Here is a 144,179-nt window from a genome sequence, read left to right on the forward strand (position 1 = left end):
GATCAGGGATGACTCAAGACCTCCTATTGTCTGTCACACTAAACACGGTTCTCCCCCTTCTCAGAAAGGGTGATGTCAGTGTAACAGTGATGTCTAGAAAGAAATATAAATTTTTATTTTTGTATAACTTAGTTTGAATTTTGCATCATTTCATTTTGCTAATCTGGGGAAGGGACAAACAATACTTCTGAATATTGTCCTGTGTCACCCATACAGTTGCAAGTATATATGTTATGTATGTACTAAATTTCTACCCCATTGTATCTCCCCTAAGGGCATTCAGAGCAGCTACATTGGCTAAAAAAGTACTTTTAAAATCAATAACATAAAGACAGATTCTTGGGAAGCTGGATTCTGCATCCAAAGGCACACTCTGCTGTGGTTTTGTGGAGGTCCAGAAAAGCCACACACACCCTTGATTCCAGTACAGTGATTACAGAAATGGGCAACTTTGCAACATAGTTGATTCAGCAGCAGTTAATTCTCCATCAGAGGAGCAGCTTACTAAATTGTACTATTTGAACAAGGAGTTTTGAATGCCAGGCAGCCCATTTTAGGGTTAAAAGTAGCAAGCTATAAATATCGCTGCAGGCTGCCTCTCTCTCCAATTCTCTGAATAACTCTGGGTGGTTTTGAAGAGAAATTACATCATGTCCAGTGGATGATGAGCGTTCTGATAACCAGGACTGATTCCTCATCAGCAAACAGTGTGACCATTTAAACCCTCCTCCCCCACCCTCTGCTCTTCTCAGAAAAAGATGTTTTCAATGTCAAGAATGTAGGCGGCTTGCAACCATTTGATTTCTGATAGTGCAAGTAAGCAACATCTGTGGAGGAAAACGCAGAGCTGTTTGGGCCTAGATAGGAAATGGCAGGTTGGGTGTCAGAATGAACGGGTTAATTAATATGCCTGTATTAAGTGAGTACCTCTTCTAAATGTACTCTGTGCTTCAACCATGCTAAGCGAAAGTGCAGAACAATTACGGAGTGTAGGGCAGTGTTTCTCAAACGGGAACAGGACCCATTAGGTGGGTCGCAAGCCGATTTCAAGTGGGTCCCCATTCATTTCAGTATTTAATTTTTAATATATTAGGCTTTATGCTAGCATGGCATGTGACTGCATTGAGGAAATGTTACCGATCTGAACTTTTAACAGGCTACTCTGTATATGCTTTTAATAATGGTAGTAAATGGGACTTACTCCGGGGAAAGTGTGGGTAGGATTGCAGACTAGGATTGTTAAAAATTTTCCTGCTTGATGATGTCACTTCTGGTCATGACATCCCATTCTCATTCTAAAAAGTGGGTCCTGGTGCTAAAAGTGTGAGAATACTGGGGTATACTGGTATAGGGTATACTGGTGTAGGGTATAGAATGCAGCTTCTGGAATATCCAGTTTAGTTTTCTTACAGCAAAGTTCTTTACTCCCTGTTGTTGCAAAGATAAGCTAGAAATATACTAGCAACAAGTTAGCACTTAATGTTGGTATTTTACTGAGAAGCAAAAAAGGGCACTGTCAGTTTCCCCACATATTCTAGCAAGATTCTCAGCTTTCAGTTTACAAGTTTCTAGTCCTCATGTTTATGGAGATAGTTTCAACGAATGGCAACAACTGGTATGTAAACAGAAGCACAGGGAGCAGCAGAAAAAAAGTTTATTTTTCAGCTCTTGGAATTCCCAAGTACAATGGGGAGTTTTTAAGGGGCTCACTTGATATTGCAGGTTAACAGTGATGTCAGGAGGGTTTGTGTCATCTGGTGCAGGAGGCCAGCATGATGGACCTCCTCCCATGCAGTGTGCGGGGCAATACCCTGGGGGTGGGCATGGTGTTGCACTGTCACCCCTCCCTGCTGGTTTTTTGGTTGTAAGGTTTAATAGAATAGAGATACTTCAATTTGGTTTGTTTCATTGCATTCTGCATGAAATTACGCATCAATATATAACACGATGGTATATTTTAAGACACCAAAATTTTAAAAATTTTGGCCAGCACTGGTGTCGCCCCCCCCTGCGTGTCACCTGGTGTGGCCCGCATTCCCCTTATGACACCACTGAAGGTTAACATATGCAACAGCCGTGGTTTAATATCTGCTATATTGGCAAGACAACTCTGCAGTTCTACTAGCTGCATGCCATAATGCAACATGGATAAGAGGCACTAGGCACATGTCACATGATCAAGTGACTCAGGTCCATGATGTCAGCAGCATCTGTGCTCAGAGGGTTGCATCAGAGGTAGCCATAGCCTATTTGTTGTGGAGCTTTCTCTGTCCTTTCTGCTATGTGGATGTAATTTTACTTGCACCATGAGAAAGAAGATGCAGCATGCAATCTGAGAAGTCTGCCCAAAGATCTTTTGCCTTCCTTTTTTATTTGCAAACCCACACTTCTGCTTCCATTTGGATCGTTAAGGGGTCCTTGGCGGCCAAATTGTCAAAGGATCCTGAAGAACTTCAGCCTGCTTTGGGCGCTATTGGGTGCTTTGATAGCTATAGCTATCAAATAATGCACTGTTTGAAGTGGCAAGATAGTGTAGCAGCTTGGAAATTGGATTTAAACCTGGAAGAACCCGTTTTAAATCCCCACTCAGCCATGAAGTTACTTTGGTGACCATGAACCAGTCACTGTCTCTCAGCCTCACCTACCTCACAGGGTTATTGAGAGGTCAAAAAAAAAGGGAAGGAACTACATATACCTCTCAGAGCTCCTTGAGGAAGAGTGGTAAAAAAATAAAAAAGAATAAACCTGTCCACAGTAGATTATTAGGAGGTATGCTCCATAATCCCCTGGGGTAGTGCAAATGCATAAGTCTGGTGTTTATGCATTTGCCCCAAGCACACTGATGATCATTTAAATAAACCTTGAACAAACATGTACAGTATCTGTGTCCTAGATGTGAAGAGCCTATTGGAGCAGAAATCTAAGTGCACTCAAAAGCAAGGTCAAGGGCAGGCATGTCACACAGGAAGTGCTGAAAAGAGCACCTGCCACTTCTGGTTGCATTTCAGACCACCTTAAAAAGCCTGGGATGGACTCAAGCAAACATCACCTGTGAAGTGTGGTTGCTAGATAAAAAGTGCCAGAATTGCCAATTTTAAGTCAAACCTGTTTGCAATGCAGGCTTTCCCTTCTAATGACAGTTGGGTGAAATCCAAAAGAATCGGCAAAGGGACCCTGAACAAAACAGCCTGGACTCAAATCTAGTGTACGCTTCCCTGGAAGTAAGCTCTCCGACTGAATATAGTCAGGTTTGGGTGCAATCCTATACACACTTTCCTGGGGTAAGTCCTATTGAACACAATGGAACTTACGTGTGAGTAGACACGCATAGGATTGCACTGTCAATTCAGAGTGAACGTGCCCAGAGCATTATGCTGTGGGTCAGTGGTTCCTAAACTTTTTTGCGCCGGGACCCACTTTTTAAAATGACACTCTATCAGGACCCGCCTAGGTTTACCTGACTTTAAAAAAAAAAGAGATCCAGAGAGAAATAATATTTATAAGTAATAATAACCAGGGGGAAAAAACATATATCTCCCTATTATTTACATGTTCTTGCAAACTGCAGGAGCTGAGCTATTTGCAGGGTAATTACCCGATGCCATATCTGATTTCTGAATAGCTTCAGGGCTGGAGGCAATTAGTTCTCTGATCTTTCCTTCACCCTTTGGTGACTCACCAAAAATCAGGTCCCGGCCCACCAGTGGGTCCTGGCCCACAGTTTGGGAACCACTGCATGAGGACCTCAGACACTGAATTGTAGACTGAAGGGTGCCTGCTATGCACAAGGTCAGGCATTCAAGAGCTGGACCCTTTGTTTCTTTGTAGATTTTGCTTTCTGACCTTCTGATCCCCTCTCCTTCTCTCCCCCCCCCTCCGTTTCCTGTTTCTCTTTCCTTCCTATGGTATGCTGCCTTCCCTCCCTCTCCTCCCTAGGTCAGATCCATTCCTCTCTCTCCCTGCTTGTTCTCTCCCTGCTGTTTGTGAATGAGCTTCAGTTTCTGAATGGAGCAAAAGGGGGGGGGAGAGAGAGAGAAGCTCTGGATTTGGATGAGCCGATTAAGCAGAACTGGCTGTAAGAAGAGGAGGGGATTGGTTTGGCTTGGCTTCCTTCCTCCCTCTCTTGGTCTCTTTTTTTCTTCCCCTTCTTCTTTTAACTGCTGCTGCTTTTGAGGAATCAGGACTGCCAAGGCACACTGCACAGAGATGGAGGCTGCTTAGCAAAAGGCTGCAAGCCCTGAAAAGAGGAAGAAGAGGAGAATTCATTTGCTTCCTACTATCTCCCCCTTTTTTCCCCTCCCAGAAAGCAACAGTAGGAGGGATCTCTTTGCAAAGAGAAGATTTCAGCACAATCTGGAGAGGATCGTCGGCAGCATTGGGAAGTTATGTGATTTCGAAAGCTCTTTAAAAAAAAAAAACAACAAGCAAGAAGCAATCCTTTTTTCTTTTTTTTTTAATGCCTACCTAGATGTAGTGCTGTCTGCAAACCAGAAGACATCTGGACAATCAGAACTGTCAGGAGAGAGTCCAGCTGGTGGTGGGACCCTATAGAGAGATCTGTCTATCTATATATATATTTGTGGTTTTAAACTTTGAAAAAAAAAAGATCAGTTTATTTTTTTTTAAGATTGGAAAGGGGAGGGCGGGTGGCTTCCTCCCTCCTCCTCCCCAAATCACGCACAGATCCCCCCTCCCTACTTTTGAAACTTGTTTGGAAGAGAGATCCTCGGAAGGAAGAATGCCAGCCTCGAAGTTTGGGAGCCACCCGAGTTGAGGGGGGCTGGAAAATTGGGGGACAGCGTTGGTCGATCGCCCCCCCCCACACACCCCCACATCTGTGACTGAAGGAGGAGAAGAAAGAAAGTGCGGGGGGACGGGGGAGTGGAAAGAAAGCAGAGCCCATCATTTGGGCGAGGGGGGGGGTTGGTCAATTTAAAAAAAAAATCCTACTGATTTCTGGAGCTGGCAAGAGGACTTGGCAGGATGGCCGCGAAACTGAGCCCGGAGGAGGAGCAGGTAAGGTGGCCCTGCGCCCCAGGGTGCTGGGGAGTGGGTGCGTAGGAGTCTCTGGGTTGTTTTGAGGGTTGTTGATGGGATGGTGGGTGGTGGTTTTGGAGTGGGGGTCAACCTCCTTTGGTTTCTCCACTTTCCAATTATTTCACATTTTTTGTCTTCTTGCAATGGAGATGGCAAAATCCTGCTTGGGTAGGGCCTGTATTTTTTTTTTTCCTACTGTGATCTGTGATCTAGTTTGTTCAATGTTCAAATATTATTGCATTATATAGGGACCCCCCCCCCCATTCCATGGCTACTTCCCAGGATCGAAAGCTGAGCAATGCTCACACACTCAACCCTTACGACTGGAACCCCTAAACCCAGGAGGCTTTCTGCACACACACACCCCAGTATCCAGCCTGGATGAAACTATTCAGATGGGGGGGGCTCCATCTCTTTGATGGACCCTGTTTTTCTTTAAAGTCTTCAAAGGGTTGGCATCGGGAGGGGAGTGTACTAGAAGTGCAACCTTGCCTGTCTCTCTTCCCCCCCCCCCAAAAAAAAATGCAATGAGAAAAGAGACAGACACATCCCCCCTTTTGGGGTTTCCATGGTGATGGAGGGGGGAATGCAGCCTAGTGGGGCCAGGGAGGAGGAGGATGCTTGCTGAGCACCAGGGGAAGAACCCCCATCTTGTACACTCCACATACAAACCAGGGGTCTCCTCCAAAGCTGAGGATTTAGGGGGGGCACTACTTTCCCCATATCCTTCCCCTATCAATTTGCTGGTAGCAGCACCACCACTAGCAGCAGCCTCTCAGAAGCAAGAGAATTCATGGGAGGGGGGTGCAAGAGGATCAGCCTCCCCCCTCCCCTTTCTACTAGTTTGTCGATGGGTTTGCTAGTGGGGTGAAAGGAATGGCAAAGCCCCCTTCCCAGCTGATGGGGCTGGAGTCCAGCTTTAAGCAACACTTGGGGTATAGCTTCATTAGAGAGCTTGGAGCATAGCCCCCCTCCCCCAAATGGCACCCACTATTTCATATACATTTGATCACATTCATAAACACTCCCCCTCCCCTTTCTATGCATCTCTTTTGGGATGATTTGCCCACCTTCCCAAAAAAAGTGTGGGGAAGTGACATGAACCACAAGATATAATGGGCGAGAAGGCTCCCTTCATCACCTCCCTTCTCTTCCTTTGGCTTCTGAAGAAGTGAAGCGGGAGGGCAAAGGAGAAAAGCCTAGATCCCAGCCACTTTTTTTTTTTACTCATTTCTGAGTTCATGTCTCTTCCCCACTGGCTTTCCATTCCCTTTCCTTTGCAATTACATAAGGGTGGGAAGAGGAGAGAATTGGGGGGGGGGGGGTCTACTTCTTGGAATGATTATAAAGAGGGAGAATCTGGCATTTACTGTACCCTGGACTTTGATCTCTCTTCCTGGAATTGCCTTTGTGTGTGTGTCATGTTGGAGATTTTTTTCCTTGCCCCACTTCACAACAACAACAACAACAACAACAACAACAACAACACACACACACACACACACACACACACACACACTCCTATGTGCAGAATTTTATTTTGTTAACCAGAACCACCTTTGTCACCCGATTTTGGTGGCCTGTGGTGCAATCACTGGCTTGAAGCATGCTCTCCAAGTGACAGCATGTCATTGGGCTTGGCTGGCAGCCTCCCTCCACCTCCTCCCTTTGCAAAGCTGATGCCATTTCTCTCTTTCCCCCCCTTTCCCCCCTTCATTTCATTTCTTGCCCTTTTCCTTAGCAAGGATCTGGCCCTCCTTTCCTCCTCCCCTCGCCTGACGTGAGCTTCCTGGCTTCCTGCTGCTCTTGAGTCATCAGAGGAGGATGTTGGTTGTACATCCATGAAAAAAAAAAATCTCTGACTCTGGAGGAGGGATGGGGTGTTGCAGTGATGACTTCTCCCCAGCTAGCTATAAAAGGGGTAGCGGGGGGGGGGGGGGAGTGCTCATGACCTCAAACTGGATTTTTCAAGGGCCTGGAGTCCCTTAAAGAGGCTGTGATCCCTCTTTAGGATTTTTTTTTCTTGCAAATTTCCTTTTTTCATTTTTAAGTGCAATCTGCAGCACAGAAAAAAGTACTTTCTGCAAAATATAATGAACTTTGTCAGTCTAGCAGCATCAAGGAATACCATAACTCTCCTGAATTCAGCCCCATGTATGCACAAGATGTGTGTCAGGAGTTACACTCTCCTGAATTCAGGAGAGTTAGAATTGTACAGTATAAATGTGTATTATCTCAACTTTCTTTGATGATGCAATTCAAAGCTGTATCCATGATGCTTGCAAATAATATTCCCTGCAGGCACTGACCAAGTCAAACCCGCTAAAGTCTAGCACAGTGGTTCTCACACATTTAGCACTGGGACCCACTTTTTAGAATGAGAATCTGTCAGGACCCACCAGAAGTGATGTCATGACTGGAAGTGACATCATCTACAGGAAAATTAACAATTCTAGGCTGCAATCCTACCCACACTTACCCAGGAGTAAGTCTCATTTACTATCATTGTTAAAAGAATAAACATAGTAGCCCATTAAAAGGACAGGTCTGTCACATTTCCCAAAATGCAGTCACATGCCATGGTAGCATCAAGTCTAATATATTAAAAAGATATTGAAATGAATGGGGACCCACCTGAAATTGGCTCACAACCCACCTAGTGGGTTCTGACCCACAGTTTGAGAAACACTGGTCTAGCAAATGATCATATACCGCACACTCTCCGAGACATTATTGATTGGCTCTGGAACAACTGAATAGCTGCTCCCATAAGTTTTAAGCTATCAAAATTTAATAACTTTCCTGGTCTATATTTTATTATGTATGCTCGTTTCATGATATTTGTCGTGGCCCAGACCTTAACTAATGGTATATGGAGATACTCTACTATACTTCCAGTATTTGGCTCTTAGAAACTTAGCTGCAGGTAACTAAAACTGCACTTTCTCATGGTAACTCATCCCATGCATCCCAATCAAATGAAGTTAGGATCTCTTGGGAAAATGATTTCAGGAATGTATCCATCTCTGAATTCTTAGGCTCTATTAGGGCTTCCTGGACTGGCTGCCTATATTGGTCTTGGCCATTTCCCACGCTCTGCTGCATTCCTTTTGTTCACTGTCTGGTTCTTCTTTCTGTGAAGTGGGCTGCTCCCCTCCTGACCTTCCCGTGGTGGATTCCCAAGTGACTGGCAGTCAAGTAGGGTACTGTGAGTTGCCATTCTTGGCAGAATGAAAAGGAAAGTTGAGTTTCCTTTGTGGGGAATGGGGAAGAGATGAGAATGAGTTTGACTTGTTCTCAGAAAGGATCCAACTTAGGCACTCTTCGAGATCTAGTTTTGTATTGTATTTAGATTTCTCACTCTTTATTTAGAACATTTTCATCCCACTTTGTAACCTTAGTTTTTGAGATGTCTTACAACAAAATTTAAAATCTGTAGAAAAACAAACAAATCAACAGCAACAAAAAATAGAAACAGTTTCAGTTAAAAGTGTAGCAAAAGCTTAGAAATGCAGCCAAACCCTGTAAGAAAGCACTTTAAAAAACCATAAGTACAATGATAATCTTACCTAACATTTATATCACGCTTTCTGAATTTGCAGAATGCTTCATCTCGATTTATTATCTTTATATAACCTGTGACATATAACAAAGGGACATATAACAGTGTGCCTGTAATGCAGTAGTTCTCAAACCTTTTAACACTGGGACCCACTTTTTAGAATGACAGTCTGTCAGGACCCACCAGAAGTAATGTCCTTATCTTGGAAGTGATGTCATGTTCGGAAGTGACATCATCAATTTAGGTTTCAAACCGAAGCCACAATCAACCAAAGTTTCCATTACACAGTGCATTCGTACTGTTACTTTGCATAGATCAGAATTCAAATATTGCATCTTGGAAGTCAAAGCAGAACACAGACTTGGGTCTTTCTCCAACCACACAGCGGGTGTTTCCAGCATCTCCCTTTCCAGTGTCCCATCTTCCCACCTATTCAGGGCAAAGCACCATGCCTGTCTCTCCAGATATGAAAAAGTGCCAGATTTATTCGACTTCATCAGGATGCCTTGGACCACAGAAGTGCTAGATTTCTCCCTGTTCTGGAAATATTCTTAAAAGTTTGGATACTGCTATCAGTGAGGCCCAAGGATATTCATATGTACTTGAATTGAGCATCAGGAAAGTTAGAACAGACAAAAGAAAATTATTTCTCTACTCAGCGTGTAATTAGACTGTGGAACTCCTTGCCATAGGATGTGGTGATGGCGCCTGGCCTAGATGCCTTTAAAAGGTGTTTAGACACATTTTCAGAGAAAAGTCCATCACAGATTACAAGCCACGATGGGTATGTGCAACTCCCAGTTTCGGCAGTAGACTACCTCAGAATGCCAGATGCAAGGGAATGGCAAGAGGATGCAGGTCTCTTGTTGTCTTGATATGGGAAGCTGAACTAGATGGGCCAATGGCCTGATCCAGCAGGGTTCTTCTTATGTTCTTATATGTACTATACATAAATTTCAAAACGAAGTTCCTAGACCTCACAGTTGCCATGAAAATAGCAATACAGTTCAGGCCTCGTTATCCATGGGGGTTCTGTTCTGGAACGCCCAGCAGATTAAAAAAAAAAAGAACAGTGGATACCAAATCAGTGGAAAAATAGCTTTTCTAGGTTTCCAAAACCCACTTCCAGGTTTCTTGCTCCTCTATTGTTGCCCCAGAATGCATTGGTATAGACACTATACCACATTCAGCGACTAGATGTGAATAATGGAATCTAATGGAATGAAATTATAATTATTGAACAGTGTGAAAGTAGGAAATTGGATTTTGGTCCTCTTTTTTCCTTATTACAAGGCATTTAAAGTTGGACCTCAACATCAGTGTGGTCGAATCAGTGGATCTGAAATAAGTGGATACTGAGGCCCCACTGGTAGTTTCTGAAAGGTTTATGAGCACAAATGTGTCTTTGTGTCTCTGAACTCCAGCTCTTTTCCAGCGCAATCCTATGTATGTCTACTCAGAAGTAAGTCCCACTGGATTCAGTATGTATAGTATATACCATTATGTGTATATCATTGCAGCCCAAATCACTTCTTATTGGTGTTACAGATTACCTGCATTCAAGGCTGGGAAAATGCTTTAAATGGCAACATCCTGGCATAAAATGGCTAGCTAACCATGCAATTAGGTGTTTGTGATTTATTTTATTTTAACTCTGGCTGTACAGGAAGCAAACTTTGGAGGATAATGAGTGTGCATGATTTGGTTTCTTATAATTAATATGTGAAAACCATTTTCAAGGACATGGCTGAAGTCAAGGCATAACTGAGGTGCATTTTAGAATCATTCAGTCACCATCTAATTGTGAAGCTTTTGTTTAGGTCAGGGGTGTCCAAAGTTTTTTGGCAGGAGGGCCACATCATCTCTCTGCCATAGTGTCGGGGGCCGGGGAAAAAAAGAATTAATTTACATTTAAAATTTGAATAAATTTACATAGGTTTACATAAATGAATATATTAAAGATGACCTTATATGAATGAATGAAGGTCTTGCAATAGCTCAAGGCCTATAAAAGGCCTTGCACAAAGCAAGGCCAGCCTTTCTTTTGCTGCCTCTGCTGCATCACAGACGTGAAACATCAAGCAGTGGAGGGAGCCCTCATCCCACAGCTCACGCGAGAGGTCAAACAGTCGCCCTCACGCTGAGAGCAGTTGTATCGGGCCAGTGCAGGCTCCAACAAATCTCCAGAGGGTGAGAGGCTCATTGGAGACTGGGGGCTCCCTGAGGGCCACACTGAGAGGCCTCGAGGGCCGCAAGTGGCCCCAGGGCCGGGGTTTGGGCACCCCTGGTTTAGGTAAAAGTCTCTAAAGTGCCATTAGGAACTTTAAAGATAGATTTCTTTTATCCAACATATTAATTTGTCACTATAAGAATTTGTCACTATTGTGCATGGTGCTTTAGAGGATAAGCAAGCGCTGAGCAGGTACACACATTCTCAGCCCATTCTGGTCTTCGCTCAGCTGTGAGTTACTCAGGCTAAGCAGCTGGGCCAACATCTGAGACTTTATAGAGTCAGATGAAACCTTATTGGTCCCTGCGATCAGCCAAAGGTCCAATTAAACAATGTGCTTGTACTGTTATTTTGCATAGCTCATAAGTCAAAGCAGTACACATACTTGGATCTTTCTCCAACCACATAGCTCTCCCCCTTTTCCAGCATCCCATCTTCTCAGAGCAAAGCACCATGCCTCTCTCCCACCGGAAGCCCACCCTGCCCAACAGCTCTGTACTCTGCATTTTCAATGGCGGCTTAGCTAGGTGCTATGCAACCCATCTGAAATTGGTTCATGACCCGCCTAGTGGGTCCAGACCCACAGTTTGAGAAACACTGAAGGCGCTTTTCATTCCAGTGAGTTCAGTTTTCATGCTGGCCTGTGAATATTTCCTTAATGTGACACAGTAACCAAATATTGCTGGAAGGATTTTGTAACTGGCTGATAGTAAAATTACACATACTAAGTTTTGAAATACTTTGTTTCTAGGATATACCAAACCGTTTATATGCAAGGGATTACCAAGAAGTAGAAGCAACACTGATGAACTGAAATGTGGCAGTTCTTGGCCTACATGACCCTTTTCTTAGAATAAGGCATGCTTTCCTTTAACAGTGGCAGTTTCTCCAGGGAACCCTACAGATTTAAGAACCCAAATGGCTTATGCAGGGTTTATGAACTTTGAAATGGTAACTCCATTGTACTTAGACGTTTTTTAAGCTTGAGATAATGAGCTAATGTCGTGTCTAAAGATGGATGGCCTGTATCCTAAGCAGGTTTGCTTGGAAGTCAGTTTGACTAAGTTTAGGGAGGCTTCCACCTATACCAGTGGTTCCCAACATTTTTTGCACCAGGACCCCCTTTTTAGGCACGACAACCTGTTGGGATCCTCCCTAAGACTTGGGGCCAGAAATGATGTCATTAAGCAGGAAGTGATGTCATTAAACATGAAACAGCAAGTGACATCATTGTGCTGGTAGGGCCAGAAGCAAAGGCATTAAATAGGAAATGGAGTCATTAATAACTCACACTTTTTGAAAGCTGAAAGAACTCTAAATCCTTTTTAGAATATTCTGAATGTTTTGCCTCTGAATGATGTTTTAGTTTTGAGCTCTTCCAAGATGGTGATGCCCAGCTTTTGAAGATGGTGGTGCCAATGTCTCCATGACCCCCTGAAAATTGGATCGCAATCCCCTTGGGGGTCATGACTCCCAGGTTGGGAAACAGTGACCAATACAGTGTTGCTTAGGATTGCAGCCTGAGTCACCTGTCTCTTACCATGTTACAATATGTTTGAGGAGAAAGAAGAAATTGTGTTTGGACCAAGGAGAATTTTAGCACTGATGGAGTAAAGAATGTTCTTAGCAGTGCCAACCCAAGGCCTCCCCATGTCTGAAGCTGTGTGCCAAATGCTTCCTCCCCCTTATTGGCAGTATGTTGGCTCCTACCTCCACTTCTCCAGCCATTCCCCTCTTCCTTTTCAAACTCAAGAAATGAGAGGAGGAGGGACAGAGCAGAGGGAGGCACCCTTGTTGGTCCCTTTAAGGTGATTTCCCCACCACCACCACCACCACCAGGCAATCTCATGGATGGGCTGGGAAAACACTGGTCACCTGCACATTTGACACATTCTGAGGTTCTGAAAGCATGTCCGAGAAATCTTTGCGTACCTTGAAAACAAGTTTCTATCCTTCATGGTTGCAATTAACAAACAAACCTACAGAATTGTGTGCATGATTTCTGCAAACTGTTTGAAACGAGATGTGGTGTGAGAGAGTTTCTTGATCTGAGTAGGTTCTATAGACACACATAGAGTTGTAGTGGTTCACCCACCAGGCTGAGCTTGGTGGCCTCCTTCACAGCTCAGATTAACTTGCCTTTCTCAATCAGTGGAGGACCTTTTAATGCTTCCTATATTTGAATCTATAGCTTACAGAAGACAGTTTTGTATGGATAAATTTGGAAACCCTTGGACATCAATGTATATAATTTTATTAATTATATCTGTTATATATTTGACTGTCTGCATTTTTTGGATGTTTTGTTGATTATATTCTGTTTTTCTTTTCTTTCCCTTTTCCCCTCCCTTTTTTCTTTTCCTTTATAGTTTTTTGTTTACATTTAATATTTCCAGAAAAGAGAGAGAGAGAAACATTCAGATTAACTTCTTAGCAACCACATCCTTACAAAGAATCCACTGTTGGTTCTCAGTCAGTCACTGAGTGAGTCACTGGGAAAGTCACTGTTCTTTTTTTTATAGAAGTGATAAGCTGCCCTTCTCCCATGCGCCACGCAAGGTGGGCTTGCAAATGATTGAAAAGCTAACAATAAAGTATTGTGAAGACCTTTCACCGCTCCAAGGCAGTCAGGCTGCTGTGGAGGTCTGATTGCAGTACAGACAGATGTGCGTCAAAGAGGCCAGAGTAGCAGATGTGATCAAGATAATTTGGGGTTGAGTGCCCATCAGGTGCGTGAAGGGCCAGAGGCAAAAGTTGTGAATATAGACACATGAGTGGTCCAAGACAAGGAGGTTGTTTTCTTAGTCAAATGACATTGTTCAGACTGAGGAACCAAGCCTGGAGGAACTGTTATATAGGGCAGGCCAAGCCTCTGTTTTCTCTGATCACCCAAACTGAAGAACCGCAATACCAGTTTTAACCATTATGTGGGTGGTGCTGCAGTGCAGTTGAAATTGGGGCTGATCACCTCCTCTGCCTGGAAGCTGCACAGGAAGTAGGGAGGCCGGAGTCTTCTTACTTGTATTGCTGGCCTGAACCCGTTGGCAACTTACGGCCATGCTTATTGTTAGAGCTGTAATGTTTAATCAGTGAAATATCTTCCAAATAATTGGGTGCTGTGATATTTGGGCAACTGACAGGGAATGAGGAACTTGGAGTGCTGTTGGCAGGTATCATTGCTGGCTCTCATCTCTTGGAGGAGTTAGCTAATGAATAAGAAAAGGGATGATCAGCCCATCCCATTGCCAGTGCAGTAGTTGGTGTTTGTATAGTGTTTTTTGAGCATGCAAAACTCATCATGTGCATGTTATCTTGATGTAATCCTTCCAGCAAGCCAGTCAGGAAAGTGGTATTATCCTCATGTAGCTTCTGGGAAGCGGAGGGGCAATGACTTGTCTAAGGCCACCTAGTGAGTTCATAGCAAAGTCAAGGTTTGAACCAGAAAATCCCAATTTTAGGCTCAGTCTCTGCTCTCCTCAAAGCAAGATATCACAACAGGTACTCCTGAAGTCACCCTCCAAGGGCTAGTGGCAGCGTTTGTTTGTTTTTCATCTTTTTATACTGCCTTTCCTCCTGGGAGCTCAGGGTGGTATACATGGTTCCTTCCCTCCTTTTGTACTCACAACAACCCTGTGAGGTAGGTGAGGCTGAGAGATAGTGGCTAACCCAAGGTCACCCAGGAAGCTTCATAGCTAAGTGGGGATTTGAACCTGGATCTTCCAGGCCAAAATCCAGCACCACAACCACCACTCCATCCTGGTTTGTTAGATCCACTGTGCAAGGGAAAGGCTTAAATACCCCCTCACTGTGGTCCCAACAAAATACACCCCCCCCCCCCCAAAAAAAAATTGCAGGGCCAGACTGCCAGTTTAAGATGCTTGGCTCTCAAAAGATGGATCTAACTGGAGCAGCTCCATTTTCTGTATTCACTTCCCGAGAATTAGGAGGTGGCATTTTTCAGAATGTGAAGCAAATGTTGCATTATTGCAAGATGATGCATAATCGGAACCCAGAACCATCTGCATGCCTGAAAGTCAGTTTGCACCTGTTAAACCGAATTGCAAAAAGAATGACTGGGATCCTTTCAGGCACATAGACCCAGAAAATTCCCTTGTAGGAACCTAGGTGAGAGCCTCATTCTTTTAGCACCAGTACCTTTTCAAGTTTTATGATGTGCAGTTGTGTCTAAGCAGTTATTCCCCTCCCTCCATTCTTTCATTCTCTGAGCAATACAGCTGGAACTCTGATGCCCCAGGACTCCTACCATCTGTTTGGAACCTTATGTCCCTGTGTTGTTAATTGTATTAGAGTGTGACACTAATAGCACCTGTTTAACACCCTCCCCCTCCAAAGGCACCAGATGAGTTAATTTTGGAAGAGGAGAGAGACTTGAGGGAGGCAGGGGGGACTTAGAGGAAGGAAGGAAGGAAGGATGGATGGACATGCGGACAAAAGCTTTTGCCTTCCAGAAGGGAAAGAAAGTGAAATCAGGCATGATTGCAAATATGGAGTGATAACTTTTACCCACTGTGAAAATATTCTCCATTGAGATGGCTTCACATATGATCTTAATGATTGTGTGGGATCTTGTTATCAGAAGGGTTGCCTGTTCCCTTGGTAGTGGTGGGGGGACTTGATGGGCATTTATAAAATTATGTGTTGCATAGAGAAAGCGGGTAGCAAGTTTTTCTCCTCTCATTTCATACTAGATTTCTGGTTATCCAGGGACACCGAGTGGCAGTAGATTTGGGACAGACAAAAGGAAGTACAGAACTTCTTTACTGAATGCACAGTTGTGACTGTTTTGTGTATTGTTGTTTGTTGTCTTGCTGTACTGGATGAATGTGGGCGCAGTCCTAACCCCTTATGTCAGTGTTTTCCAGCACTGGCATAGCCGTGCCAATGGGCATGTGCTTCATCCTGCAGTTGGGTGTCACTCATGGAGGCCTCCTCAAAGTAAGGGAATGTTTGTTCCCTTGCCTCAGAGCCGCATTGCCCTTATGTCAGTGCTGGAAAGCACTGACATAATGGGTTAGGATTGCACCCTGTGTTTCATCCAGTGTGTGTGTATTTTTATAGATGTTGTTGGCTATCTTGGGAGCTTCACAACACTGCCAATGTCATGTTTTGGGGGACACTCAGCCCTGTGGGGGGGGGGGTGGAACATGGCACCTGTGTACTGTATGTGCTTTCATGTTCATGCACACTCCTTCCATGCTCCCAGAGCGGCCTGGAAATTGAAAGAGAGCACCCAGAGATTCCCCTTTGACTGGGGAAAGAAGGGATAATGCTTACCTCCTCAAAGCTGCAAACCTGGTCTTCCCCACTCCTACTTTATCCTCACAACAACCCTGTGAGGTCCGCTAGGGTGAGAGGTGACTGGTCCCAGCTCAACCAGGAAGCTGCATGGTTAAGTGAGGAATTTGAATTCACATCTCCCATTCAATGCTCTCGTCACTATAGCACGCTGGCCATAGGCAAGACATTCTCTTAGAGTCCCCCCGTTTGCAGTATGGGAAGAGAATAATATTGTCCTACCTTGCTAGATTGTTGTAACAATTACCACAAGGTAATGAACATGAGGCAATTAGAACAGTAAGGCACTTAGAACAGTGACAATAAGGTTTGTGTCACCTGGTGCAGGAGGCCATGATGATGATGGCCATGATGGACCTCATGGTGGACCTCATGACCCTCACCTCCATGATGGACCTCCTCCCATGCAGTGGGCGAAGCAATGACCCCAGCAGCGGGCATGGTGATGTACAATTTTGACCAGTAGTGGTGTCACCTCCCCTGTGCATGTCACCTGGTGTGGCCCGCACCTCTGAGCTTTGCCATTAGGTCAGAACATTCATATTGCTTTATGAATGTTAAGTGCAGCAATAGTGACAGCCAGGAACCCGGCAAGGGTAGAAGAAGCATGACTTTTCTTGCAGAGCAGGCTTGCATTCTGGCAGTAACTGAGCCTCAGCCCTACTCCATGCAATGTCATCTGGGTTATTTTCCTGAGCTCCGCTTTTCCCAACGCTGGCTGGACAGCCCCGATAAACTTGAGCCCTCCACTTCCTCTTGTAGGAAGCAATTAACAAAAACAGCTTATTGAAATGAAAGCAAACCCCCAAATTAGAACAAATTTGTACATGGGTAAGCAAGTCATTTTCAACCATTGTCCACTTTGGGTAGCGGTGTAAAAGTAGCACTTCTGTGCTTTTGGGCATTAAGGACATAAGCCCTGCTGGATTGCACTAAAAAGCTAAACTTTTTAGTTTAGATTGCACTAAAAAGCTGAACTTCCAGATGTTTTATGGTGCTATTTTCAGACTGTGGCTTACATTCTCAATAAACTCATTTCCTTCTCACTGCCTCCTTTCAGTCTCATGTCCTTGTCTGCCCTACTCTCCAAATTGAGAAAGTTGAACCCAGACAAAAGTAGGAATTTTGCCTACTAGCAGTCATATTCTCAACTGTTTTCAAAGTGACCCCAAACATGAAATTTGCCTTCTTCGGGGCTGTGGCACCCTGGATCAGCGTTTTTATTGAGCGATTCGTTTCCTGGTTCATCATTGTGTAGCAGTAGCTCAAACCCCATCAGGGTATGTGTGAAATTTTGAATTCTTTCTTCTAATGTGCATCACTTAACACCAGGGTTTCCCAAACTTTTTAGCACCAGGACTCACTGTTTTAAATGACAATCTATCGGGACCCACCTAGCTTCATCAGACTAACAGCCCAATCCTATGCATGTCTACTCAGAAGTAAGTCCCATTAGAGTCAATTGGGCTTACTCCCAGGTAAGTGTGGATAGGCTTGGGCTGTAAAAAAAAAGTTTCACTTTACCAGTTGCTCAAGCCTCTGTTTTACCCTTTTTACTACTGGGGGTAAAACTACTGTTTTACCCTTTTTACTACTTTTTACTACCTTTACTAGTAGTAAGGTACTACCCTTTTTACTTTTTACTTTTTACTACTTTTTACTACTACCCTTTTTACTACTACTGCTCCTTCTGGAGCATTTGTTGTGCTCCACATATATCAGGTAGGAACCATTCTGATGGCCTTGCATTCCCTTTCACCTGGCCTTTGATATGAGTCAATGTACATTTGCCTAATCATGAATAAACACATGTGTGGCTCAGTATCTCAATACATTTTCCTTGTCAGTTATCAGCTTGTCAGTTTCACAACCCACCCACAATCAGGTCACGACTCACAGTTTGGGAAACACTGCTTTACCCTGATTGGCACTTATCTGCATTTGCCTGGCTGCCCATTCAGCCTGTCTGGTGAGCTCCTTCTGGAACTTCAGGTGGCTCTGTCAGTTGCCTTCAGATCACTGCTCTGAGTGTTTCCTTGTCTTTGTGAACAATTCTCTGGTCCCGAAGCCTGCAATTTTCAGCCAGTGTACGAAGGCACATTGGTGAGCTGTGAATGGTCCTGGTCTGAAGGTGTGCTGCAGAAGTCTGAGGGTCATTTATTAGTAGGACCGTTGTGGGATGTGAGGCCCCACCAGCAGCAAGGTGTGCCTTGTCAATTGTCAAAAAACTGATGGTGTGCCTTGACAATTTTAGCACCTTGTCAGCATGCTGTGAGATGAAAAAGGTTGAAAATTGCTGCTCTAAGCACACTGATGTTGAGTGGAAAGTTTTCACCACTGAGCATATGTTCAGTACCATTAAAGGGAGGCCAGATGGTTATCTTCAAAACCATGATTCAGCATCCGTATGCTACCTACAAAGCTCATTGATGTATGTTTCCTCCTGGGGGTGGTGGAGGATGAAATTTGATATTTCCTTTGGATATATGCCCATATGATACCCTCTCAGTATGACTATTGATCAGTTGTCAGCATTGTAATGAGTCAGAAGTTTCATTTATTGAGATTTTCCTTTGGGCAGGACTGGAAGGCATGTCAGCTAGAGGGAGCCTATGCAGCTATCACTTCTAATTTTGCTTTGTCCTTGATCATGAACTAGCTAAGAACATAAGAACAGCCCCACTGGATCAGGCCATAGGCCCATCTAGTCCAGCTTCCTGTATCTCACAGCGGCCCACCAAATGCCCCAAGGAGCACACCAGATAACAAGAGACCTGCATCCTGGTGCCCTCCCTTGCATCTGGCATTCTGACATAACCCATTTCTAAAATCAGGAGGTTGCGCATGCACATCATGGCTTGTACCCCGTAATGGATTTTTCCTCCAGAAACTTGACCAATCCTCTTTTAAAGGCGTCCAGGCCAGTTGCATCCTGTGTGACATCCTGTGGCAAAGAGTTCCAGCTCATTCTTATTTCATATAGAACCAACCGATGCACATGGCACCTTACATAGAGTGCAAAGATAGGTCCCTGCCCCCAAGGTGCTTACAATGTAGAGGCTGAAATAAGAAAGAGAAGAAAAAGAAAGTGGGGTAGACAGGGAGAGCATATGCAGTTGTTCCCGTTACATATTATGAAACTTAGGCCCAAATCCTAACCAACTTTCCAGCTTGGACATAGCTGTGCCAATGGGGCATGTGCTGCATCCTGCAGTTAGGGGGCAGTCACAGAGGCCTCCTCAAGGTAAGGGAATATTTGTTCCCTTACCTTGAAGCTGCATTGCCTTTACTTTGGTGCTGGAAAGTTGGTTAGGTTTGTGCCCTTATAGTAGGGAATGGGAGTTAAGGCTAAGGGTTAGTTATAGTAGGCTATGGGAAGCTATAGCAGGCTATATAGTAGAGCTAAGGCTTAGTTATAGTAGGCTATGGGAGCTAAGGTACCAAAAGCTTCATGGAAAAGGCCTTTTAGAAGAGATGATGGAAGGAAAAAGGAAGCAACATTTCTGAGATTTTCACTTCTTGTTTTCTTGCCCTTCCACCACGGTTTTCAAAAGTGGTGTACAACAATCCTCTATGGTAGATTAGACTGAGAGATGGCAAGTGGCTCAGTGTTCCCCAGTGAACTTCATGGTTGAGTAGAGATTTGAACCTAGCTAGACCGACTTCCCAACAAATTCTGATGTCTTTGGAGTTTTCAAAATCTAGACTCTACATCCTTTGAAGGAATTTTTTTTCCCCTTCAAGCCATCCTGTAAGTTGGAAATTGAGAAGAAAGAATATTTCCCTACAAAAGCATCTTAAGTTACATAGGGTCCCATCCTATTCAACTTTCCAGCACTGATGCAGCTGCAATGCAGCCCTGAGGTAAGGGAACAAACATTTCCTTACCTTGAGGAGGCATCCATGGCTGTCCCCCTACGCTTTTGCATGCAGGTATCCTGTGGGCAGCTGGTTGGCCATTGTGGGAAATGGAATGCTGGACTTGATGGATCTTTGAACTGATCCAGCAGAGCTCTGGGGGACAGTCATGGATACGTATCAAGGCAGGGAGACAGGCATCCATGACTGCAGTATGCAACGCACCCCCACTGGCATGGCTGCATTGGCTTTGGAAAGTAGAATAGGATTTGGGCCCATACTGAAGGAGATGTAGATGTTTGAAACTCACTGGGTGATTTGTGCATAGTTTCACTGAACATGTTTTTTGATTCACCTTTGGGTCAGTCCTCTTGTCTTCTGCAATTTGGTAGTGTGACATGCCACCCCTGTTTTTCTCTGAAAGATTCTCTAGTAGCTGATGCTTTAAAACAGGGGTCTCTAAACTTTTTGGCCAAAGGGCCACATCAAATATCTGGAACAGTGTTGAGGGCCGGGGGAAAAAATTAAAAATAAAATTTAAATAAACACATTAGAGATGGAACTTAGATGAATGAATAAATGAATGGGCTCAAATGTCCAGGACTTTTCCAAGACCAAACACAGCCCAAGAAATAAAGCACACATTTAAATAGACCCCCATTCCCTCAACCCACAAGCACAACTCTGGTTGTGTCTGGTCAACTGGGCCAGAGACTCTCAGGGGATCAGAGGCTGGCTGCGGACCGGATAGAGGCTTGCCCCAGGCCACATCTGGCCCCCGGGCCAAGGTTTGGAGACCCCTGCTTTAAAAGAGTGAGTGACCCCAAAATGTGACAGTTTCTCAAGTAAACTTGTCCCATCCTGCACCCTCCCACCCAATCTGGTTAAGCTTCCCAGAACTATGAAAAGAGATCTTGGCTGTTTCAAGACTGGTGAGAAGATTGTCAATCCTCATGTCTGGTACTGAAGCACAGTAATTTCCAGTAATATTTCTCATAAGCCGCCACAAGACATCTCACAATGTCTTTTGTTGTGTGACTCTCTCTCTCTCAAGTTCCACTTCGTATCCATTCTTGGCAGCAAGCCTGTCTTTTGATCTCCGCAATCTTCTTTGCCATCTTCATAGTGAATGGGTGGCTAATCCCAGCTGCAGACCTCCGCAGCCCCGCGCCCGGAGCAAAGCTCTGCAATGGTGCCCCCTCCCATGGGCTGTTGCTGCCCCTCCCGAGCAGAAATCTGGCCCCCCCCCCACTCACCAGAGGCTCACGGAGCCTCGCACGACCTTCTCCCGCACCGGGGAAACCTCTGTGAGGTTCCCCGGTGCAATAAACTGTGCTTCTGGCAAACTGGAAGCACAGTTTCCACCCAGGCTCAGTTGGGAGCCTCAGAGAGGCTTCCATAGGTCCCAGTGGCTGGCACCTGGGGCATTTGCCCCAGGGCGGCCAATGGCAGGCACGCAACTGGCTAATCCTTTTTTTTCCTGGTAGTGAGCGAAGCTGGCAAGACTGGAGGAACTGAGCCATTCCTATTAAAGTCAAAATCCGGTTATAAGATCATCTGATAGTTTTTTGTACTAGAGCTTTTCGAAAAAGCAGAATTCGTCCATTTTAAGGATGCCATTGATTTAAGTACGTTTTGGTTTGATATGAATGATCTGTCGGCCTTTGTTTCATCTGCATTTTCAAATTCATGGTCTGTTTCCACCAGTGAAAATGTTTCCCCAGCCTTTGCAGGATGGCCAGAGAATGGAACCATAAACTTCCTGCTGCAACCATTAGGCAGCTGCTTTATCCTGAATCAGCCCATTGGTGGTTCTAGCTCTGGATTGCTGACACTGACTCAGAATATGTCTCTAGGAGCTCAGACAGGAATTTTTCCCCAGCTTGACCTGCAGATGCAGAGAATTGAACCTGAGACCTTTGGCTTGCAAAGCAGATGTTTTTCAAGTCACTGCCTCAGTGACATGTTTTACATCAGCAGCAGGCAAGTCATCACGAACTCTTGCTTTAACTCCATCACTCTTAAAAGCCCCTTTTGATAAAGGGCCCCACAGACCATCATTCTATGCAGTTTAAACCTTCCTCCATTGACTGGGAAACAATAGAAGGAGGAGAACTGTTACCTTTACGGTTTTGCTTGCAGGTATCCTGGGGGCAGCTGGTTGGACATGGTGGAAAATGGAATTCTGGGCTTGATGGATCTTTGGACTGATCCAGCACAGCTCTGTCCCAATGTTGATATGACCAGAGTGCCCCTCCATAACTAATGAAAAACAAGAAACCCACAAAAAGGAAGGTCATTTGATGCTTTATAGACCTCTTCCCATACAGTGGGCGAGACAGTGCCCCAGGTGGTGGGCATGGTGATGCACCATTGCCCCATCCCACTGTTTTTTTGGCTATAACTTTTGATAGAATAGTGATAATTCAACATGGTTTATTTCATTGCATTCTGCATGAAATTACACATCAAATGATATATAACATGATGGTACTAATCAAAAGTACCAAGATTTTACAAATTTTGGCCAGTAGTGGTGTCACCCCCCCCCCGTATGCATCACCCGGTGTGGCCCGCAGCTCCCACACCCCCCAGTGATGCCACTGAAGCTCTCTCACCACTGTGCTGCTTTTTCACTTACAAAGCAGCGTTGTGTGGCTTTTCTTAAAGGAATATTCTGAAGCCCAACCGTACATGTGGTCTGGAGTGGTATAGTCCATTTCACCAGCCTCAGAACTGTACCACCTTGATTCCATTGCATGCGTAAACCTGACCTCATCCATCATAGCTGCTGTAATAGCTGCCATTAATGGATCTTGTTTGCTGGTCTTGCACAATGCTTGGCATAGTGGAAAATCCCTTAATTTTAGCCGGACTGTTTCCTGTTGTCTGTCATGGGCAAGCTTTTTCTGGTTTCTTTGGCTGGAATCCCTTTTTGTTTAAGGGGCTTAGGGTGAAGGTCAGAAGGGAGGAACCAGACAGAGCAAAGCTCATTTTAACCCTGAAAAGGGGAAACAACCCCTACCAGGTGCTGGCTGTGCTATAATGAAAAGGAAAAGGGAGTCTAGAGAGGCTTTCAGGATGGCCTTTGTGTGTTCTCATTTCAAACAGTAAGCAAACGTGCTCCATTCTCTCATATCTCTTGGCCTTCCCGCCCCCACCTTTGTGTGATGTATGAGGCACCATAGACATAAGGGAGAGTGCCACCGGTTAATCATTGCCTCAGTCTTCAAAGCATGTTCTTGTGTGGGCCAAGCAGGGTCAGAGGCAATGATAATGTCCAAAGCCAAGCGATGGTTGGGTGTCAGGCCATAGAGACAAGAAATTGAGGCACTCTGTACATCTACTCAAGTGTCCAGTTGCTCTGGATAAGGATCAGAGCCTGGAGCAAGGGTAACACAGAGTCAGCCGGCACTCTCAGGTCTTCTGGACTGAACAGTTCCAGTACTCGATCCTGACCACTCTGTGGGTGGCGCCACAGTGCAGCCCTGAGTAGGCCAATTACATCTCCTTCCTGGCCGGGCAGGAAGTAAGACACCCGAGTTCTGCTTCTAGACCCCCTCCCAGTGCGTTATAGCTCTCTTCAATTTTTCCTCCTCTTTATTTGAAGCAAATCAAGAATAATTTCTTGGCCTCTGAACTTACGTGATCCTCTGTTGGTTTTTGAAATCATTTTGGCAGCTGTTGGGTCTCCCACAAAATGGCAGGGATCACAATATTATTAAGTTTTGGAGGAAAAAAAAACAGTTGGATGTTTTGAAGACTTTCAAGCCCATTGGGGATGGTTAGCTTTCAGAATTCAGATAGCATATCAGATTTAGGTAGCATACCTCCGGCTTTTATTTGAAAGATAATGAGTTGACCCAGTAAGAGATGCCATTTTTTTTCTTACAACTTTGTCAGTTGCTAACACAAACAAACAGCTTGCCTCATTTCATGTTCTCAGGCACTGAACAGCATCACTGAAAAGATGAAAAGCATCTGGGATTGTTTTCTCTGGAGTAAAGGTGCTGCAGCCCCAATGGGTCTCCTCAAAACTGTGCCAGCTGGTGCAGAATCGAAGGAACCTGTGTTGGGCCATCCGGTCAGGGAGAAGACATTGGATTTGGGGGCAGAGTCTGCCACTGTCTCCACCGCCCTCCTGGGCCCGATCCTCCCTCGGGCCCAATCCTCCCTCCAGCCCGCCCTCCATCCATCCAGTTCCTCCTCCACCCCACCTTCGTTCACCCCAAAAAGCCTCACTCTTGGCTGGTGGTTCCACTTTCCACTGACCATTCCCACATAGAGTCTTCTTGGCACTGAGCCCCAGCAGGCACTGACCTCAGCACTGGCACTGCATCCTCTCTACTGGCACAGGAGTGCCTTACGGCACTTTTGTGATGGCTGAAGTTGGCGGTGCCAGAAGAACGCCAGCACGGAGGCCCATAGGATTGGCTCCAGTGACCCATGTGACTTTGTTTACAGGCATCCCTAACAATTGCCATGTCCAACACAGTGTAACAATGTAACCAGCAAAGCTATAAGCCTCTGCAGCCCATTGGATAAAATAGCTACGTGGGCAAATGAGGCCAACAGCAAAGACATGGTGAAAGGAAAAAGGAACATTTGGGGGAGACGCTGTAGCTTAGCATATGTCACCGTTTCAATGTAGGTCAATTCCCCTCCCCACATGGTTGCTTATTGAGAAAGTAGACAATAGTAGTAGACAGTACTGGGCAATACTCCTAGTAGAAAATACTGGGCAATTTGGGCTCAGAATGGCAGCTTCCCATGTTCAATCAAAGGATGTCAAATGGAATCAAAACAGCAAAGACACCCAGCTAGGTGAGGGTTCTCCGGCTTCCTTCCCCCAAGCTGCATTGCATGCGCTAATTCTGAGAACAGTGGGAGCATTTTAGAAAATTTGCAGCACTGTCTCGACTCAAACAGATGAATCGCTAAGGCAGCTGGCACAACTTATGACCCACTAAGCCAAGCATAGTCCACAGGCACGTATAGTGGCCCCCACTCCCCAAGGGAGTCTTTGTTTTGTCTGCTTGAGGTTGCAGATAACAGGAGAGTGGGGAGGAGTTGACTGACATGTGGCTAGCAGGCTGTGTTCAGCTTGGTGAGTTGGAAGGGGGGAGCATGTCAGCCTACACCAGAGATTATAAACCAGTGATTTCCAACCAGTGTGCTGTTGGCATGTTGGTGTGCCGTGAAAGGTCCACAAGTGTGCCACAGGAATTTGGAGCACAATGGATGAAAATTGCTGAAGAAACCCTTTTAAGTTCTGTTACTCAGTTTCTAGGGCAACTGTCTATATCAGGGGTGTCAAACATGAGGCCTGGGGGACGGATGCGGCCCGCGGAAGCTTTTTATCTGACCCCCAGGCTCTCAGCTGCTGAGCAGTGCTGAGGTGTTACTGCTATAAGGGCAGCCCACATGAAAATTGGACTCTCCCAAAACTTGAAATATGATCAAGATTTGTGTATTTTCTCTTCTGTCCTTTGCAGCTAATGAGTTCCTAAGTGAAAAAAGTGTTTATTTTTGGGTTAGACCTGATTAATGACATCATTTCCTGCCTAATGACATCACTTCCGGCCCTCAGCAGGTACCATGAATGCTGTTTGGCCCTTGGTATGAAACAAGTTTGACACCCCTGGTCTATATAGGTAATTAATTATCTGTCCCTCTTCCTCCACCGACTCTGCAGACAGGGACAAACAATTCCAAGAAACAGAGCCACAAAACCCAGAAAAATCTTCCGGAGGTCCAAAGTGACATCGGAAGAGGTGAAGACCATTAAGGTCAATGTGCCATGAAAAGAAAAACATTGAACATCATGGTTATAAACACTGCAAAGTCCAGGTGCATCCAATCCTAGCAGGTTTCTGCTATCTATACATCACAGCTCAGGTGAGCTGCTGTTTGTAGTAAAAACATCAGCCTTTGTCCAGTGTAGATCAGGTTCAAAAATTGGAGCTTGTTGCCCATACAGTAGCAGCTCACTGTCATGTGCCTGTCTTCTTTTATAAGTAAATACATTTTTTTTATTTTTAAAGGGAAGGAGAGTGGTGTCCCCTTTCCTCTCCTCCACTCCCCCTGAAATTTTCTTTAGTTGATTGCAGGCAAGAACACTAGGGCCCTGGTGAATCAGAGAGGAGGTCCATCTAGCCCAGCTCAACCAAATGCTTCTGGTAACCCCACACCCCCATTAAGGCAACAGCCCCTCCCCCCAATTGTTTGACCCTAGCATCTAGAATTTCAAGGTATAGTGTCCCTGAGCCGGAAGGTTCCACATAGCCCTCCTAACTATGTCTATAATCATTTGCCATTCTTGTGGTTCTAATGTTTTTCCAAAAGGCCCAGCAACTGCGGTCGAGTTAACTAGAGATGTAGATAACTGGAATGTACAGGGATTTTTTAAAGTCTTAATCCTCTGCAGCTGCTGGTCACTGTTAAACAAAGCATAAGGAAGCCTTCCTGGGAATCGTGGGCCTTTCACATTTGGAGTATGTTCACTGGACAAAGCAGTGCTCTCCAGAGCATTGAAAAATGACATGCGTGTTTTGTGTGGCAGGGTTGCCAATGATCCCCTGGGCTCCTAGCCCACTTCTTGCTGTTTGGGTTGCTTGTGCTGTAACAAAAACAGAACAGGGTTCCATGATGGGAGTTAACGGCAGGGCCGTGGGCTGTTGTTTTGGAAAGCCACGGGCTCCCTCTCCCTCCTGGCGTGTTTTGGAGGGCTTGGCTCGAATCAGGGAGGAGGATTCGGTCCGATCGAGGCTGAAGTTCCAGTGGCTGTTTTCCTGCCCGTTTTCATGCAAAAGAACACAAACCTCTTGTTTTCTGTGACTCACTTCTGAAGTATGTTTGTTCTTCAAATGCAGAAGTGCAAAAGCTGTTTAAAAATGAAAGGGAACACAGTTCTGCCAGGGGCCCACCGCCAAAGATCGGGCTGATGGTTTCTGATCAATATGTGAACTCTTGGCCTTTTTCACCATATAAACATCCCTCCTTTGCCACCCTTTTTCTTTTCCCATTTTCCTTCTCATGCTGGGACGGCTTGTTTTTGCCTCCATCTCGTGTCCTGAGAACCTGTTCCCAAGTCTCCTCTCCAAGAGGAAGAGCTATTGCTCCAGAGGGAATCATCTGCTCCATATGTGGAAGGTTCCATCAGTCTCTGGCATCCTCACTGAAAAGAATTCCAGGCAGCAGAGGCTGGGAAGGACTTTTCTCTGCTCAAGAACCCAGAGCAGCTGGATTCTGGCACAGCTACTGCCTGGCACAATAGACCCTACTAGGCTAGATGGATTGATGGTCTGACCCTTAAAGGCAACTTCATGTATTCAAATGGAAAGGACAGTGGGAGCAGGAGACTTGCTTTCCTACCCCCTCCCTTCATTCTCCTTCCTTCCCTCTGTTGTCTCCCTTGAGTCAGTATCTAGACCAGGCATGGTCAACCTTTCCACTTTAGGGCTCTTGGACCTTTAACAATTGTGCAGAAGAGGGAATTTCAGCAGGTGTAAACTGCACAATTGTTAAAGGTCCAGGAGCCCTAAATTGAAAGGTTGGCCACCTTTGAACTTGACTGTAAGCTCTATGGAGCAGAGACCCTTTTCCCTCTGTGAATGCCATGTACATGAAAGGCACTATAGAAGTAACAACAGCAACTACTGTACTTGCAAGAGAGAAGTGGAAGAAGACTGTTTAACCCTGCATTGTCTTGCCACTTTCTCCCCCACAACTCCCCACCACAGCTACTTTTTTTCCCAGCTGAGGTTGGAGGCCCATGTTTGCAAGATAAAATTCAGGTCTTGATCCCTGTTAGGGGTTGGGAGGGGGTGGCAATACAGAGCATTGTGGAATCTCATATAACTAGTGACTAGACTAGAGCTTTGGACTTGATCTGGGATCCCCAGTTGCCACGTCTACTGTAAACTCATCTCTCAGCCTCAGCTTGCCACATGCAAAATGGGTTGATGTGATGCCTGCGGCCATAGGACTGTGAAGCACTTTGCAGATCAGATGTGTCATGCAAGTAGCACATCATTGTAAAAAACGCCCCTCATCTGTTGTTTTTAAAAATGTATTCAGGCATACCTTGACTTTCACCCTCTCGACTTAGATCTCTTTGCTCTTTCAACCACTTTCAATTATAACCACATCTCAAATTTTGTCAATATGCTTTCCTCGCTCATCCAGTCTCATCTAACCTTCCATGATGCTCACTGATGTTCTTGTGTTTTTCTTTTATTTCTATTTATTTAGTTTTCGCACACATTTACATGTGTTGTATAGGTATTAGCGTCTTTCACTGGCCAAAATAAATGTGCAAGCTGAACAAGGCTCTGCTTTGACAATCATCCATTTTTGACTTTCATCCATACTCTGGTTCCTAACCAGTTGAAAATGCATGGCATTGCTATATCTCACCTTTCTGTTAAAAACACTGAAGATATTATCCAATGGCATTAGAAATGATAATTTTTTTTTTTTTTACCACCCAGGCAGAAGAACATTTTTTAAGGTTTGGTGATGCAGGGCCCAATCCACAACCAGTGCGCACCGGCTCACCGCCAGCGCGCACTGTCGCAAACATGCCGTAAGGCACGTTTGTGGGCCCTAGCACCAGTAGAGAACGGGAACTTCACTGCACGGCGGTCACGTGGACTGCCAGGCAGCGGAGAGGTAGGTGGTGGCGTGGGAGAAGGCAAGGAGGAGGCGTTCCGGGGCAGGGGGAAGGTGTTGGGCAGGCGGGGAGAGGGCAGGGAGGGGGTGGGAAAGAGGCATGCCGGGGGGAAGGGAGGCGGGACCGGTGGAGCTTTGCTCCTCCGGATCCTGAGTTGTCAGGCTGTCTGCCAGTCACGGAGGCTCTGAATTCTATGCCAACCCTTGGATCATCATAGAATCGAGTAGCCCCATTGCAGGGCTACTTGCTTTACCCAGGGAAAGGGGCAGAAAGTCCCCTTCTCCCGAGGAGGTAGCGGCAGCTGCCTGGGGCGTGATGGATGCAGCGGCAACCCCGGCACCACTGCAGCCCTGCTCACCGGGCAGCTGCAGATTGGGCTGCCCCGATGTTAATGAAAGATCTGACTAGAAAAGGGTTAGCAAAATGGCTGCTGTGTCTAGTAAAGCAATCCATTGACTCTGGGAAGTCTCAGGGCAACTTTTCTGGTCCGATTCTGCTGGAATCTGGCAGTGCCTGGCTTCAGCGGCGACACCAAAGCCATCCGAGAGCTTGTCTGCCGTTTACGATGATCACATGGAATTCCTTTCTTTATGTGATGCTTTGTGTGGTGGCTGGCAACATGCCAGTGTCCATTGCAAGCATTTAAGTGCTGTCATGCAGCCTTAACATGTGTATTGTGATGAGGTGAAATTGCATTTAGTGCAGCGTGCTTTTTTTCTGGGGTTTTTTTTCCTGGAATGGCATCCTGGACTTTGTTGGCAATCAATTTGGAAAGAAGGAGTTGTAGCCATTTCCCCACTCAATTACCAGTAATTGTGGCAATATGTCTTTTGTATTAGTCTGTCTGGACAGGTACATTGTGCCCAGAGCAGATCTACATTATTATAAATATTATTATTTAATATTTAGATGGGCGTGTGCCTATCTGTATCTGCACACACCCCTCCATTAAAAAGAAGAAAAAACAAAACCGTTTCACTGCACCACAACCTTGTTTGTAATTATACCAGTTTCACAAGCACTTTCTTGTGGGTCCTGGGCAAAGGCACCCCGAGGGTGCGCCACACCTGGTGCAATGCCTACCTTGTGGAGCTCAGTGATCCAGGAGTTCAGGGGTGACATAATGATGTAATGCTGTAACGATGAAGCTTTTAATGAGATCGGTCCACCTCTGGGCCGCCTTTGTTTGGCTACCTTTGGCCCTCTTTGGGTGCAGTTGCTTCATGTTCTCGCTGGTGAGTGGAAAAATCACAAAAATCGATGAGACAGAGAGGCAGCTATGCCCAAAGATTTAGAGTGAAAGCTTGGGTGGTGTGGTGTCACCTCCCCTCCCCCCACACACTGATGCTTTCACACAGTTCGGCCTGCTCCAGCTGCACCTCCATAGTGACGCCACTGGTCCCAAAGCACAGCCTGAGTGAAGATGCATGATGCTGCCATTGGCAGAAGTTAAGGAGGTCTATGTCAGGGTGACCACCTGGAACCCTATTTATGCCACTTTGAAGGCTCATGACAAACTAAAGGTGAAATGTAAATCTAAGAGTTACTGTGATAATCATGCTTTCTGGTCGGGCAGCCCAGTCCTAAGCTGCCGGGTGGCACCAAAAGCTGCAGTGGCACCAAAAATGGCTGCCGTGGTATCCTGAGTGTGCTAGGCAGCCACCGCTAGCTCATCGGGGGAAGGGGACGTTCATCTCTTTCCTCAGGTAGGGAAAGTAGCCCTGCAATTGGGCTGCTCGACTCTGTGCTGGCTATTCAGCCAGCGCAGAGTAAAGATGCCTCATGTTGGGCCGCAAGGCCTGTGTCATGTTGGGCCCCGGGGCCCGAACTGGGACTCTGGATCCAGCGGAGCAACCTGCACTACTCCCCCTCCTGCCCTGCTCCGTCCTCCATCACACCTTCTCTCCACCTTTCCCCTGCCCCTCTCACCACACTACCACTTACCTCTCCATTGCCCAGCACTTCTTATGGAGCGCCAGGTGGTGGTCCGCTGGCCTCCGACTGGTGCTTTCCCAGCACGGGCTTGTGCTGGGCCAGGTCCAGCACTGGGCCCATGATAATGGTCGCAGACGTAACTTATGGCATGCTTGTAACAGTGCTCGCCAGCTGTGAGCCGGCACGCACTCATCAGGATTGGGCTCTAAATCCGTTTTACATTGACTGCTGTGGAATTGAGGAAGACAATGCATGAAAATGGACTGTATGTTGAGCATCTTAGTGATGGCAGATTACATGCCATGAGAAACTAAAATGGAAAGTTGCTTGTGTGCCTCTGGATGGATCACCTGGGTTCCTTCCCGTCCACTGCAGCTCAGTGAAAGCTAGAGGGAAGGACCATCGCTCAGTGGGCAGAGCTGCGTGAATGGCTCAGGCTCAATTCCTGGCATTTCTGGGTAAGGTTGGGGAGGACTCCTGAATCTGCAATCCTGGAGAGCATCTGTCAGTACCGAACTATTTGGACCAGCAGTATAGGGAAGCTTCTTATGTTGCACTCTTCTGCGATGTGGGGATAAAAATGACTTTGTAAGGCTGGTTCAAGGATTACTGAGACGATGCATGCTGACTGTTTGAAAACTCTTGTATAGCAGCTCCTACTGCTATCTCTTTACAGCCAAAAATGCCACATAAAAGCAAAACAAAAAACGGACAAGCTCCAATAGAAGAAGTCTCAAAAATGCTATGGGAAAGCACTATAAGGAATTGAATCCATAACCTGATAGTGTCAGCCTATACCAGAACTTTTAAACCAATGGTACTAGAAGTACTAGTGCAGGTGGTACTTAGCCCCACCACCAGGGAGAGCACATGCGCTGTCCTGCTTTCCCTCTTGAAGTGGAAGGTGAGTAGGGGTGTCGTGCATTCACTGGCCAGCACACGCTTTGCTTGAGATCACAGATTCTTTAGTTTCAAGCATCTTCAGGCAGAGCTTGAGGTGGTGTGCTGAACTCTACTGTTTTTTTTTCTGACCCAGTGACACACCAGCGACCTGGTGTGACCGCAAAAGACCACACCTCTTCCTTCCATTCCCTGAATTTGAAAAGAAAGAGGAATGGCGTAGAGGAGGAAATGTGGAAGAGCGGAGTGTGGTGGGCTAGAGTGTCAGAGACTGTCTGCGTCTCTCTGCACTTCCTCTTTCTTTTTGAATCTAGGGAACAGGAGGAGGAGAAGTGATGGAGGGGGTGCCTGTCATCAATCCACACTTGCCTGAAGAGACCTCCTCCATCAGCTTTGTGGCTGGTCCATGCTTGAGAGTTTTGCTTTCCTCCTTACCATTTCCTCTCTCGTCTTCTAAACAGGCTACCAAGCAATTTCTTGAAGAGATCAACAAATGGACGGTCCAGTACAATGTGTCTCCCCTCTCCTGGAATGTGGCTGTTAAGTTCCTCATGGCCAGGAAATTTGACGTCCTCCGTGCAATCGAACTCTTCCATTCCTACAGGGTGAGTGCAGTGGGAATAGAGTGCTGGGGTCGGGGCGTTGGGAAGAGAAGGGCTACATTTGAAGCATAGTCCAAGACCCTCTGTCAGGAATTTCCATGTTCCACCTAGAGCAGTGTCTCATCTCATAAAGGATCAGTGCAGACATAACACCAGGGACCTCTTAATCCTTGCCTCTTAGCATGGTTAAGTGATTCTCCAGGGTTATGCCAGGACTTGTCTGAATTGTTCTGCAGCAGAATAGCATTGGATGGGTGCAGTTGTCCCCCACCAGTGTGCACGCATGTGCATTTTACAGTATCTAGTCCTTATGACTGAAACTATGCTTCTTCCCAGTGGCTTGGGCAGGCAGAATGAATTATGGGGGGGGGGGGAAATATGTTTCTCTATACATTTGTATAATTTATGATGGTTGCAGAATCAGTCGCTCTTTGGCACAGGATTTTGGATTTCATTTAAAATGCTGACAATAAGTTAAAATCCAGACTGTGTAATGGGCAACTCTCCTCTTTGCTTCCATCAGATGGATCACTTGTTCCTCAATTAGACTGTGTCCTGTCCCAGTCCACCCACCCCATTCCCCCCACCCCGCCCCCTGTTCTGGGAATCATTATGTTCCAGTTGATTTTTTTGAGCCAGATTCCATCTAGTTGAAGGGAATCAGTGCCTCACCTCCCTCCCTTCCCTTTCTGCTGTTCTGGCAGTAAAATAAAGGATCAAGAGAGGGTCACTAAGGAATAGAAGTCTGGGCCCATGAGGGAGCAAGAGCCAAAACTGGAAGAATTGAGCGGCTGCCAAGAATCTTAGGTCAATGGAAAGTGCAGGCGTATATTGGCCATAGAGCACTGACTAGGATCTTTGTCCAGGGGCTACTGTGCTTTTGGGGAGCGGGGTTCACTTAGGAAAGTCCTTTGGTTGTTTGGGGAGTGGCGCACTGCAGGGGAGTTTGCGGCTAGTGGGAGGAGGATGCACAGATTAAGAGAGTATACCTGGAACCATGGCAAGGGTACTTCCACTCACACAGGGCTCAGTAAGACCCCTGCAACAAGTGAGCACCAAGGTGGTGACGTTTTTGGCAGGTCTGGACATGTTTTCAAGTTACTCTCCAGACCTAGAGAGTTTAAAAAATGGATTCTGAATGCGAGGCCGCTTCCTACGCACTCTTGTTGTTCAGTGGCAGAGCACCTGCTTTGCTGTGTGGAAGGTCCCAGGTTTAATTCCCAGCATCTTCAGGTAGCGCTGGGAAGGTCTGTGTCTGAAACCCTGGGAAATCCCCACTAGTTGGCATAGACAGTTCTCAACTAGATGGACCAAGGGTTGAAGGTAGCCCCCTGTGTAACGTTTGCAGGCCTAGAAATTTTCCATTCTCACAACCCAATCCTGAGCTGCCTGACGTGCGAAAATGGCTGCCGCTGCATCCAGCGTGCTCCAGTCAGCTACCACCGCCTCCTTAAGAGAAGTGGACTTTTGTCCCCTTCCCCAGGTAAAGCGAGTACCTCTGCAATGCCTGTGAGGACCCAAGGATTGGAGTAGAATTCAGAGCCTCCATGTTGGGCGGATGGCCCAACACGGAGGCTCAGGATCAGGTTGAGTGAAGCTCCGCTGGTCCTACCTCTCTCCCGCCCTGCTCCCTCCACCCTGCACGCCTCCTCCTGCCCTCTCCCCACCCTTCCTCCACCTCCCCCTGCCCTGGAATGTCTCCTCCTCACCTCCCCCCACCCCCCACCTACCTCTCTGCTGCCCGGCAGTCTGTGCGACTGTTGAGCTGCAGAGCTCCTGTGCATCACCAGCCCTAGCCCAGCGCCGGCCAGCGCTGGGCTAGCACTGGTGCTAGGGCCTGCAAACATGCCTTATGGTGTGCAGTTAGGATTGGGTTAGGATTGAGCCCTCAGGCTTTGAAAATGGGCAGAGGGCAATTTGGCAGCTGCCATTTTTTCCCACTTCAGGAATGATGTAGCAACACAATGTGGCATGCTGGGGCAGAATTCATGGCAGTCAGTTTGGGGCCAGCTACTGCTGCTGAAGGTTCTGGAGAGACAACACATTGATTCTCAGAGCTGGGAGGACAGAGCCATTGTCTGTGTCCATTTCTGCAAACTGGTTGGACGAGATTAACCCGAGATTTGTCTCAGAGAGCAAAGGGTGTGGCAGGTGGCTGCTGAATCCTCCCCGGATTGCTGCTGGCTTCAGGCAGCAGACAGGAAAAGCTGTTCAGTGCATCTGTAGCTTTCCCATCTGCTTGTATGGCTGAGACTGTTTCCTGCCTCCTAGGAAACCAGGCTGAAGGAAGGGATCGTGAAGCTGAAACCTCACGAGGAGCCTCTCCGCTCTGAGCTGCTCAGTGGAAAATTCACAATTCTGGTGAGTACGGTGACGCTGATTTGCTTCTGCAATGTAGAATCTCGTACAACTGATGACTGGAAACTTGGGGGTCTTCTTTTAAGGGCCTACCATAAGTCCTGTAGGTCAGGCGAGAGCATGAAAATTAGCTCATCCATTGGCCCATCTTAGTCCACTCCCCTCCATCCAACCCTCTGCTGAGGTCATTCATTTGATTCAACATCTTAAATTCCTTCACTGGCTCCCTGTCCATTCCCAGATCCAGCACAAGTTCTTGGTTCTAACTTTCAAACCCCATCATGGCCTCACCGCTCCCCATCTCTCCACTCTCATATCCCGTTACATTCCTGCTGGTCACCTTTACTTACCCAGCTCCACCACCCTTGACCATCTAAAAATCTGTTCCCTTTTTGCTTTGCTGCTCATTATACCTGTGGAACACCTGTGTGACACCTCTCTTCCTTCAAATCCCATCTTAATCTTTTCTGTGACGCCTTTGCCGTCACACATCAGTCCTCATATTCCATTAGGGTATAACTAAGCCTAAGCACATGTAACTGAAATAATTGCATATTTTTCTTCCATGTACCTACATCTCTATTCCACTCCCCTCCTTCTGTTGTTTTCCTATGTAGATTGAAAGGTCTTCAGGGCAGGGTGGGTTTCTTGGAGAGAGGGTGGGATATAAATGCAATAAATTGTATGCATAGTCACAGTAGTCTGAAGCTGTTCTTAAGCCTACACCAATTGGTTGCCAGTTAGTTACAGAATCATCTTTGGAGGGTATTTAAAAATTGGTATAAATGTGCGTGAATAAGAGCACAGTCCTAACCGCTTATGTCAGTGCTTTCCAGCACTGGCATAGCAGTGCCAATGGGACATGTGTTGCATCCTGCAGTCGGGTGTCACTTATGGAAGCCTCCTCAAAGTAAGGGAATGTTTGATCCCATACCTCAGAGCTACATTGCCCTTATGTCAGTGCTGGAAAACACTTCCAGCAATCCAACCCACTTTCCAGCACCGACATAAGGGCAATGCAGCTCTCAGGTATGGGAACAAACATTCCCTTACTTTGAGGAGGCCTCTGTGAGTGCCACCCGACTGCAGAATGCAGCATACGTCCCATTGGCACCGCTATGCCAGCACTGGAATGTTGGTTAGGATGTGAACCTTAGTGTCTATGTGTGATTGGCCCAAGCCCATCCACTGAGCTTTGTAGCTGAGCAAGAATTTGAACTTGATTCTCCCTGATCTGAGTCCAACATTCAAAACACTACCCCACACTGGCATAGGGTGTTCTGCTTTGAAGGCAGAGAGGTTGGAGATCCATTGGGTTTCTCTATAACCTGTTCTCTAGACCAGTGGTTCTCACACTTTTAGCACCGGGACCCACTTTTGAGAATGAGAATCTCTCAAGACCCACCAGAAGTAATGTCATGACCAGAAGTGACATCATCAAGTAGGGAAATTTTTACCAATCCTAGGCTGTAATCCTACCCATACTTACCCAGGAGTAAGTCCTATTGACTATCATTGTTGTAACATTTCCCCAAATGCAGTCACATACCATGGCAACATCAAGTCTAATATATTAAAAATAAAATATTGAAATGAATGGGGACCCACCTGAAATTAGCTCGCAACCCACCTAGTGGGTCTTGACCCAGTGTTTGAGAAACACTGCTCTAGACATCTCACATTGCGGTCTGTGGTAGTCTCCATTCCAGGCATTACCATGTGGCACCCAGAACTGTAGATCACCATGGTCTTTGCAAATACTGATCTGCCCTCCTGCTTCCTGTCACTGATGTTTCCTCTTTGCAGAGTGTCCGAGATCCTTCTGGAGCATCAATTGCCCTCTTCACTGCCAAGTTGCACCATCCCAACAAAAGTGTCCAACATGTTGTGCTTCAGGCTCTCTTCTACTTGCTGGATAGGGCTGTGGAGAGGTGAGTAAGCCCTTGTAGGCCCTGCATGTGAAGTAACATTTGCATTCTTCAGCTTGTTGGCCAGGCTGTTTGCTTTGCTCAGTGGTAGTGCGTCTGCTTGGCATGCAGAAGGTCCCAGGTTCAACCCCCATCACCTCCAGTTAGGACACAGACAGAGACCCCTGCATGAACTTCTGAAGAACTGCTGCCTGTCTGCACTGACAGTGGTCAGCTAGGTGGACCGAAAGCCTCACTCAGTCTGCAGCAGGTACTTGTGCTTTAAGAATGAGAATGCTTTTTTGCACCTGCAAGTGGTGTGTAGTTTTGTGTCTCAAATCTTTGCTTTTTGCTGTTTTGCTCTGATATCTGACATGGGATGCGCTCCAACAAAACTCAAGTGCATTTTAGCCTTACTCATTTCCATGGAAAAGTTAAGCACATGCTTGACTCTATTCCACTGAATTCAGTGGGGTTTAAAAGAGTTTGTCAAGCAACCACAGAATTAGCATCTAATTGCATTTTGTAAGAACAAGTTTGTAGCCTGTGTAAAACTAGCCTCAGGTGCTTTTTGAAAAACTACCACCTTGGACGCGTGACAACCTTTGCAGTCGGCTCATGCCCCATTTTCACTGCAGAACCTTGTCAGATGGTAAAAACATTTTGCAGCGCCCTGCAACTTGCAGCTGTTTAACAAATCAACATGCTATTTTTCATCTACATTGAAAAAATATCTCATGGCATGTTTTTAAAAACATGTGAAAACAGCACCCACCTTTGACGAAATTGTCCTTCTCCCCAGGATATTGTCAGCTCTGGTTTTTGTGCTTTCTCTTCTTCTGTCATTTCATAAAACATTAAACAAAACCTTTGCAATCCGGTAATACGCACAACAAATAAATTAGGTGCTATCATTGCTTATCATCTCAAAGAGCCTAGTACTGCTACTATATGTGTGAAAGTTATTATGTAGATCCTCTGAATGGCACAGGGAAATATGGAGAGATAGCCAGAACTAAAGATGTGATATCATCATCTTTAAAATAAGGATGTTTAAAAATTCTTGTTAAATGTGCCTAACATCTAAGGAATATAAGAAGCTGCCTTTACACCAGACCATTAAGTTCAGTACTGGACACTGATTTCAGCAGCTTTCTAGGGGCTTTTGGCAGGAATCTTTTTCTGCCTGGCCTCGAGATGCCAGAGATTGACCCTGGGACTTTTGCAAGTGCTCAGCCGCTGAGTTACAGCTCCTTCCTGAGCTATAGAAAAAAGGTGCTGTACCAAGATTAAAGGTTAATACAGCCTCTACTCCACCTTATCCTCAGGTTTACAGTCTCTAACGTATAACATGATAGTGTGAAATATGAGAGCTGGTGTGGCATAGTGATGAGAGATTGCAAGTCAGGGCTTCCCTGCTTCAGTTCTCACCTCTGCCATGAACTAGGTGGCCGCTGGCAAGCTGATCCCTCCCAGCCTCAGCTGCAATGAAGGGTAATAATACTTGCCTACTCTACTGGGCCATTGCCATCAGGCTTACAACACAACTATACACGCGAAGCTTTGTGAACAGAAAGTGCTATGTGCACATTATGTAGTATTATGATACAAAAGTAACAGAAGTAGATTATTGAGCATCTGTGTTGCTATTAATTCCATTACTGGGGAATTGCCAAAGCCCTCAGGAGGGTCCACGGCTGATCCCTGAGATGACCGTGAGATGACCGTTCATGGTCTTTGTGTGGTGGTGATGGAGTGATTTCCTTAGGATCCACTCAAGTAGGAGGGGGCTCAGGGAGGGGTACTTTATTAAGTGCTGCAGCCTGGAGCCAGCCTTGACCATGTTGGGGGTGATGATTGGGGATTGAAACTGGATGCAATGCACATTTTCTGCCGCTGTGGTCCCCAGAGAGAGTGGCTTGCCTGTGATCACCACGAGTTAGCAGAAGAAACAAGGGCATAACCAATGGCTTCCAGTTCACACAGCGAGAAAAGCATGCCATGTGGAAAAGCATGCCACTCACATACTTCTGAGTGCTCTGCTGGATCTGGCCATAGGTCCAATCTCCTGGTCCCCAAAGTGGCCATCTAGATGCCTGTGTGAGGTCCACCAGCAGGAGATGAAGGCATGCACTTCTCATAAGAACATAAGAACAGCCCCACTGGATCAGGCCATAGGCCCATCTAGTCCAGCTTCCTGGATCTCACAGCGGCCCACCAAATGCCCCAGGGAGCACACCAGATAACAAGAGACCTCATCCTGGTGCCCTCCCTTGCATCTGGCATTCTGACATAACCCATTTCTAAAATCAGGAGGTTGCGCATACACATCATGGCTTGTACCCCATAATGGATTTTTCCTCCAGAAACTTGTCCAATCCCCTTTTAAAGGCGTCCAAGCTAGATGCCATCACTACATCCTGTGGCAAGGAGTTCCACAGACCGACCACATGCTGATTCTCCCACCATTGCTTCTCTGCAACTAATATTCAGAGAGGCAGTGTCTCCTGGTCTGGAGGTAGCGTATAGCCATCATCATGATTAGTAGCCAGTGATAGACCAGTCCTCCATTCATCTGTCTTATCCCCTTTTAGAGCCATCTGAGTTGATGGCCATCACCGCATCTTTTCACAGCAATTTCCATAGATGAGGTATGCGCTATGTGAAAAGCTTCCTTTGGTCTCCACTACCACTCAATCTCCACTACTGAGATTAACCAGATGGACCCTGGTTTGTGAGAAAAGGAGAAAAGCCTCTCTTTATCCACTTGTTCCACACCGTGCATAACTTTATAAGCTTCATTTGTGTCCCCTGTGCCTTTTTTCCCAAGCGCAAAAGCCCCAAATGTTGTAGCCTTTTCTCATAAGGAAGGAAGCCCAGGCTACACTGACCTGGAATCTGCCACCAAGCATGGCTTAGAAAATCAGTCCCTCGAATAAGGGAGCCAAGTCCTATTGCTAAATTAGCCTTAATGCTTTTGCGTCAAAACCAGTTCCAGTCTTCTTTCCGACTCCCCACCAGCAGTTCTGCTTGATGGACACCCAGTAGAGTGCCAGCTCATTGGATGCAAGAAGAGTTGCAGTGAGCTCATGGAAAAGTTGCTCAGCCAAGCTGGCTTTTCGCAAGGCATTGGCTGCAACATGTAAATCTCTCTTAGGCCTTGGGACTTGAACGCATTCAGGGCGGCTTTAGGGCTTGGAATCTGGGGGCCAGGTCTAAATGCTATTAAAAAGCATAAAGAGTCAGTCCCCCTTGGCTGGGGACTTTAGAGGAAAGGAGATACAGGGAGAGCGATACAAAGAAAAAGGCGGTTGAACTTGGGAACTGAAAGTAAGATTGTAAATCTCTGGCCTAATTGGCATGCGCATCTCATGGAGTTCTTCCCCCCACCCCCATATTGAATGAAAGCTAATTAAGTCTTACTCTGAAGTGAAAAATGTGTTCTATTATTCAAGTGGCCATGGACTCGTCCGTGAAAGTTTTGCCCCAATAAATGTGTTGGCTTTTAAGGTGCCACAAGATTTACTAATAACTTAAGTTTCATGGCTCTGTCAACATTTGAACCTGAGTTACCCGGATCTAAATGTCCAGTGCTCCAGCCAGCACACCCCAAAGACTGTTCACATAGGTCTAAGAAGTTACGTACAACCTGCCACCTCGGAATCATAGTTCCTGCATCTGACCAAATGGACTGTATTCCCCGGAAGCCTGCCACATTCCTGTTCTCAGTCTTTAAGGTGCCACAAGATTCTTGATTTGCTGTAACAGGTTCACATAGTTATTTCACTGCCTTATGAGGAGTTCCAGGGAATGAGGAACTTGGGGCCAGGCAGGGTTCAAGGACTGCAGTGCTTGATTTTCTCCTTTCAGCTGAACTGCTTTAAGTAATAGAGGCAACCTGCTTGTTTATACATTTTTCCCTGCTTTTCCCATGACAGTCCGCAGATCTCCATCCTACTAGTTTGTATAGAAATGACGTTTAATCAATATTTGGTGTTATGGAATAATGATTATTTTACACTCCTTCTCCGCTCCCCCCTTCCATTATCCAGCTTTGAAACTCAGCGGAATGGCCTGGTATTCATATATGACATGGCGGGATCTCACTACACCAACTTTGAGCTGGACCTCAGCAAGAAGATCCTCAACCTTCTGAAGGTACAAAGGAGAAACTGTGTCGTGTTCCTTAATTAACGAGTTGAGTCCCTCCAGATTCTGTCCCCACTCGTGCTATCTATTCTAGAGTGTTTGGGAATTTGTTTTTTTCTTCTTTTAAATAATTTGCACCTGCATGTGGTGCTTTGCAAAGAGTGAAAAGACCATTCCGTGCCCCAAAGATCTTACAATCTAGATCAGGGGTGCCCAAACCCCGGCCCGGGGGCCACTTGTGGCCGTCGCGGTCTCCCAATTCTCCCAAGTCTCTAATGAGCCTCTGGCCCTCTGGAGATTTCCTGGAGCCCGTGCTGGCCCAACGCAATTGCTCTCAGGATGAGGGTGACTGTTTGACCTCTTGAATGAGTTGTGGGACAAGAGCTGCTTGCTCTTTGACATCTGTGATGTAGTAGTGGCAGCAAAGGAAACACCGGCCTTGCTTTGTGTAAGGCCTTCTATAGTCCTTGAGCTATTGTTAGACCTTCATTCATATAAGTTCCATCTCTAATATATTCATTTATGTAAATTTATTCAAATTTATTCCCGGCCCCCACCACAGTGTCAGAGAGATTATGTCGCCCTCTTGCCAAAAAGTTTGGACAGCCCTGATCTAGATTGACACAAAAAAGAGAGGAAAGGTGGGATGCAGGCAGGGGCTGGCTTGGTAGTGTCATGGTGTCCCACTAACAGTCAGAAAAGGGGAATTCTCCAAATAGTTCAAAGTGGAGGAAAATAAACCAGATTTCTCTCTGCCCTGCTGCATTGCTTCTCCCATAAGGCTGTATGGACTGTATTCATTTTAAAACAGGTTACAATGAAGAGTCTTCAGAACCAGGTTACAGTTTTTAGACTCTTCAGGTACTGGAATGAAGCGAAAAGAATCAGTTTGGAGGCTGTCCTTTTCTTTTCCACCCTCACAAGCTGGACAGTCTGCCCTAGATTGTGACTTCCTTCTGGGGCAGTCAGCAGGAGCATAAAGGATGCAAACACATCCAAAGAACAACCTCTCTTAAAAGAACTGAAGGGAGAAAGCATCTGCGAACCAGCCTTCTCCTTCTAGGAAAGCTAAGCCAACAGACTGGCAGGCGAGCTTGAGAATCACAATCCTTGCTGATCAGCAGAAGACATTAGGAACAATTGATGATGAGTTGGAGGGGATGGAAGAGTTTTGATTCAAGGACTATGACAAGAAGACCTCAGGGCTGTGTTCCTCATGCTTCCATAGCAACCTTTACGCCAAGGGAACTGCTGGTCTGATCTCAGTTCTGTCGCAGCACTTTCACTCCAAATGCCAGTACTGAAACTCGTGACAGAGATCTGGAGACACATCAAGCCAGTAAAATCTTAGCTGGTGCTATGAGAGAGCTGGTGTTGTGTAGTGTAAGACAGGAGTCAGCCACCTACAACCTGTGAGTCCAGCCTGCCTGTGAGTACAGCCTGTCATCCAGCCTGCATAGAGCTTGGCTTGGGCGGCAAAGCCTCTGCCTGAGGTGCTGCGGGCTGGACCGGGAACGGCAGAGTCTGCATTTCCAAGCTTGTAGAGTCCCTTGGACAAGGACTCTGTGAGGTTGGGAGGGTGGCTTAGCCATTCCCTGTCTGGCTGGTGGTCAACTGAGAGGGAGGCTTCCAAGCTGAGCTCCTTGTGGGCCACTTCCAGGGGCTCGGCAACCTGGAAGTTCAGTGGCGATATAATGATGTTGCCATTTAATGACTGGCCTCGTTAAACAAAAAGGTTGCTGACCCCTAGTCATGAGATGGAACTTCCTTATTTCAAATCTCACCTCTGCCAGGAACTCACAAAGGGCCCAGTCCTTTCCAACTTTCCAGTGCTGATGCAGCCATACCAACAGAGTGCATGCTGCATTCTGTGGTGGGGGGCCAGTCGTGGTGCTATACCCTCTCAGAAATCGGTATGCAAATGATGATGATGATGATGATGATGAAGAAGAAACTGTAGAATCTGGCCAGGCTCCTCATTCTGAGCAACTCATCACTCAGGTACAGACTGCATCCTGCAGTTGGGTGGCAGTAATGAAGGCCTCCTCAAGGTAAGGGAATGTTCGTTCCCTTATCTTGGAGTTGCATTGCCCTTACCTTAGTGCTGGAAAGTTTGTTAGGATTGCATCCTAACTCTTACAAAATTATGAAGAAGTGGGCGGAAGAGCGAGAAAGAGGTTCTTCTCCCTCTCTCACAATGCTAGAACAGGGGTTATCCAACAAAACCGGCAGGAGGCTCCAGGCAGATAAAAGGAGGTGGTACTTCCTGCTACATACAGGGGGTTCAACTAGATGATCTTTTGAGGTACCTTCCAACTCTAAGATTCTGTGATCCTTCAATCAGCCCATTACAATGGGCTTATCTGTGGGCTTAGCACCTGTGGATCCGAGTGACTGGAGGGCCTCAGAACACCTCCAAACGCAACCAGAAGTGGCCAGTGCAAACCAGAAGTGCCATCAGATCACATCTGGGAGGTTCTCTGAAGAGACAGAAGGCCACACACAACTTCTGGAGTACATGGCACAGCCCCCAGGTTAGTTGCGTCGCCATGTCAGGCCCCTCTGCAGATTCAATTATCCATGGAATTCGGTATCAGTGGGGGGTCCTGGAATGGATCCTCCATGAATTCTAAGGGGACACTGTAATTAGGATGATTATTATATGCAGATTTGGGACAGAGGAAGGGAAGGATGCCACACACTTTATACACTATTTTAAGTATGCCTTTCGCTCCCACTTTAGACTCCCCAGAGGCATTAGATGGTCCAGTGTGGGAAACAGGATGCTGTACTGTGTGGGCCTTTGGCCTGACTCTGCAGGGCTTTTCTGATGCTCTTATTTGTGGTAATTGGTCAAGTTATTCTGCTTTTGGTAATAACCAGATGATGTGGTACAGAAGAGGTTCCCGCCTGTACAGGAATGCCCAGATGATCTCCCAGAAGGCTCTTGATGGTCCCCCAGGGTCTTGTGGAAATGGTATGCTTTCTTAGGCAGGTTTATCAACCAAGTCCAAATGCAGTAATTGGCTGGTGCGATGCAGTTTGTGCAATGAATCACGCAGACAAGATGTGGCTTTTAATCAAGAGCGGTCACCCTCGGCAGGATGACCAAGTGCTGACTATTATTGTAAACTATCTGTTCCCATGTAATGGCTCAGTCAAGGAGTTGGGAGCCATTTCCCAGAAAACTCCAAAGCAGCTGTTTCCTGTATTTAAAGACCCTTTTAAAAAAAATGCCATGAGCCACAGAAGATAGTGAAAGATGCTTGTTCAATTTAAAATGACTCCGTTATTTAACCTGAAGCCACCAGAGGCCTGTTTAGATGGTGTTCCCTCTATCTTCCCCCACTGTCCCTCCTCTCCATTTACAAATGCCCAGGCCCCACCTTTCCAAGCAAGTCTCCTCCATGGTTAAGGGTGATGTCAGTGCTACTGTTAATTAGAATTCTTTTCTTCTTGATTTGAAACCTCCTAGTTAGTGCAAAGACCATAAGAACCTCCTTCCTGGAACCCACCAACCTTAAAAGTTCAACATGTTTCCCCTTGCAAAGACCACCCCCTTGTCTTCGGGAAGCCCACCAGCAAGTCATGTAGGCAATACCCCTCTCCCACTCTTTGCCCCCAGTGTTTGGTGGTAGAGTACCTCTGAACATGAAAGTTCTATTCAGCTCTCCTGGCTGGTTGCCATTGATAACCTCTGGTGCATGAATGTTGCTCATCCCCTTTTAAAGTTGTGGAATCCAGTGGCCACCTCCACTTTCTGTGGCACTTGAGTCCATCAACTAATGTAAGCAACGTGTGTTGCATCCTTCCTTTTGTCCGTCTCGCATCAACTGTCCATCAAGTTTCATCTGATTACCCCAAATTCTAGCGTTATGGCCAGGCAGGGGAGAAAATGTTATCTCTATCTCCTTCCTCCACATTTATGTGCATTTTAAACAAAGCTAAACAATGCTAGTTATTGGGTAGGGCCCTTAGTTCAGTGGTGAAGAGCATGCTTTATGGCCTAAGGCTGTAGGCATTGCCAGTTATTTGTTCATGTTATTGTTGTTAATAAACATATGTATACAGTAGGTCTTCAGTATCAGTGGGGGATCTGTTCCAGGACCCCCCACAGACACAGAATTCCGTGGATAGTGAAATCTGCAGCAGGAGGACTGCTGACAAACCAGAAGTGCCTTTCAGAAGCCTCCTGGAGGCCTTCTGAGTTGCAGGGAGGTTGCACACGGCCTCCCTGTACCTGAGAGACCTCCTGGATGTGATTGGAAGGCACTTGCATCTGGGAGGTCTCTGAGGCCCTTCAGGCACGGGCTGGCATCCACAGTTAGTCAAATGCTTTTCAACCAAAGTAGTTCACAAAGCAGTTTGCACAGCAAGATAAATAGTAATGGTTCCTTCTCTTAGAGGGCTTGCAATCTTTCCACCATCATTTTGGTTCATTCACTGTGTAAAAAAAAAAAACAGAAGTGGATTAGGTCTTCTGAGTTCTTCCAGATTCATCTCCAACCTCTTAATGGTGCAGTTTCTCTCTCCTTTTTTTTTTTTTAATTTTATTGAAATTCTCTCAATACATTGTATCTTCAGTAGATCCAAATCATCAACTTTCATTTCAATCATTACATTTCTACATATCTTCATTTATTTCATTATCTATTTCATTTCCCCTCCCCCCCCCACCTCGGACTTCCCACAGCGTTTTTACCGTTTACAATTTTATTTTTAACCAAGATAAACTTTTGTTCATTATATAACTCTTATTGACATTCTAATAAGCATTATAAACGCCTAACCTCCCAGTTTTTCTCCAGATAAACTTTAAATTTATGCCATTCCGAGTAAAATTTCTCTGACATTTGCTCATTCAAACTCCTTGTAAGTTTGTCAATTTCCATCATATACATCATCTTTTGTAACCATTCATCTATATCGGGCACTTTGTCTTGTTTCCAGTACTTCGCATACACCATCCTTGCTGCAATCACCATATACCATAATAAGGCTGTATCATTATCTACAATTTTCTCCAAGTTTAAACCTAACAAAAACAGTTCTGGACTTTTATGAATTGTATAACTTAATACCTTCATGACCTCTATATATATTTCTGACCAGAAATGTTTTGCTTTCTTACACGTCCACCACATATGATAGAAAGACCCCTCATGTTCATGACATTTCCAACATTTATTAGATAGCTTGTTACTCATATTAGCTAATTTTTTTGGAGCTAAATACCATCTATAGATCATCTTATAACAATTTTCATTTATATAATGGTGCAGTTTCTCTACAGGAGTCCTACACTAGGCAAGTTGGTTATCTCCAAATATTGACTTGCAAGTTGCTGTAAGATTTGATTGTTGCCCAGTCTTCGAAGTACACATTGCTCTTTTACAACCACAGTATCTAATTTTGGTACCCTGGCATATGTTTCCGTCTCTCCCTGTTGGCCATAGGAGGGGAAGCAGAAGGCTTGAGAAGCAGATGCTGTTGATCCTTGGATGACTGCGTTCTCATCGAAACAAAAACTTTTAATGGCTCACTCCCAAGCCAACTGCCCATGTTTTCAAGATGTGGATTTTGCGTCTATGTTTTTTCTGCCTACGATTTTTGTTTGTTTTTTTCCTTGTAAAGCTGGTAACAGTACTGCTCAAAACCCTTGTGTGTGCCAAACTCCAGCAAGAGCTTATTTGAAGCTTGTGTTGAGGTGGGATGGAAGAGCAGCAGACTGCCAGTTCTCAGTTGTGCTCTCTGCCCCTGAGCAGGTTAGAAACATACAAAAAGCCCAACTGAACCAGACTCTTCAGCCTGGTCCAGTTGGGCTTTTTGTATGTTCCTAATTTGTCCAGGGGAAGATTCATCCCATTTGAATCATCTGTCTGAAGTCTTCTAGAAAGGCCACAAGAAGGAATTGAGGCAGCAAGTTCTCTTCTATTGTGTTCCCTCTAGGTTTTAGTGGTATACTGCCCCTGGACATGGAGGTTCGGTTTAGCTATATTTTCCAATAGCCATTAGGAGATCTCTCCTCCTTTATGAATGTGTCTAATGCCCTTTTAAAGCCTTGTGAGCTAGTGGCCATTGCCACAAGCTAGTGGCCTTCGCTACACATTAATGCACATTTATGCAAAGGAGCCCTTTCTTTTTGTCTGTCCTGAATCTGCTGCCGATCTATTACGTTGATGATAGCCTCCCTCGCCTCCATTCTTATATTACGAGAAAGGGAGAAGTGTTGCCTGTTCCCAGATTGCCAGGCAACTGAACATTTGGGGGTTTGGCTTTAGATGGGGATGTTTCTAATTTAATTTGTTAAATAGGTAGCACCATCCATGTATATGACAATGCCCAAAAAAATGGGTCTCTGTTCCAAGCAGCTTACAATCTAGCTGTAGGAAGAGAAGGACAAGGGGTCAATGAACCCAGAAGTGCTAGTTCTGGAACAGAAGTGGTTCACTTCCACTGTTGCCACTTGCACTGATCTCACCAGTATAACCGATTCCTGTTCTTCAAACCATTGCTCTGTATGTATTCACAGGGAGCCTTCCCAGCTCGCCTCAAGAAGGTGTTCATTGTGGGTGCCCCTATGTGGTTCCGAGTGCCTTACTCCATCATCAGCCTGCTGCTTAAAGAGAAACTCCGAGAGAGGGTGAGTAGAAAGCACTTGCTTTGACAGGGATTAGATGTGGTAGAAGGAACATCCCGGTCCCACCCAAGGTCATGCATGATATTGATCCTTAGTTTCTGCTTCGCTGGAATCATGCACAGTGACATGCAACGTGGAGACAATGACATCCCCTTTCAACAGTCTGCTTGTTGCCCTTCCACTCTCAAGTGGTGGCAGGTGGACAAATTTCCTCTCCATCTGTATGTCATCAGGGGTAAAGAAGGTGAGAAGTGTTGGAGAGCTGAGATTCATGGTGGCACCAGGGCTCCACTATGCAATCTATCAAATTGCAACTTTCCCTTCTGTTCCATTTTCCTTGTCCAATTCAAGCAGAAGCAGTAGCTGTCACATCACCACAGAAGAGGGGCAGCATTTTCGCCTGCCACCATAGGTGCCAAGATCTCTAAGTTGTGATTCCTTGGAAGCATATTGGGGTTACTCAATGCCAGTGTTCCCAGAAAGTTTTAGTTGGCAACCTTCAGTCTCGAAAGACTATGGTATCGCGCTCTGAAAGGTGGTTCTGGAACAGCGTCTAGTGTGGCTGAAAAGGCCGATTCGGGAGTGACAATCCCTTCCACACCGGGAGCAAGTGCAGTCTGTCCCTGGCCTGTCTCCCTGGCTATCCCAGAAAGATAGCTTGCCATTTGTACGGTTTGAACAGCCGGGTCACCATTGGTGCTGGCCACTCAGATGAGGAATGCTGCTGACAGCTATGGAAAGGTGCCCAGGATGGGGACAGGGCCTTGCTCAGGAGTGCAAAGAAGAGCCCAAGCAGTCTCAGACATGGCCCGGGGGGGGGGGGGAATTAAACCACCTGGCTTCCTCCTCCTGCCTTCTTCCAGGGATCACAGGCAGACATCCTCACACACAGATGCCTAACCTTTACTTAGCTCCTCATTGGCTGCTGGGGAATCTTTATAGACAGGCACCCCAGGTCTCCACCCCTTCCTGCCCTAGCTCTGGTGTAAGTGTTGCTCCTTTCATAAGCCCTGATCCTGAAGGGAGCCTCCTCTCCCTGTCTGGTTGTACTGCCAGCTCTGCTGGCGGATCGCTGAGGGTGGGTGGTCACATCATTGGCCCATCATCTGGCAGGAGTAGGACTGTCTGCAGCCCAGGTGCCTTGCAGCGAGCCTGAGGGTAGTTGTTGCATTGCTTACTGATCATGTTAGGTGGCTGGGCTTGCCCCAGCCAGCCCAGCAGCAACTATGTTGCTGTTCCAGGGGACATGCTGTACGTGGGCCACCCAGCGATGGGTCCAGTCAGGCCTTGGCAAAGACCACCAGTAGTCAGGGGCTCTTTGGGACAGTCTGCAAGGGCTGGAGGAGAGGACTGCCCTGGACACCAATCCCTTCAGTGAGCTTCCTTTCAGCACACTGGCGTGAGCGTGGAATGCAAATGAACTGAGCCAGTTAGGTTTTTCTTCTTTGTTTTTAAACCTCTAACATTGGTTTCTTCACAAAATTCAAGTGTCGGTTAAGGGAGGGGCCATGGGTCAGTGGAAGAGCCACCTGGTTTGCATTCAGAAGGGCCCAGGTATAGTCTCTGGCTTTTTTCAGGAACATCTGGGAATACCTTCAGTACAGAACTGTGGAGAGTTGCTGCCAGCCAAGGTTTGATAATGCTGAGGTCAATTAAGCGATTAAGCCAAGGTTGTATATATGCAACAAAGATCAAATGTGTACACCTGTGGGCTGAGCAGAAATGGGTTAAACCAAAGGTCAGACTCAACATACAACAGCTCCCTATGTTTCTAGAATGCTCTTCTTTGCAACGTCCAATTTCAACATTTTAGACTTGCTTGCACCCTGCTTTAAAAAGCAGCATTGGCTGACTTCAGATCAGTTCTTCCTACTGGTGTAAATCTCCCTACCAGTATAAATCATATGCTTTTATCATATGGCAACATCCCTTTGCTAAAGTTGAGAGTAGTGGTTAGCAAAGAGTTTGCCTTTGAAAGAAGGTGGATTTCGGTAGTAGAAGCAAGTTTAGTTGTTTTCAATTGGAACATTTATTTAAATGGAAGTATCTGGGGCCAGCGGGGGACTTTCAGTGCTCTGCTCCACCTACTGGTGTATCTCAACATGACAGCTACAAGTAAAGGAGAGAGGACTTGTGAGCAAATCAAGAAGCAGAGATGCTGTGAGGTTGTGATATGTTCAGTTGTTTTAATTAAGGAGCACAGTATAAAGAGAGCAAGATTTCCTGAAAACAAGCGCAAGAGAAATGTACTGCGAGAAGCCAAAAACATCCATAAATTTTCAATGTAATATCTTTAATTCTAAATTAGATGGTCCTGCTATCCCCCTACAAGTGTAATAAAACAGAATCATACCTTCGCCATTAATTTTTAGATGAGTTCTTTCAGAAGCATCCCCCATCTTCCATATCTGGACAGAAGCAATCACCTTTAAAATTATTTTCCCATCCTTCTTGGTCAGATTCCTGGTGTTGTGTCCTCCTTACATATTTAAAGTCCCTGTGTTTGTTGTATGCTTACTTAGCTTCTCTGGAACTCTTGTTCAGGTTCAAATGGTGAAGATGTCAGAGCTGAAGGAACACCTGCCCCAAGAATGTCTCCCCGAGTACCTGGGTGGATCCTTGAAGCTGGATCCCCTCAACTGGAACTGCAGGTTCCTCCCACAGCAGAACGGTCACCCAGACCCTCTTGACGAGTTGATCTTGGTTCCGCTGGCTTCTCCTCGTGATAATGGCTCCGTGCATGTTCCAGGGCCAAAGGCCATGACAGTGCAGGAAGTGTTGGAGCACGTGAACCAGAAACAGAAGCGGGGCATCTATGACGAGTACGAGGGCATCCGTCGCAGGAGTCCGTCGGGCACATTTGTCTGCTCCTTGTAAGTGCAGGGGTGGTGATGGTGTTTGGAAACCAGGCAAGACCAATTATAATGGAGATGCAGCTATCATCTCATGCATGCCCTGAGTTCCACAGAGACGTTCTGAGGGTCTGTTGCGCCTGCTCTGATGATGTTCTGGGCACCTGGACTTGTTATATTAACAGCTTTGCAAATAAGTCTGGACAAGTTACAATGTTTTGTTTTGTTTTACTATGTTATGTTTAATTACCGTGCAATGTTTCTAACAAGGTGGCATGTCCACATTTCAAATAAATCCATAAAATACTCCCTCTGATACCCAAGCACTCATGTTCCTCGATATGCAATATACGTAGTATGGAAAATTCAGCCATCCAGGAATCTGCCAGTTTATTTAAATGAGTGGAATATATTTAGACTTTGATGGCTGTGAAGACATTTTTGTTTCATATCTTATTTGCTTTCGTGGTGGAACTCAAGACTGCATACATGGGGTTCTCAGGTAGTCCTCCTAGCCCTGCGCTGCTTATAATAATGGTAAGGATTGGATTGTGGGATATAGAAAAACAAGTTTACAGCAGCAGCTAGAAAAACCTGTTCACCCCTTTTTTCATCTTTCTTGGGTGCAAGAATCAAGTTTATAATAGGGTTGGCACCTCTCAGATTTGAGACCCAGGTATCAAAAGCCATCTTGGGTTCTCTAGCTATAGCTGCCAGATCTCAGGTTTTTGGCCCATTACAGGTTTTGGAGGACCTGAGAAGCTTTGGAGAACCACCCCCATTGCCTTCCCTCCCTCTCTTCCTCCCCCCCTCCAAATTCAGTGTGCACTACTGGGCCATTCTGTCTCAGCCTTTTGGCTTGGTGGAAGTGCAGGAAGAGGCAGAGTGGTGTGGCAGTGGGAGTTTTTAAGCAGTATAATTGTAACAGTATCATAAGAACATAAGAACAGCCCCACTGGATCAGGCCATAGGCCCATCTAGTCCAGCTTCCTGTATCTCACAGCGGCCCACCAAATGCCCCAGGGAGCACACCAGATAACAAGAGACCTCATCCTGGTGCCCTCCCCTACATCTGGCATTCTGACTTAACCCATTTCTAAAATCAGGAGGTTGCGCATACACATCATGGCTTGTACCCCATAATGGATTTTTCCTCCAGAAACTCGTCCAATCCCCTTTTAAAGGCGTCTAGGCTAGGAATCATATAAAAACCCTGCTTCGCATGTCATTCTGAAAAAGAAAATCTTGCCATTTTCCTACTGGGAAATTTTTTTTTAAGGTAAGGATTGTTTCCCCCCCCCTAATTTTTGTTTTCCTTTTATGTGTGCAATTGTGTGACATCACCAGGCCCCTTATTGAGACATCGACAGGCCCCACCTTCTTAGTTTTGGGGGTGCATTTAATCTGGCAACCCAAGTGGCCGGACCCAGTGCTGCATACCTTCAACAAGGTGACCATATCATGTGCCATCAGACCATTCCTTGGACAATGATTGAACTCAGTGCCTGCTCAAAACTCAGTAGCCCAAAGGGGTAATGGGTGGTAATGAATAAAGGTGGGGCTTCCTTGTGATCACTAAAATTGGGATAAATGGTGACGGGTAGGAAAAGTTGCAGAATAACCTAGGCAGTCTTTTGTTTGTTGGTTGGTTTGGTTGGTTGGTTGGTTGGTTGGTTGGTTGGTTGGTTGGTTGGTTGGTTGGTTGGTTGCATTTCAATTCTGCTTTTCCTCCAAAGAGCTCAGCTCAACATATATAGTTCTTCCACTCCATTTTATCCTCACAAAAGAACCCTGTGTGGTAGGTCAGACTGAGAGAGAGAGAGAGAGAGAGAGAGTTTGATCAGTCTAAGGTCACCCACATATCTTAATGGCTGTTTGTTTGAATCTGGAGATCCCCAGTCCTAATCCGATCACCGTGCCACAGTAGCTCTCAAAACATTGCATGATTTCTCGTATTTTGTATTTAATGTTTACAGACTAAAAGACCCATTATTTCCTTAGTACACAGTTTGGATTAGCTGGGTGAAGGATTAAAAAATTTTTTTTGCCAGCACTGGACCAAGACTTCCTAGCACTTGAGACAGCACACCAAATGCTTCGTCCTCCCCACTTGATTTAACCGTGCATTAGCCATTGCCTGTTCCTGAATTTGAAAAGAAAGAGCAGAACAGAGCAAAAGAGGAATACAAGGACTGAGAGGGGGAGGAATGGTGGAAGTGGATGGGCAGACAAAGGCAGATGACCACCACTTAGGGGTTTGCCACAGCGGGCTTTCTAGAAGGGCTGGCTGTAGCACCCTAAGGGCCAAATCCTATCCAGTTTTCCAGTGCTGGTGCAGCTGTGCCAATGGGCTGTGCACTGCATCCTGTGGTGGGGCAGCAGTCACAGAGGTCTCCTTAAAGTATGGGAACATTTGTTCCCTTACTTTGAGGCTGCATTGTGGCTGCACTGGTGCTGGAAAGTTGGATAGGATTGGACCCTAAGATTCCATCCAGCAATTAAAGAAAGAGTTTTCCTCTAGTCCCCGAACTGTTGCAAGGTCCAGGCGTTCTTCTGTCTTGCTCACTGTCTGCTCTCCTCTCACCTGCTGCAGAGCAGCCTTCAACCAAGAGAAGAATAGATACGGCGATGTACCATGCCTCGACCAGACCAGAGTGAAGTTGTCCAAACAGTTCAGCTACCCAGAGGTAAGCAAGATAAAGCATCAGGCCCTTGAAAGCCTCCTTGTCCCAAGTCAGACCACTGGCATGTCAAACCCACTTTTGCAATGTTTCTCAAACTGTGGGTTGGAACCCACTAGGTGGGTCGCGAGCCAATTTCAGGTGGGTCCCCATTCATTTCAATATTTTATTTTTAAGATATTAGACTTGATGCTACCATGGTAGGTGACTGCATTTGGGGAAATATTACAGACCTGTACTTCTAACAAGCTACTATGCACATTGTTTTAACAATGATAATAAATGGGGCTTACTCCTGGGTAAGTGTGGGTAGGATTGCAGCCTAGGGTTGTTAAAAATTTTCTTGCTTGATGATGTCACTTCCAGTTATGACATCAATTTCAGTAGGCCCTGATTCTCAGTCTAAAAAGTGGAACTCGCTGCTAAATGTGTGAGAACCACTGGCTGGACTGGCAGTGGAGAATTTTAGTTATCTTATTGCTGAATTTAACTTGTTAGAAAATTAAAGAAACAGTGCATTGTGCTTCCAAACCAGGGCTGAAAGGGCTGTGCTCCAGATTATTTCAAACAGTGTGCTTGGAATCCGTATGAGTAGGTAGCACTCCTGTGTGCTGGAGAATAATACTACTTTGCGTTTGTATAGTGCTTTCTAAGTGTACAAAGTGCTCCATGTGTTTAAGGGCGTTTAAGGGAGTAAGAATAGTTATCCTTATATTGCATCTGGGAAGCTAAGCCTGAGAGTGGCTTGCCTAAGACAGGCTTGCCTAAGCAACAGAGGCAGAATCGAATCAGGGAAGTCCTGATTGGCAGCTCAATCGGTTAACCGCCATGCTAACCTCAGCTGTATCATCCATGGAGTTCAGAACTTGCATACTTGGGTTTTCACCTCCATTTTATCCTCACAACAACCCTATGAGGTTGGTTAGGCCAAGAAAAAGTGGTTGGCCTAAAGCAGGGGTATCAAACTCATTTCATGTATTGGGCCGAATAGCATTCATGGTGCCTGCAGAGGGCTGGAAGTGACATCATAAAACAGAAGATGGCCAGAAATAAGCACTTTGTTCTCATAGAGATACTCATTAGCTGCAAATGACAGAAGAGAAAATGTGCAAAGCTTGTTCATAATTTCTAGACATGGAAGAGACCAATGATCAAACTGGCAGTGCCCAATTATAATGGGGGCCAGGAAAATTGCTTCTGGGGGCCACATCTGTCCCACAGGCCTTATGTTTGACAACCCTGGCCTAAAGTCACCCAGGGAACTTCATGTCCTTGCAGGGACTTGAACCCAACTCTCTCTGGTCCTAGTCTGATGATTCTGACCACCATATTGTTCTGATTCACATTTGTGTATTTTTGATAGAATGTGGCCTTTTTTGCTTTGGCAAGCAGTGAGGTCGTTCAGGAGGAGAACCTTGGGGAACCAAAGTCTGTTAACTGCTTCCCCCGCCTTGCAAGCGCACACCTGCGCTCTTAAGTAAATTGCACTCTGTCTCCCATTCAGTGTTGCTCCTTCAGAATGCTCGAGGGTTAACTTTTGTTGTATCTTTTCAGCTGACAGATTACATCAATGCCAGTTTCATGGATGGTTACAAGCAGAGAAACGCTTACATTGGCACTCAAGGTATGGATGCCCCCCAATCTTCCCAACTCAACACAGAGATGCACAGAATGTTTTAGAACCAATCTCAAAAGAGCAGGCAACAACCACACTTGTTTGCCTTTATCTACTTAATTTGTAGACTGCTTTTCTAAGAGGGATGAGAGCCATTTACAAAAAAACGATGAAAATAACGATCAGAAACATATACCTGTAAAATGATAGCTATAAAGGCAGGCCATGTTCCAGAGATGATGGCGGTGGTATGTTCTAACTTGAGTCCAGGCTTCACCTTTCTGTTTCTTCCATGTAGCTTGCTAGTGAACCTGCCACCACTTCGTGTGCCACATGACAGGCGCACCACATGTGTTTTAATATCCAGAGCATAATGGTTGCTTTGTGCATCCAGCATCCTGTCTCTGAGAACAGCCAATCAGATGCCTTCACACAGCTCCCATGCAGGGCATGATGGAACTGGCCATCCTCATTTTGTCCCCGGCGTGTGATGATTAGAGACATACAGGCATGCACTGCTTAACAACCTTCCACTTAAGGGACCACATATAGGATAGTGCAGTGTTTCCAAAATGTGGGTCAGGACCCACTAGGTGGGTCATGAACCAATTTCAGGTGGGTCCCTATTCATTTCAATATTTTATTTTTAATTTATTAGACTTGATGCTATCATGGTATGTGACTGCATTTGGAGAAATATTACAGACCTGTATTTTAACAAGCTACTGTGTATATTCTTTTAACAAAGATAGTAAATGGGGCTTACTCCTGGGTAAGTGTGGATAACGGTGCAGCCTAGGAAAATGTTCCTACCTGATGATGTCACTTCTGGTCATGACATAATTTCTGGTGGGTCCCAACAGATTCTCATTCTAAAAAGTGGGTCCCCCGCTAAATGTGTGAGAACCACTGGGATAGTGGTCAAAGCACAACAAAGAGGCTTGTAATGAGGCAGTCAGGTCTCCTATAGCCTGCAGCAAAGTGTCAGAGACTCTTAATGCAAAGAAAAGGCAATCTATCTCCAGCCTGTGCAACCAGCTAGTGTCTGGTAGGAAGTGTCTGTTTACACAACAAAGGCACTAGATTGGGCTGAATGTTTGCATAACGACCTAATCTCATAACAATGGGGATCAGAGAATGTATCCCCATCATTAAGTGGTGCACAACTGTAGTGCCTATGGATGTGGAGGATTCATTTTTGGCTGTCACAGTGAACTGAATGTAGGAGAAGTTTCCCACAACAAAATGCTCTGTGCACTGCACACACTAGAGCAGTGCTTCCCAAACTCCTACAAGGCAGTTGGGAGCACTGTGTCTGTGGGGGAGGGGCTGTGGCAGCAATGTGATCCCCAAGAAATGGATTTCAGTTGTATTTTTAACTGTAACAGAGGCTTGGGGAGCCCAGAGGTGTCTGCAAGGCTTCACACACACACACTCCCAGAAGCCTGCACTCTCCCAGGTAAGTGTAAAAAACCCCACTCCTGGGGATAATGTTGCTGCCTTCCCTCCCTCCCCACCCCTTAAAGGGGCAGGGACAAGTGCTTCCTTGGCTCCTGGGTTGCAGCCCACCAGTTTGGGAAAGACTGCGCTAGAGCATACCAGAGAAACAGAAATCAGGGTTGTGGCTTCAGGAAGGAGGTGGTACACCAGAGATACATTACTTTGCACTCTTCCTAAACAGAGTTAGTGGAGGAACTGTCTGAGTAGAGGAAATACACTTGTTTGTTCTACATCGCACTCATTTGGAAGGACAGGATCAAAAATGTTGTGCACTGTTTTTCTCCCTTCTCCTCATGTATTTTGGTGTTTTTCTTCAGGGCCGTTAGAAAATACATATAACGATTTTTGGCGCATGGTCTGGGAGCAGAATGTGTTGGTGATTGTCATGACAACTAGGTAAGCGAGCATGCATGTGTCTGAGATGGAACAGTTTTCAATCTTCCTAATGCCTGAGACATAGAGATTGTCTTCCATGAGGACTGGTTTAAAGCCCTTTCCATTTCTTTGGCCATTCAGAGTGCATTGAAGCAGAAGCTGGAGGGCCACCTCTCGGGCTGCAGTAGTTGTCTGCACCAAGCAGCTAGACTAGATGATTGGACTAGATGATCTCCAAGGTCCCTTCCTATTCTAACACACTGGGTTTCTAAGGGCACAATCCTAACCAGGTCTACTCAGAAGTAAGTCCTAGTTTGTTCAATCGGGCTTACTCTCAGGAAAGTGTGGTTAGGATTGCAGCCTAAGTCTCAATCTTAAAAAAACAGTTTCAGTACACAGATGTGAAATCCAGTTTGGCAGCTGACATTAATACTCTTGCAGTTTCCATTGGATGCAAGCCCTTTTTCTCCCAGCCTCAATTCCTGTGTCAAATCTCCTTAAACCATTTCTGCCCAACATTGTATATACACAACAGTGATCAAATGTGTACATCTGTGGGCTGGGTAGAAATGGGGTAAAAAGCCTGCCATTATCCTACTGATGGTTGATTAATAATAATAATAATAATAATAATAATAATAATAATAATAATAATAATAATAATGGCTGATTATTTCATGTATCTGTGAGGTGTTTTTCCTTAGTCTCACAAAGTAGGCATATTCTAACCTGGCAGAAAGCCATGTGACCTACCCCCTCTTTCCTGCCTCAGTTTTCTTATCTGTAAAATGGCTTTATGGTTGACCCCACTGAGATGAAAGCTCTGTTTCATTTCACTTTCAGGGACATGCTCTTTCAGTAGTCTTCTGATTGTTGCATCTTAGGGGAAGGAGTGTTGCACGGGGTGTGTGTGTGTGAATTAAAGATCAATCCCAGTAAAAACAAAACAAAAAAGTCTTATGACAGAAAAGCACCCCTGTAATAAACACAGGAGTCTGGCTAGTGATGGCCTCAGTTTCTCATACCCAGACCTTGTGCTCTAGATGCTGTGTCCAGATGCTGACCTGAGGCTAGGGGTCAGCAGCAGTGCTGCTCAGTGAGCAAAGCAGTCTCCTTCCATGCTAGTGTAGTGAATGTGCAACTCTTTCCCCTCCCCTCCCCACTTTGTACTACAGGCTTGAAGAAGGAGGTAGAAGGAAGTGCGGCCAATACTGGCCCCTGGAGAAAGACTTTCAGGCCTACTATGGAACTCTTGCAGTCACCAACCTCGGAATGGAGAACCTCACCCATTACAGGAAAACCGTTCTGGAGATTTACAACTGTGAGGTCAGCATCTTTAGGCTTGTGCTCCACTTGTTTGAATTAAGGGCTAAGGTCAGTAGGCAAAAAGAGATGCAAGGGTTGGTTGCAAGTAAAACTGAAAGTCAGGTCCTGAAATAACAGTGCGGCTCCAGAATGTGCTTTCTGTGAGTTGAACAGAGAATAGGTATTAAAATCAGCCATTGGGGGTATGTTCCCCAGACAGTGTGAAGCATGTCCATCCTCCTAATAAGGGGACAGGGAATTCTGTACATCGTCTATTCAAGTTGCATAAGGTCCATTCACGTTAGATAGACAATGTGAGTATTGCACATGTTGACCCGCAAATGTGCAAAGGATCCAAGGGCTGCTGAGCTGGCAATGAGTGAAATACCTTGTTGATGGTCAGGAGCAGGGGCTTGGCTCACTAGCCAGCTGTTTTTGTGGTTGCCACCAATCACATCTCTTCCCTCAAGTCCTCTGGCATGTGCAGGTAGCTTGAACACATCCCATTGAATGAGCAGCACCTTAGACCAACTGCACTTCTGTCTTGGCTGAACAAACTGCAACTCGATCCAGATTTAGGACCCAGTCTTATCCAACTTTCCAGTACCGGTGCAGCCTCAATGCAGCCCCGAGGTAAGGGAACAAATGTTCCCGTACCTTGAGGAGGCCTGTGTGACTGCCTCCCCACCACAGGATGCAGTGCACGCCCCATTGGCACAACTGCACCAGGACTGGAAAACTAGATAGGATTGGGCCCTTACTCAGCTCAAAGTTATCTCTAGACAGAAGTTAAGAGTTTCCACCTCCTGCCTAGGATCAGAAGCTAAAAATGAATAGAGAAAATGTGTGTCATCAGCTTCAATCATAGAATTATTTGCTTCTAAATAAACCGCTTTGTGAACTAGCCTGTTGAAAAGCGGCATATAAATATTCTTAACCTGTTTCTGCCCAGCCCACAGGTGTACACATTTGATCCCTGTTGCGTATATGCAACATTGAACAGAAATGGCTTAGTGCAATATATCATCACCATTGGATGGTCTGTCCTGGCAGTTTCATGTAGATTTTTTTAAAAAAGAAGTATATAGTACACCGTTCTGAGTAGATTCTGTTACTGGAAGCACCAGTAGCACGAACAAAGTTAATAGACTTTTTACCCAGTGGCTCCATAATATGCAGTAGCCTCCAAGTAGGCCCCCCTGCTGCTGAGCTGGCATTGTTGCAGCCCTCCTCCAAGGACTAGATACAGTGCATGGGGCCCAGTGTGGTGGGGTGGAAAGAATAACCTTCTATAGGCAAGGGGTGAAGGTATGATGGAAGTCATGAGTGAGAGTAGCTGACCCTGCTTGCCCCTTCCTCCCTTGCATCCACAGAGCCGCGAGAGGCGTCTAGTGACCCACTTCCAGTATGTGAGCTGGCCTGACTATGGCGTCCCTTCTTCAGCTACGACGCTCATTGACTTCCTGGGGGCGGTCAAACAGCAGCAGAGGGTGGCGGTCAGTGCCTTGGGGTCACGGTACAAAGGTCACCCAGGGGGACCACCTATCGTGGTGCACTGCAGTGCCGGCATCGGCAGGACAGGTAAGTCTGTTGGGAAGCTTGAATGGTTTCTGAGGGTCTCTGGTAGCAGAGCTGAGAAAGAGCCCCCTGAGGTCTGTGAGAGCTACTGCCTGTCAGTAGAGTGTAGTAGCTTAGATAAGACACCTTCAACAGGTAAGTCATAAGAACTTAAGAGCTGGATCAGGCCAAAGGGCCATCTAGTTCAGCTTCCTGTATCTCACAGTGCTTCAGGGAGCCACCAGATGCTTCAGGGAGACCACAGATAACAAGAGACCTGCATCCTGTTGCCTCCCTTGCATCAGGCATTCTGAGGTAGCCTACTTCTAAAATCAGGAGGTTAAGTATACCCATCATGGCTTGTAACCTGTGATGGACTTTTACTACATAAATCCATGGGGGATCTGGGTACAGATCACCTGTGGATACCAAGGCACCACCTGCACTATGACATGTCTTTCATTGTCTAGTCTGTGATTGTGTACTGTGGCTGGCAATAGCTCTCAATGGGCTCGGGCTGTTCCCAGCACCTACTCGCTGGGATCCTTTTAATCCAAGGCGCCTTCCTTCCTGAAAGGCATTTACTCTACCTCCGATTTATGGCCCCTTCATTCATGTGGCTGCAGTGTCCCCGTTGCAGCCAAATTGCTATCATAGCACAGTCTGTGAATTCTGGTGTGTTCGCATGTTCAATTTACTGGCGCACATGACTCCTGCTGCTGCAGGGTTCCTGCTTGGCAGATGGAATAGGATCTTCAATTTTTGCACAAAGATACATCAGTGGTTGACTCGGAGTCCCCTGGGATTCTCAAATGAAACAATTCAGTGCTCTGGAAGTGCAGCTTGACTGCTTCCATTGTCTTAGAAATGGTTGCGCAGAGCAGCCTTTCAAAAGGCAGTATCCTCCATGAACCGTTCATGAAATCTGGGGTAGCTAGGGCTGGCCTGTTCGTGCAGCACACTGAGGTGCACGCCTAAGACAGTGGATTGCCTGCCATTACCACCGTACCTGTTGCCCCAGCCACTCCTTTCTCCTCTTTCTCCATCCCCCCCCCCCCCAATGCTTTCTGGATTTGAAAAGAGGGAATGGAGCAGAAGATGAAGTGAAGGGCTAGAGTGAATGTAGAGTGTTTTGGTTAGTTCTGTGTAGGGGATGGCTGATGGCACTTTTTCCCCCTCCCTCAGGCACCTTCTGCGCCCTGGATATCTGTCTGTCGCAGCTGCAGGATGTGGGCACGCTGAATGTCTTCCAGACAGTGGTGCGGATGAGGACCCAGCGAGCGTTTAGCATCCAGACCCCGGAGCAGTACTACTTCTGCTATATGGCTATCATTGAGCATGCTCAGAGAGAAAACCTGCTACCCTCCCATCCTACCAGGGTAGGCAAAGAGAAGAGCTAATAGGAATACCTGGGAGCCCACTGATGCCTGATAAGCAGGGACCAGTCCACTATTGATTTCCCTCCTCCCTTCCTCCCTCCTGCCTCCCTCTCGACCAATCCAGTTTCGTCTGCGTCTTCAGATTAACATTGCCAATGACACTGATGCAAGCCAACATCGTGGCCCCCTAGAGAACCTTCCTTTGGACTTGCTGGCTAGGACAAGTTGCAGCTAGTAGCCATGGGCTATAAAAGGTTTGTCATCTTTATAACTAGCATCCTTGACTGAACTGTGCCTTATAAAAAAACAAAACTGTGGTCCTGTCTTGCCATGAAGGTGAGCGGGCAGAAGATTTGACTCCTTGCCGCCAATCAGCCAGATCCTCCTCTTTGGGACCATTTGAAATGAGGACCCCCATTTAATACCATAGGAAAATTTCCCAATTATACCTGAGGTTCAGGTAGATTTGACCCCACACTTCAAGTCTTACCCGCCACTAAGTCTATATGTATGTTCGTCAGTATATATATATATATATATTCCCCCAAGCCCACCCAGTCCATCCTCCAATACAGCTTTAAAATACGCACACTTGTCATGCGTTAATGTCCAGATTGCAATGTCTGTTGCACAAACCCCTTGAATCAAGATCACCTGTCACTGGTGGGTGGGGCGGGCAGATGCGGTCACGGCAGGTTGTGCTCAGTCCTCGGCAGATTCTGTGTGCTACATCCAGATGAAAAGGCCATTCGGGATGTCCTCCTCCCTGATTTAAAGGAGATGGAAAGGTCGTTCACCCAAATTGAAGACCTGTGGGCAGTCTCTCCTGTGATGTCGGAGGAAATAACTTTGCCACTTGCCAAGAATGCTAAGCGGACTGGTACAAAGCGTGGTAGACATCAGAGGATTTTGCCCCACAAAATTGGATTTCGGAAGTTATAGGTGCAAGGGGGAGCCTGTTCTTTTTTTTTTTTTTTATACGCTCAGATCTGTGCTTTTCCATAGCCTCTCCTCTTCAGCCTACCTGAGCCATGTGATATCAGGGAGGAGGGAGAAGGAAACCAGAGCTTGGCTAGTGTCAGGCAAAAGTCTGTAAAAGTTTAGATGGCAAGAACAACACAGATAGAGACGGTTTGATTTTTGCTTTCTGCATTCTTCCCCCTTTCTTTGTGTAGCACGCGGCCTGCCAGTGACGAGGTTTCACGCTCCTAGTTTTCTGAAGGCAGGCCCCTCTCTTCCCGCTCCCGGGAGAAGAGGGTCGTGGTTGAGCCAACCTCAGTAACTTTATACTGGAATAAGCTCTTCTGAATGTGTATATTCTTTTATTTTTTACAATCTTTTATTTTTTATTTTTGTTTTGTATTTAACATTAACTTGATCGTGTCAGAATTGGAGATAACTGTAAATGTTCCTATTCGCTGTTGTATGGCGACTACAGTTGGGGGGGAATTTATTTTGTTTGTTTTGTATTTACACATAAATATACCTACAACCCATCTGTTTGCTGCTTGACTGAAAGTTTGTGAATGGCTAGGACAGTGGTTCTCAAACTCTTTAGCCCTGGGACTCACCTTTTAGAATGACAAATCTTGTCAGGACCCACTGGAAGTTATGTCATTAACCTGGAAGTGATGGCTGGAAGTGACATCATCAGTTAGGCTTCAAACTAAGCCATGATCAGCCAAAGGTCCCATTACAAAGTGCACTCATGCTGTTATTTTGCATGGATTGGAATTCAAACATTCCAGCTCGGAAGTCAAAGCAGAGGAAGTGATTTGCCTAAGACCACCTGTTGAGTTCATGCTAAGATCTGAGCTTAGAAAAGTCCTGATTCGCAGCTCTTTCATCCACTATGTTACAATTCTCGCTTGTTTTTACAGAACCCAGAGTGATGCAAGCACTGGTGTGTAAATGTCACTAAGCCCTGTTTTGCTTCTGTGTCTGTTACATTTGACATTCAAGGATGAAGTGCTCATACTATATATTCAGGTATAGGACTATGGGAACCCCACAGCTACAGATGTGCAATTGAGGGCCATAATATGTAGCCTTTCTTCTTTAGAAATGCATTGTGCTTAGGGGAGATGGTTTAGAACAGCGATTGTCTACATTTTTCAAATCGTGGCACACTCAGAAGGCACTAAAATTATCAAGGCACACCCATCGGTTTTGTTTTTTGTCTGTTTTTTACAATTGACAAGGCAGACTGCACAGCCAGACAGCGACTCATACCCCCCAATAGCTGTACCAATATATGACCCTCTCCCAAACTCCCACAGCACATGTGCAGACCATACTTTGTCATGCTCTATAGCTGCCTAGGTGAACACAAACCATGACCATACAGAATGCTGACATCTCAGCAGTTTTTAAGAGGGGGCTCTTATAACACAGGCCTACAAAATTGAGGGTCAGAAAAGTTTTTCCCAAACTTTATGGTGGTTTGATATGAATTTGGGGTGCCAATTCCAAAAATGGCATCCGTTTTGCTCTATCATGTCTAGTTTTGGAGATATAGTATGGCCTCATTAGTGAATGGTTAAAGTAGCTTCTTCATGAGGAAGCCATGGTGTAGGCTTCCTCATGAGGAAGCTGCTTGAACCATTCACTAAAGAGGCTATGCCATGTCTCCAAAACTAGATGTGATAGGGCAAAACGGATGCCATTTTTGGAATCGGCACCCCAAATATACCCAGGAATTGGTGTAATGTTTAAGGAAGCAAAATGTGTTTTGGCCTGTGTAATTTAAGCACAAAAATATCTGAAACTGTGTTTCAGTCTACTCAAAGTCTACTCAAACTTTTTTTGGTAAAAGCATAAAAAATCTACAAGAGTGTAGATGGGACTTCCTTTATCAACACAGCTTACAGGACTTTCCCATACCTCAGTCTCTATCTCTGCACATCTCAGTAAACCCTGTGCTGACTTTATCCTGTCTCTTTCACATCGGAAAGTATTTGTCTGAAATAGCCCCTGCTTTAAAACCTGTCACAGAATATACTAATTTTAAAGGGGTTTCTCTGGTGTGCATAAACACCTTGTAGCATGTGAGAATAAAATTGAATGCCCTTGGTGTGAATATCAGGAACCCTAGAAATATATGCCCCAGAACCCCTATTGCCTGGGATGATGTCAGGCACTGATGATGTCAGGAACATAACATGTTCCTGATGATGCCAAGAACATAAGAAAAGCCCCACTGGATCAGGCCAAAGGTCCATCTAGTCCAGCTTCCTGAATCTTGCAGTGACCCATCAGATGCCTCAAGTACCACACAAGACAACAAGATGCTTGTATCCTATTGCTACCCCTTTGGATCTAGGAATCAGAGCTAGCCTATGGTACATCTAAAACCAGGAGGTTTCATATGCCCATTGTGGCTTGTAACCTGTGATGGACTTTTCCTTCATAAATCTGTCCTATCCCTAGGCCAGATGCCATCACCACATCACATCATGCCATCACCGAGAAGTTTCACAGATTAATTACCAGAAGGAAAGGGAGGCCTCACTCCCTACTGCCACTGCAGTAAGAACTAGGTAAGTGAAAAAGAAAGAGAAGAACTTGTATTTCTGCTAACTAATTGTTGTCCGACTTGGGTTGTAATCTAATCTAGAAGGTAACTGTAAGAGGCAAGGCAGGTGGAGGGAGAATGGATCTGGTTTTGAATATTACACACTATACTCTTCTATAATCCTGGTATTTTTAAAACATAGCAAAATACACAGTTTTGAAATTTGCTAATTACAAAGCTACAAGTTCACACATCTGCCACTAAACCCTAAAAGTCTGTTTCAGTTGGTGGGCTTCCACACTTCTGTAAGCTCAGGAATAGGAAGCTTGATGGTTCATTCTTCATAGAGAAGCCTGTTCCAGAGTTCTGGTGCAATCACCTGAAAGGCCAAGTATTTGCCTACCACATCTCCAGCAGTGTTGAGACATGGTGTTTGAAATAATCCTGAGGCTTGGACAGGCTTGCACAAGAATATACAGGACAATAGGTGGTGTGTATTATGTGCATGTAATATAGATATAAAGTTCAGCAATGTGGTCACCCTAGCTTATTGCTAATTGCTTCCTGGCTCAATCAAGTCCAATGAAAATAGGATTGGTGGAATGGAGGGGAAGAGTTTGAGAAGTCCCACTGCCTCTCTTAGCAACTGCCCTGTGTCTCCTTAAGGAAGATGGCTGCTCATGTTAAGTTTTGACAAGCGGAAAACTAAAGCAGGTGAGTGACGGGTATGACGAGGCTACCTTACTAACTACACTGCGTAACACAAATTAAAAATTCAACATAAACAATTTTTGTGTTGCACACTACGATCTTATGAAAAGCAGGGTGTAAGTCTTGTAAATAAATGAATTCAAATAAATGCAGTGCAGTGTAACCATATAGATGGCTTCTCCCGGAAGGTATGTTTTTTCAATTCCAGTCACAGAGATATAATATAAATTCAACAATGAAAGCAGAAAATTTTTTGAGTACAGTGATGAAAGATGAGATGAGAAATGAAGAAACTGAGAAAGAGGAACTGAGAAGAAAAGAACTAGAAATTGTAGAAATGGAGCTGGAAGAAAAGAAATCAGATGATTCAGAGATAACTGAGAAATCAGAAAAGGAAGAAACTAGAGGGGCAAGGAGGCATTCACCAATAGTAACCAGAAGAAGACAAAAAGAGAAGGTGAATAGTAAAAAGAAACATGATGGTTAAGGGAGGATGGAGTATTTACTCTGTCAACATAAATGGCTTAAATTCACCTCAAAGACAAAAGAAAGTCTTCCTTCAATTGTAAAAGTTAAATATGGATAGGTCATAATATTACATTAGAACAATGGGAATAGATTTGGAAATATAATATAAAATTTATTAGAGCAACAAATTTTAAAGAAAATGTATATATAATGTTTTTTAGATGGTACACGACACCAGCAAAACTGGTAAAAATGAATCAGAACATATCAAAAAGTTGTTGGAAGTGTAAATGTGTAGAAGGGACGTTTTATCATATGTGGTGGACATGTAAAAAAAAATGCAAGTATATTGGAAAATGGTAAGGAATCTAATACAAGAGATCGTTGGATTTACAATATCGCTGAAACCAGAGTTAATTTTGCTTAGTATTACCTTAGATATTATAGATAAAGAAAATGATGTGTATTTAGTTATTATGATATTAACAGCTGCAAGGATTTTATATGTTAGATGCTGGAAAGATATTAAAATTCCAATGAAAGATGAATTAATAGCGAAAATAATGAATGTGGCGGAAATGGATAGGCTTACAGAGATTTTGCATCAACAGCGCGAACCAACACAGATAGAGCAATGGGGACAATTTTATGCTTGGTTGAAAATGAAGTTCTAGACGTTTAAGAGGGCATTTAGATGAATATATTGTATACATGATATATTATACAGGATATGATATGATAGATAAATGATATTAAGAGGCTAAACTAGAAGAGGAACAAGATTAGAAGATATGTATTGATTGATTAGATATATTGATATATGATTGCTTGCACCCTCCAACGGTATGTTTCTGTGTTTGTTTTTGTGTGTGTGTTGTGTATTGAGTTTGTGTTTGTTATGTGTTTGTTTATATTTGTTGTTTGTTTTTATTTGGGAAAATAATAAAAAATTAAAAAAAATGCAGTGCAATGTAGTGGTCAGCATGTTGAACTCAGACTAGGAGGACCTAAGTTCATATTCCCACTCAGCCACAAGCATTCTGGGTCAGTCGCCATTGGTCAATCAAATCTAACTCACAAACATGTTGTGAGAATAAGAAGAGGGAGAGGAGCCAGTGGCATCACTTGGGTTTGCATCACCCAGTACAGGAGACCAGCACATCACCCACCTGATGGACCTCCTCCCATGCAATGGGCGTGGCAACAACCTGAGCGGTGGGTGTGGTTCCCCCACCCCCGCTGGTTTTTTGGCTGTAACTTTTGATAGAATAGAGAAAATTCAATGTGATTTGTTTCACTGCATTCTGTATAAAATTACACAAGCTCTGATACATCACATGATGGCTTTATTCAAAAATACCAAGATTTTAAAAATTTTGGCCAGTAGTGGTGTCGTCGTCCCCATGCATGTCACCTGGTGCAGCCCGCAGCCCCCCACACCCTCCTAGCGACGCCACTGCTGCCATGAGCTCCTTGGAGGATGAGTGGTATAGAAATGTGGAAAATAACGAAGCATGTGTTCGCTCACCCCACATAACCAGAGCTTACTTGCCATGTATTGAGACCTGCCAGGTGCATGATTTTTTTTTTTGCATGCATTTGTGTGTATTTTGCACTGAAGCAGAATGCAAAAAAAGAGGAGATTTGATCCTGCTTTTCTACACCTTCCTCATATTTTCTCTCCATTCTTTGAGCTGCTTTTGCTAAGGTGTGATGGGTAATCAGGCAATTAAGCTCTGAATTGCCTTTATGTTGTTGGCAATAAAATGACTCACTCCTCAGCTTTGTGTAGAACCCTTTATCTACTTGTCACCGGTCATGCTGCAGACCGAACTCCATTAATAAGAAGTACTGTATTTCTGTAATCTTGAGTTACTGGCTTTCTTCTCCTTGCCTATTCTTTTTGCATTTTCCTTTTGTAGCGAGGGCATAGTTTGTTTTCCCACCTAAGACCTCCTGACACCGTAAGTAGCACACCAAAGGATCAGTGGCATAGTTAAAGGGGGTGCAAAGCACAAAGCTTTGCCCCTCCCCCTCCCCTTTGCAGCCATTCCAAAACGGAATGCCTCCAATTTGCTCCCCCCACCTGGAATGGCTCCAAAGGGGAGGGGCCCCTTGCAGTGAGACTCTCTACAAAACTTTGTGCTTTGACCCCCTCTAGCTATGCCTCTGCAAATGACACTGCTCCGCCTTGTGCCTTGCCTCACTGCACTAAAGCTGCCTCGCCTTATCCATCCAGCCTCTGCAGCTCCTTCTCTGGCTCCCTGAATTCAAAAAGGAAGAGTGTTGAAGACACTCTAGCCCACCACTCTTTTCTCCTCCACCCTTTATCCACCTATCTGCTGCCTGAGATGACCATCTCAGTTGGCATCATGAATGGGCTGGTACTGTTTTCACTAGTTCCTCTCAACATCTCCAAGCCTGGACAGTGAAATAGATATTCCCAATAGAATCTTGTTAATATCTGAAAAACACCCATGTGCCAGGGTTGTTGTTTTTTTTTTAATTACAACATGTTCCAGATATTAGCAAGAGATCAAAATCAAATCTTTATTTGAGAGGGGGGGAAATCGACACTGATCCATCAGTAACCAAAATAATTGTTACAGACAGATACATTGTTACAAAAGGATAAATAAATTAAATATTTCAATTATACACTGCTGAAAAAAAATCCTACAAATAACAGCAACAGCAGCAATCAACAGGACCCACCTAAAAAAATAGTTTCACTTTGGTAGGCACTCAAGCCTCTGTGGCTATAATGGTGATTGGGCAGCAGTGCTCCCCCTGCTAATTAGCAGGTTGTTCAACCCTTGATGCACATCATGGCCTAATCTGACTCATCAGTTTTCACTAACCACCAAAAATTGGGTTGTGATCCACTGGTGGGCCAAAAACTGGGTTGTGATCAACCCAATTGGGTGGGCCACAGACCCACAGTTTGAGAACCACTGAATGAGCAATACCTGAGAACGGGAAGGGTAGCCAAGGAGAAACCAAGAGGAACACACTTGGTTCAGTTTGCTATCCTGCTCAGGAACCTAGAAAGCTGCCTTATATTGAGTCAGACCATCAGGCCATCTAGATCAATCTTGTCAAACCCGGCAGCAAATTCCCAAGATTTCAGGTAGGAATTTTTCTTAGCCCTACCTGAAGATGCCAGGGGTTGAACCTAGTACCTTCAAAGCAGATGGTACTAGTGCAAAGCAGATGGTACAAAGTGCAAAGCAGATGGTCTCTCACTGAGCAATAGCCCCTTCTGCTGCTCATGTCTACAATTGCCAGCCAGATGCTTCTCAGAGGCCTAAAGCAGGGGTATCCAAACTTTTTGGCAGGAGGGCCACATCATCTCTCTGACACTGTGTTGGGGGCTGGGAGAAAAAGAATTAATTTACATTTCAAATTTGAATAAATTTACATAAATCAATATATTAGAGATGAAATTTATGTGAATGAATGAAGGGCTTGAAATAGCTCAAAGCCTATAAAAGGCCTTGCACAAAGCAAGGCTGGCCTTTCCTTCACTGCCACTGCTGCATCACGGACGTGAAACAGCAAGCAGTGGAGGAAGCCCTTGGCCCACAGCTCACATGAGAGATTGAACAGACACCCTCAAATTAAGAGCCGTTGTGCTGGGCCAGCACGAGCTCCACCAAATCTCTGGAGGGCCAGAGGCTCATTGGAGACTCTCTATGAGCTGGATTGGGGGTCCCCAAGGGCCACAAATGACCCCAGGGCCAGGGTTTGGGCACTCCTGGTCTAAAGCTAAAGACAGTCACCTTCAAACTGTATGTCCTCCAGCAGAGATACTCGGCTTCTAAACTTGGGAGTCTCTTATCAAAGTCCCATAAACAAACCAATAACTGCCAGAAGAAAAACACTTGGTGCCAAGACTTGAGTGAATGCCTTCAACTTGAGAATTGGGGGGGGGGGGGATTTCTTGGATTTTTTAAGTGGTGTTTTGAAAACTTTTGCCTCTCTGCTATACTGCACAGCTAATCTGGTAACTATGAAACACTGGTAGATCATCTCAGTAAAGGATGGTAGTGATGAGATAATCACCACATCCATTACTGGGTGACTGAGAACGTCCATCACTATTCTCATTTTTGTACCATTCTCAGTCAGTTGTGAGCACCTCCTGCTTCCTGAAAATAAAAAACAAACAGGGATGCATGATATACCAAAAAGCCAGGCACAACAAAACTAATGATCTGCAATGAACATGAGTGGCATTCTTCATTTCACTGGGTATATACTTATACAGTGCTGTATACCTTTATTGTAGCAAATGGCACTGGGGAGGTGATAAATAGCTATGGGGGGTGGGGAAATTGGCAGGAAAATGGTGCTGAAATAAAAGATTAAATACCACCTACCCCTACACTGCGGTCCCAGTCCAAGCCACAGCTCCACATGGATGCTGCACAGAATTAAACTCATGCTCCTAACAGCATGGGGATGCATTTTAACGCCTCATGCATTAGGTCATCACAGCCCACAAGGCACTCTATATGTAAGAATGCAAAAATGCTTCCCCATGCTGGTGACTTTTGCACATATATTGTCATGCTTATACACTGCTTTCTATGAAGCCTAGGCCATGTGCATGGTTAGCCTTTGACTATTGTTTATCAACCTCCCTATGTATTACGCTTTAATAACTAAAGTTTTTGTATCAATTAATGCAAATGGCATCAGTTCATCACATCCCATTCCTCTCAATCCACTTTGCATTGATCAAAACAAGCAGCGCTTTTCATTTTCTATATGCGGTATTTCTAATAGATGATTATAAAATCATCCTCAGTTTGCTATATTTATTTATCACTGGTCATGGGAGAAAAAACCATGGTGTTGATTCAGGCCAAAAGCAGTGAAATCAAACTTACTGATCAAATCTAATCTGGCCATTTCATGCTAATATCTTCCTTAGTTGACAATTGGCAAATTTCAGGTCAGCAGCAAAGTCCTGGGACATGGAAAAGTTCTCCCAACGATCAGAAAAGCGAGTTAGCTCTTTCACCCTAAACAGGAGGGCTACAACCCTATAACACTTTTTTGAAGGTCAGATGCAAGTTTCTGAATGCACCCTAAGAAACAACGGTTGTTTGTGCATCAAACAATACATTAGAGCAGTGCTTCCCAAACTTTTTAGCACAGGAACCACTTTACAAAATGCCAATGTATCACAACCCACTAGACAAAAAAAAGAGATCTAGAAATAAATACTTTATTAATAATTCATTATGAAGATTACCTTACTCCACAGGCAGACATGCCTACTATTTTTTTCTGCAATTCGGGCAAGGGTGCTTGCAATTTAAAAATATATATATATATTTCGAAAAACTTTTTGCAACCCACTGGTGGAACCCGACCCACAGTTTGGGAAACTTTGCATTACGGTATTCAGGAATCATCGCTTTTGATTTTTACCTGAGTCCAGTTATTTGGACATTCCATCCAATGCAGGTACAATCTGTGTATAATTAATATTGATATTGTTAGAGCCAGGATAATGTAGAGGAGGGATGCCAAACCCGTTTAATACAGAGGGCCAAAGTTAGCATTCATGATGCCTCCTGAGGGCCGGAAGTGACATCTTTCAACAGAGAGTGAGATCATTAAGCAGGTGATGGTCAGAAATAACCACTTTTTTCTCACATAGAAATTCATTAGCTGCAAATGACAGAAAAGAAAATATGCATATCTTGTTCATATTTTCAAGATATGAGAAAGCCCAATTCTCAATCTGGGAGAGCCCAGTTATAAAGGGGGCCAGAGAAATTGTTTCTGAGGGCTGCATTTGGCCCATAGGCCTTATGTTTAACGCCTCTGATGTAGTGATTTGGGAGCTGAAATTAGGACCCAATCCTATCCAACTTTCCACATGCCAACGGGGCATGTGGTGCATCCTGCATTGGGGGCGACAGTAATGGAGGCCTCCTCAAAGTAAGAGGGTATTTGTTTACTTACCTTACAGTTGCATTGTGGCTGCATTTGTGTTTAGGGGATAGGATTGGGCCCTTAGACCTGGAAGATCCAGCTTCAAAGCCCCACTCAGCCCTGAAGCTTCCTGCATGACCTTGGGCCAGTCACTATCTCTCAGCCACACCTACCTCACAGGGTTCTTGTGATTCCAAAAAGAGGGGAGGAACTATTTACATCATCCTGAGTTTCTTGGAGGATGATCGGTATAAAAATGTGCAAATAAAAATAAATAACAGTCATTCACATAGCAATGAGTCCCGAGTGCAGTTCTGTACTGTATCTGGGTACAGCATAACATGTGAACAGTTCTATTGTAGCAAAAGTTTTAGTGCATTAAAATAACTCCGTCACGAGAGTTATGAAATCTGGTCTCACAAAAGCTCCCGCAAGACCCATAATAGTTGTGCTTTAAATGCTAACAGTACAGTATTATTGTGTATAATCTTTCCTTGTATTTCCTGGAAGAACTCAATTGCCAACCCAATTTATATGCCCTAGATCAGTGTTTCTCAACTTACGTCTACCGCTGTACCACTTCATACGGTCCACCTTTTTGAAGTACCACCAGCAGTAACTGGGGATGACACCATTACCAGTTACTTCTGGGTTGGAAGGCTAGATGCAACACAAGTAAGAGGATCAGGGTGGATGGGAGGGCTTTTCAAAGTGCAGAAAAGCATGCTTTGGAGTCTCCTACAACTGTTTGTTATGTCATGTTCCTGGTCCTGCTGCCAGGCAGCAGGTGTCCAGGGGTCCTGTGAGTACTACCAGACACCACCTCAAGTACAACTGGTGGTACCCATACCACTGGTTAAGAAACACTACCCTAAATCAATGTTGCTCAACCAGTGGTACGCAGGTACCACCAGGAGTACTTGAGGTGGTGTCTGGTGGTATTCCTTGGACCCCTGCTGTCCGACAGCAAGACCAGTAACACAACGCAATAGTGGTAGGAGGCTCGGCTTGGCAGACAGAGCTCCAAAGTATGCTTGAAAAAGCACCCCCCCTTCCACCCTGAAGTGTTCATGGCATTGCATCTGCTCTCCCAACCAAGAAGTAACTGGCGATGACGTCATCACCAGTTACTTCAAATGCAGAAAAAGCCCCCACCCGTCCACCCTGAGCCTCTTACTGGTACTGGTGTTTGTCGCATTGCATCTGGCCTCCCAACCCAGAAGTAACTGGTGGTGATGTCATCACCAGTTACTTCCAGTGCTACTTCCAATAGATGGACCATGTGAAGTGGTACAGTTGAGAAACACTGTCCTAGATCTATTGGGGTTTTCTTGAAATAGGGTTGGGGGGGAAGAGATTCTGGACCATCAGAGAGATTGCGAAGGAAAAAGTTGCTTGCCCCACAACTCTCCTTCCGGCCAAGGGCAGAGACTCCCAAATGGCCGATCAGCCAGCTAACTACATACTTTTGTACAAAGCCCAGTGCGGGGGGGGGGGGGGGGCGAGGCTTCCATTGCAGGTTTAGAGCCCGCCCCGATTGTAACGATTTCTCCTCCCAGGAGCCAATCGCATTCGGGGGGCGTTCCCATCCATTCAGGATTCCTCGCCTGGGCTTGTAGGGTATGTAACAGCTGCTTTCGAGGGAGTCCCCCAAATATTGCACCTTTGGGGGAGGGAAGGGGGGGAGAGTTTGGAAGATGCCTTGGTGGGGGGATCGATCCGGGCATGGGAACTGCAGGAGTCCAGTAGAAAAGAGGCAAGATCCTTGCTCTTTAGGGCGGGAACGGAACTGGGCAGTTCAAGGGGGGGAAGCAATATTAGAAAAGGGGGGACACATGCCCCCCCCGCCACAACTGCAAGACAGTAGCCTGGGGAGGTTGTGGGTGGCTTCTCCCTCTTTTGGATGCCCGATCGCGCGGTGTGTAGGTGCTGTTGTTTATTACGCCTGTTCCAAAGCGATCTAGGAAGGGGGCGGGCAGGAGCAGTAGGAGGAGCCCCCTGTTAACCCCCCCCCTCTCCAACCGCCTTTGCTTCTTTCGGTTGAGCTGCTAAACAAAGCTGTGTGTGTTGAGGGGGGGGGGAGTTATCCGAGTTGCAGGGCCAGGAGGCGGCTTTTCGGCTGCGATCGGTCGCAGGCACTACGAAGAGCGTGGCTGGCTGGAGTTGTTTGCTTTCGCACCCGTTCGTAGGCCGGATGTTGGACCCTCCTTCTCTGAGCCGAGGGGGTGGGCATCGTAGGACGCTTCTCTTCTCCCTCCTCCCCCTTCCTCCCTACGTGAAACTTGTTGGGCGTGTGAATGGGATGTTACCAGCGAGGCGGCGTCATCACACCTCCTTCTCTAGCAGCTGCCGGAGGGCCAGCGGCTTTTGTGCATTTGTTGTTGGGGGGTGTTTTTTTTTGGGGGGGGGGGTCCCCACTTTCTACCAGAAACAACGTGTGTGGCATCCTTAAATATCTTCATTCAGAAAGGAGTTTCCGCCGAGCTCAATGAGACCGGCCCCCTAGGAGGCGCCTTTGGGATTGGCAACCTACATGCCAGGGCAGCAGGCTAGCGCTGGACCAGGTTTTGCCCGCTTCGCTGCCAATCGCCCCTGGAAAGTCGGTTTCGTGTTCGAACGCCCAGAGGCGAACGTTCCATCCCAGCTGCCTCCCACGAGTCCGAGCGTTCCATCCCGACCACCTGCCAGGCTCCCCAACGTTCCATATCCGAACGTTCGCAGCAGTGGAGCTGAATTTCTCTGCCTTGATCGCCGGGGCTGCCTTCCGTCTTGCCTGGCCTCCGACCTTTCCTTTCTCTCTCTCTCTCTCTCTTTGCAAGTATGGAATTGCATCGAGAGCCCAAGCTTATGCAGGTCTGCTCAGAAGTAAGTCCCATTCTAGTCAATGGGCTTACTCCCAGGAAAGTGTGGATAGGATTGCAGCCTGAGCCCCATCCTATGCATGTCTACTCAGAAGTAAGTTCCATTCTAGTCAATGAAGCTTCCTCCCAGGAACATAGGATTGCAGCCTTAGAGCCCCATCCTGTGTATGTCTGCTCAGAAGTAAGTCCCATTCTAGTCAATGGGCTTACTCCCAGGAAAGTGTGGATAGGATTGCAGCCTTAGAGCCCCATCCTGTGCATGTCTGCTCAGAAGTAAGTCCCATTCTAGTCAATGGGCTTACTCCCAGGAAAGTGTGGATAGGAATGCAGCCTGAGTCTGATCGTATGTATGGCTACGCAGAAGTGAGTCCCATTATACCAATGGAGCTTACTCCCAGGAAAGTGTGGATGGGATTGCAGCCTTAGTCTCCACCCCTTTTCCTTGTGCAGCTTGCTGGGAGGAGAGATGCACCTCCGAGCTGCTGCTGCTGTTGGACCGCCCGCCTCCTCCTCCCCCTTCTTCTCCGCCACTTCCTCTTATTTTCTCCCTTTGCTGGGCTCCGGGAGGCGTCCAGATTTAAGAGTCCTGGACAGTTTTGAAGGGAAGGGAAGACTAGAGGTGGTGGTTCTCGAGGGAACCAGAGACGAGAGGAGGACGGAGCCTCACGGTGCCCTACACGCTCTTCTGTGAATGCCATTAGCTGCAGCGCGAAATCTCTATCTAGCCTCCTGTAATGTGTGTGTATGTGTTGTAAACTGGACATGATTCTTCCTGGAGGAAGAAAAAGAAAGGGGGGGGGACTTGGAAAGGTGAAAGGGGGCGTATGATGCATGCGCGCACTCTTCGAAGGGGAGGTCCCTGGATTGGGAATCCTAGCCTCCCTCCTCCTCTCTTCCCAATACAGCCCGATTCACTGCCTGCTTACTCAGAAGTAAGTCCCACTGCGCTGCTTGGCACTCGCTTCCTCTGTAGAAGTGCAAAGGGCGCAGCCGTGCTTTTTTGCAACCTGGGAGGGCTGCTTTGGGGGAGCAGCAGCCTCCCCGCTTCTACTGCGTGGGGCGATCGGATGGAATACGCAGCCTACCCTGCTTCTCCTCCACCCCATCGAGCCAGCTAGCTTCCTACTGGGCGCTCGGCTACGTTGCCACCTCCCTTCCCTTATAGGGTGAAGCTTCCACGTTCGCCCCGCCTGCCGGGAGGAGGGCTCGCCAATTCGGATCTCTCCGTTTCCTCCTGGTGTCGCTCAAGAATGTAGCTCTTAATTCCAGAGGGAGGGGCGGGGGCGTCTTCTCCTTGCAGCTGATTGGGGCAGGAGGGACAGCCCGGTCCCGCCTCCGCCCCTATCCTTGAACAGGGGGGTGGGAAAGGGGCGGGAAGCTTGGGGAGGGGGACGATCAGTCTCCAATCCGGCCCCGCGGGGGAGGGAAGGCTGCCGCTGCTGCCATGCAAACCATCCCGGAAGTGAAGCTTGTGCAGTTGGATGCAGGGAGGGGTTTGAGGACAAAAGGAGCGCGCTCTCTCGCCTGCTCTGTCCAGCAGCCGCCACTGTGAAGTTGAAGGCAGAAAGGGAAGCCCAGCAGGCTGAGATCGTGGAGATCTTCCATGGCTGTTAGCTATGGGGACCTAAATGGAACCTCCATGTTCAGGAGCAGTGTACCGCTGCTGGAAGGGGGGCAACAAGAAAGGGAGAGGTGCTCTGCTTGTTGCATCCTGAGAGGATCTGGCTGGCTGCGGATAGGGTGCTGGACTAGACAATCAGGGATGGCAGCTCCATAGATTTGTTCTCCTAGAAGAGATGTGTAGTGGCTCTTCCACCTTCCCTTAACAGCAGACTCATCAAAGGCTGACTGACCCTGTGTAAACTAACCCTTGCAGAATTGCAGGACTTCTCCCCTTCCACCCCCAGCAAAGTTGAGGAAGAGCTGAAGGTAGTCAGGTAGCCTGCATCTCAGCCAATATTTTTTGCAAACAGGAATTGTCTCTGGTCCAGACAGCCATGGTGACTTAGGGGCCAGAAGTATTTGAATGGAAGTAATAGAGATTAATGTTCTTCTTTTGCCTCTGCAAGGAAAGAAATATTTGCATCTTCCCCCTTGCATTTCTTTAACCCACCCCTTACAATATAATTTAATGGGTATCTATAACCCTTTGTTCAAAGACAATGTTCACCACACCTCTTAGTTTCCAGAGGACTTTGGGGTAATTTGTTACTCAGTCTGCCAGATTCAGGTTATTAGACAGGAAAGTATCTTGAAGATCATCTGTAGAGGTGTTTGAAAATGGTATTTACCTTACTCAGAAGTAAGCCCATTTGTTCAGTAAGACTTTGGGTATAAACTTATCTTACTCACTGGAAACAAACCTATTAATAATAGCTTCTAATAATCTGACACAATTCCTTGCTATACAGAATCCTCTTGATTTTTCCTGTCTTCCCCTTCTTCCTCTTAATATAATGTTGCAATTTACAAACCACTTCTTGGCAAACTGGTAGGATCTCACAAAACTTTAAAAACTAACCACAGCCTCTTGACTGTCTGTGGTTAAAAGTTTTCTTCTTTCTAATGGCACGACACCAAATCTGCCTAGTGAATTTGTGTTCCGGCACTAAATCAAAGCTGAGGAGTGCAGTCCAGACCTGTTCAAGTCAGCAAAGGCTTTTATTATTTTTATTTTATTAACAATTAACATATTGTTAATATTTGTTAACAATATCATCAAAACAAACCCATACTAGTTGATAACTGCATTAAAAAACTTAAGAGTACAATTCTAACCAACATTCCAGCACCAAGCTAAGGGCAATGCAACTCCAAGGTAAGGGAACAAACATTGCCTTACCTTGAAGAGGGCTCTGTGACTGCCCCCCAACTGCAGGATGCAGCACATGCCCCACTGACACAGCTATGTCAGTGCTGGAAAGTTGGTTAGGATTGAGCCCTTAGCCACAGATTAAAGGCCTAGGAACACTGAAAGATGTTCCAAAGATATGTCACAGGAGACACCGATTGAGCCTCCCTGAGGAGAATGTTGCAAAGACATGGCACCATATCTGAAAAAGTCTACTGCAGTGGTTCCCACACATTTAGCACCGGGACCCACTTTTTAGAATGAAAATCTGTCAGGATCCATCAGAAGTGATGTCATAACCAGAAGTGACATCATCAAGCAGGAAAATTTTTGACAATCCTAGGCTGCAATCCTACCCACACTTACGCAGGAGTAAGTCCCATTGACTATCATTGTTAAAAGAATATACATAGCAGCTTGTTAAAAGTACAGGTCTGTAACATTTCCCCACATGAAGTCATGTACCTTGGTAGCATCAAGCCCAATATTAAAATATTAAAATGAATGGGGACCCGCCTGAAATTGGCTCACGATCCACCTAGTGGGTCCCGACCCACCGTTTGAGAAACACTGGTATACTGTATTTCCTGGTTGCCAATTGCCTTGCTCTGAGGAGTGAGTTGTAACCTTCTGGCAAGAGCTATATTAACAAACTCTATAATGAGAAAAAACCCATTGTCCCAATTGAGGCCTGTGGAGATGGTGTCCAGACTCATTATAACTTCTTGTTCAGCTGAGTCTCTGCTTAATCTCCCTCTGAAGTGTTTCTGTTGAAGAACTGTCACCTTAAGAGCTCCATCACCACACTGAATTCCGCCCAGAAAAGGTCTAGCAACTGCTGGATGTTTTAGAACTGGCAGGATGTTTTTTTCCGCTGGCTGATCCCAGTTAGCAATTGAGCAATTGCATTTTTTAATTATTATTTTTATAATAGAATGTTATTATGTTAAGAGCAAGGCTACAACAATACACTGAAAACTTTCAAAATATAATTATAAGAAGCAGTAATTTAACATGTCAGTGTGCTGGTCTCAAGCCAAGTTAAAAAGAAATATAGACAATGTGCAAGTACAAAAAAATGAACAGGATTTAGATATAGGGCCTAATCCTATCCAATTTTCCAGCTCCAATGTAGCCACAATGCAGCCCCATGGTAAGGGAACAAATGTTCCCATACCATAAGGATGCCCCAGTGACTGCCCCTCTACCACAGGATGCAGCGCACACCCCACTGGCACAGCTGCACCAGTACTGGAAAATTGGATAGGATTGGGCCCATAGTTGACTTTCTCTAAATTCTTGTTGCCCTTGTGATTTTATTTATTGTTTTATATGTTGTATATTTTTAGTCTTGAATTGTAAGCCACCTTGAGCATCTGTTCTGACATAGGGAAGGTAGGATGTGGATAGATAAATAAATAAAATGCCACAGCCATGGCAGTGCAGGACAAAGTATATTTGTTTAGGAGATATTATTATTATTATTATTATTATTATTATTATTATTATTATTATTATTATTAACAATATTTATATACCACTTTTCAACTAAAAGTTCACAAAGCGGTTTACAGAGAAAAATCAAATAACTAAATGGCTCCCTGTCCTAAAAGGGCTCACAATCTAAAAAGATGCAAATGAATACCAGCAAACAGCCACTAGAACAGACAGTGCTGGGATGAGGTGGGCCAGTTACTCTCCCCCTGCGAAAAAAAGGAGCACCCACTTGAAAAAGTGCCTCTTACCCAATTAGCTTTCCAAAAAGACTGATGGGATGTAGGAGGTAATTTTGAATGGTCTGTAATGTTTACAAATACAATTAAATCATATGATACTGAGCTGAATGCAGTACAATCTGAATCCCTTTTCTTGCTGCATCGGTCTTCATTCTGTAAATTGCTCCATTAGTGCAGTATTCCATAGTTCTTGGTATCAGATGCCCAAGGATATATTTGCTAAGAATTTTTCATCTTTAGCCATTGATAACCTTGCTGACAAAAATAAATGCATTATTAAATTCTTGTGTAATATAGCTTTACTTGCTACATCAAACAATGATAATGGAGCAGAATCTCAATTTTGAACTAACAAAAAGTTTCTATTCAGTTTTCAAAGACAGCCCTATATAACAACACACGTAGTGGGAGTTAAAAGCTGAAGGCCGTCAGCAGGTGTAACAGTGCCTAGACCCTATTGAAGAGTGCACCAGCCCAAGCTGGTGAAAGGCACGCTGTGCCATAGAAGTCACTTGGGCCCGTTGTTACAAGCCTTGCACCACCCGCATTTTCTAACAGTGACTTAACTGATGCTTGTGGGATCAGTCACATCCTTACAGGAAGGATGTGAAGACAGCAGCCCTTCCCACTGAGTGTCCCCTGTATTTGGTGTTCAGAGGTGTACTGCTGTGGACATGGAGGTTCTGTTTAGCCATCACTCTTCATAAACACATCTCCATTGTCTGATCAGTATTTTTAAAGTAATTGAAAAGAATGCAAGCATCAGAGATCTCCACCTAGCTGCATTTCAACTTTCCTGCCTTGCTACTTAAAGCACTGCCTTACTGAGGGGCAGAAGTTTTGTTAATTCAAGCCCAGTCACGTTGGCAGGTTTTTGCCTTTTTTTTTTTTTGAGTCAGTCTAATGCGCACATCTGCTATGGAGCGGCTCTGAGCTGGAGGTGTGCCTGGAAATGGAAGCCGCTTAATTGCTGCTTGATAGTAGTTTTGGCCATGTGGAAATGTGTGGATATGCAAGCAACGAATGAGGCATTGTGAGCTTGGGTGCATGTATGAGAATGGTTGCCTGCCTGCCAATTTTGGAACTTGTTTGGCAGCGTGCAACTTTGCTTACGTTTGCCGTTTGAATGAGAAAATCATATGCCCAAACGTGAATCAGAAAGCCACTTGCAACTGAAAACTTAGCTGCATCCTGTACTCCCAGCATGCCATAATTAGCTTTGTTACAAGTGGAGTATGTGTCACCTTCGGTATGAGCCATCCAAGATGTTGTTGGAAGGAATGAAAGAGTTTAATATATAACTAGTGAGATGTGGGTGGAATGGGGGTATGGAACCGCCGTAAAAGATGGCCTCTGTTTGTAGCCTTGTGTATTTATGTTGCATGTAAATAGCACAAGCAAATGAACGCATTGGGAGGAGCAGCCCTCCATAAAACTGCTATTGCAGATAAAGTGCCTGGTATAACATACAGAAGATTTTTCTTCCTAAGTTAGGGAACACGCATCCCTTCCGACCAGCCAGAGTTGGGTAGCTTGGCAGATGGGTAATGCAAGCATGTTTACTCAGAAGTAAGTCCCATTACACAGGTTTTGCTCCCTAGAAAGTGTGCCTAGGCTCACTGGCTCAGTTCCAAAAAAACAATCAATTGGTGACCACCTCATCCTTCTGTACCCTGAACTCCACCATGTGAGGAGAGCCCCATCTCTCATGGCTGGGTCAGGCTTTAGTTCTGGCCATAGCTTATTGTTTCATAGTGGGTTGGAGGTGGGCAGATGACAATGAAACATTCTTGTATGTGTGATGACTCCTTCTCTGCTTTTCATAACACCTGTGCTATTTCTTGTGGTGCATCTGCAGTGTTGTAGCCTGCTCTGTAAAGAGCTCATATACCAGATTGTAACTTTTTTCTTTTGTGGAAGATACACCTGCTGCATCTCTCTTTCTCATACACATGCACTTCCCTCCTTTCTTCCTCCTGAGGTATATTATCTGCCAGTTGCAGAAACTTGATTTTCCATTTATAAAGTTCCTGATTGGGAAATCATTGGTTACAGTAGTGGTTTTCAAATTTTGCACCCTCAGGGAGCCCTTTCCACACTGATTTGTCTGCTAAGGATCTCTTACATTTGTGAAGATTTTTGGGGGGATGGGACAGTACATTTTAGGGCCACACATTCTTGCCCTAGAACACTTATGTTTTCTACATGGAGTATATATCCTGCCAAATGAGCAAGCTGGGTGTTACATTTGTATCTCACCCATCCTTTAAGAAGCTTGCAGATACATTTTTGCTTTACAGCAACCCTGTAAGGAAGGTTAGGCTGTGAGAGATTTAGGTCCCAATCCTATCCAATTTTCCAGCACCTATGCAGCCCCAAGGTAAGGGAACAAATATTCCCATACCTTTAGGAGGCCTCTGTGACTGCCTGCCCACCACAGGATGCAGTGCACTCCCCATTAGTACGGCTGCATCAGCACTGGAAAACCGGACAGGATTGGGCCCACATATATTTAGATCCATCACCAGAAAACCCCATAATGGTGGAGATTAAGAGCCCAGTCCTTTGCATATCTATTCAAAAGTAAGTCCCATTATAGTCAATGGGGCTTGCTCCCAGGAAAGTGTGGATAGGATTGTAGCCTATGTTCTAAAGTAGTCTCCCACCCAAGTCCTGACTAGAGCTAGATCTACAAGATTGCTAAATCAATGCTCTTGTCAATAGTTCACCTGCTTGGCTCCATATCTGAGGATCTAAAAAGAAAGATGTTATTGATTATTTTGGATCATAGTTACATAATATGTTCTTTCTTATGCTTTGTTTCCCAGTACTTTACCATAGTCGACTGTGGGCACAATCCTATCCAACTTTCCATCACCAGTATAGCTGCAATGGAGCCTTGACGTAAAGGAACAAATGTTTAAATACTCTGAGGAGGCCTTTGTGACTGCTGCACTACCACAGGACGCAGCTCATGCCCCATTGGCACAGCTGCACCAGCACTGGAAAATTGGATAGAATTGGGCCCTACAACAGAAAAAGAGAGTGGGGGGAAGCAATAGAAATAAAATGAATATTTAGGGCCAGTTTACACAGCCTGCAAAAAAAAAAAAAAGGTTTTTTTTAGGAAAGCTCCTCCCCCTCCGGAACTGCACAACTTTAGGCAGCAGGTATGTGGGGGAGTAGTGATACAGTCTATGAATCACTTCTGTATGGCAGAAGGGGACTAAGGACCCAATCCTATGGATGTCTACTCAGAAGTAAGTCCCATTATAGTAAATGGGGTTTACACTAGGTATGTGTCGATAGGATTGCAGCCTTAATACTTCAGGAAAGATACTTTAATATATTTAAGATTTCTCTCTTAAAATAATTGCATACTCATTAAGTGCAAGTACAACTAGTCCTTAATCCAGCTTTGCACCTGAAAGGAGTTTTGCCTTCCAGGCCTGTAATGTAGACACTTTACAATCAAGGGAACCACATCACCTGGTATTTAGGGTGAGATTTCAAAATTGACTCATAAATATTGTTGCAGATATATGCAGAATGCAACTCAGGACTGTCTACCTCATATATCTGAAGGGGGATGTTGATCACACTGACATTTGTGAAAAATACAAAATGAGACCTAAACTTTATTTGTAAATATAGTTTGGTAAAGTGTGATTGGAGTGAGTTCGTGCATGTAAGCAGATGTAAGACTGAGGTCGGATAGAGCAAGAGTTACTATAAGAACTAAGGAATTTCTTAGAGGTGACAGTTCCCAGTCTGTACACATTCAAGTTGAAACCCACCATTATGTATATGGACATGCAATTATGTAAAGGCATTATAAAAGGAGGAGGGAAACACCAGCAATGCCAGCCTGCCACGTAAGGTGCGTTTAAGCATCTGTTTGAGTGACTGATGGTTTCTGCTTCAAAGTATTTTGTTATTTTTATTTTTTTAAGGAATTTATGAAATATGTATATAACAATTTCCTAGTATACTTGTTAGAATGTGGACAGATAAGCACACTTCTGTACTGTTTTTGTACAACTGTGCCTGCTTGCTGGTGTGAATTGAATTTGTTTGGACTGTAATACTGAAATTTACAGGGTTGAAACAGTGTTTTGGATATTGTATTGTAATGGTACCAGGATGTATTGAATATTTAAGATTCTGTTCTCTTTGGTGATGTTGCCTGTAACAACAACATTCACAGAGGAAATCCTGAGATGAAGAATATTCTGTTTGGGAAAAAATATGAAGTGTCATTTTAACTACTAAGGGTGCAATCCTAACCCCTTATGTCATTGCTTTCCAGCACTGGCATAGCGGTGCCAATGGGTATCCTGCAGTTGGGTGTCAATCACGGAGGCCTCCTCAGAGTAAGGGAATGTATGTTTCCTTACCTTGGAGCTGCATTGCCCTTAGGTCAGTGCTGGAAAGCACTGACATAAGAGGTTAGGATTGCACCCTAACATTCCATTATTTTTCGTGACTTAGGGCCCAATCCTATCCAACTTTCTAGCACCAGTGCAACTGCAATGCAGCCCTGAGGTGAGGGAACAAATGTTCCCATACCTTGAGGAGGCCTCTGTGACTGCTGCCCCACTACAAGGTGCAGTGCACACCCCACTGGCATGGCTGCACCAGTACTGGAAAATTGGATAGGATCTGGTCCCTTGGTGCCAATCCTATCCACACTTACTTGGGAGTAAGCCCCACTGACTATAATGAGACTTACTTCTGACATGCATAAGATTGGGCTGTCAAAAAGCAAAGCAATTGTCCATGTTTTTCTGTGTTGAGGTTTGGAAAGTCACAGGGCACAATCTTACTTAGAAGTAAATCCTATTGTGTTCAAGGGGACTTACCCCCAGGAAAATGTGGCTAGGACTACAGCCCAATCCTATGCTTCTTGGCATATACTGGAGCACAGGTGCCAAAGCAGCTACTGCTGTATCCTGTGGGCTCTGGGAAGCCGCCTGGAGTCTATTTTGCCAGCACAGAGGGCAAGAGCTTCTATGTTGGGCCTTCTGGCCCAACATGGAGTTCAGGATCCAGTGGAGCCCGCTCTGCCTGTCCCACCCCCTCCCACCGCTGTTCTGCCCTCATTCTACCCTCCCTATGCCCCCAGAGGCTGTACCCCTGGTGGCAGTGTCCTTCTCCTGATGGCACTGGGCTTGGCGCCTGACTGGCGAAGGCTCAGAGCCAGCACCCCCTACTGTCTGGGTGTTTATGGCACCCAGCACCAGTGCTAGGGCTCAGCACCAGAGCTGCGAAACTACAGGATTGGGCTCCACATCTGCAATCCTATCCACACTTGCCTGGAAGTAAGCCCCATTGACTATACTGGGACTTACTTCTGAGTAGACATAGGATTGGGCTCTCGATGTCCCTTGATTCAGAGCCCAAGCCTGTTCATGTTTACTCAGAAGTAAATCCCATTGTAGCCAATGGGGATTACTCCCAGGTAAATGTGGAAGGATTGCAGCCTCAGATAGGGTCATGCTGCAGAACAAAACTTGGGTATTGTTGGACCACCTTGTGCAAGAATCCCTTGTAGGACTTGCAAGAATGTGGAGGATACAGGAAAGCTGATGTGTGTGTGTGTGACTAATTTTGTGGCTGTAAAAAGGTTGTGTTGCCTTTGTGCTCTTGTAAAACTTGTTGCCCCTTTGCTGCCCTTTTTTGCTAGCGCTCAGAGCCTCCCTTCAATGAGGCTGCAATCCTAAGCACACTTTCCTCGGAGTAAGACCAATTGACCATAGTGGGACTTACTTCTGAGTAGGCATGCATAGGCTTGGGCTGTTCAGCGAACTTCCGGGGAGGGGGGTGGAGAGGAGATGGTGCCAGAGGCTCTTAAGCGAGACAGCTGCTGCGAGGAGGCTGCCGTCAGCTGCTGGGAGGCTAGTTCAGGGTCTTCTCGCTGGTGTCGGTGCAGCCTGTAGAGTCGGCACACACGCCGCACTGGCGGGCCGGCGTGCAGTGATCCGCAGCAGCCCACACAGGCTACAAGCCTATGCACGCTTTCCTGGGAGTAAGCCCCATTGACTGTAATGGGACTTCCTTATGAGTAGACATGCATAGGGTTGGGCTCAGGCTGCAAGCCTATGCACGCTTTCCTGAGAGTAAGCCTCATTGACTGTAATGGGACTTACTTCTGAGCAGACGCGCCCAGGTTTGGGCTGACCGGTGTCCTTGCCCGCGCCGGGACTCCCAGCCACACAGCGCCTCCTGCAAGGGCAGCCCGCGAAGCCGGCCTGAGCCGCGATGTAAACATTCCACAAAAGGGCTCCCTGGAGAAGAGGCGGAGCCTCTCGCCAGCCCAGGTGGGCGGAGTCTGATGGAGCCGCGGTAGGCGCGGCCTCCCCTCCGAGTGGCAGCCCCGCCCTCCAAAGGCCGCCCGCTTTCCGCCCGCCCCAGCCAATGAGCGCGTGACGGGGGCAGGTCTTCGCTTCCTATACGGACATTTTTTCCTTTCAGGCTTCTTTCCCCGCCCTGCTCCGCGCCCTCCTCCGCGTCCCCTTCCTGGGAGCCGCGTCCAATTGGGGCAGCGGAAGGGGGCGAGCGCCGCCCTGCGATTGGCGGAGGGGCTGAGCGGCGGTACCGGCGGCCAATAGGGGCGCAAGAGGTCTCTCCGGGGCAGGGGAGGGGGCGGGATTTCCCTGGGAACAGAGAAGCGGGCAGTGCTTGGCGGCGGCCGTCCTGAGGCGGTTGGGCTGTAGTCATTGCCCCCGTCCCTGTTCCGAGCGGTGGCCGGGAGTCCCTTAGGTACGTCGCGGCCTGGCTGGGGGGCTGTGAGCGGGAGGCTCAGCCCGGCCTGGCTCGGCCGTCCCTCCCCTCCCTCAGCGGCGCCGGGCTGCCCCAGTCGCCTCAGCGCCTCGACCTGCCGCCGCCGCCGCGAGGAGACGACGAAGAGGCGGCCTCTCAGCCCGGACGCTCCGGCACTCGAGGCAGCGGCGCTGAGGTGAGGGGGGACGAGGGGAGGCGCGCGCGCGCGCTGACAGACCCGTGGCGGCTTGGCGCGAGCGACTGTGGGAGGGAGAGCGCGCGGCGGGGGGCGGGGTCTCTTCTCCCCCTCCCCCCTGCGCGCGCCCAACCGTCCGCTCAGGACACCGTTGGGGGGGCGGGCCCTCCCGCTCAGGACACCGTTGGGGGGGCGGGCCCTCCCGCCCGACCGACCGACCGACCTCCGCCGCTGAGGCGAAGGAAGGCGGTTTCTTCCCGCGCTGCCAATCCCGGCCACTCGGACCGCAGGCTCCGCCCCCTCTCTTGGCCGGCTCTCTCCTCCCCCCACTTCTACTCACGGTGTGCTTTAGCTCCGCCCCCTTTTCCTCTCTCTGACCGGCGAGGGAAAATGAGGGCCGCTCGGTGGGCGGGGCCGCTCTTGGCCCCGCCCAATTCCCCCCTCTGATGCTGCTGCCTCTGCCGCCTCCACTGGGGATGGCTCCGCCCCTCGCCCTCTCCATCCGCTTCGCCTTCCTCTCAGCTCCCCTTCTCCCTTCCAGCCTCTCTTAGGGAGGAGAAGAGGGCGGTGGAGGTCGCAGACCGTTCCAGCCTTCATCCCCCCCTTGGCCACCCAGGCCTTCATTTTTGCAGGGTGGATCCAGCTGCTAGCTTGTTCTCCACGGTTGCAGCGTGGCTCGCTTTGCAGGTGGTTTTACCCTAAAGGAAGCCCTGCAGAGGCTGCAGAGGCTGCAGAGCCTCTCTACACTTTTCTGGGAGTAAGCCCCATTGACTATAAAGGGACTTACTTCTGAGTAGACATACATAGAGTTGGGTTCCCGGGCTACCAGCCTAGCCACAGTTTCCTGGGAGTTGGCCACATTTATAAAGGGGCTTACTTTTGAGCAGACATGCATAGGGTTGGGCTCTCAGGCTGCCATCCTATCCACACTTCCTTGGAAGTAAGTCCAATTAACTGTAAAGGGGCTTATTTTTGAGCAGACATACATAGGGTTGGGTTCTCAGGCTGCCACCCTGTCCACACTTCCCTGGGAGTAAGCCCCATTGGCTATAAAGGTTCTTATCTCTGAGTAGGCAGGCATAAGGTTAGGCTTTCAGGCTACAATCATAACTGCACTTTCCTGGGAGTAAACCCCATTGACTATAATGGGACTCACTTCTGAGTAGGCATGCATAGGGGTTGGGTCCTCAGGCTACTGTCCTAGTCACACTTTCCTGTGAGTAAGCTCCATTGACTATAATGAGACTTAACCATATATACTCACCTATAGGTTGAAAAATTTATGCCTAAAAATGGAACCTGAGATCCTGGGTCAACTTATACCAGGGTCAATGCAGTGAGTGAGGCAGAGTCCTCTGGGAGCTTATGGGAGCTCAGCAGCTGTCTGGTGACGTAGGGGGGGCCTGGAAATGGGCTGAGAAGCAGGAAGCAGGTGGAGAAAAAGGAGAACTTTTACCAGTAATTACGGTATTCAGAGGCAACCATTTTAGCCTCTTCTCCAGACAGGAAGAGAAGCAAAGGTGCTTCTGGGAACTACAGTCTGTATGGCTACTGCTATGGAATGCAGCACATGCTCCCACAAAGCCTCCCCACAATTCCCAGAAGCCCCTTTGTCTCCCTTCCAGTTTGGAGAAAAAGGGAAATGCCTCTTTCTTTTGCTGCTGCCTCTGAACGTTCCTGGCAAGTCATTTGCAAAGAATTTCTCCCCCCCCCTCAAGTATAGGGGTGTGGTTTTTAAGACCCCAGGATGTGCTCCTCCTTTCCATCTGAAACAAGGTCCCAGGCTGCAGTGCACCAGTGCTTAAGAGTAACACCCATGGAAAGCAGTGGCTCTGCTTCTGAGTAAAGAGGGTTGCAACTGTGCGCAGCTCAGTTCTTGTTGCTTTTCTCCCTGCTGTGAACTGAACTGTACACTCCCAATTGCATGTTTTATGTTGCATGTTCTATGTAGAGCCTCTGGCTTCACACACCAGGCACCTTCAAGAAGGATTTGACTGGTGGTTCTGCTGGTATGTTGTTTACAGGCAGTTACTCTGACGGTGTTAACACAAATGTTGTGAAGACCAGAATTTTAAAAGTTAATGAACAAAAATGCACCTTATGATCTTTTATTGTATTTTTAATAAATTAGAAACTGTACAGTTTTTAGGTAATAATTACTGGAAGGTTATTTTTCAGGATCTGGCTTCAGGTAAAATCAGACAAAATCCTCCCTAAGTTTAACCCCCCCCCCCGACTTATCCGAGGGTCATAGAAAATTCCATGATTTGGGGCCCAAAACCTGCCCTCAACTTGTCTTTGATGTCAACTTATAGGTGAGTGCCTGCGGTAATTTTGAGGGAACATGCATAGGGTTCAGTTCTCAGGCTGCAACTGTATCCACACTTTCCTGGGATAAGCTCCATTGACTATAATGAGACATACTTCTAAGTAGGCATGCATAGGGTTGGGTTCTCCAGCTACCATCCTTATTCACGCTTTCCTCTGAGTAAGCCACATTGACTGTAAAGGGACTCACTTCTGAGTAGACTGGCACAGGATTGAGCTCTCGGTTCAATAGGCATTTCCTTGGCTAAGTTTATGTGTTTAGTGTAACTCTCAATGAGATTTTCGCCCTGTGGAACTTGAATCCCCAGTCCTATTACTCTGAAGTAAGCCCCACAGATGATGGTGAGCCCACAGATGATGATTGCTCTGAAGTCAGCCCCTCAGGTGACAGTCCCAAAAAGATTGTAGCCTTCTGAGTAAGTGGGTGTAGTTTCAGAAAGCAGTTTTATACACAGAGGTGTTTGAAAGAGATGTTATTTACCTTACTCATTGGTAAACCCATTGTGTTCAATAAAAGTTAAGGTGTAAAGCTATTTACACCAGAAACAAGCACCTCTAAATGTGTGTAAGTTATATGCTTTTACCTGGAAGTGTAGGATTGGGCTGCTTTGGCCCAATCACTGCTGTAATGCACACCAGGAGGAAGAATCTATACTGTTATCTGTACTGCCCTAACTCAGTGGTTCCCAACATTTTCTCATTTGTGTATCCCTTGGAAGCCCATTGCCATCAATTGTACCCCTCTTATTAGCAAAATGTTTGTAATTAATATCATTGCAGTTGTTTCAAATCTATATGTTTTCAACTACTGATCCATATCTGACAATACACAATTTGATAACTAAAAACTAGCGGTTGGTGGGGGTTTCACAGCCAACTAGCTGCCTTCTTTCCTGCCTTTGCCAGCCCCTCAAGGCATTGTAATACGGACCTGCCTTTTCCCTTCATTATTCAATTCTTTTTCAAGTACCCCAAAGGTCCAGGCAAGTAGTCCTGGGGGTACACGCACCTCAGGTTGGGAACCACTGCCCTAACTGAACACAAAGAGTCCTATAAGACTCCTTCAGTTCCAAAGGTAGACACGGTACTTCTCTTTCCACCTTCCCATCTTTTACAGCTGAGAGTACATCTCTTCTCTGAGCACTGTTCAGTCTCTTTTTTCATAGTCTTATTGTGATTTAGTTGCATTCTGGCCTTTCATTCTTGGGTTTCTTTACAGGTATTTGTACAGTAGTAGCCCTTTATTTTCTCTTCTCAGTATTGAAGGGTGGATAAAATTTGAGTGACCGAGAGAGGGTTGATGGGTGTCTACTTCCTTTTTTGCTAATGTGGATTATCTGATTGGTGGAAATCTACAAGGAGCAAGCAACAGGGACAGCGTCCCTGGGACAGCGTCCCTTCCCATCCATGTGCTTGAGAAGTATTTTCTAGGAAAATTGTGGCTGCTTCTAGACTAGCCACAAATTTGCTGGGAGCTGGAGCACAGAGAAAGACCCCTGAATAGGTTGTCTGAGGACATTAGGGTGAAGTTGGGTGATTAGCAGTAGATAGTGCTGCAGTGTGACCTTAGTGGCCTCTTGCAATATTGCTGCTTACTCTGCATTCAATCCCCTTTCTTAATTGCCTGCCTGTTGCACTGGTGCTTTCTGTCCTCAAATTCTCTGTATATGAACAGAGGCAGTAAAGAGATGCTAAGGCAGGCTTTACTGCTACTAAATCCGCTCTAGAGTGCTCTTTAACCTGAATGATTCACCATGCAATATAATGGTATTTGTGGTGTGAAATTTGGAAGACTGTCAACTGGCAGGTCTTTTCATGAGTTTATTTTGTATATTAGAAATGTTTTGGTTAAATTAGGCCTGCAGTCAGACTAGGAAGTTCAGGAACTAAATTAAATGAATACCTAAAAGGCTTGTCATTCCAATCTGCTAACCAGTTTTTTATTTCTTTGTGTGTGTATCCCCAACAGCTATTTAAACAAGGTGTAAACATTTTAAATGCCTTTTTCAGTATTATCAAAAAAAGGTGTTTCACTGTCTTGGGTGTAAAGATCTTACAATCAAAATGCAGTGATTAGATACTAGTTTAGGTTCTGATTTCTTCAAACTTCATTATTGTCTATTGATCCTATTTGGAAGTGGGGGAAGCATTTCAAAACTATCTTTTGTTCTTGGTATTCTGGAAAGAGTGAGTCTTAACCATGCTTACCTGTGTGAAGTTCGGTGGAGACTTACTCCAGGGGGAAGTCCCATTTGACAAAATGGTCTATACTTCCAGGTAGTCAAGCATAGAATTGTTTTCTAAACTTGTGTCCTTATCCTACGCAGGTCTGCCAAAGTACATTGAAATCAATTGACTTGTGTATAATTCTGCATAGGATCAAGCCAGAATTTTGGCCTGAACCTGTGGTTGCCAAACTTTTTCAACTGGCAGTTCCCTTGACCTACTAGGCCCATTGGCCGCAGATCCCCATTAGGGCTACAATCCTATACACTGTATAGGTCAGCAGGTTTCTGGGAGAATTCCATGGCTCCCTGGGCAGCCATGGCTCACAGTTTAGGAACCACTGGCCTAAACCAAAGAAGGTTTACTCGGGTCTACTGAGTTTGGTGGAATTTTCCCTTAATAAGTATGTTTAGGATTACAGCAAAAATGCTGCTTAAATTGTATTTCAAGATAAATTCTGCATGATTGCATGTCACTAATATACACTGTACAACTGGTTTCCCTTTTTGTCTCAGCTATTAATAGTATGCCACATACTTGAGGGGGCTTATAAATCACTGAAACACAATACTATAAAAATAGGGAACTAATATTTCACATATCAGAAGTAGGGGACCTATGTAAAATATTCCCACATATGACTAGTTGCAGGTCATTAACACATTGTATTTATTCTATCAAGAGAAAACACTACATAAAGTTTTATAGCTGTGGTTGTCACACATTAGCACTGGGACCCACTTTTTAAAATGAGGATCTGTCAGGACCCACAGAAGTGATGTTATGACTGGAAGTGACATAATCAAGCAGGAAGATTTTTAACAATCGTAGGCTGTAATCCTTCCCACACTTACCCAGCAGTAAATCCCATTGACTATCATTGTTAAAAGAAGTTACATAGTAGCTTGTAAAAAGTACAGGTCTGTAACATTTCCCCAAGTGCAGTCATATACCGTGGTAGCATCTAGTCTAATATATTAAAAATAAAATATTGACATGAATGGGGACCCACCTGAAATTGGCTTGTGACCCACCTAATGGGTCCCAACCCATAGTTTGAGAAACACTCTTTTACAAGGAACAAGGAATGAAATTCTTAACATGTATTTGTTTGGTGTTTCTGAATTGTCAGTCTTGATTCTTTCAGTTATGTTAATGAAATCTAGTATACTGTAATTTGTTGCTATGCATAATATTGACTATAAAATAATTTTTCAGTATAGTGTACTGAATTAGTGTAAGATGATACATGTTATGCAAAGTTGCTGTTTCCTAGCATGAGGCTTTTATTTGATCCTCCCGCTGAATCAACAAGTGCAAATGGGACTTTTAATTGTTTTGTTATATAGTAAGCTTAAGCGCTTTAATTTGTTTGTTCTTAATAATTCAGTCTTGCCAGTACAATTAAAATATGACTGTATTTTACAGCAAGTGAGTTTTATTCCTATACAGTAGTTATTTCAAAACTAGGAATAGCTGTAATCTGGCTTTGTATAAGGTTGGTATGCTTGTATAATAATGTTGGTTTTTGTCTATCTTTTGTACTCTTGTATACTGATAGATAGCCCAAAGAGAGGCAGAGTAATTACTCTCAATGATTGATTTTCTCCATACTTATCGTCTGAGTCAGAGAGAACATTCATTGTATACTTCAGAACCTGCCAAGGCTGATAGTTTTCCAGGCTAGATACTCTTCAAGTATCTTCAAAAGTATGCCTTTTTTCCTGTAGAAAGATAGCCTGTCCAATTCAGAAGTAGTGCTTTCAGACTTCGATCACTATAGTCAGCCATGCATCCTATTTCTATCCATGTTTACTTAACATTTCACCAAATTTATTTATTTGTATGTGTAGCTGTGTCATGGCTTTTCACATCCAGCCCAACACTCTAGCCACAACACCATCCTAGTGTTCTGGTTTACCAATGATGAACAATAGCTGGTGTGTCCTCGTTTTTCAGTTGGATACTTTTGTGCCATTTCAACATCATAGCATGCATAAAATGCTGGGTTATTCTCTGTGCTGAACTTTGGGGGACGGTTGAAAAGCATTTTTGGTTTTTGACTGTCCCCGGAAACCAGCACAAAATGAAAGCAGTTCCCTCCCCCAGAGAACTCTGGGAAATTGTGGGGTCAGTTACACACCATACTTGCTATATCTGAGTTTCTCCTAGCCACATTTTTCCCCCTCTGCTGAGTTCTCTGTGTGCTAGAGAGTATCATATGTGGCATGTGGAGAACCTGGGGGACAAGTGTGTTCGCTTGTTTTGGCCTTGCCCACAAATGCAACCACTAGGAAGTTGTTCCCAATTGTCTGCAAAAACGTAGCATCCTTATTTGTGGAACTATGGTTTTATATATCTTGACTGCATAAGGGTCTTGCCTGTGGTCAGGCTGCAGAAATATTTGGTATCATGTCTTATTCATGGGTTAAATGAATGGTAACATTTAACTTTTGCTTAGGTTGATGGCTTTTTTCTTTAAAAAAAGATTGTTTGGGAAGCGTTCCTTATGGGCCTCCTAGAATATGTGAAGTCTTGGAACGAAGAATGTCATGTTGAAATTGGCACTTGAATCAGCCTTGCGTCCAGGATTTATGAATCGTTGTCTGTCTTGATTACTGTTCTAACTTAATATAGCATCAGAAAGCTTTTAGAAATGCTAAAGCCAGAGCAGAAAATACACAGCTCTGGAATATGCATTACTCTGTCAGACAGGAGTTTATTCTTATTCCCAATTTCCACATGCAGGTCTTCGTAACAGTGTGGGTGTATTCAGTGAATCAAATAACTCTGAGGAATTGTAAAATCTGCTTTTCACTGTTGTAAAATTTGAGGTATATGATTACAGTTTAACACCACAATTTTAGATAACTGTTGCTACTGCATTACCTCCCTTCTCCCTGCTAAGCCCGAGATGAATTGTGTTGGAAACAATGTTGACTGTTCTGTTCTGTAACTTAAAGCCCAGTCCTTGCCCCAGCAGTGCTCAGCAATACAGCAGCACCAAAATGACCACCGCTGTATCCTGTGGGGCTGGGGCAGCCATCAGAGTCTTATCAGCTTGTCAAACTCCATAGTTGGCAGTGAGTCTCCTCAGATCTGCACCTGCTGTTTAGTGGGTACATAACCAAGGAGGCCTGGCCTTCCATGCATGGGAAGGGGCATTTGATTTGCCAGCAGACTCTGCCACTGTCCTTGCCCCTCCCAGGCCCAATCCTCCCCTTGGTCTGCCCTCCCTCCGCCCAGTTCCGCTGTCTCTACCATCTGGTGGGGCAACTTACTGGCTGATGCTCTCACTGCGTGTCTTCCTAGCACTGAGGCCCAGGACCAACTGGCACTGGCCTCTCTGCCAGTACAATGGGCTTACCACCAGTGACATGCCTTATGACACTCATACAATGGTGGTTGCTGGAGCAGTGTACTGGCTACCAGCACAGCGTCAGCATAGGATTGGACCCTTAGTGTGTTAATTTTCCCATCTTACAGGTAATGAAGGCTTGTGTTTTTAACTGTACTTAACTTTCTAGATCTTCTCTCCAGTCTCAGGTAGGACCTTGTACCTGGCTCTTCACACACAGGATTTTTGCATTTCCTATTATAATAATTCTGCAAACATGTGCTACAAGTTTGGGATCAGATTGGGAAAAATGTAATAGTCTCAGAACCCTGTTTTCCCTTCATGGTGAATCTCTTTCTTCATATTTTTGGGGTGTTTTTCTTAGATGCTTTTAGGGCACATCTTCATGGATGAATTTTCAGATTGCTTGTCTAGCTCCTTCAGTAGCTATGCTTCTGTGTAAGGCTTATGCAGTGTAGATGGAAAGAAAAAAAAATTGCAAGCTAGTTGCAAAAAGCCCAGTTTGCACCGTGTGTGTGTGTGTGTGTGTGTGTTTTCTCTATGCCATAACATACCTTCATCCACCCCACTTCTTGTTTAGTGCTAAAGTACAAGAACGTACCATATAATCAAGTGGACTGCATTTCATTTGCTGTAGATGTATGGCTGTATGGCTTAAGGTTGAAATGTGAGAACATAGTGAAATAAAGCATTTCATATACTTCATCTGGAGTATCCCTCTATTTTACTAATACTGGTTAGCATTTCAAGGCAGATTGTGACTATTTGTTCATATGGATTTAGTTTTAGGGTACAAGCCAACTTCAAGTGGGTCCCCATTCATTTCAATAGTGTATTTTTTATATACGTATTAGACTTGATGCTACCATGGTACGTGACTGCATTTGGGGAAATGTTACAGACCTGTACTTTTAACAAGCTACTATGTATATTGTTTTAACAATGGTAGTCAATGGGACTTACTCCTAGGTAAGTGAGGGTAGGATTGTAGCCTAGGATTGTTAAAAATCTTCCTGCGTGATGATGTCACTTCTGGTCATGACATCACTTCCAGCGGGTCCTGACAGATTCTCATTCTAAAAAGTGGGTCCCGGTGCAAAATGTGTGAGAACCACTGCTCCACAGCACTGAAAACTCTAGTCTGTGCTGACGGGTCCAACAGCATCCTTTAAATGTACAGTCCCTCCCTGCACATGCTCACATGAATGTACACACTGTTCCCCATCTTGCTTTTTATAGCAAATATATTTAATCTTTAAAAGAAAGCATTCTGAAACTTTTGAAGATATTTATTGGTGACTCTTGGCTGATCTGTACCATACAAGCACTGAGACAAATCTTGGTTTGTGTTCCATTGCTGGATGGTTGCTGCATACCTTGATGTCAAACACTAGATGGCATAGCAGAAGCTTAAATTGTATATGCTTACTTACTAGATACTTGAATCAGGTGTTTCTCCTCAGAGTTCTTAGGTCAAAAGACCAAATGTTCAAAGAAACATTTCACTTTTATTAAGTCATTCTCCTTCCAGCTTAATAAGTGTTTTTTCCAAGGCATATGCTGGGAACAGCCACTCAGAGCTGTCCATTAATTTTTTTAATATCAGGAACTGCAAAACTTACATATTTCATAATATACAGTTGTGTGTTGCTTAACGACAGGGATGCCACACTCCCCTCACCTCCAGAGGTTTTTCTCACAGAGGCTCATAATGCCTGTTTCAGGCGAAAAAATGTGCACTGGTGAAGTCATGTGCGCTGCCTCTGCAGGCTCAGAAAGGTCTCCGAAGGTGAGGGGAGCGTGGCTCTCCTTGGCATTGGAGGCTTGGGGGGGGTGAGTAGGGACCAGCAGTGGCCATCACATATGTGGGCTGTCGCTGGTTGGAATGTCGCTAAGCAGTATTCGCATGTACTCCTGAAGCACTTTATAAATGAAAGCAGAAGCTTATGCACATTAGATTTGTAAAGGAGCATGTGAGCTGGTTCTGGAAACACCTTGTCCAACTTGTGTGTGGCTACCTTTACAGAAACCAAAAACTCTGGCTTCCAAAATCCAGAGTTTTTTTCTGGATTTATTTTCAGTGGCAGACATATATGATTCAGACTGCCACTGAAATTCTAAACACTTAATTGGTTTGTTTTCTATTTCCTATATTTATTCAAATAAAAAAAGCCTATTTACATGTACACAAACCAGACAAATGGTTAACTGTGGATGTTGGTTCTGCTGCAAATTGGTAGAAAACAGCTTCTGGTGTTAGATTATTGCTTTGATCTAGTTGGGTTTTATGTGGGGAGAGCCATAGGAACACCCTTTACCTTTTTCAGTTGGAAGTAAGGGAAAGAATTCTTGAATGACAGATGTTTGGTATACATCACTGTGTTGATTTACTGAATGGTGCTGAAATGAATATGACCTGCACTGAGTACTTATGAGAAGACAAAAGAAATCGCACTTGACTATGGTTAATGAAGATGTTTCTGCTGGGAATAAGGAAAACTGTTCAGGTGCTTCTAATATGTTCAGGTGCTTCTGGTGGTATCCAGAAGGTGGTCAGGTTGGGTCATTTGCTAGGCTTGAGATGCTGGCAAAAGGGCTCCTCACCCAAATAGTACAACCATTGGAGTTTTGTGTGTAGTGCTCATGGAAGTGAGAGGAAACAGGAGAGAATTCTTGGTTTTCATATCCAAACCAATTTGTTAAGAGCCCCTTTGAACATACTTTACCTGAAGGTCCTCCAGGTTCTAGACCCAGTACTATTTCATTCACTTGGTAGGTTTGTGTCTTACAATTTAGGAATTATGGCTCTTGATTTTATTCTTGCAATTGGTATTACCTGTTGCCTTAGGGCTCAATCCTATCCAGCTTTTCAGTGCTGGTGCAGCCGCAGTGCAGCCCGAGGTAAGGGAACAAATGTTCCCATACCTTGAGGAGGCCTCTGTGACTCCCTCCCCAATGCAGAAGGCAGTGAATATCCCATTGGCACAGCAGCACAGGCACTGGAAAATTGAATAGGTTTGGGTCCTTAAGCATTTACCTACAAAACAGAAAGCTCAGATGTAAATGTAATGTATTCATACTGAATCATGCTCTCTTCAAAAAGACACAAGGCAACAAGTGGAGCAAATCTGATTACCTTCCTGTGTTGCAGTTATCTGTCTTATCAAATATTTGAAATGTGTTGATGCATTACCTACATTCCTATAGGATAGAGAATATGCATGTGAGGTTCAAGCTTCTCTGGGGAGATGAATGGTGGAGTTATGGCGGTAAATGCGGGACTAAGTTATAACCTTTCTGGCTTTGGGATAATGATAGATGTCATCTTGATGGCTAAGCTGAAACTACTCAATTCTGTTTTGTCTAGGGAATAGAATTCTAGGCTGAAATGTTTCTCTGTTAAATGTAGAGCTTCAAGCTGTCAGGGTACCACATATTTGCTTTTAAGACTCATTTTCAAGAGTACAGATAATGTTAACATCGATTGTTGGGAAAGTAGACTGACATTTAGAAAATCAAAACCATACTGGGCTGCTGATAAGACAACATCCTTCATTGTGTTTTTGAAAGTTGAACTTTTGTTGTTGACTGTTGCATTTATTGCCACAGTAAATGGAAGGGTGATGTGCAATATCATATGGAATCCCCCAAAGCTGAATGTTGGCTTTTTTGTTTTATGTCTTGCATTTTGCCAAGATTTGCTTCCAAAGCAGTTTTCAATTTAAATCTATTCAAAGTATATGTTGGGATGTGTGAGGCTCTTCTGGTTTTTGATATTGGATAACACTCAAGGTTCCAGTCTTCCCTCCAAAGGGAGGAAGCAGAAGGAGATACAAGTGGACTCGGGCTGACTGGTGGAAAAGTTATCAGTATCTTTAAGTCTGGCATTTGAATAACATACAGTAAAAATTGTCAAATACACTTACCATGTACAGAAAGTAATGCTAATTATAAAGCTACAGGTTTCTGGGAGACTTGAGATCCCAGTCCATCCTAGAACCTTTGCAGAGCACTATCAAGGCACATGGGAACCCTTCTTCCCCACAGCAAATAGAACAGACTAGATGGTAACCTTCCTTGGCACTTGTGATCTGTACTCCTTCAACGGTTTCTTGCTTCATGCTTCTTCCCAAACCTAGACCTCACTTTCAGGGATATCTGCCACACATGGCTCAGAAAACAGTCTTGTATTACAATTAAAGATCAGCAGTGCATTAGGATATTTGAATACAATTTGAGAATCATGCATAGGATTGCAGCCTGTGTATGGTGGCAATACCGTATTACTGATTCTTTGAGAATGAACCGCATTGACATCACTGGGATTTTTGTCCAAATAAGCATGCATAGAATCTACAGTCACTATTTTTAAAATGGCTGTTGCCTTGTCTTTCCTTGTTTAAAAAAGAGCACAAGATGTTTTAACAACTGAGTTAGAATACAGGCTATGTAAGTGTTGTAATGTTTGTAGACAACATTAACTACTTGAACCCTTATTTATTTGATTTGTATCTTGCTACACCATTCTCTGCATGAGAGAGAGGGTCTAGGGAGGCACCAGGTGTGGCATAGCTAAAGTTTGTTTTCCTACCTTGTGAACTTGGTGTGAGGGATAAATTTTTACTAACCTGGCTTAAACAGACTAAATTTTCCGTTAACAACAGAGCTCTGGGGGAAACGTAACATTCAGAATATAGAAGTACCCTATAACTTTCTCACAGAGGCCCTCAAATTTTAATTGACCTTTGCCCTTCATAGCCAAGCCAGAATGTGTGGTTGTGAAGATGCTATGTATCACCTTCAATGAATTACTGCACGTTTACTTTGAAATAAGTCCTGCTGTGTTCAGGTTGCAGATGACTAGCCTGTAAAATTCTGGAGGCTAAAACATTTGCCTTAATTTGTTGTCTTTGCACGTCAGCTTTGTGAAGTAGCTAAGGTTGCAATGAAGGTCATTGTGAAAACCTGCTGTGGAAAGCTTTTTAAAACAGACTGCCCTACTGGATTCCTGGAAGAGTGATTTGCCAAAGGCTACCCAAATGAAACCAAGTTGAGATTTGAAATAGGGCATCTCCCTACAGAGTTTGCTTATGCAGAAATAGTAATTGATAAGTTTTGATTGATCTTATTGATTGATCAAATTGATAAGATTTCACTCATGAAAATTATCATTTTTTATTAAGTTTATTATGTTACAGTTCTGGTCTGAATGTCTTCAGCAGCCTTGTTGAAGCAATAAAAGTATGACTGGTCCGTATTTGAATGTCATGAAGCAAAAAATGTAACGTGTTTGTGTTTCTGTAAATCTTAACTCTAATGACATTTTATCCTTTTTTTAAAAAAAGAACACCCTTGTTCAATTAGCAGTCTCAGTTCAGATGGACAACCAAAATCTATAGCTGCTCCCTTGTCTCCTTGACATTATGAAAACTCTGACAGTTAAGATAGGAGGATAATAATCAATTGCCTCTATTTTGTCCTTTGCTCTTTCTAGCAGGTTTTGTAGTGCTTTCCTGAGCATGAATTCAGAATGAAGCGGCGATTGGATGAACAGGAGTCACCTGTGTATGCGTCACAGCAGAGACGTATTGCCAGTAACACAGAACCTTTCCAACACCAGCATCGTGTGCTTGCTCCAGCACCTCCTGTTTATGAACCTGTTTCAGAGACAATGCAGTCTGCTACTGGAATCCAGTATTCAGTAACTCCCAGTTACCAGGTAGAACTGCTTTATTTTTAAATTGGTGCTTTATTTTGAATGGTAAAACCATTCAAGAGGTTTAACTGACCCACTTGCTCTGTGGTTAAGCAATAACACAATACCAGGCATGCTCTGTGTGTGTGTGTGTGTGTGAGTGTGTGTGTGTGTGTGAGAGAGAGAGAGAGAGAATAAGCCTGTTAATTGAAAGTGGATAGTGTCCTGAGGCACTTTGCTTTAGTTAAACATGCAGGAAAGTTGCATTTGCTTGCAAAAGTAGCAGGACTTTTTGTTCAAGTTGTATACCTCATTCACATGGGTTCTGAACTGAATGCATTCTAGATGTCTTTTAGAAGTTGATTGGCTAGTGCAGGGGTGTCCAAACTTTTTGGCAGGAGGGCCACTTCATATCTCTGACACTGTGTCAGGGACTTGGAAAAATAAAGAATTAATTTACATTTCAAATTTAAATAAATTTACTTAAATGAATATATTAGAGGTGGAACTTATATGAATGAATGAAGGTCAATAGCTCAATACCAATAAAAAGCCTTTCTGAAAGCAAGGCCAGCCTTTCCTTTGCAGCTGCTGCTCCATCACAGACATGAAACAGCAAGCAGTGGAGGGAGCCCTTGTCTCAACAGCTCACGTGAGAGATCGAACAGTTGGCCATCACGCTGAGAGCAGTTGTATCAGGCCAGTGCAGGCTCCAGCAAGTCTCCGGAGGACCAGAGGTTCATTGGAGACTGGGGGCTCCCTGAGGGCCAGATTGGGAGTCCTCAAGGGCCACAAATGGCCCCAGGCCTGGGGTTTGGGCACCCATGGGCTAGTGCAATGCTTCCCATACTGTGAGCCATGGCCCCCCAGGAGTCACAGAAATGAGCCAGGGAAGTCACAAATCCTTGTGAAAAATGTGCCGCCCTATACAATGTATAGGATTGTAGTCCTAATGGGGAGCTGCGGCCAGAGGCCCAGTAGGTCAAAGGAGCTGCCAGTCACAAAGTCTGAGAACCTCTGGGTTAGTGTATTACTTTTATTCCTTTGGAACATGATACATTTGAGGGCACAATCCTGCAGGGTTCTGCATCCTGCAGTTGGGGGGCACTCACAGAGGCCTCCTCAACGTGATGCAATGTCTGTTCCTTTACCTCGGAATTGCATTGCCCTTACCTAAGTACTGGAAAGTTGGTTAAGATTGCACCCTGACATCTACTTGGAGCCATGGTCTCATTAGAATTCAGGAGTGGAGCAAGAATTGGAGAGGGGGCATAGATGAGTGATGGAGTACTTGTTTCCAACCCAGAGGGCCCAGGTTCATCCTCTATCATCCACACTTTAGTGCAGCCTTTTTCAACCACTGTGCCATGGCACACTGGTGTGCCGCGAGTGGTCCACAGGTGTGTCACAGGAATTTGGGGGAAGGTCATTTATTAATAGGGCCAGTGGGAGATGTGAGCCCCCCACTGGCAGCATGGTGTCAATTGTCAAAAACCTGGTGGTGTGCCTTGACCATTTTAGTGCCTTGTCAGTGTGCTGTGAGATGAAAAAGGTTGAAAATCACTGCTTTAGTAGGTCTTAACAGGACTGAGAGAGATCCTTGCTTGACAGCTGTTGCCAGTCACAATAGGCAATCCTGAACTACGTGGGCCAATGATTTAGTCCAGCATAAGGCAAAAATCTACAATAATCTTGTCATCAAGAAGAGCAAATGCTTCAGTGGAATGTGTGTTTTGTGTTCTTATTTTTGTATTAATGTATTTGTTCATTAAAACTTTTCAGATCATATTCATTTTTAATATCCTTTTGAATGTAATTAGATAGGAAATGTAAAACCTAATTATAGTTTGCATAGCTCTTCTATATTATGTAAATAAAGTAAGCAAGGCCCTTTAGGTGTACATTTAAAAAATATAAAGTGTAAATGAAACATTTATGCTCCACTTGTCAGTCCAGTGCAGCTTATGGTTAAAATGCATATAGTGATACAGTAATTATAGAGATACATGAGTATGACAGAGCTGGCCCCTGGCATTTGATGGCATAGTCCAGGTCTTCCCTGGTATTCATGAACATCTGTGAATCCCTCCCCAAGTCCATCAAAGGTCCATCACTCTGAAGGGGCAGAAGGACCTTTGCTGGATTTAGGGGGAGGGATTAGCAGATGTTCATGAATGCCAGCCTGCAAGTACATGCTCACTTTTGGTATGGTATACATGTATCATACAGGTGGACAGTTAAGACCCATTTGAGTGTATATTCTGTGGTATACCCAAGTATTGCTGCGGTATAATCAGTGAGGCCACTTTTATATGAACAAGTGAGGACTCGCAACAAAGTCTTACCATATGTTCCCCTGCCAAGGGTGTTCCTATAGAACTACAGGCGTCCTGGAACATGAGCTTTGTTTGGGCTTGTAGAGAACACCTTTATTCTCTTCTGTCTTTCTGAAGCCTTTGCCCATTTTGTCTCTGAAGGGCTCAGGATCTGGACTGGATGTCAGTTTTGAATCTGATTGTTTTAGCTATTACACAGCTGGAAGTGGAGAGTAGTGTTTAACCTCATATTGTATATCTGTGTCCACCTCACCCCCATCTCCAGGTTACTGCAAGCTGTTACATGCTCAGAAAGGCTAGTTCCTCCTCTCCTTGCTTTCCCAGCAGACGTCTTCAACACTCTGTAGTGTCTAGGAATTTGTTCACAATTGACTGCTAAACTGTTTTTTTCACCCTTAAAAAACTAAAAAAATTGATAATTAATTTAAGTCAAGGCAATTTTAAATTGCCCCAAAAAGACTGATGGAAAATAAAAATAATTTTCATTATTATTTAGAAATTTGCTAAATAAAAATGCTTGCTAATTTGCTATAATCATGAAAATTTATTAATTTATTCATTCTGACAACATTCTGAACTGTTGCACTGTTTACACTTGCCACACTTTCCTTTTTTTACTCGGCATAGATTTCTTCAAAACATTTCCAGTAGAGTTGCTTTTATGTACATATATAGGTATTAGTCAAAATCAATACTAGAAGATGATGCCTCTTTCTAGTGTTCCTTTTTGTTTTAGTCTACCCCTTCTGCTCTGTCATATAAGCCCTTCTCTACCTGCTCCCGCCAAATAAATAACTAATTGACAGATCAGTGTTCTCCATTAGATGGAAGGTAAATGTCCGTGTTGTTTGGTAGGTAGTCTCATGAATATATTTAGCATATGAGCTCTTGGGCCAGGTCAGGTATTGGATAGTTGGTAGGCATAAAATGGGAGTAAAAGATTATCTGGATGAGTAGATAACTGTAGTGACTTGCCAGTTTCTGGCCTTCAGTACCAAGCCATTGTATCACATCATGAAATATGCTATATGATGACTGGTGAAGATTTCCCTCCTAATTTTTTCTTTACAAAAAAGGGTCATAAGTGCTAGTTTAAGATATTAAATGTTTGCATTAAGTACAGATTTGATTTTAAACAAGTCTGTTTTTTGAAATTAAACTTTTTAAAATCCACCCTGCATACAGAAGTTGGAAGTCTTTCTGGCAGAAAAATTACTGAAAAGTCAATATTGTAAATATTCTCATTTAACAGGCTTAGTTATGTAGGTTCTATTTTCTTAAAACAAATATTTAAAATATTTTATTTAAACATTTAAAATTTAAACTAAAACAAGCATCCATATATTATTTAGACTATAGATGAACTATAGTTCCTTAGACTATAGATGAACTAAAAAGCAATCTACTTTTTTTTCCTGCATGTTAAATTTTAGATTGAAATGCTTCAATGTTTAGCTAGGGTTTCTTGTACTTATCTTACTCAAATATTAATTTTGGTGAGACTTTGTAATGTAAAAATATTCTGTGCTTTCATCCAGAGAGTCCTGGATAATTAACTTAAAGACCATTAAGGTTCCAGACAGCCAGGGAGATGTGATTGAGAGATAAAAGTCAGCTTAAACTTTAGATAGCTAAGAGAAGCCATATGTCCTATAATTAGAGGAATTTCTGCTTCTGTTCTTACCATGTTCCCATTTGGGAACATGTGTGTCCCAAGAGCTATGCTGCTATCTTGTACAGCTGCAGAGACTGCATAGTGTTGCAGTGTAGACAGTGTAGGGCAGACATGTCCATTTTGCTGTCCACATTAGCCCAGTGCAACAAGGATTAGCATAAAAATAAATAAATAACTTTTAGTAGCTATACTACAAAGCAAGGTTGTGTCTGACAGTATCCTTGTGCACATTTTTTTTCATCACAACCACAGAGGAGTGGTGTTGCTGTGATGAAAGAAAAAGTTGACCAAAATAAGGAGGAATTAGAGCACCTTTCCTACAATGGAAGGTAAAGCATTTGACACATTTTATATTAGAAAAAAATGTCTAGTATGACCTGATGGTTTGTAAATTCTACATGTAAAAAGAGATTAGACATATTCATGGAGAATAGGTCTAGCAGTTGCTATTAGCCATGATGGCTAAGTGAAACCTTAATATACAGAGGCAGTATGCCACTGAATAAATGTTACTGGGGCTCAAGAGCAGAAGAGGTGTGTTGTGTTGAAGCTGTGCTTGAGGGCTTTCTGGTTGTCCAATGTGGGAAACAATGCTGGAACTAGATAGACCTTTGGTCCAGTCTAGTAGGGCTACTCATGTTCTGGTAATCAAATGAATCATTCTAAGCATTTGACACTTACAGCACCTGTTTGGAGATTCCCCAGCTCAAATAAAGGGTAATAACTGCTTGTGTTCACTCTCCTTTTCAGGTGTCAACTGTGCCACAGAGCTCCAGCAGTCATGGACCCACTCTAGCCACTGTCCACAGTGGGCATCATCATACCACCCCGGTCCAGCCTCATGGGAACCAGGTGGTACAAAGTCATGCTCATCCAACCCCTCCGGCTGCACCGGTGCAGGGGCAGCAGCAATTCCAGAGGCTTAAGGTAAGAGAGAAACCCCATGTTGGCTCTTTGGTGGGTGACTTTACATCTTGATGTGCATTTTGTGAATCAATTCGACATATCACCAAATCTTATGCAATTACAGTATATTTTAACTTTCTAGTTTTTGATGGTTTTTTAAAATAACATTTTCATATTTAAAGATACAGATTGCAGTTTGATATACCTGTACATCTTTATCTTTGAGGTGTGTCTTTGTTTTGTGCCAAATGTCTGCTGTAAGGGGTTGTTGTTGTTATTTGCAGTGTGCAATACACAGTAAGAGCCACAAGTATTGCTGTTGACCTGGGATGTGCAAATTTTGAAAAGTGGCCAGGTGAATGAACAACTTTCAGGCACAGGCTGCCTAAAGCCTCTTGCCCTATGAAATGCTTAACTGTCTGACAATCCACTTTATGTAAATGCTTCATAGGCAAATAGAATAGGTACTTCAGCTAAGGTTTTTCTCCCATGTTACACCAGAGCTAATTGCTTCTTCGTTTCCAATAATCTTTTTGGGAAATGGTGGATCGCTTATGTAGCATTATGGTTACAGTGATATTTACAGGTGTATTTCATGCCTCACTTAAATTGTTGGCCCCTTGTCATCTCTTTATTTCTTTTGCTGTGCAAATAACTTTATTTTAATACTGCTTTTCAACAAAAAAAAATCATATTCTCCATAATCTCCATTCTCCCAGTTTTCTAATAAACCAGGACAGATCTCAGCTTCAGATCTTGCTTTATTTGTAAACTTTGGTTAGAATAATGGAGGCTTCACCTTGTTTAGAACATCTCAAGAGATTTTTGCTTGTCCTAAAACAGATTCAGAAGTAGATTCAGTTTCAGAAGTTCATTCCCTTGTGCACAAAGTGGAATGGAGGGGAAGCACACATAGCCAAAGTGGAGAGATATTACATAAAATCAGGATTAAATCTTGGCTCCATGTGACAGCTGAACCAGAACACAGGAAAATTATTTTTAATGGCATCAATAGATGTTTATTTGAACAAGACCTTTTGAAGAGTACTATTTAATGTCACAATTTGTTTTAAGGCACATTTGTAGAGTCTCCATGGAGACTCGTGACAACATCTTTCATTTTTAGGACCTGGAAAATCCTAGGCACCCAGGAACATGATTTTTTTCTGCTGTATGCAGGGTGGGTCCAATAAGATATTTTGTGAACTCTTTCTTTTATTTGAGACAGAACATCTATAGAATTACCATTTTCCAGACCTAAACTGAAATGTCTAATTTGAAACTAATGTTTAAAGTGTATTGTCCTTTGGCATAGAATATGGTATGTGGAATGTTTTCCTTCTTTTACTTTAGCCTTAGATCTGAACTAAAGTTCCTGTCAGTGAACCAGGAAAATGTTGCATATTCAACTGAGAGGCTGAGTGCGCATTACCCCTAGCTGTTGCTGAAATGGAAACTCAAAAATAGTTTTTTTCTTCAATTCTGATGCTCAGTCTGAGCAGCAAAGAATATTGGATGCAATCCAGCATATACATATGTACAGCAACCTGTTTGCTAAGGGTTTGTGTTGTTGACCTAGTCCACTAGGCATTTTACTAGCCTGAATGGTTGTACTTTATCCACAACCAATTCCCATTATGAGAGTTGCTCTTTATCCTCTTGTGATATGCAATCTTCTCAAGCAGAGCAAATCCAGCAAAATGCACAGCATAAATGAGTTGCACCCAGCACAAATTAAAACAAGGAAATGGAGTTGAGTAATCTTTCCCGTGTGACTCCAAATTCCTGTGCCCCACATAACACCAATGTCTGTGACACCGGTTTCTGCCTATGAATACTGCTGTTTTGCTTGATTGTTTCTTTTTAAGAGGGGTCTGTATACACAGTGCAGGATTGCTACTTGGAACCTTTTCAACTGACCAGTTTCAAGACAATACAAATTACTTGTTACTTTTAGTGGCTTTGGGATGTTGGCTGTGTGTTCATGTGCAAGACTGGAGATAAAACACTGCAGGATAGAGATTTTTTTTTTTAAACTTTGTTTTGGTCTTAGGTGGAAGATGCTCTCTCCTATCTTGACCAAGTGAAATTGCAGTTTGGTAGCCAGCCTCAAGTCTACAATGACTTTTTGGACATAATGAAGGAGTTTAAATCTCAAAGGTAACATTTTCAGCATGTTTTGTAATAATGTATGGTTCCTGAGGCTGTGTTGGAGTTTTATCAGTGAGATCATCTTCAGATGCCATTGCATATTGCTTGAACCTTTCTTTGCTGTCTCCAACTATGTTCACTTGGCACAAATTTGGTTGGTTTGGGCTGCAGCCTCCGAGCAGCTATTAGCTATTCTAAATGCTAGATCAGGGCTGTCCAAACCCTGGCCCATGGGATGGATCTGGAGTTTGTAAAAAGGCACCTTTCCCCGTGAGTGGATCTTACTGTTTTGCCATGGCACTGCATTTCTTTCAAGCTGATCCTGGCATAGGGGTGGACTGGGCTGTCCTGTGTGTCTGGACATCCTGTTGCACAGCTTTCTGGGATGCTGGGCAATAAATGCAACTGCCCAGAGCATCCCTCTGCCAGAATCAACTTGAGAGAAACATGGCGCCATGGTGGAAAAGTAAGATCCACTCATGGGGGTCTTTTATGTGACATGGGCTAGACAATACATTATGTTAAATATATAGTTTGGCCTTTGCATGCTTATTAAATTAAGATACCATGATTTCAGTTTGAGGCCCATAACACAAATTATGCATTGCAGTTTTGGAGAATTGACACTAAGGATAGTGGTGTTGGAAGGAAGGTTCTTGGGCACAGAAGGAAGAACACACAGATTAAGAATCATTGCAGGAGACTAGAAATGTACCCTTTGGAAAACAGAGATTATCAGACAGCTTATACCTAGCTTTGTTTTGTGGGCAAATCTGTGATACAACCATGTCTGTGTATATTGTGTTAGCACCTTTATTAGTAGAAAGTTAGTTTCCACCTTAACTGAATAATACCTAGGAATGTACTAGTAATGTTAAACACTTTAAAGGATATGCTTGAATAATACTTGTTTCTGTTAGTGCATTGGTATGTCTTTATGCATACGTGAAATGACGGTGACAAACCCACAGACTTGATTTTTTTTTTAACTTCTTCCCTCCCTGCTGCCCTGGTCTTTATTTGGTACAGCATTGACACTCCAGGAGTGATTAGCCGTGTGTCTCAGCTGTTTAAAGGTCATCCTGATTTGATCATGGGTTTCAACACTTTCTTGCCACCTGGGTACAAGATTGAAGTGCAAACTAATGACATGGTGAATGTGACAACACCGGGCCAGGTGCACCAAATTCCCACCCATGGCCTGCAACCTCAGCCACAGCCTCAACCACAGCATCCGTCTCAGCCATCAACACAATCCGCCCCAACTCCAGCGCAGCCAGCACCACAGCCGCCACCTGCCAAGATCAATAAGGTAAAGACAAAGTGAAACAGACCAGGAGCGGACAGATGTCAGGCGGGGGGGGGGGGTTCCATAGATTTAACTGGAATTTCAAGGTCCACAATTGGAAGGAGATGCAAAATAGTGTTGGGCAGAACCAGGTGCAAAGTGTCAGCTTGGTGATGGAACCAGTTATCTACTGCACTCTTGTGTGCCATACCTGGGGGTTACCTCAGCATGCAATTACCATTCTGCATCAGAATAATTTCTGATGTTTATCAGTTTTCATTGTAAGCTATCTTGAGCTTATTTTTTAGGACTGGAAAGGTGGGATAACAAATACATTTATTTTTAGATCACTGTATCTTTAAATATGTTTATCATAGATCAGTGGTTCTGACACATATTTTTGAAACTGGCAAACACTGCTGCACAAGGTCAGAGGCCTCAATTACTCAGATTGTACAGGTTAAGCAGTTACCATGGCAGAGAAAGTCCCTGTTGAACTGGCAGGCTCTTGGGGGAGGGAATTGTTTCCTAAGAAAGGCATCACAGGATGCTAGAGATATGAATATTACAAAGCACCATTCCTCAAAGGCCTTTGACAATCTTTGTGATAATTCACTTAGAGCCCAATCCTGAGCTCGGCGCAGTGGCTTCGTGCCACAGCGCACTGTCACAAATGTGCCATAAGGCATATCTGCGATACTTATACCGCCTATGCTAGCCCAGCGGCAGCGCTGAGCTATTGCTGGGCTAGTGCAGGGTGGGCACCCAGCCTCCGCTGCTTGGCAGTCTCATGGACCGCCAAGCCGTGGCATGGTAAGCGGGGGCAGGGAGGAGGCGTTCTGGGTAGTGGGGAGGCGTAGGGAGGGCGGGCGGGAGGTGTGATGGGAAGGCGGGGGTTGGAGAGAGGGTGGGCGGGAGGTGTGCTGGTGGGAGGGAGCGGGAAGGCAGGAGGATCCTGACAGTTCTGTGGGGCTCAGCGCCCTACAGGAATGCCTTTACTGCTGACCAAAGGTAAAGTGAGTAACCCAGTTGCACGGCTGCTTCCCTTACCCAGGGGAAGGGGATGAAAGTCCCCTTTTCCCGAGGTGCTGCCCGCGGCAGGCTGAGGTACGCAGGATGCAGCGGCAGCTGTATGCCCCGGGCAGCTCGGGATGGGGCTGTTGTTCTACTCTAATTCTCCATAACACAGATTGTAATGATCTGTCTAATCATAGATATTTTCTTGTGTTTATAAGTAGTTTTGTAAAAATAAGTGTTGTCTAAATACAACAAAATAATGTAACAATTGATCATCTGATTCTTTACCCCTCTTTCCCTGCCACATTACTAAGATTGTCTGAAATTCAGCAGAACAACAGCAAGAGACTAGCCCTTTTTAGAGACTGTGTATTCACACTGGTGCAGTAGGAAATGAGATGGCACCTGTTCACCTTGCTTCAACTGTTGCACATTCAGAAGTCTGAAAGGGCTCTTGCTCCGTGTGCTCTGACTCTTGTTTCTGTGCATTTGGGTGCATGTGTAGAGGAAAATGCCTGAAAAGGGCTACCATCATGCCTTGGTGTTTCTGTATTATGAAAGGAGTCCTGGCACCCTTTCCCAGTAACAGTTGAAATGGGCCTTTTGAGTACAGTGCAGCTCTCCTTGAATCTTCTGCTGATTCATTAAGGCCAGAATCCAAAGAATGCTTTACTAGGGAGCAAGTCTATTTGAATCTAATGAGACTTCTGCATAAACATGCTCAGTCTATAAAAATACTTTTTTGTAATAGTCGTGGTTCCTTTTGTTTGCAGGTAATGTACCCCATGCCTTGTATAATGTTCTGCCTGTTGGAATGGGAATGAAGCCTGGATATACTGTTTCTGAGTACAGCCATGTAAGCTGTTATCGGCTTTCTCTTTTGCAGCCATCCCAGTTACAGACGCATACGCCAACCAGCCAGCAGACCCCCCCAATTCCCTATGCATCCCCTCGCTCTCCACCTGTGCAGCCCCATACACCTGTGACAATCCCTCTTGGAACCACACCGTCCCTCCAGAATAATCAGCCTGTAGAGTTTAATCATGCCATCAACTATGTCAACAAGATCAAGAATCGTTTCCAGGGGCAGCCAGATATTTACAAAGCTTTCTTGGAAATCCTTCATACCTATCAGGTTAGTGAACCACATTTTAAATCTGAAGATGTTTTATCACTGTTCTGCATTTTAATTATGACTTTGTTCTGATATTGAATGGAAAAGTAGCGTGAAGAGCATAGAGAAAGGGAAGAATTACTGGTTGGGGGGAGGGTAGAGGGAATAATTATCAGCCAATTTATATGAACTAAGACTGAAATAAAATTGACTTTGCAGTATCTATTATAGTAGCGGAAAGAGCCTAAATTGCAAGAGTATTTTCGGAAAAGATGTTTGAAAACAGTCATTCACAATACAAGCTTGTAAGAAGGTCAACTCTCTGGCCTTTGTGAAATCTTTCCAGAGCCAGGACCAACATTTTTTAAGTGTCTTTTTGTATTTTTTTACCTAATATTTGTCTCCTGAGTACTTTAAGAAGGCGAAGTGTTTTTATTTGATCCAGGGTCTATACCAATTTCTAGATAATTTTTTTTTGGTGTCTCAATTATTAATGCATTAATAGCATTCTTATTAATACAACAATAAAAGCCAAACAGTAGAACAATGAAAGAGATAAAGCAGTGGAGAAAGATAGCAGCAGTAAAATCACAGTATTGGCAGTTAACAGTATGGGAGACTATAAAAGCTTTGCTTAGTGTCTATAAGATATCAACCAAGCCTCTTTGGGAGAAGTCCACAATGAGGTCTCCAAAGTTAATAAGGTCTTATCCAGTTGCCATCCACCTTGCCTCTCAGGCCCCCCAATCTGGGCGCTATGATGGTCTTGATACACAAACTGGTTGATATGGAGGTTGGTTTTACTTTTGGTACCCTGACCCCAAGGGACTTAAAAACTAGCATCCGTACTTTGAACTGTGCTCAGAATGGACCAGTAACCAGTGAAATATTTAAGATATGTTCCCATTGACTTGCCCTAGGCAGAAGTCTTGCAACTATATTTTGCAGTAGCTGAAGTTTCAGAATATTCCTTCAAAGGCAGCCCCATGTTCAGAGCATTGTAGTAGTGTAATGTGGAGGTTGCCTGCAGTTGGTTAACTGTGACCAACCTATCTCTGTCTGTAAGGGGCAGCAGTTGTTGCACCAACCTTAGCTAGTGAAAAGTGCCCCAAGCCACAGATACCACTTGCAACTCTAAAAGTATATTAGATGAACAGTACCTTTATATTAGATGAACAGATCACATCTACTGCGTCACTTGGCTTAGATATAAAGGAAAATAGTTTAGTGTTGTCACCATATTGATATTTCACTCCAATTATCATTCCCAGCTTCTTCAAGCAGTTAAAAAGCATGGAAGATGGTAGAACCTTGAGGAATCCTGTAATGTAAATGCTATGGGGCTGAGCAGAAGTGTCCCAACAACATCTTCTGGATGTTGTGCTCCTAATCTACAGTGGCTGTCCAGAAAATACCATGGTCACTGGTATCAGAGGCTGCTAAGAGGTATAGAAGAACAAGCAGGGCAACACTTCACATCCTTCCAGCATATCAGGGCGACCAGAGCTAAGCCTGAAGCCGAGTTGATGTAGATTCAGATAGTCTCATTTAAGAGTACCTGCAGTTGGATGACTAAAGCTCTTCAAATGCCTTGCCAATAAAGTGAATATTAGTGATCAACTGGTAGTTGTTGAGATCCTCCAGGTGAAACAAGAAAGTCTGTTTTGAGAGTGGGCTCCTTCTTTACGAAGGAAGGAAGCCAGCAAGAATAACTGTTAAGAGCTCTTATTTCCTTTCCTTGGACATAATCTTTCCCATGACAGAAAGAGCAGCGGAATGCCAAAGAGGCAGGAGGTAACTACACACCAGCTTTGACAGAACAAGAAGTGTATGCCCAGGTGGCTCGCCTCTTTAAGAACCAGGAGGACCTACTCTCAGAATTTGGACAGTTCCTGCCAGATGCTAACAGCTCTGTGGTAAGTTTCTTTTTCAATGCTATTTCTTGCAGAGTGCCTCCAGCAGGATCTTTCTTAGCTGGTCTTACTTGCTCCTTTTGGTGCAGCTAGTAGGATGGCTTAACTGTGGGTTGAGAGTATTCAAGTATGAACATCAGAGCAGAAGATAGCCTTTTAGTGTTACAGTTTCATTCTATTTTGGTGTCTGTTTTTTTGAAATAGAGCAGTTGTATGATGGAACTGCACAGTGGAAAGGCTTTATTTTGGGGAGGTGTGAGCTCGGTTCTGCCCTCCGTTGCCCAAGCCAACTTTATGTTAGGCTGCTGGAGCTCACAGCATCTTGCCTGGGTGACGGCTGTCAAAAATTTTAGTTAATTCCAATTAAAGTATATTGTATGTTTGTCCAGTATGAAGTACTGGTAGATTAATGGGCTTGCATATGATTCTTTGTATAAGCTGTTAAGCAAAACAACTGCAGAGAAGGTGGATTCTGTGAGAAATGACCATGGGGGTACAGTCAAGAAGCCCCAGCTCAGCAGCAAGCAGCAAAGACCTAATCAGAATGGATGTCAGATCCGACGACACGCCACAGCTGGAACAGCTCCTCCAGTGAAGGTGAGAATCCAATATCATCTTCATCAACATCATCAATAGGCCAATATCACATATTGACCTCACAGTATTAAGCACAACATACACTTTACAAACTGGTGACCTTGTCAGTCTGTTGATACAAGTACAGCTAAGAGTCTTACGGTGCTTGCCTCGAAGAAGGGTCCTGAGGAGAAAGGTGATTTCAGTAGGAGCATGTATGAAGACCTAGGAGTCTGTATGTGGGACTTGCAAGAGGAGGAGTGCAGTATTTAGATGAGAATGCTAAACATTGAGTAGGGCAACAACAAATGAATGCTTGGAAGAGGGAAGAATAGCAGTGGAAGGGAGCGTGGAACACATTGCTGATAACATCAGAATAAACTGTACAGAATAAACTGTACAGGAATAAATTGCGTTCCTGCATCCCTGTCGTCAAGTGACACAGCTCCCCCTGGCCTCAGAATGCCTTATAAAGCAAAAAAAGTCACTTCAGTTTCCCAAAGAAACTGGAAGTTGCAATTTTTTCAGCCATTCTGAGTTTCACAGAGGCAGTCCATGGACACTCCCCTTAGCTCCAGAGGCTTGGGATGGGGACAGTGGTTGGCGACAGGCCACATGGACTATCACATATGTGACCCGTTGCTGGTCAGAATGTCACTGACATTCGACTGTATTTCTAATTCACTGTTCCATATTTAATATGGAAGGGAGTAAAGACCAGTATAAGCAATCTCAGTGAAGCAGGTTATCTAAATTCTTTGTGTGTTTTCAAGCTGTTCCAGGGATTGTGTGTGAATGCTATGATGCAACCATCTTGCTAAGGTAGTGTCTGGATGCAAGATCACTTGGGAATGCTATTTATGCTGCCTTGAGTTCTTCTAAAAAAGGGCAGGATATAAATGTTAGTAAACAGTATGTATCCATTGGCTACTCTTCTTATAGCTTATGCTTTTAGTCCTGTAACTGACCTGTGTGGTGTCACGGTAAAATCAAAACATTTGGTAGTTGATGATGGCCGCATATCCTCTTGGTCGCTTTGTAACCTCTTTTGTTCTTTGCTCTTTCTGTCTGCAGAAGAAACCAAAGCTACTGAATTTGAAGGAGCCATTGCCAGAAGCAAGCAAACATGGGACAGAGTCTTTGTTTTTTGACAAGGTGAGGCAGTGTTATGAATGGATGACTTTGGTGATTGCATCACTCTGTCCCATCCCTTAAGGGTCCAGAGAGGAGTGCTTCCCTGATTGTTGGGTCATGACCCAACAGTTTGGGAAACACTGCAGTAGAGAATATCAGTGCCTCCTTGCCCTAACACCCAAATTTTGCAGCATTATGCATATTTTTTCCAGTGCCACTCTTTGTCTCCCAATGAAGATCAGATATGTTGTTATTGCACTACATTTTGGAAGTGCTATATGGTTATCTCTGAGATCCAGAATTTGAAGATCTTGGAGGGTACAAATATGGTAAACATAACTAGATGTACTGGGCTAATTTCTGACTTCTCTCTACTTGTTGCATCCAGTGGTCCAGACACTGGGTTGGTCTCTCTGTCCACTGGAGACAGATTATTTCAGAAGAAAGACACAGGCTGGACCAGGAGACATCTTCCATTGCCTTCCTATAGCCAATCTTATTCTTACCTCAGTAGTGAATGGTCACACATTCCAAGTCTGATCTGTTCCTCTGGTTTAAGCTGATGCAAGCAAGGTTTGCCCTTGCTTTGCAGACCAGGTTGAAGGAAGAAACAGCCATGGTGAATGCTGGACCTATCTAGTTTGAGTTAACCTCTTGCTCTCAGTCCCTAAGGTCATAAGGATTATCTAAACAGGCCGGTTTGGTTAAGCAGAGTCTATATACTTGGAACTACCTCTGTAGTCAACTGCTTTGGCTGAATTTTAAGGGACAAGTAAATGGCCTGCATGGGATAGAATACATCCCTCTGTTGTCCCTGAATGCACCCCTTTACTCTTTTTCTATAGGTGTGAATATTATATGTATGTGTAGAAAATAATGAGCTACCCACCTAGCTTCCACAAACAGGAGTGGGTTGTAGTTTGTGCCCATGTAACACACCACATGCTCTTATCTTATTTTTTCATCTTTCCCCCTAACTCTGCAATAGCCCCCTTCCCATCCCTCTGTTCATGAAATGGAGACCATTTGTTCTCTAGTTTGTATCAGTAGCTGATGTTCATTGAATGTGGATGCTATACAAGAAAACTATGGATTGCCATTTCTTCTTCTCGGCACTTGCTTACCATCTTTTTCTTTGCCTGTTTAAAGGTCCGCAAGGCTCTGCGCAGCACCGAAGCGTATGAGAATTTCCTTCGTTGCCTGGTCATTTTTAATCAGGAGGTGATATCTCGAGCTGAGCTTGTACAGCTTGTTTCTCCGTTTTTGGGGTAAGCAGGAGAAATTAATAGTTCTCATTTTTAAAATATGATTCTGAGGTATAGTAATAAGAGGCCTATAGCCCCTTAATTTTTTAATGTCTTCTGTAATAATAAATAACTGCCTCTTGCAGCTATCCACATGTGCTAGAAAAGATGCTCTCCATATGTGTTCATCTTGTGATGTGGCTGGGCAGTGCTGCACCTTAAGGAAGTGAAGACAGTTCAAGTATATTGGCTTCCTAGAATTAAAGCATACCTTCTAAGTATTTTAATTAGTTATCTGTACTTATGTTTGTCACTGCTCCACCTCCTCAGAGGCTCTCAAAGCAGCTCATATTTGATTAAAAACACAATGCATATCGTTTGTTTTTAGAAAGCGTAGCAGGTGGAGGAGGCAATGACGATCGATTCCTACTTTGCTGACTTTAAATGGGAAAAAATACTCTTTGTACTGCCTTTTGCATTACCCCTTTGCATTCCGCTAGGCAGTGAAAACCATGTTTGTTTTAAAATTTCTTGTTGAATCGGGTGCCTGAAATAGTGATAAATTCCACTGCCATAAATTTAAAAAAATTTGTTGCAACTATATTGCAATGGCTGAATATTACACTTTGCTATATTTCAAAATGTATATTTCATACTGAGCTTTCTTCACAAGTAGTCTCTGTTTGAGGAAAGGTGTGGAAAGGTATCATCAAAATAAAATAAAGGGTTTAATTTCATAATGAAATAATACTTATCTTTTGTTGTGCATAGTGCTCCAAACACTTCACATTCATACCATCTCAGTAATTTTTACAATCCTAAGTCCAAACAAGAAAAAAGTTATTTGGTAGATGCCAATAACTTAGGCCAGTGTTTCTCAAACTGTGGGTCAGGACCCATTAGTTGGGTCGTGAGCCAATTTCAGGTCGGTCCCCATTCATTTCAGTATTTTATTTTTAATAGACGATGCTACCATGGTATGTGACTGCATTTGGGCAAATGTTACAGACCTGTACTTTTTGACAAGCTACTATGTATATTCTTTTAACTATGATAGTAAATAGTAAATATCATTTAACAATGATAGTAAAGAACTTACTCCTGTTAAGTGTAGTTAGGATTGCAGACTAGGATTGTTAAAAATTTTCCTGATTGATGATGTCACTTCTGATCATGACATTACTTCTTGGGTCCTGACAGATTCTCATTCTAAAAAGTAGGTTCCGGTGCTAAATGTGTGAGAATCACTGACTTAGGATGTAATGTTATACACACATATGGAGTGCCATTGAAATCAGTGGGACTTAACTCTGAGTAGACATATGTAGAATTGTGCTGATAGTCATGCGAGACATTTGTCATTAAACAACCAGCTATCTCTCTTTGTGTATATCAAAAGACAACTTTTACATGAAGTTAGAAGGTGCATCCACTTTTTATTTGGAAACAAATATTAAATGACTTTATCAGGGTTTTTTTAAACAGGTAAACCTTTTTGGCCATACAGTTGCCATGTCTCTACAACTAATGGCTTATATATATTACTTTCTTCTTTTCAGGAAATTCCCTGAGCTTTTTACTTGGTTTAAAAACTTCCTGGGGTACAAAGAATCTGCACACTTGGAGACCTTTCCTAAGGAACGGGCTACTGAGGGGATAGCAATGGAGATAGACTATGCTTCTTGTAAGAGGCTGGGCTCTAGTTACCGAGCCTTGCCAAAGAGTTACCAGCAGCCCAAGTGTACAGGCCGGACTCCATTGTGTAAGGAGGTAAGGCAGCATTCTTCACACCAGACAAGCTGGATGCTGTGGAAGAGGTTTAGGGAAACCACTGGAATAGTGGTACTCTGAGACACATTCTGGCAAGAAAAAAATTTTGTTTTAAAATAACATGATTCAGGGTGAAGCATCTGTTGGTATCCACAATGGATACAATGCACCCCAAAATGGGTCATGAGCTCTTAAGTGACCTGCATTGTCTCCAAGGACTTATGATGATAAATGTTGTGGAGGGACATATCTTGCACTTAGGTGTTAGTGCCCTCCCCCCCCCCAAAAAATTAGTAGTGTAGTGTGGGAACTGCTGTAGCAAGTGATGCACCAAAACCATTCAGACAGAAATAGATTATTCTGGGGATGGGGGGTGGTTAGTCAGCTAAGGAGTCTCCTCTCCTGAAAGGGTCCCTTTCAATATGAAAACCAAGCATGGCAAATGTTCAAGATTCCCTACCTCATGGTTGATGATTCCCATGATTGAGATTCCCTACCTGCAGTCCGATGTAGTGCTGTACTTGTTTTCTACATGTTTGAACAAGCCTGAAGTTGGATTAGAAATTTAGAGAAGTTGTACATATCCTGTTGAAATTAGTGCTGAAATACTGAAGCAGTAGAGTTGAAGTTGACTGTGGGATTGAAAAACATATCCTAGTTTCTCCAAGGATGTCTTTTCAGAATGCATTTGTAAATCCTTCAAATAAGTTGGGAATTTAGAGACTTAAAAAATTTATTATTTACAAAAATTACTTGATCAGAAGTAAGTAACTAAAACTGTATTTTGAGAATATTCACCTGTTTATGTGGCAAACATAATTGCTGCTTGTGCATTGGTATTTCCTGCAGCACATGGGACTCTTATACAGAGCTGTCCCTTAGGTAGGGCAACTGCAGAGCCCACCCTGGGCTCCATGTTTTCATGATCAGTACATGGCTGTGATGGGAGAGGTCCCTGCACCCTTCTAGGGACAGCTGTGCATGTGTACATAGGTGTTGTAAGGTATGTGTGCTTATTTTCTGCACATTGGTGTTTGCTCCAGGAAACACTGATTTAATACCAGTGTACGAACAGCAACCGTGCTTGCTCCTTAAAGTGTGAACTGTTCTGAGGTACCTTATGTTTTGACCTGCAAGATGGTGAAAATCCTCAGTCTGTTTTAAAATCCTCTTCTACTAACCTTTGTGTTAAGCAGAAATAGAACAATTTTTTTGACCTTACAGATGAAGCTTGAGCTATTCTATTCAGTTGATCTCAAAGCAACGAGACAACTTCTAGCTGAATAAATCCTAGAACGAAAGACAGTATACAGTAGACCAGAACCCAAGAAAAGTAACGTTTTGCCCATTCTCAAAAAATGTTAGAATGGAGTAGTGAGCAAATTTAGTTTGGGTGATTTTTTTTTATTTTCCTTCATTTGAAAGACGCATCATAAAACAAGTCTGGCTGATTGCTTGTAATAATTGGAACACTTTCCCCCCCCCCTTTTTCTAAGGTTTTGAATGACACCTGGGTCTCTTTTCCTTCTTGGTCTGAAGATTCCACATTTGTGAGCTCGAAGAAGACTCAGTATGAAGAGCACATCTACCGGTGTGAGGATGAACGATTTGAGGTAGCTAACACAAGAATACTCTCTTGGGAAGCTTGAGTTGCTAGGAGTTGGTTAACTTGGCATGAGCAAGGCAACTTGGAAAAGCTTTGGAATCTGGTATAATGTGGTGGCTAAGAACATGAGCTGTGTGAAGTAAAGTTCCTAGTTCATAGCTCGCCTCTACCATGAAACCACTAGGTGACTTCAAGTAAACTCTTCGTTTTTCAGCCTCTTTTTTTGCAATACGGGGAATGATAATCTGTTTTATAAGTTTGTTGTCAGAATGACTGAGAATATATGAAGTGCTTTGAACACTTGAAAGTGTTGTATAAACATTCAGTATTAATAATATCAGATTTGTTGGGTGTCATTGGTTTGATAATCTCTTCTTTTCCTCTCTCCCACCATGTTGCTTTAACACTTGGTATGTGTGCATTTCTTAAAGGAGAACTTGTTTGGTTGCAGGATTCTAGTTGATGCATTATATGCTGTAGAAATTGTTGTGTTCCAGTAATGCCTATTCCTCTCCAATTATATTTGCAGAATATCAAGTGGAACATGTCTTCAGTTCAGATTTTTTTCCTGTTAGTGGAAAAAAACAGGAAGTGGATCTGTGGATCTATTGGATTAGCAGTGGATCTATTGCTCTACTAGTTTCAATGTCCACTATATTACACTGAGATATGAAACGCTCTTTGTGCTAAGAACACCAATTCATGCTCCCACATATACTAGAAATTTTGATTTTTAAACCTCATGTAGTTTGTGGCTAAAACTCACAACTAACATATGCTTTCTTTTTTAGCTGGATGTTGTTTTGGAGACCAATCTGGCAACCATCAGAGTTCTAGAGACGATACAGAAGAAACTCTCCCGTTTATCTGCTGAGGAGCAAGCCAAATTCCGACTGGACAACACCTTGGGTGGGTCCTCAGAAGTAATCCACCGCAAGGCCTTACAGAGGATATATGCAGACAAGGCAGCTGATATCATTGATGGACTTAGGAAAAACCCAGCTGTTGCTGTCCCCATTGTTTTGAAAAGGTAATTTGGGCACTACGGTGGGCTACCCTCTTCTGTCATCTTTAATTCCCAACTAGTGCTTAAGGTCTAGATGACTGACTGTGTAACGCTCAGTCTCTTTTCAGTTGTACAGAGAAGTGTCTGCTACAGGGAACCGATGGCAACCTATTGTTCGTGTTGTGTAAGAACCTTTCCTTGAAGAAAAATGTAGTCAAAGGATTGCATTCTTCAAATTCCTCCTCAAAACTCACTTTGTAAAGCACCATGGATGTTGATGTCTAATTTAATAGGGTTTTTTGAAAAATGTTGCCATAGATTGCAAAGGTTTTCCACTCATGTACTGTAAACAGAGCATGGTAAAATCACTATTTACTGGTGGAGACAAGGTCTGTTTATTATATCTTGCACATTGTATCTGATAATTTCTGAAAATTTAGGTTTGCCTTGATACTGGTGATGAGAGTGCCCTTAAGGGTGGGAAAATGAAAGTGTCAGTTCCTGCCTTTCCCTTAAATTACTTCATCTTGTTGAATGATATGTTTTAAGAAGTGCTCACTATAGTTTGAATGCAGTTTAATTGATGTGTGTGTAAAATAACACAGAAGAGCAAAAAACTAGTTTTGTTCCTTGAAGAATTTTCAAGCCCTGCTACTGGTCTTTCCAGACAACTGGTGGGCCACTGTGTCAAACAGGATGGTGTAGTGAAAGGACCTTTGGTCTGGTCCAGCAGTGCTGTTCTTATGCTCCTACAAGGTTTGTCTGACACACAGGCAGAAAACGGTGCCCTGTCAAATGCATGTGTTTTTCCTCAGTGTCGCTTTTTCTTATTCCCAAGGTTAAAAATGAAAGAAGAGGAGTGGCGAGAAGCTCAAAGAGGATTCAACAAAGTGTGGCGGGAACAGAATGAAAAATACTACCTGAAATCCCTTGACCACCAGGGGATCAACTTTAAACAGAATGACACCAAGGTCTTAAGATCAAAGAGCCTTCTCAGTGAAATTGAAACTATTTATGATGAGGTAGGCTGAGGATTTTTCTCTGTATTTGTCTGCACTGTACTCTTCATCTTTTATTTCATCCTCATGTGTTGCTTAGGGAGGAGTTATTGCCTGGTATGCTTTTAAAGTGTCACATGCTTTAAAATCTATTTAAAATCAAAATCTAATTTTGATTCTCCTTCCCATGATTGTAATCCCTGCAATAAAAGTTATCTGCTGCTACACTTTTAACCTCACCTCAATTTCATGCCATTCTATCACAAGGCATAGCACACGGCCCCTGCAAATGCAATAGATTTCTTAGATTTAAGAAAATCTAAGATTTAAGAAAATCTATTTAGATTTTAAATCTAAGAAATCTATTGCATTTGCAGGGAACTGGGAGAGCTACATGGAGTAATAGGAGCTAAAGAACTAAGGGTTTTATGGTAGTGGAAAGAAAGATGTCAGGGGAAAAACAGGATAAAGCAGATCACCAAGGTTCCTTTCACAGCACAAGGCCATTTCTGTGACCAACATTGTCACTTCTTGTTGTTTTTTCTTTGTTTTGTGCAGAGCAAAGTTCTGCATATACTCAAATGCGGATTTCAGATAAAGTGTTTGAGAAGAACTTAATATTAAAAAACACAAACGTTTGCATATTTGTGTGTTTTTGCACAGAACTGTACCCATAGGTCGTAACTTCAGATTTTAACAGCAGGTAATTTCCTCATTTATAGGGACCATACTTTCTGATGGTGTGTGAAGAATTTCATGCTCTCTATATTTGCTCTCTTCATTTTTCAGAGGCAAGAACAGACTTCTGAAGATAATGCTGGCCCTCACCTATCACTGGCTTATGAGGATAAGCAGATTTTGGATGATGCTGCCTCTCTAATCATCCACCATGTGAAAAGGCAAACAAGCATCCAGAAAGAGGACAAGTACAAAATCAAGCAGATAATGTATCACTTCATCCCAGACCTGCTCTTTGCTCAACGGGGCGAGCTCTCAGATGTAGAGGAAGAGGAAGAAGAAGAGATGGATGTGGACGAAAGCTCTGGGGCTGTGAAAAAACATAATGGTGTTGGGGGCAGCCCTCCCAAAGCCAAACTACTTTTCAGCAATACGGCAGCCCAGAAGCTGCGTGGGATGGATGAAGTCTACAACCTCTTCTATGTCAACAACAACTGGTATATCTTCCTCCGCCTCCACCAGATCCTGTGCTTGCGGTTGCTGCGAATATATACCCAGGCAGAACGACAGATAGAAGAGGAGAATCGAGAAAGGGAGTGGGAGCGGGAAGTGCTGGGGATAAAACGAGACAAGAGTGACAGTCCAGCCATCCAGCTGCGGTTGAAGGAACCTAGTAAGTGAACATTTGGCTTGGGGGAGGGAGAGGAGGTTGGTGATGGATGCTTTATATCAACAATCTACAGTTGTGGGTTTGGGGTTACTACATTGCGTTCTCCTTTGCCAGTTAGAGTAGTCCTGCCATGGTTGACCAGCTGGTACTTTCCACTTGCTCCAGAAGACTGGGTCATGTAAATTTAGATATTTCCATTCATGCAGTGGGGGTAGCCACGTCCAAGCTCTGGTCCTGCCTTTTTTTCAAGAAAGAAGGCTTAGATTGAACTCCGCTGTAGGACAAAATGTTTTCTTACATTCCCCTGAATTAGGTAGTTGATGAGAGAAGGTCAATTAGAAAAACCTTCATTTTTTTCTGGCCAGCGTGGCTCTTGGCTGCAGAGGGCCAAGCTTACTTGCTGCAGGCTCTGTGTTTGAGCATCTGGGCAGGATTGCAATAAGTCAAGCAGCAAGCTACCAGTTTCCTGGACCTAGAGGACAAAATCTAGAAGTGGCAAGACATCTATGAGAGAGGCTCGGCAAAGAGCATAAAGTACCCATATGTGGCAGGATTTCCTTTCTTTCACCAACAGAGTGTTCTGCTAGCCCTCTCATTTGGCTGTTGAAATGCACATCAGTGCAGGTGAAAACCCAGCTGCTGCTGGGAGTCTGACCTTTTGAGGGGGGTGCCAGCACAGCTCAGGCACAGAATCAGTTAGGGATGTGCCTCTCTCAGCCTTGCAGGATGCAGTTCTTTCTGCCTCCCAATGTATATGCAGAGCCAGTGTCTGCTGGGGGGGGGGGTAGGAGAGTGTGCTGGCCAGTGAGCTGCTACAACTCCCAGTTTTGCAAGGCATAGGGGAAAAATCAGGTATTAAAACCACCAATACAGCTCCCAACAGAAGTCATACCACTTTTAGGCAGGAAAGGCTTCTGCATTCTTATGATTCAACTCCCATTCTCCTGTCTTTGTTATTATTGACTGTTTGACTTCAGTGCCACTGAATGATATGCCCAGCCTTCAAGGCGCTTTATAACACAGATGTAAACATGCACAACTCCATTACTAGCAGCCAGATGGGTTAATGATGGTGACTCATACAGTAGTAGCTTGGGCTGTTGATGACAACTATTATAATTTTCACCCAGAAATAAGCCTGCCTAAGGCAGGGGGTTGGACTAGAAGACCTATTAGGCCCCTTCCAACTCTATGATTCTGTGATTAAGTTACTGGAAGGAAACTGACAAGCCCAGTGAAGGGAACAGGCGAGAACAAAATCTTAACTGCCTGTACTGAATAAGGCCAGTTCAGATACTTAAACAAAATGTAAGATATAGCAGTTGCATTTGTATCTATTTTTATATAAGATTGGATAACTCCCTACCCCCCAAAAACTCCTACAAGATCAAATTGCCAACAAATATCAATAGCATTGATTAGGGGGGAAAATGGGTGACTGCCCTGAAGATTTGTTTGCCCACCTGTTTGGGAAGTTTAGCCAGCCAGGTGGATGTGTGCAAGAACTTAAACTAAGACTTTTTTCCCTGGGAACTGTACCCTGTTATCTCCTGAGTGTTAAGGTCCTTGAGATAGTAGGATATACAATAACACATTAAGAACATACATTTTTGACTCACTGGGAAGTGTTAAAGCAGTGAACCAGGAGACTCTGGACTGTGACAAGACCCTCTCTGGATGGTATGATGATCTTTCACAGTATGCCTCCTTCCTTCCTTTCCCATTTTAGTGGACATTGATGTAGAAGATTATTATCCTGCCTTCCTGGAAATGGTGCGGAACCTGCTGGATGGTAACATGGACTCTTCTCAGTATGAGGATTCTCTTCGTGAGATGTTCACCATTCATGCTTACATTGCCTTTACGATGGACAAGCTGATTCAGAGTATTGTTAGACAGGTAACCCTGCCAGTGTACTCTTACAGAAAGGGAAGGACAGGAGTGCCGGAGTTAGCCATGCGTAGTATTTTTCGAAGGGTTAAAACCAAATAAAAGTTCAGTGTGTTGGAAACACTCAACAGTAGGGGTAATAATTGTTTTCAGTCAACATTATTATCTTTATTTAAAATATTTTTAGTTCTTTCAGTGAAGTCACAGTTGCAAAAGTTTCTTCTATCCCTTTAGAACTAAAGTTATCCTAAAAGGTATGTTATCATAAACTCTAAAAGTGTGTGTGTGGGGGGGGGATTATGTGCTTTGAGACACTAATTGTAGTAGCTCGCATGTTAGGCTCCCCCATCCTCACCAGCTAAATTGCTACTATCCCTTAAGGAATTCCAGTCTTCTTTAAGGCTAGATGGAAGATAAAGGTTCTCATAGACACTTTTTTCACCGCCTGGATGAAGATCCTCTTCTGTGTAATGAAAATTTTGAGGAACCATTGTGCAATTGGCTGGAGATACTTCCATCACCACCTCAACATTAACCCATTTTCAACAGCTGCTAGTATTTACTTATTTCTCTTAAATCTCTTTGTTCCAGCAGCAGTTGATCTTGCCTGAACAAACAAAGGCAGTTGCTGCTGGAGCGAGTGGCTCTCTCTCAAAAACGCTGCCTCCGCTGCCAAGTATGACAAGTTGGTAACTGACTGTGGCAGCAGCTCCTCCTTATTTCTGTTCTCTGAGAGGTCCCAGGATGATAATCCTGCCAGTTTCCCAAAATGTCTCCTTCTCTGCTGATGGTTCAGGACATTGCTATATGGGTCTCCCCCATTGTTCCTCAGAATTCTGAACATCTAGAACAAACTTGTTGTACCTCGTTCTAACTCGTCAAACTCGTTTCATACAGCGGGCCGAATAGTATTTATGACATCTGCTAAGGACCAGAAGTGATGTCATTAACTAGGAAGTGATGTCATTAAACAGGTCATAACCAGAAATACACACTTTTTTCTCACTTAGTCATAAATTAGCTGCATATGACTGAAGACAAAATACGCACACATTGATCATATTTCAAGATGTAGTAGAGCTCGATTATCATGCAGGCCACGCTTTCAGCAGTAACACCTCAGCACTCCTCAGCAGCTGAGAGCCCAAGGGCCAGATAAAAAGCTTCCATGGGCTGCATCCGGCCCCTGGGCCTTATGTTTGACACCCCTGGGCTAGGACTGTCATCAACTTCTTGGAAAATATGTTCACCAACCCTATTAAGAATGCACTCCTGGTGTTGTATACAAGAGAGATAATGTGCACCCTTAGTGCTGTGTTATGGGAACTTGGTGTAGTGCTGGTGGTGGCTACCTGTTCAACTTTGTTCCATATCTACCAGAAGAATGGGGAAAGAGGAGAATCACAATGAGATGGCCTTCTTAAACCTAAATCATGCTATCTGTGGGAGATTGTTTTTATTTGGATGGCATTTGTAAACTTTAATTTTCTCTGTCTTGTTTGGGTTGAAGGGTCTTATACTTTGTTGTTTGGATTTCAAAAGCACTGTAACATTCTCCTCCTCCTCCCCTTTTAATCAACAGCTTCAGCACATAGTGAGTGACGAAATCTGTGTGCAGATGACGGAACTCTACCTATCAGAGAACAGCAATGGAGCTACAGGTGGCATGCTATCTTCGCAGTCTTCTCGGTCCCTTGTGGAGACAGCATACCAGCGTAAAGCTGAGCAGCTTATGCAAGATGAAAACTGCTTCAAGGTAAAAGCCTACACTGAAACTTAACTGCTATGTCCAAGGTAGTATATAACAAATTTCCAAAGTACACATAAGCTTATTGAGCAGTTCTACATGTTTTAAAAAGTATCTACCTAGTAGGCACCAAACTACTACTGTTGGGGCCACAATCTGCCATTCTCCCAACTTGTGCTCTAGTGGCCCACACAGATGTTCTGGATAAGCAGTCACCCTTCAAACTCAGGGCAGAGCAAACCCAGGACAGCATAAATGAACATTAGTTTTGCTCTCATTTTTCAGCCTGTTGTAGTGTTAGTCACTGGTGCTTTTCAGGCTCACTCAGTTCATCATTTGCTGCTTATACAAGCTTACAGATCAGTACCCTGAACAGGGTGATGCAGATACAGTGGAGGGCACAGTGCCTATACATTTCACCATTGTATAGAAAAGGGAATTTTGGCAGATGCAGCTCAACATGGAAGGGTTTAAAAAGCTGCACTTGCCAAAATACCCTCTGCTATACAGTGGTTAAAGGTATAGGTACTCTGTTCCCCATTGTATCTGATCACCCTGACCCTGTTTCAGAAACACACCTATAACTAGTAAAATGTATCTAGATGCTTTAAAAATGATTTATAGTGTAGTTGTCCTAGTTTGAGAGATGGCATATGGTCAAATAGAAATGATCAACTGTTTTTTCTGTTTTGAGCAAACAATAAAAAATAGGGGGTTGTGCCATGTTCTGGGACATGCCTCCTTTTCCTGGCGCCTTCTCCCACAAGTCGTAGCTTCTGGATATCTCCTTGTATGTTTCTCAGGTACATAAGTGTTCAAGAAAGCTCTTTAGCAAGTTGGTTTTTATATTCCTGCAGCGAAGAAAAAAACCAGGGCTCAATAAATATGAAAAGAGGAATACAAACCTCGACATTTTGTCAGAAGTACACAAATGCAAGTAACCTCATTCAGCAAACCTCAGTGGTGTTCATACAAGCACACTTTGTTATTGTAAGGAATGTACAAACAATCTACAAGGTTAACAAAACTTGATGAGAATCCAGAAAGTTTCATTTCAGAAGCAATGTTGTTCAAAAGTGTACAAGTACGGGTGGATCTTGGTATCTGCAAGGATCTATTCTTGGACTCCCCATGGATACCGAATACCTCGGATAAGGAAATCAGCAGTTTTGGCCTCTTTAAACCCTCCATAGTCCACTAGAGCTCTGCTCCGGTCACCTCTGGAGGGCTTTCTGAAGTCTGCAGAGCCTGCACACATCTTCCCGCAGACATGTAGAGACATGCACATGTGAGTAGACATACACAGTGAGCTTCAGAAAGCCCTCCCAGGGCGACCGGAACATTCAGGTTGGGCCAAGTCTGATTCAACGCTGGTCCAAGGGACCCAGATTGAGCCAGTTCTGCGGATATAAAATCTGTGGATAAACAGGCTCCAGCTGTATAGCCTTGCCAACATATATTGCTGTGTTTTAGGAGATAGCTGGACCTATGAATTGAAGAGGAATCAGGAGGTCTCGCTACTGGACCTTGTTCTCAGACCTTTGATGTAACCCTTTCTGAACTCCACTTATACACATGACTGAAACTCAAAACACAAGGTGTGGAGAGGGAATTCTAAGAAATACTGATAGGTTCCTCCATTAATTTTCAAGCAGCTGAAACTGCTCAGCATGTCCATCTCTGCTAATCTAAAACGATAGTAACCACTGAATAGTAACCACCTGAGGTAGAGTCCTTCAGCATGCCTTCTTGGTTTTGCATTTTTATATTCCTGTGCCAAGTTCAGATTTGTTTGTACAGTAGCTGATATGGGTACCCAATTTGCAATTGCATGATTGTAGCTTGTATAAAATATAATAGATTTCTTCAAGTACTTACTGAACCCTTCTCTTCTGTTGTGTAGCTGATGTTTGTTCAGAGCAGAGACCACATTCAGTTAACCATTGAGCTGCTGGACACAGAAGAGGAGAACTCTGATGACCCTGTTGAGGCAGAGGTGAGATGAAATTGCAGCTGGAGCTCTTGGTGATTTTTTTTTTTAAGACAATTATTTAAGTGTGGTTACATGTGTGTGTTGAGTAAAATGTTTCAGTTGCTACAGAAGTAGATCTGTTTCTAGCCCTAGAACTTGCTTGTCTTTAGATTTGATTGATGCATGGTATAATAGCAGATTGTTAATAGGCTATATCTGAACACATATGTGCACAACTCCTGAATGTTAGATCAGGTAAATGAGTCCAATTCAGTTTCAGTAGAAACCGCATCAGGGCTTGGAAATTGAAGTCTGCTATTTTTTAAAGCTGAACTTTTTAGCCATATTCAACTTTTTTGAAAGCATACGTGCGAATGTGCAATACAGAATACAAGTATTGTGGGTGTACCTTAAAACAGTTGCCAAGAGAGTTAAAACTTTCTTTTGATTGAAATAAACAGAGAATTTCACTTGATCTCTTTCTGTATCATATACCATTTCAGCGTTGGACTGACTATGTGGATCGGTACGTCAACTCTGATTCTACCTCTCCTGAACTTAGGGAACAGCTGGCCCAGAAGCCAGTGTTTCTACCAAGGTGAGTGAGTGAGATACATTGCACATTATTGTTTCCTATAAGGGATGATTTGCGCATTAAAATCTACAACTGTCTGCTCCCTTCCAAAAGCAAGCAGGGAATGGCATGGAAATTTTATCCAGGGTTCAGCATAAGCAGAAATAAGGAGGAGAGGTTTGCAGCAACTGACTGACTTAATACTTGTCACTGTTTGAGGAGAAACTGCCATTGCGTACACTAGACTGTCTTTGTTCTAATCAACAGGCAGTAACCATGAGCTTTTGTCAGGGAGCTGTAGCTCAGAAGCAGAGCACATGCTTTGTATCCAGGTTCGATTTGTAGCATTTCTAAGTAGTGCAGAGAGCAATTCCTGCCTGAAAACCCTGAAGAGCTGCTGCCAATCAGTGTTGACAATACTGAGTTAGATGGACTAGTGGTGTGATAAGGCAGCATCCTGTGTTGCGATAGGCTGGCTTACTCTGGGACCAATGACTTTTCCTTAATAGGCACAAGCAACTGCTTTTTGAATAAGCAAACCTTTGCAGCCTGCCAGTTGTTATGTCTGCTCACATTGACAAGGGTGGAGTGGGGATGATTTTTCTCCTCCTCGGTGCAAGCATTAAGTTAGTCAGTCATTGCAAACCTCTTTTTTCCCCCTTTGTTTGGAAGGGGCCCTGCTCCCTTCCATAGCAGTCCAAAACAAGCGGAGGAGGATACAGATCAACCTGGTAATTTTCATTGTATGAGTCAGACTTGCACTTCAACCATCATTTAGCATGAGTGGTGTGGTAGGTTTTGAGGAGCAGGCCCCCACTAGTTATGCCATCCAGTCTGATGGGGGAGGCAAGCCCTAATTCCAGCAGGGGTTCTCTGCTTTACAGGAATCTGAGGCGGATCCGCAAGTGTCAGCGGGGTCGGGAGCAGCAGGAGAAGGAAGGGAAGGAGGGGAACAGTAAGAAGCCCTTGGAGAACGTGGAGAGCTTGGACAAGCTGGAGTGCAAATTCAAGCTGAACTCCTATAAGATGGTGTATGTGATCAAATCGGAGGATTATATGTACAGGAGGACCGCTCTGCTACGTGCTCATCAGGTAGGACTGAGCAGCGGAGATGGGATGAGCAGCTGGCCTTCTCCTTCCCAGGGGAAATCAGTGAACAGCCAGTGTGTCACAGAGTTACAGTGTTCACTCTCTTGCAATTCTCTGCTTGTGTCACTGTGGCCTGCACATGGAGGATGTCCTCCATGTATTTTGCCCATGTTGCTTAATAGAAGGGTGGGTCCTGTCTACTACTTCAGGCAGCTGAATGTTTTGGGTCCACCTTGAGGAATTGAAAGTGACTTTTGGTTCTTCATGGAACATGTTCTTGGCCAACCAACATGGAGTACTTAACTCAGCTCTCCTACTCAGTAAAATAATAGCTAGTTACGTGCCTCAGTCAGTGCTAAGGTATCAGCCATCCTTGCATGTGTGAATGGATCATCACAAATCTAACACCACAGATAGAACTTCCATATTGCCTCAAATGCAGCACTTTTTCAATGGTGTCAGCTCCCATGTTTAGATGCCAGCCATCAAGGGACAGAATTAACATTTCCAAGGCAGATGATGCAGTAACTTCCTGAAGCAGGTCTGGGTGTGGTCAGTGCCTGAATGGAAGACTGCCTAGGAATCCTATGGTGGCTGTGTTGAGTTTCATGGAAGAAAGGGGGTGGGTGGGATAAGACAGGGCTTGTGAATCAGGCCTAGTTAGTAGATCTTTATGTTGGTGACTGCAGCATTTTCTTTCTCCTCTTTGTAGTCCCATGAAAGAGTAAGCAAAAGGCTGCACCATCGATTCCAAGCCTGGGTGGATAGATGGACCAAGGAGCATGTGACCCGTGAAATGGCAGCTGAGACAAGCAAGTGGCTAATGGGCGAAGGCTTGGAAGGCTTGGTGCCTTGCACCACTACCTGCGATAAGGAGGACCTGCACTTTGTGAGCATTAACAAGTACCGCGTCAAATACAGCACAATATTCAAGACGCCCTAAACTCCAAGGGGAGGAGAAAACCCAGAGTTGGGGGGTGCAGGTTTCCATGTGTGTGCATCCACAAAGAAGACGCCTCCACCCACCCCACTGTGTATCTCTGTGACAGCAGCCACTTCTTGACTAGTTCATAGCTGGTACATCCTGTCGCCCCAGTGGGGCTGCTTTTGAAACGTCAGGCCTGAGAAACTGAAGCTGGAACTATTGCCAGAGGGCCAGGAAGTCCGCATGCACCATGGGGGGTGAGGCAGATCTAAGTAGCAGTAGAGACACCCACCTTGCCCATACACACCAGCAGCATTCTACAGAAATATGGGCATCAAAGACTAAGGGATGCCATGACTAGCCTATCCGGATTTGGTGCATTTAACCACTCTTTCACACACACAATTCTTACAGTCAGAATATCTTACTTAAGAATCCCAGAAATGTCCCCCTCAACTGCCCCAACAGGTCTAGTCCCTGCTGCAGCAAACTTTCTGGAATCTTCTGTTGGCTCACTGGCCTTGACAGTCCAGCTGTCAGAAACATCCAGCTCGTGAATCTGCCCTTTTGTCTCTTTCCTCCTTCCCCTTGTTTCCCTTTCTGTGACCTGGACTTCTGACTTGTATAAACCAATTAAGATCAGTCTCTTCTTTCTAGTGCCAGTGGAACTATTGTTTTATTTGGTGGGTGTTATTTTATTTTACTTTTTTTTTTGGTACCTGCTTGTTTACTAGTCTCTCTTAGTGCCATGCACCACCTTTTCACACACACACCCAGACACACACAAAGCACCTATCCAGACACACAATGCTTTCACAATAGCAGCAACCAATTTTAAACCGGTTTTCCCCTTTTGTTTTGTAAATAAATGTACATATTTGTCAATTTTTTTTGTTTTTTATTAAAGAATGTATGCTTGATGTGCTAGTATAACTGTACTAGCGTCTTGTGTACCTTAGTACCAGTTGGCTTCAGGTTTTAGTACCGACAGAGCAACAAAGACATTTTATTACACTTTCTACCAAAGGGAGTTATCATTGTAGTGCTTTGTGTGGAAATTTTGTTTCTCCATTTTGTAAAAAAAAGAAAAGAAAAGAAAAAGAAACAAAAAGGAAAAAGAAAAAAGAATGATCCATCTTGGTTCTTACCAGAGAAAGATGTGTGCTCACCACTTCCCTCACCCTGTTCTGAGAGGTGCATTGTTGCAAGTTGTGGGCAAGGGGACACCTGACCCAACTGTATTCTTGGCTTCACAGTAGAAGGGGAAAATGACAAGTGTGTGAATGTGTGTGAGAGTGAATGTGTTGTAGTTTCACTTGAGCATATTTCAAGCAGCCTGTTTTGATATATGAATATATATATGATATGATTTTTAATTCCTTATTTGGAGGTGTGGTAGTTGGTGTTTTGCATTTTTTCTTTTTTCTTTCCTTTTTTTTCCTGGTGGGTAGCTTCTTATCCACCTAGTCTTCCAGCTCAGAGAATCTGCACTTTTGGGAAGTGTTGCTGAGCTACCTAGTTGGGGTTGGCTGTGTTTTTATGTGTGTTTCTTCTCAGTATTGGAGAAAAATATTCTAAATACCAAACCAGTATTTGACAGAGCTCTTTTACATGAGTGTGTCTGTGTACAAAGGGAGGGCGAGGATAGAAGAGTAAGAGGGCGGGCTTTTGTGATTTCACTAGTGAAATATATGAGCGGGAATCTCTATTTTTTTAGAAAGCTTGGTGATGGCAAATACTTAAATGAGAGAAGATTTGGAAATCTCCTATTAAAAAAAGTTGCCATCAGTTTTGTACATGGCAACAGCATCTGTGCCCTCCTCCTCAAAGGAGGTGTAATTTCTTGCACAAAGCAGTGAAGCCAAGAGCTATAAAAATACGGCTTGCTGGTTTTTGTTTTATTTCCCCCCCAAGACCTGATAACTTAAATCTCTCCCAGGGGTGTCCAGGTGGGTAGCTGTCCCCCCTCTCAGAACAGCGTTGTAACAGTCCTAAGCAGAGAGATGGAAAGGAGAAGAAACCAATGAGTGTGGGGATTTTCTCTCCTGCAGTCTGAGATAGCAGAATGGAGAGGGTGAGGTGGGCTGTTGTAGGAGACAGTATGTGCTGGGGAGATCCAACTGTGGTGGTAAAAACAAAAACCAGTGAATAGGAGCCCAACTGGGGAGTTCTTACAGTATGCCAGCAATAAGCTAACTTAGCCATCCTTTTCCTTGCCCTGTTTAGAAGAGGGGTGGGAAAGCAGGATGCCGACTACGCTACTGTGTCCTCTTCCATTGCACAGGGTTCTTGTGCTCCTTCCTGCTTCTCACCCTCCGTGTCCCCTCAGATGTCTCTCCTGTGCCCATTTTAAAGTTTGGTTGAGACAGTCCAGCTTGGAAGATGACAGCTGTTTTGTCGAGCATTTTGCCAGAGGGTGCATTTGAGCACGATCGATATTTTGCTGCCCGAGGTGTGTTCGGAGGGGGGGAAATCACACCCAACAATAAAAAAGGAGGCCACCTCCTCCTGTAGCAGGGTTTCATAACACAGCTTTTCCTCTCTCTTTTCTTCCCCCACCCCCCCATTCCGATGTCTGACATCTGAGCTCCAAGCTCTAATCCTGGCCTGTACAATTGCGAAAATTTTTTCCTTATTTTCAATTGCTTTTTGTATTCTGTAATGTGATCCTTTTGTCACCTATTCATGTGATGATTTCTATACAGATGTTGTAAACTTGACTGTAGTGCAGTATTTCCATTAAAATATCAGGGCTACTCGTGTATAGTTTTGGTTGTCTTTCCTGATTGCCCTCAGGCAGCTGAAAGTACAGTCCTAATGGGTCTTCTGAGGATCTGCCTGATTGCATTGGGGGGGGGGGGCCACAGGCTCTTGGTTATTCTGGTAGTTGATTTGGTTCTTTGATATGCAAATGTTTCAAGGAGCAAAAACTGATGGTGGTGGGATTTTAACTGCAATTCTCAGAAATGTTATAAAGTAATTTGCATACTTGATTCTGATATAAAGTTGCAGGGAGTTTTGGAATGCTTTTAGAGGCAGAAAGGACTCATGTAGAGCCTGTAATGCTATAGAAGTTGGAAGTGATTTTCTTGCATGAGTGTCACATCCAGTTCCTCTCTTGCCTTTAGCCGGAAGCCTCTCTTTGACTGTACCACCATGAGGACGCAAAGCTGTGCAGTACAAAACTTTTGACCTGATTCTTATTTTGGTAGAACTTCTCACCTCAGTACTTATTTGTCTGTATCTGGATTTAGCTTTCAAGCCTACCTGGCTACTGCCAATACTGCATAATCTGACACAATAATTCTGAATATAGCAAATTGAGGGTTAGGATGCTCAACCCATTTTTGCCCAGCCCATGAGTGTACACATTTGGTCCCTGTTGCGTATATGCTACATTGGACAGAAATGGCTTAACATGCACAATGAGCAAATGCCCTCATTTTTGTGTGGGTACTGCCAAGCCAGCTAGTAAAGTTGGAATACAAGTAATCAGTTTTCTTAGCGCAAATGTGATAGTTGGTCCATTGATGAGGTCAGCTGAGGTGGTCGTGGTTGCCTTGGGTGGCAGAAGATTTCCACAGCTTGCCTGTTGCTCTTCTTCATTTCGAAAAGGAAGAGGGGCTCATTCTATGAACTTCATGTTCATGATGCATTTACTTCTTGTTGGTCTGTAGTGACTGAACGTTTACATTCCTGAATATGGAGGTACAGTTCTTGGCTATTATCACTAGCAGGTTTGTCTCTCACCCTCCCCCCAATTTATCTGGAATATTTTTTTTGTGATGTAAGAGTTCAGCTATCAGTTTGACACTTGGCTTTGCATTGATGTAAGAAAATGATTGCATGCCAATGGAAAGCTGAAAGAATAATGAGATGAGGTTTCCTGATTGAGTCAGCAGAGGGCACCTGAAAGCTAGAAAAGCTGGAGCAAAGACTATTGCATCTGGTCATTTCACTATCCATCTTGAATCTTACACAAGCTTTCTATAAGAGGCATTATGATAACAAGCACCTGTGTATTCAACAAGTTCCTTCATGTGTTACTTACGCTGCTGCTGTCTTAAGAAGAATTGTACTCAGAATGTACAGTACTTGCAAGAACTGTGGAGAACCTGACACTTCGAGCATCAATAGTCAACTCATTCTGCCCTCGTTTCCTTCCCAACCTGTGTGCCCCTTTTGTGTAGCCAGCCTTTTATACAACCAACCTTATGACCTAGCTATTCAAGGCTGCACTATATTCAGCTGTTTTGATCAAGACCCGAAACTCATAAGGGTGATGCACCATACTGCTGTATCTTTCAGAGTTGTACGTTGATCCCACAATTTTTCACCAATTTTTGCATCTAAACCTTAATGATGATCAATGGAGATGCCCGTTAAGTGACTGTTGCTTCCAGAATGTCAAAAGATCAGTTGCTTGTTTTTAATTTTATGCCCTTGAAAGGGCATACTTGTCTGCCAACATTGGAATGGTATCCAGTAGATTTAGAATTATGTTATGTTATGAAGTTGTGTTAATGAAGTGTGCACAAGCCATGCAAATTGGCTGTAAGTTTGTAGCTCACAGTGCATTGCCAAGTCTTCCCCTTCTGTTCAGCAAGCGCTCCCATCCCCACCAGCAGCTTTACAGCATCACAGCTTTGGAGTCTGTTCAACGGCGCTAATCAAAGGAGTAGAAAATGCATCAGATTCCAAGCCAGTGAATGCGAGAAAATCTACAAGTTCTCACTGGCCGTTAAGCTGAGCTCATTGGTTGATGAATGGGGTCACACGGATACTCGCTGTTAACAAGCACATGGTGGATGGCCGACAAGGGATTGTAATGGATGCTCAGGCTTCGTCCCATGTGAAAGCAACAACTCCCATCAACTTTAATGTGCCAACCCGTGCGTGTGGCACATAAGAACAGGGGACTCTATGGCTTAATCAGCTTTTGTTGCCATTGGAACTGTAGCTGTTGGAAGAGTTTCTGAATTTGTCGTTGGTGCTGCCTCTTCTCTTACCTTGTTTTGTGCATTTCACCATCACTTTCCCCCCCCCCTTTGGCTTTCCTTAGCCCATGAGACCATCATAAAAATCTGGCTAAGTGCCCCCCTAATTAGGTCGACACCCTAATGGGAAGCTGGGGGCACAATGATCGTAATTGCATAGTCCAAAGTATTCACAAAATTAACATACCCTGAATGAATTCAGACTTAATTTAACAGGCCACTGCATCTGTTGTGAGCATCTAGTGTAGAGCATTGTTTGAAATTAGTTGAAAAGAGCTTCGCCTTTCGGAAGAGATCGGGGTCAAAAGTAGATGAAGCAGCAGTTTGCTCTAACAAGAATGTCAAGCAACTTACGGAGCTGCACATTTCTGCGCACATTGAGGGCTTCCAAATAGAGGGGCGTTCAAGAAGACTACATTCCCCAGCTTTCATTTAAAAGCATAGATTTCAAAGAGCCTCAAAGCAGATGCACTTCATCTTGACTGCAAGGTAAAGTGTTCAGGTGTGGTGGAGTTGGTAGTTCAGCAGACAAGGAAGAGACTATCACAACTCTAGGTATTACAATTAGCTGTTGCTTTCATAGAACAGCTTTAATAGAGTTGTCCCCTGATTAAAGAAACATTTGTGGAGTAAATCAGAATAGAAATCATTGACAAATCAGGTGGGTTTTAATTAAGGCAGATGTGATTGGTTCATTATGAGCAACACAATCATGTATATGTCACCACAGTTGGCTCAGCCACGAGGTGACCTGATGTGGCTTGTGTCAGTGACAAATGGGGTGGCCAAGGGGGCAGTGGATTTGGTTGCCCTTCACCCTCCACGACCCCTCCAGCTTTCTGCAGATTCCAACCACATTGACCTGCTTCCTTAATGTACTCAATTGTGCAGTTCTCACAAACTTGGAAGAGTGAGACTCCTGGTTTTATTTAAAGGGATCTCGCAAGACCAGTTATATCCGCACTACTTTGGCTCAGCTCTAACTTTTAAATCATTACTTTGGATTTTAAAACTGCCTTGAATGGATTAATGGAAAAGTGGCATGTGTAGCAAATTCTCAAATCTGGGTATTTTGCAACATTTTGAGTTTGTACCTAATTAGTTGCATCTGTAACCATGCATGCACATTCAAGAGAGACGAGGTGAAAAACTGCAACTTAAGAAAAGCGACTGTACGGTAGTTCTGTATTGTTAAAGGAGCTGTGCTGAGCCTTGTGCATTGACCTCAGATGCTCTCAATGCTGAGATGCTAAGCAACGGGAATGAAAAATATGTATTCTGTAGGGACCCTAGGATTTTCAACAGTGAATTCCATAAGTTAATTATAGGTTGTATGATGAAAGTTCACAGCAGGCCCAATTAACTTATGGAATTTGTTGCTGCACCAGGGGGTGATGGCTACTGGTTTAGATTGTATATACTCAATGCTAATTCATATTGCTCAGTGGCTATTGGCCATGACAGCTCAAGTAGAGCTTCCACATCCAGGAGCAATCTACTTCTGAATACCAATTCCTGGAGTGCAGACTCTTGTTACTTTGCTTTTGGATATCCAGGAGGCATCTATGTGGTTGCTTGCATGGAATAGGGACCAATGCAATGAATGAATCCCAGAGTAGAGGCAGGATTTGAAGTGGTAGTTTCCCTTGTGGTTCTTCCACGTGGGCTCCTTGTTTCTGCCCCTGGTCATGACTAGGGGGAAAAGACCAACTGCCAATGGATGAAATTATGTCATATGACCTCCCCCCATAAAGAGTAAGAACAAAGCGTGACAGCCCTAGCAAACACCCGATCTGGAAGTCACTGTATCGCTTTGGCCTATGCATTCTAATCTACCTGTTTGTTTTCTAAGCTACTTCCAAACAAAAAAACAGCTCAAACTGTTGGGAATTTATATTCGATAAATTTAATTACTGCTCGAACCATACAAATTTGTGGCTACAAAATACAAAGTAAACGGGTTGGGGGGGGAAGGGAGAGAGACAATCCTAATGGGACTGGGGTTTGTAATCAAAGCAAAAAAATCAGAGGTATGGGCTGGCCAAATGGGATTTGAGATGACATGCACAGTCACGTAGGAGGCAGTGCTTAAGGCTAACATACATGGATGTTTACTATGCAGGGTTTTTCTGCAACATCTGTTTGTTAATCCTTCTCTTGATTCTCCCCCCTCCGACAACGGCACAAGCCTGGCTGGTTTTTTCACTCTCTTATGTAAATTCTTGTGCATACAACATCATCAGCACCAAAAGTCTGGAAAAGAAAATGAGAGAGGTCAGCAGATCTGGTGGTAGAAATGCACCAATGCCTCCTTGCTGCTCTGTGGAGGAGAATAGGTTCTGAAATGTTGTTACTACTATAAGGTTTAAGACTCCCACCAGTCACACTGTTAGACAGGGTAATGTGAGCTGGCTCTTTTGACTCCCCTCCTTGCCTCACCTGGAAAGTGGGAGGGATGCTTTAAGTGGTCCACAAAGTCCAGGAAGGGAAGAGGGCAAGGGCTTGCAGGTAGGCACAGCTGTGACAGCTACCCAAGTGGACAGGAAAGTCACTTGCATAACTATTGTATCTGTAGTTCTTCAGTTTGCAACCACCTCCCAAGCTGTTTGCAACCCCCTGGGGGGGTCACAATCCATCCCTTGAGAATGCCTGGGTTTAACCCTATTATTTGGGATCAACCAAATGAAAGCTTAGTCTGGATGAGATGGAGGTGGTATTGGTTGGAAACTGGTTCTCATAAAGGTGGACAGCTTGTTTTGAGCGAGGTTGCAAAAGTTTCGTAATGCTCATAAATCCAGTTTAACATTTGGATATGCAGGTGCTGTCTACCTAGGAGTAATTTTTATCATCTTTGGCCGACTTGTCAGTTGCAGCCCTAGTCAGAGAAAGCTAACCTGGCCTTGGGGTTAGCATTAGAGGCACAGCACCAAAAGACACCCTTTCTCATCTCTTAGTGCACCAAACACTTTTGTCGGGGGGGGGGGGTGCTTATAAAGCTGAGCACCAATTGTTCTCCACTGCTGCTCCTCCTCATTCCCTGGATTCCAAAGAAAGAGGAGAAGAGAGTGGAAAAGGAGGTGTGGAGAGTGGTGGACCAGAGTGCTGGAGACTCTAGAGCAGTGGTTCTCACACATTTAGCACCACGTGGGACCCACGTTTCAGAATGAGAATCTGTTAGGACCACTGGAATTGATGTCATGACCGGAAGTGACATCATCAAACAGGAAAATTTTTACCAATCCTAGGCTGCAATCCTACCCACACTTATCCAGGAGTAAGTCCCATTTACTATCATTGTTAAAAGAATATACAAAGTAGGTTGTTAAAAGTACGGGTCTGTTAACATTTCCCCAGATGCAGTCTCATACCATAATAATAATAATAATAATAATAATAATAAACTTTATTTATATCCTGCCCTTCTCCCTAAGGGACCCGGTACCATAGTAGCATCAAGTCTAATATATTAAGAATAAAATATCAAAATAAATGGGGACCCACCTAACATTGGCTTGTGACCCACCTAGTGAGTCCCTACCCACAGTTTGAGAAACACTGCTCTAGACAACTCTTCTCATTTCCACACTTTCCAGGGATGGCTTCAGAGGGTGGATTTACCCACACATTGTCAGGACCCCACAGTTCTCTTAATGTTACCCTTCTTAACATTTATACACCACTTTGGGGAAGGGCTATAGAAGATACCATGTGGAGCAGAGACAGATTTCTGTCTAAAACTCTGCAACCTGCCTGAGTTAGATGGACCACAGCATCTGAAGGCATAAGGCAACTTTCCATTTTCCTGTGCACACCTTATATTTAAGGTGGATTAAAGAAAAACATAAAATGGATTAAGGCTTGGTGTGGTTGAAAGCACATCTTCAAAGAGCGGACACGGTCACTTGAGATCAAAGCCATGTGTGAGCATCTCAGCTATATGTTGAACCTTCTCACCTGCCATGTTCAATTTCACAATTCAGCAAGGCCACTTATAAAAATGTTCACTCATTCGTTCGTGCCCCGCAGCTCACTGGCTTTAATCAGTGGTGGCGTGATTTGTTTCTGGGGTGAGGAGTGAGTTTGCGAATCATGCTCTAGTATGCCCTGAAAGTTCTGATCTTCAACTCCAGCAAGGATTGAGTTGGAGACAGGCCCCCCCCCGTGTGATCTATCAAGTATGCAAACTGGATTTTTCAAAAGGCTTTAAAAAAAAAAATCTCCACTTTCATTTAGAATTGGGCGATAAACAAATCTTTTTGTTTTGAAGCATTTGTGCTATAGACTATATAGAATGAAAAGAAAATGTCACAAGCCTATCAAGGCCATAGCAATCTGTTGCAATTGACTCCTGTGAATTTGGTATGGGTTATAGTGGAAACGGGGGGGGGGGAAATCTGTTAACTTCACTACTTGCTCTTTTTTTTGTTTCTGCACTCGTGTGCAGAGAAGTTATGGATTCTGACATGTGGTCTGCAGGCCCCAGGTTAAATGAGACATGTCTCGGGCAGTCATTTTTGTTCAGGTGTCTGCCCCATTTAGTTCCAAAGCAGGCAGGGCTGCCCCAAGACCTTCTAGCGTACCAAGTGTCACTTGGTGATGCAGCCTACCAAATGTCACTTCCATCAGTTAGAGGCGCACCAGCCCCCCACCTCACTGCCTGGATGGTGAAAAGGTAAAGTGTGAAGGAGAGGAGGATAGTGGGCTAGAGCACTGGCCTCCAAACTCAAGCAGGACTTCCTGGGCGCCTGGATTTCTGTGCCGCACACAGCGTGGCAGTGTAGCGGTCTTACCGTTCTGCCCCACAGCCACAATTAATTGTACTGGTCTTTGCAGAACCTTGTGCTGGGGAGCCACTTCCCCTGGGAAATTGGGCCACAGAGCTTTCTGGGCCAACAGGCAGCAAAAGCGACTCCCCAGCGCTCTGCAAGGATTGGGCACAATGACTTGTAGCTGCAGGGCAGAACGGTAAGGTCTGGCCACTGCCGCACTGCGCTCGGTTTGAAAATCCTGCCACAGGCCACAGTTTTGAGACGGCTGTGCTAGTGTCAAAGATGTTCCTGTCCTCCAACACCCAATTTGACTCTCTTCCCTTTCAAAACCAGAGACTAGAAAAAGAAGCAGGCAGGTGAAAGTGGAACCTCTTACCAATTCACTACCTGAGATGACTGCTTCAGTCAGCCTCATGGATGGACTGGTCCTAAAAGCAAGGGTGTGTGTGTGTGTGTTAAAAAAATGTACACATGGCTTCCTTATGACATAACTTCCCTATGAAGAAATCTGGAAGGGGAAGCTCTAATTAGAACAGGACCCAGAATGGTCTGCAGATGTTTACCAGATGTCTTCCATGGACATCTCTGGCTGCAACTGTAAAGATGGCCACGCCTATTGCATGCCTGACATTGCACAGATCCACCCCATCAGCCACATGAATGGATCAGAAACATGAACCCCACCAGGACTTCAGAGTATGTCTTACATAAGTCCAGGCGAGCTTCTCTGTAAGTGCAGTGCACTGTTTTAAGGTGCTTTAACTGTTTTTAGTTCCTGTTCCAAGAAACCAAAACCAAAACAGCCTAGAGCCAAGATAGCCAAAGCTCTTCCATTTCTTGTGGGAGCCTGCCTACTTACAGAGGTCATTGTTTGAGACTGGGGTAGGTTGTTCAGAAGGCCAATTGAGGCAGTTGCCTCAAGTGGTGGATAAGCAGGGGGACACACACCTCCACTTTCACCACTCCTACTCTGGCACTGACTGAAGCTATTCCTGAAGTTTTTGGATGTGGTGGAATGTTGGTCATTCCTGAGGCCTGCGTTAATCTCCAGGTTTGCCTTCAGTAGTTGCCTGGAAGCGAAAGCTGATTCATGGAGTCTCCAGGGCAAGCCTGGAGAGTTGGCAACTCATTTCTCCCTAGATTCAAACAGGAAAAGAGAAAGGGAGCAGAAGAGGACGTGTGGAGGAGGGGACAGCAACAAGATTCTCCAACCAGCCCACCACTCTCTTCTCCTCCACACTTCCTCTTCTTTATTCTCTCCTCTTTTAGAATCTAGGGAACTGGAGGAAGAGTGGCAGCAGTGATGGTGGCTGGCAAGCCACTGGCAAAGGACGGGGGGTGGGTAAGCATTTGGCATAGGAGACAGGAAGTCCTGCTTGAGGCCTTGCTTTAGGGGGAGCCCCACCTTCACAAGTTGGGCAGCTAATTATCATGGTCAGAACCTTCAGAATGGTCGTACCCCATCTGCTGCTAGAGACACCAACTTGGTGCCCGCTGTTCTGCCTGTTCAGATGAAAGAGCTTTTAATGACCAGTAACTACAGTGCCATTGTACTACAGTGCCATTGGTGATGTCAACTGTTACCCTGCATGTGCCAGATCTCATCTGATCTCGGAAGCTAAGCAGGGTCAGGCCTGGTTAGTACTTGGATGGGAGACCGCCTGGGAATACCGGGTGCTGTAGGCTTATACCATAGTCTTTCGAGACTGAAGGTTGCCAACCAACCAATTGTTCTACTGCTGTTTTGGTTAGATGTAGTTACTGTGTGTGATCTTACTTGCATTTTGCATACTTGTTAGTTGCCTTGTAGACTGTACTGTGGAGAAGCAGCTCACAAACCATTTAAATTAAGGTTACAGCAATGTAACTGATGAAAGTTGGCATTCAAGTAAAAGGGACTACCTAAGCCATCCTTAACACTTACCCTGCCAAAGGGGGTAAAAGTTCTTACCAAAATCAGCTCATCCCCAGCCAGTTCTCGTGTCCAGTATGTTTTGGGACCTTCTCCTTCCAGAAGAGTTTGTTTGCAATAGATCTTGTTTTCAGTCTCCCAGGAAGGTAAACTCTGCAGGCAAAGAACACGCCCCCCCCCCCAAAGGAATTAGTGTGAATCCTTCCCAGCACCAGGTGTCTTTACAGCACAGGTCCGAGGCCTTCCAGCACATGAGGCAGTATGGCAAATACTGCCTGCCCTTTACTGGTGACACACCACTCACTTCTTGGATGTGAAAAGGAGAATTGGAAGGGAGCAGAAGAGGAAGGGTGGAAGGGAGGAGAGTGGTAGGCTAGAATGTCAGAGATGCTTCTCTCCTCCAAATGTTCTCTTGGATGCTCTTCCCCTTTTCCTTTTTGAGTCTAGACAGCAGGAAGAGAAGTAGCAGAGGTAGGCAGTTGGCTGCTAAGCCCACCATTTTGCTCTCCCCTCCAGTTCCCCTCTTTCTGAATGCAGGGAGTTGGAGGAGCTGGGAAGAGAAGCGGGCAGATAGATGTGGGCACTCCTTGCCCATCAGCTTCTTAAGGTGACTACTTTATCTGACCCCACAGCCAGCATTGAATTTTTGAGGTCTCTGGGGCAAGGCCCTGAACTTGGGTTTTCAATGGCATCCTTCCATCCACCCTGGCTGTACAGCTCTAGTACAGAAGTTCAGGGATTGGCCGGGCCAGGTGTATCTATAGCCAGTGTTCAGCCTGACTGACCCATGACACCACTAGCAGTTGGCCTTATGGATGGGCGAGCCCTGTGTGTAGTCCGGAAAATAAGGTGTTCATTCTGCCCCTAAACGCCATCATGCATGCTGAGAAGTTACTTTTACAATCCCAGTTTCCTGCAGAATTGGTGCACTGTATGGTTTGCTAATTTCTAGCCTCCTACCTCTCTTACGCTGTATTCCAGGCACAGCAAAGGTCAGTCGTTCAGCACACACTTAAGTATGCTTGCACTCTCAGAAATAGATGGTCTTGAGAGCACTTATGCTCTGGAGTTGGTCCAAAATACTTCAACTGTGCAAAATGTCCTTTGAATGCTGAGATGTCCGAACTTGAATAAATTCTCGCTATGTGTGTCTTTTTGTCTGTAGGTACATCATTTTTGAAAGGTAGTGCAGGGAGTTGCTGGGTGGTAGGTCACATACTAGACCCCAAGATCAGTCCCTGGCTTCTCCCAGTTTAAAGGATCAGGTAGTAGATGCTGAGAAAAAAGCCCCCCACCTGCCAGGTTCATTCTCTCCAGAGTCTCAATCTGAGTCAACACTTCTGAGCTAGTTAGCATCTTAGAAAACTTAAGGGACTGATAGTGCATGCTGCTGTATGTGTATATGATTGCCAGGACCAGCCCGTCTGTGAAGTTGATTTAGGGCATCACCTTGGACAACAGACTGGCTAAACAGCACCCAACAGTATCCACTCACTTGTGTCCATTGCTCCTCCCATTCCTAGAGCCTGCCACTCTCCATCACACTTCTTCTGCTACATCTTACCCTCTCCTTTCCAATCCAGGGAGTTGGAGAAGCAGAGACTGGCCCATTGACAAATAAGGGGGAACTTTTTTGTTTATTGTTAAAAAAAAAAAAAAAAACAACCTGTGGGAGGTTAAGAGAAAACCCGGCCATGTAAACCACCTTGAATAAACTCAAAGAGCACTCCAGTGACCAAAAAAGTTGGTTTATTATTATTATTATTATTATTATTATTATTATTATTATTATTATGTCCTACTGAGTTCTGCTGGACTTACTCCCTGCTAAGTGTAAGTAAGATTGCAGCTTGAGTTTGTGTTTACTTGCCCCATTCCTTGAAGGAAACGGATGCTTTTATCATACCATCTTTGCCATTTTTAAACCAGTATGCCTCTGATTTCAGGTTAGGACTGTACCACAGCAGCAAGCCGTACTGTGGAACTGATTAAGAGGGATGACATTGCACAATAGGTCTTGTTTCCTGCTGGGATAGAGCATAGGTTGGCATGGGGATAGGTTGCGATTAACTCAACAAAACAGAGTCACACTTTGCTCTTGCAACCCTATGCATACTTCAAGTCCTATTGAACTCAGCAGGACAATTCTGAATAAATATGTTAAGAATTAGGCTGCTGCTTTCATGTGGGTATGATCAGAGCTGGCCCATCCATGAGGTCAACTGAAGCTGTCGCCACAGGCAGCAGACTAGTGGGGGGTGCCTATCTCTGTTTGCCTACTTGCCTCCACTGCCCCTCCTTCTTTTCCATTCCTTGGACTGGAAAAGGAAGATGGGGACAGAGAGGAAGAGGGAATGTGGAGGGGAGGAGAGTGCTGGGCTATAACATTGGAGAGCAGGAGGAGCAGTGGCTGGCACATCATTGGGTAAGAGGAGGCAGTATTTGGCATGCGCCTCAGGCATGAGGAGGGCTTGGGCTGGACCTGGATGCAACTGAGTGCCACAGTGAGGGATGTGCAATGGTCATGATGTGAAGAATTGATTCGTTTGTGCAGTTACATACCTCTCTATTAGTAGTTACAGAAAAGGAAGGGTGCAATCCTAACCCCTTATGTCAGTACTTTCCACCATTGGCACAGCAGTGCCAATGGGACGTGTGCTGCATCCTGCAGTTGGGTGTCACTCACAGAGGCCTCCACAAAGTAAGGGAAAGTTTGTTCCCTTACCTCGGAGCTGCATTGCCTTTATGTCGGTACTGGAAAGCACTGACGTAAGGGGTTAGGATTGCGTCTGAAGTTTCATAAGCAGTGGTATAGCTAATGATTGTGTAGCCCAGTGCGGGGATCAAAAAGATGCCCTGGAAGTTAGGTCAAGCCTGGGCTTTTAAAAAAGTGAAAATGGGGGAAAATCTGCCTCCTCCTCCAAGGAGCTTGCCACCCACTTACTGTGCTGCCTCCTTCCAGGCTCCCTGTATATGAACACTTTATTGGTTCCCTGCTATATCATGACACCACCTAATTGGCTCTCGGAACAATCAGTCTCATTGGTCAGTTTTGAGTTCAGAAAATCCACTTTTTGTTACATAATGCAGTTGTGTTTTCCGTATTGGCTTCTGCCTTTCCATTGGACCATT

At 44.5% G+C, this 144,179-nt stretch overlaps 3 protein-coding genes and 1 pseudogene across 4 annotated transcripts in view; 3 read left to right on the forward strand and 1 right to left on the reverse strand.

The window, feature by feature from the left end:
- Window positions 1–4,381: 4,381 nt before the first annotated feature.
- On the forward strand, window positions 4,382–61,930 carry PTPN9 (protein tyrosine phosphatase non-receptor type 9). The gene is made up of 13 exons (XM_066635424.1): window positions 4,382–5,016; window positions 31,974–32,117; window positions 34,386–34,475; window positions 36,279–36,403; window positions 40,432–40,537; window positions 47,061–47,171; window positions 49,713–50,041; window positions 52,614–52,707; window positions 54,256–54,325; window positions 56,134–56,212; window positions 57,367–57,517; window positions 58,870–59,077; window positions 60,239–61,930. The coding sequence occupies exons 1-13, from the start codon at window positions 4,984–4,986 to the stop codon at window positions 60,451–60,453; spliced, it is 1,755 nt and encodes a 584-aa protein (XP_066491521.1). The 5' UTR covers window positions 4,382–4,983; the 3' UTR covers window positions 60,454–61,930.
- A 23,294-nt stretch (window positions 61,931–85,224) lies between these two features.
- On the forward strand, window positions 85,225–132,125 carry SIN3A (SIN3 transcription regulator family member A). 2 transcript variants are annotated; one of them, XM_066635591.1, is made up of 21 exons: window positions 85,225–85,483; window positions 98,890–99,114; window positions 103,852–104,028; window positions 106,061–106,167; window positions 107,188–107,470; window positions 109,350–109,598; window positions 111,341–111,493; window positions 111,929–112,087; window positions 113,141–113,221; window positions 114,350–114,468; window positions 116,004–116,214; window positions 117,711–117,827; window positions 118,612–118,850; window positions 119,665–119,848; window positions 120,614–121,175; window positions 122,902–123,071; window positions 124,645–124,818; window positions 126,713–126,805; window positions 127,285–127,379; window positions 128,240–128,447; window positions 129,157–132,125. In XM_066635591.1, exons 2-21 carry the CDS (start codon window positions 98,926–98,928, stop codon window positions 129,385–129,387), a joined length of 3,801 nt encoding a protein of 1,266 aa, XP_066491688.1. In that variant the 5' UTR covers window positions 85,225–85,483; window positions 98,890–98,925; the 3' UTR covers window positions 129,388–132,125. The 2 variants fall into 2 exon arrangements, with proteins under 2 accessions (XP_066491688.1, XP_066491689.1); XM_066635592.1 differs by having other exon boundaries at window positions 98,893–99,114.
- A 4,443-nt stretch (window positions 132,126–136,568) lies between these two features.
- Window positions 136,569–144,179, reverse strand: part of CRABP1 (cellular retinoic acid binding protein 1) — a 13,125-nt gene continuing 5,514 nt past the window's right edge. Inside the window, exons 3-4 of the mRNA XM_066636259.1 lie at window positions 141,087–141,200; window positions 136,569–136,619 (exon numbers count right to left, since the gene is read on the reverse strand). Coding sequence (XP_066492356.1) covers window positions 136,569–136,619; window positions 141,087–141,200 — 165 coding nt within the window. The remainder of the gene's footprint in view (window positions 136,620–141,086; window positions 141,201–144,179) is intronic.
- Window positions 140,708–140,821, forward strand: LOC136659501 (5S ribosomal RNA; annotated as a pseudogene).

This window comes from Tiliqua scincoides, chromosome 8 (assembly GCF_035046505.1).
Source record: "Tiliqua scincoides isolate rTilSci1 chromosome 8, rTilSci1.hap2, whole genome shotgun sequence".
Taxonomy (NCBI): Eukaryota; Metazoa; Chordata; class Lepidosauria; order Squamata; family Scincidae; genus Tiliqua; species Tiliqua scincoides.

Excerpts from the sequence above, each read along its gene's own strand:
- SIN3A (XM_066635591.1), top strand. The coding sequence starts at position 98,926 with ATGAAGCGGCGATTGGATGAACAGGAGTCACCTGTGTATGCGTCACAG. Across the intron at positions 107,471-109,349 it reads CACCTGCCAAGATCAATAAG|CCATCCCAGTTACAGACGCA; the intron begins GTAAAGACAAAG and ends TCTCTTTTGCAG. Across the intron at positions 109,599-111,340 it reads AAATCCTTCATACCTATCAG|AAAGAGCAGCGGAATGCCAA; the intron begins GTTAGTGAACCA and ends TTCCCATGACAG.
- PTPN9 (XM_066635424.1), top strand. The coding sequence starts at position 4,984 with ATGGCCGCGAAACTGAGCCCGGAGGAGGAGCAG. Across the intron at positions 5,017-31,973 it reads TGAGCCCGGAGGAGGAGCAG|GCTACCAAGCAATTTCTTGA; the intron begins GTAAGGTGGCCC and ends TCTTCTAAACAG. Across the intron at positions 50,042-52,613 it reads GGCACATTTGTCTGCTCCTT|AGCAGCCTTCAACCAAGAGA; the intron begins GTAAGTGCAGGG and ends CACCTGCTGCAG.